At 49.0% G+C, this 125486-nt stretch overlaps 41 protein-coding genes across 41 annotated transcripts; 20 read left to right on the forward strand and 21 right to left on the reverse strand.

The window, feature by feature from the left end:
- Positions 1 to 4850: 4850 nt before the first annotated feature.
- On the reverse strand, positions 4851 to 7032 carry BDV37DRAFT_128254 (amino acid permease). Its single transcript, XM_032078695.1, has 3 exons — positions 6551 to 7032; positions 6390 to 6501; positions 4851 to 6313 (listed from the first exon to the last, which is right to left on the reverse strand). Exons 1-3 carry the CDS (start codon positions 6816 to 6818, stop codon positions 4978 to 4980), a joined length of 1716 nt encoding a protein of 571 aa, XP_031940935.1. The 5' UTR covers positions 6819 to 7032; the 3' UTR covers positions 4851 to 4977.
- Positions 7033 to 8023: 991 nt separating this feature from the next.
- Positions 8024 to 12040, reverse strand: BDV37DRAFT_283490 (putative disulfide isomerase; the record flags this gene model as incomplete). The annotated part of the gene is made up of 8 exons (XM_032087300.1): positions 8024 to 8032; positions 8096 to 8243; positions 8347 to 8400; positions 8674 to 8741; positions 9684 to 10031; positions 10094 to 11617; positions 11680 to 11761; positions 11814 to 12040. 8 exons carry the CDS (start codon positions 12038 to 12040, stop codon positions 8024 to 8026), a joined length of 2460 nt encoding a protein of 819 aa, XP_031940936.1.
- A 289-nt stretch (positions 12041 to 12329) lies between these two features.
- BDV37DRAFT_249402 (complex I NDUFA5 subunit family protein) lies at positions 12330 to 13678 on the forward strand. The gene is made up of 3 exons (XM_032082076.1): positions 12330 to 13094; positions 13149 to 13253; positions 13310 to 13678. The coding sequence occupies exons 1-3, from the start codon at positions 12553 to 12555 to the stop codon at positions 13377 to 13379; spliced, it is 717 nt and encodes a 238-aa protein (XP_031940937.1). The 5' UTR covers positions 12330 to 12552; the 3' UTR covers positions 13380 to 13678.
- Positions 13679 to 13812: 134 nt separating this feature from the next.
- On the forward strand, positions 13813 to 17665 carry BDV37DRAFT_128698 (coatomer subunit beta'). Its single transcript, XM_032078697.1, has 6 exons — positions 13813 to 14096; positions 14213 to 14275; positions 14328 to 14349; positions 14411 to 14442; positions 14501 to 15769; positions 15827 to 17665. The coding sequence occupies exons 1-6, from the start codon at positions 14079 to 14081 to the stop codon at positions 16979 to 16981; spliced, it is 2559 nt and encodes an 852-aa protein (XP_031940938.1). The 5' UTR covers positions 13813 to 14078; the 3' UTR covers positions 16982 to 17665.
- A 918-nt stretch (positions 17666 to 18583) lies between these two features.
- On the forward strand, positions 18584 to 19241 carry BDV37DRAFT_283493 (uncharacterized protein; the record flags this gene model as incomplete). The annotated part of the gene is made up of 2 exons (XM_032087301.1): positions 18584 to 18895; positions 18951 to 19241. 2 exons carry the CDS (start codon positions 18584 to 18586, stop codon positions 19239 to 19241), a joined length of 603 nt encoding a protein of 200 aa, XP_031940939.1.
- A 1455-nt stretch (positions 19242 to 20696) lies between these two features.
- BDV37DRAFT_128402 (mannitol-1-phosphate 5-dehydrogenase) lies at positions 20697 to 22142 on the forward strand. Its single transcript, XM_032078696.1, has one exon. The coding sequence runs from the start codon at positions 20793 to 20795 to the stop codon at positions 21966 to 21968; it is 1176 nt and encodes a 391-aa protein (XP_031940940.1). The 5' UTR covers positions 20697 to 20792; the 3' UTR covers positions 21969 to 22142.
- Positions 22004 to 23523, reverse strand: BDV37DRAFT_129102 (enoyl-CoA hydratase/isomerase family protein). Its single transcript, XM_032078699.1, has 2 exons — positions 23048 to 23523; positions 22004 to 22909 (listed from the first exon to the last, which is right to left on the reverse strand). The coding sequence occupies exons 1-2, from the start codon at positions 23274 to 23276 to the stop codon at positions 22317 to 22319; spliced, it is 822 nt and encodes a 273-aa protein (XP_031940941.1). The 5' UTR covers positions 23277 to 23523; the 3' UTR covers positions 22004 to 22316.
- On the reverse strand, positions 23520 to 25995 carry adaB (chromatin-binding transcription regulator ADA2). The gene is made up of 3 exons (XM_032082077.1): positions 25353 to 25995; positions 23899 to 25293; positions 23520 to 23840 (listed from the first exon to the last, which is right to left on the reverse strand). Exons 1-3 carry the CDS (start codon positions 25443 to 25445, stop codon positions 23772 to 23774), a joined length of 1557 nt encoding a protein of 518 aa, XP_031940942.1. The 5' UTR covers positions 25446 to 25995; the 3' UTR covers positions 23520 to 23771.
- On the forward strand, positions 25977 to 28992 carry BDV37DRAFT_249429 (serine/threonine-protein kinase). Its single transcript, XM_032082078.1, has 5 exons — positions 25977 to 26433; positions 26514 to 26663; positions 26717 to 27892; positions 27948 to 28312; positions 28373 to 28992. Exons 1-5 carry the CDS (start codon positions 26412 to 26414, stop codon positions 28568 to 28570), a joined length of 1911 nt encoding a protein of 636 aa, XP_031940943.1. The 5' UTR covers positions 25977 to 26411; the 3' UTR covers positions 28571 to 28992.
- A 5915-nt stretch (positions 28993 to 34907) lies between these two features.
- BDV37DRAFT_129179 (uncharacterized protein) lies at positions 34908 to 35411 on the forward strand. Its single transcript, XM_032078700.1, has one exon. The coding sequence runs from the start codon at positions 35035 to 35037 to the stop codon at positions 35323 to 35325; it is 291 nt and encodes a 96-aa protein (XP_031940945.1). The 5' UTR covers positions 34908 to 35034; the 3' UTR covers positions 35326 to 35411.
- On the forward strand, positions 34908 to 37861 carry BDV37DRAFT_249437 (putative MFS phosphate transporter). The gene is made up of 3 exons (XM_032082079.1): positions 34908 to 35813; positions 35878 to 36045; positions 36111 to 37861. Exons 1-3 carry the CDS (start codon positions 35497 to 35499, stop codon positions 37627 to 37629), a joined length of 2004 nt encoding a protein of 667 aa, XP_031940944.1. The 5' UTR covers positions 34908 to 35496; the 3' UTR covers positions 37630 to 37861.
- Positions 37862 to 38185: 324 nt separating this feature from the next.
- BDV37DRAFT_271915 (RCC1 domain-containing protein) lies at positions 38186 to 39295 on the forward strand (the record flags this gene model as incomplete). Its single annotated transcript, XM_032084788.1, has 1 exon — positions 38186 to 39295. One exon carries the CDS (start codon positions 38186 to 38188, stop codon positions 39293 to 39295), a length of 1110 nt encoding a protein of 369 aa, XP_031940946.1.
- Positions 39296 to 39417: 122 nt separating this feature from the next.
- On the reverse strand, positions 39418 to 41089 carry BDV37DRAFT_283500 (putative DNA repair protein rad9; the record flags this gene model as incomplete). Its single annotated transcript, XM_032087302.1, has 7 exons — positions 39418 to 39444; positions 39492 to 39608; positions 39659 to 40233; positions 40286 to 40501; positions 40562 to 40691; positions 40750 to 40908; positions 40976 to 41089. 7 exons carry the CDS (start codon positions 41087 to 41089, stop codon positions 39418 to 39420), a joined length of 1338 nt encoding a protein of 445 aa, XP_031940947.1.
- Positions 41090 to 41374: 285 nt separating this feature from the next.
- BDV37DRAFT_271917 (uncharacterized protein) lies at positions 41375 to 43463 on the forward strand (the record flags this gene model as incomplete). The annotated part of the gene is made up of 7 exons (XM_032084789.1): positions 41375 to 41511; positions 41572 to 41808; positions 41859 to 41983; positions 42075 to 42119; positions 42182 to 42326; positions 42383 to 43314; positions 43408 to 43463. The coding sequence occupies 7 exons, from the start codon at positions 41375 to 41377 to the stop codon at positions 43461 to 43463; spliced, it is 1677 nt and encodes a 558-aa protein (XP_031940948.1).
- Positions 43464 to 44031: 568 nt separating this feature from the next.
- Positions 44032 to 46112, reverse strand: BDV37DRAFT_249442 (Zn(II)2Cys6 transcription factor domain-containing protein). The gene is made up of 2 exons (XM_032082080.1): positions 45983 to 46112; positions 44032 to 45930 (listed from the first exon to the last, which is right to left on the reverse strand). Exons 1-2 carry the CDS (start codon positions 46070 to 46072, stop codon positions 44326 to 44328), a joined length of 1695 nt encoding a protein of 564 aa, XP_031940949.1. The 5' UTR covers positions 46073 to 46112; the 3' UTR covers positions 44032 to 44325.
- Positions 46113 to 47418, reverse strand: BDV37DRAFT_249444 (FMN-binding negative transcriptional regulator). The gene has a single exon (XM_032082081.1). The coding sequence runs from the start codon at positions 47216 to 47218 to the stop codon at positions 46427 to 46429; it is 792 nt and encodes a 263-aa protein (XP_031940950.1). The 5' UTR covers positions 47219 to 47418; the 3' UTR covers positions 46113 to 46426.
- A 455-nt stretch (positions 47419 to 47873) lies between these two features.
- BDV37DRAFT_249445 (type 1 glutamine amidotransferase) lies at positions 47874 to 49265 on the forward strand. Its single transcript, XM_032082082.1, has 3 exons — positions 47874 to 48415; positions 48472 to 48546; positions 48608 to 49265. The coding sequence occupies exons 1-3, from the start codon at positions 48047 to 48049 to the stop codon at positions 48890 to 48892; spliced, it is 729 nt and encodes a 242-aa protein (XP_031940951.1). The 5' UTR covers positions 47874 to 48046; the 3' UTR covers positions 48893 to 49265.
- Positions 49266 to 49490: 225 nt separating this feature from the next.
- On the forward strand, positions 49491 to 50610 carry BDV37DRAFT_249447 (uncharacterized protein). The gene is made up of 2 exons (XM_032082083.1): positions 49491 to 50207; positions 50282 to 50610. The coding sequence occupies exons 1-2, from the start codon at positions 49964 to 49966 to the stop codon at positions 50398 to 50400; spliced, it is 363 nt and encodes a 120-aa protein (XP_031940952.1). The 5' UTR covers positions 49491 to 49963; the 3' UTR covers positions 50401 to 50610.
- A 450-nt stretch (positions 50611 to 51060) lies between these two features.
- BDV37DRAFT_271919 (serine hydrolase domain-containing protein) lies at positions 51061 to 52763 on the reverse strand (the record flags this gene model as incomplete). Its single annotated transcript, XM_032084790.1, has 6 exons — positions 51061 to 51219; positions 51296 to 51817; positions 51876 to 51956; positions 52034 to 52142; positions 52355 to 52583; positions 52673 to 52763. 6 exons carry the CDS (start codon positions 52761 to 52763, stop codon positions 51061 to 51063), a joined length of 1191 nt encoding a protein of 396 aa, XP_031940953.1.
- A 228-nt stretch (positions 52764 to 52991) lies between these two features.
- On the reverse strand, positions 52992 to 55646 carry BDV37DRAFT_249456 (DEAD-box ATP-dependent RNA helicase DBP2). Its single transcript, XM_032082084.1, has 4 exons — positions 54398 to 55646; positions 54235 to 54342; positions 53614 to 53742; positions 52992 to 53552 (listed from the first exon to the last, which is right to left on the reverse strand). Exons 1-4 carry the CDS (start codon positions 55410 to 55412, stop codon positions 53341 to 53343), a joined length of 1464 nt encoding a protein of 487 aa, XP_031940954.1. The 5' UTR covers positions 55413 to 55646; the 3' UTR covers positions 52992 to 53340.
- On the reverse strand, positions 55345 to 56885 carry BDV37DRAFT_129342 (uncharacterized protein). The gene is made up of 4 exons (XM_032078701.1): positions 56693 to 56885; positions 56450 to 56617; positions 55856 to 56378; positions 55345 to 55366 (listed from the first exon to the last, which is right to left on the reverse strand). Exons 2-3 carry the CDS (start codon positions 56467 to 56469, stop codon positions 55916 to 55918), a joined length of 483 nt encoding a protein of 160 aa, XP_031940955.1. The 5' UTR covers positions 56470 to 56617; positions 56693 to 56885; the 3' UTR covers positions 55345 to 55366; positions 55856 to 55915.
- BDV37DRAFT_271921 (DNA-directed DNA polymerase alpha catalytic subunit POL1) lies at positions 56496 to 63603 on the reverse strand (the record flags this gene model as incomplete). Its single annotated transcript, XM_032084791.1, has 15 exons — positions 56496 to 56617; positions 56693 to 56908; positions 56974 to 57082; positions 57165 to 57230; positions 57290 to 57440; positions 57502 to 58046; positions 58101 to 58183; positions 58241 to 58422; positions 58506 to 58546; positions 58774 to 58777; positions 59002 to 59981; positions 60035 to 60775; positions 60830 to 61387; positions 61440 to 63155; positions 63214 to 63603. 15 exons carry the CDS (start codon positions 63601 to 63603, stop codon positions 56496 to 56498), a joined length of 5904 nt encoding a protein of 1967 aa, XP_031940956.1.
- A 349-nt stretch (positions 63604 to 63952) lies between these two features.
- Positions 63953 to 64941, reverse strand: BDV37DRAFT_249464 (arginase family protein). Its single transcript, XM_032082085.1, has one exon. It carries the CDS (start codon positions 64895 to 64897, stop codon positions 64010 to 64012), a length of 888 nt encoding a protein of 295 aa, XP_031940957.1. The 5' UTR covers positions 64898 to 64941; the 3' UTR covers positions 63953 to 64009.
- Positions 64942 to 66965: 2024 nt separating this feature from the next.
- BDV37DRAFT_294309 (SGNH/GDSL hydrolase family protein) lies at positions 66966 to 68233 on the reverse strand (the record flags this gene model as incomplete). The annotated part of the gene is made up of 4 exons (XM_032089609.1): positions 66966 to 67663; positions 67726 to 67865; positions 67928 to 68060; positions 68133 to 68233. 4 exons carry the CDS (start codon positions 68231 to 68233, stop codon positions 67033 to 67035), a joined length of 1005 nt encoding a protein of 334 aa, XP_031940958.1. The 3' UTR covers positions 66966 to 67032.
- Positions 68234 to 76737: 8504 nt separating this feature from the next.
- On the forward strand, positions 76738 to 79671 carry BDV37DRAFT_249492 (putative C2H2 transcription factor (Con7)). Its single transcript, XM_032082086.1, has 7 exons — positions 76738 to 76760; positions 76930 to 77039; positions 77097 to 77357; positions 77445 to 77689; positions 77900 to 78080; positions 78402 to 78749; positions 78942 to 79671. Exons 2-7 carry the CDS (start codon positions 77003 to 77005, stop codon positions 78968 to 78970), a joined length of 1101 nt encoding a protein of 366 aa, XP_031940959.1. The 5' UTR covers positions 76738 to 76760; positions 76930 to 77002; the 3' UTR covers positions 78971 to 79671.
- Positions 79670 to 80081, reverse strand: BDV37DRAFT_249501 (uncharacterized protein). The gene has a single exon (XM_032082087.1). It carries the CDS (start codon positions 79934 to 79936, stop codon positions 79721 to 79723), a length of 216 nt encoding a protein of 71 aa, XP_031940960.1. The 5' UTR covers positions 79937 to 80081; the 3' UTR covers positions 79670 to 79720.
- Positions 80082 to 80514: 433 nt separating this feature from the next.
- Positions 80515 to 83564, forward strand: BDV37DRAFT_249503 (uncharacterized protein). The gene is made up of 2 exons (XM_032082088.1): positions 80515 to 81563; positions 81633 to 83564. The coding sequence occupies exons 1-2, from the start codon at positions 80868 to 80870 to the stop codon at positions 83268 to 83270; spliced, it is 2334 nt and encodes a 777-aa protein (XP_031940961.1). The 5' UTR covers positions 80515 to 80867; the 3' UTR covers positions 83271 to 83564.
- Positions 83565 to 83836: 272 nt separating this feature from the next.
- On the forward strand, positions 83837 to 85377 carry BDV37DRAFT_249504 (Yip1 domain protein). Its single transcript, XM_032082089.1, has 4 exons — positions 83837 to 84104; positions 84182 to 84596; positions 84679 to 84831; positions 84893 to 85377. The coding sequence occupies exons 1-4, from the start codon at positions 84017 to 84019 to the stop codon at positions 85140 to 85142; spliced, it is 906 nt and encodes a 301-aa protein (XP_031940962.1). The 5' UTR covers positions 83837 to 84016; the 3' UTR covers positions 85143 to 85377.
- Positions 85378 to 85445: 68 nt separating this feature from the next.
- BDV37DRAFT_249508 (uncharacterized protein) lies at positions 85446 to 87496 on the forward strand. The gene is made up of 3 exons (XM_032082090.1): positions 85446 to 85843; positions 85902 to 85934; positions 86014 to 87496. The coding sequence occupies exons 1-3, from the start codon at positions 85807 to 85809 to the stop codon at positions 87075 to 87077; spliced, it is 1134 nt and encodes a 377-aa protein (XP_031940963.1). The 5' UTR covers positions 85446 to 85806; the 3' UTR covers positions 87078 to 87496.
- Positions 87497 to 87940: 444 nt separating this feature from the next.
- BDV37DRAFT_283515 (flavin-containing monooxygenase) lies at positions 87941 to 89979 on the reverse strand (the record flags this gene model as incomplete). Its single annotated transcript, XM_032087303.1, has 4 exons — positions 87941 to 88828; positions 88882 to 89018; positions 89071 to 89324; positions 89372 to 89979. 4 exons carry the CDS (start codon positions 89977 to 89979, stop codon positions 87941 to 87943), a joined length of 1887 nt encoding a protein of 628 aa, XP_031940964.1.
- Positions 89980 to 90983: 1004 nt separating this feature from the next.
- BDV37DRAFT_283516 (ATP-dependent 3'-5' DNA helicase) lies at positions 90984 to 94466 on the forward strand (the record flags this gene model as incomplete). Its single annotated transcript, XM_032087304.1, has 1 exon — positions 90984 to 94466. The coding sequence occupies one exon, from the start codon at positions 90984 to 90986 to the stop codon at positions 94464 to 94466; it is 3483 nt and encodes a 1160-aa protein (XP_031940965.1).
- Positions 94467 to 94638: 172 nt separating this feature from the next.
- On the reverse strand, positions 94639 to 98278 carry BDV37DRAFT_249514 (Zn(II)2Cys6 transcription factor). Its single transcript, XM_032082091.1, has 3 exons — positions 96478 to 98278; positions 95564 to 96360; positions 94639 to 95483 (listed from the first exon to the last, which is right to left on the reverse strand). The coding sequence occupies exons 1-3, from the start codon at positions 97612 to 97614 to the stop codon at positions 95225 to 95227; spliced, it is 2193 nt and encodes a 730-aa protein (XP_031940966.1). The 5' UTR covers positions 97615 to 98278; the 3' UTR covers positions 94639 to 95224.
- Positions 98279 to 102849: 4571 nt separating this feature from the next.
- Positions 102850 to 103761, reverse strand: BDV37DRAFT_129525 (phosphoribosylglycinamide formyltransferase). The gene is made up of 2 exons (XM_032078704.1): positions 103240 to 103761; positions 102850 to 103145 (listed from the first exon to the last, which is right to left on the reverse strand). The coding sequence occupies exons 1-2, from the start codon at positions 103648 to 103650 to the stop codon at positions 102882 to 102884; spliced, it is 675 nt and encodes a 224-aa protein (XP_031940967.1). The 5' UTR covers positions 103651 to 103761; the 3' UTR covers positions 102850 to 102881.
- Positions 103762 to 104124: 363 nt separating this feature from the next.
- Positions 104125 to 107782, reverse strand: BDV37DRAFT_249524 (uncharacterized protein). The gene is made up of 3 exons (XM_032082092.1): positions 105078 to 107782; positions 104745 to 105020; positions 104125 to 104690 (listed from the first exon to the last, which is right to left on the reverse strand). Exons 1-3 carry the CDS (start codon positions 107193 to 107195, stop codon positions 104589 to 104591), a joined length of 2496 nt encoding a protein of 831 aa, XP_031940968.1. The 5' UTR covers positions 107196 to 107782; the 3' UTR covers positions 104125 to 104588.
- Positions 107783 to 108333: 551 nt separating this feature from the next.
- Positions 108334 to 110181, forward strand: BDV37DRAFT_249527 (uncharacterized protein). The gene has a single exon (XM_032082093.1). The coding sequence runs from the start codon at positions 108570 to 108572 to the stop codon at positions 109881 to 109883; it is 1314 nt and encodes a 437-aa protein (XP_031940969.1). The 5' UTR covers positions 108334 to 108569; the 3' UTR covers positions 109884 to 110181.
- Positions 110182 to 110235: 54 nt separating this feature from the next.
- BDV37DRAFT_249528 (uncharacterized protein) lies at positions 110236 to 111944 on the forward strand. Its single transcript, XM_032082094.1, has one exon. It carries the CDS (start codon positions 110372 to 110374, stop codon positions 111881 to 111883), a length of 1512 nt encoding a protein of 503 aa, XP_031940970.1. The 5' UTR covers positions 110236 to 110371; the 3' UTR covers positions 111884 to 111944.
- Positions 111945 to 112268: 324 nt separating this feature from the next.
- On the reverse strand, positions 112269 to 114838 carry BDV37DRAFT_249529 (VPS9 domain-containing protein). Its single transcript, XM_032082095.1, has 2 exons — positions 114228 to 114838; positions 112269 to 114166 (listed from the first exon to the last, which is right to left on the reverse strand). Exons 1-2 carry the CDS (start codon positions 114569 to 114571, stop codon positions 112321 to 112323), a joined length of 2190 nt encoding a protein of 729 aa, XP_031940971.1. The 5' UTR covers positions 114572 to 114838; the 3' UTR covers positions 112269 to 112320.
- A 250-nt stretch (positions 114839 to 115088) lies between these two features.
- On the forward strand, positions 115089 to 117297 carry atg15 (triglyceride lipase ATG15). The gene is made up of 2 exons (XM_032078705.1): positions 115089 to 115401; positions 115454 to 117297. Exons 1-2 carry the CDS (start codon positions 115249 to 115251, stop codon positions 117071 to 117073), a joined length of 1773 nt encoding a protein of 590 aa, XP_031940972.1. The 5' UTR covers positions 115089 to 115248; the 3' UTR covers positions 117074 to 117297.
- A 524-nt stretch (positions 117298 to 117821) lies between these two features.
- Positions 117822 to 119380, reverse strand: fgaCat (catalase easC; the record flags this gene model as incomplete). The annotated part of the gene is made up of 2 exons (XM_032087305.1): positions 117822 to 119299; positions 119359 to 119380. The coding sequence occupies 2 exons, from the start codon at positions 119378 to 119380 to the stop codon at positions 117822 to 117824; spliced, it is 1500 nt and encodes a 499-aa protein (XP_031940973.1).
- A 2268-nt stretch (positions 119381 to 121648) lies between these two features.
- On the reverse strand, positions 121649 to 122144 carry BDV37DRAFT_283525 (uncharacterized protein; the record flags this gene model as incomplete). The annotated part of the gene is made up of 2 exons (XM_032087306.1): positions 121649 to 121751; positions 121831 to 122144. The coding sequence occupies 2 exons, from the start codon at positions 122142 to 122144 to the stop codon at positions 121649 to 121651; spliced, it is 417 nt and encodes a 138-aa protein (XP_031940974.1).
- Positions 122145 to 124614: 2470 nt separating this feature from the next.
- On the forward strand, positions 124615 to 125381 carry BDV37DRAFT_249533 (uncharacterized protein). The gene is made up of 2 exons (XM_032082096.1): positions 124615 to 124724; positions 124855 to 125381. Exons 1-2 carry the CDS (start codon positions 124694 to 124696, stop codon positions 125073 to 125075), a joined length of 252 nt encoding a protein of 83 aa, XP_031940975.1. The 5' UTR covers positions 124615 to 124693; the 3' UTR covers positions 125076 to 125381.
- The last annotated feature ends 105 nt before the right edge of the window (positions 125382 to 125486 follow it).

Raw genomic sequence — 125486 nt, forward strand, 5'->3', positions numbered from 1 at the left:
CTCGTTTTTAGGCTTCACAAGAGAGTTAAGCGGCTGTTCTCCACCAGGAGATTTTCGCTGGGAGCTTCTCCCGCTTCGATTGTGGACCTTGACCACTAGACAATGATGGGATCGATTGCATGGTGATTATTCCGACTATCTGATCTGACTACAAATTGAGCACGTCCTGTTACATTTGGGACATCTGAAACGGTGGGATCAACGCATCACGTATACTCTAGTTTTTTTCGATTTTCCTCTCAAAGCGACGATGAATAATTTTTATTTGTACCAATTATGACATTGCGCGTCCCGGTATTTCCGGAAGAAGGGTTCCGTGAAATTATCACAAAAGTGGTAGGAATTCTAAAATAGAAAACAGAGAACGAAGAGTGGTGAGGAGATTGGCGATGAAATTTGCTCGTGGTCACGGAAGACCTCGGGCGAATGTTGCGAGCTATGGTTGGCAGACGGAGTATGCAGGATTTCAATCCCAAGGAAACGAGAAACACTATCGACGACCATGTATTTAATCTTCACGATTGAATTCAATGGTTGGAGTAAATTGGGGTTCAGCTGGAAGTGAATCTTGAAAACTTGGTTACCAGTCCCTATGTATCTCCTATCTCCGTGCTCGATATGTTACTCTGTATGGGGGAAACTTACTCATTACCTGGTAACTCACCTCGCCCAACTTGCCACTTGTGAGATTTTCCAAGGCAAATCGCACTAGCCCCGTTGAGGGATGGTCGCGGATTACCCTCTTCTGCACGTCGCTCAAAGTGGCGGTCCGATCACGGCAGTCTGCTCCACTTGAGGAGCCGATGGCCCGCTCATGGAAACTTCTACGGAGAACGACAACCAGGCGGTGTGGAGTGATCGTATGCATGGGTTGATGAATGATAGGTTTCAGTGGCAGTCCGGAGAGAATGCCGTACAATCAAACATGGTCGCACTGGACTCCTTCCAGGGCCCCTTGGAGATTCGACTACGGTGAATTAGGTAATAATCCACTGGTGTATCTAAAGCTTGGCTTTTGGTTCTTCTCCTTTGGATTGCCTTTTTCTTCCTGGCGTCCGAGCTTCTTTTTCTCATGTCACAGTGCTACTGTAGTATTGCGTATTGGGGATAGCTTATCCAGCCCTAAGATCATAAGGTATCCAATTCATTTTGTCTAACCTCAGCCGAGGTTTGACCCGATTCCGAATATCGACTGTTCTACGACCAAACTTTGTTTCCTCATCGACCGACCGAGTACGGTTCTCAATTCACTGACGATACCATCCTTCCTGTGGAATACAACGGCGATTGTAACACCATCAAACCGTTATTCCCATTTTCTGGTCTCGTTGTCTCTACTCCAAGAGCGAGTACATACTACAACGCTGTACATACATGGATCCATTGACAACACCACCGCCAGGCAATAAACCCAACTAGGCCACCGCTACGTGGCAGGGAATGGCCAGTACCCAAAAAAAAAAAAAAAAAAAAAAAAAAAAAAAAAAAAAAAATGAAAAAAAAAAAAAAAAAAAAAAAAAAAAAAAAACCTCAGTGGCTGGGCCAAACAAAACACCAGTGAACGAGATGTACTAGGTACCTGATACGGTTGTACCTCCCAACTAGGTCACTAATTAACGAAGCTAAACGAGACTAACCATACCAACTGAAAATCCGCCCCTCACCCCTAAGGAACCCAAGTCGACTACTGCAAGTTTCGCTTGCAGATCGTCCACTTTACTAGTCCCCCGTGACCGTTCTTAATTTTCTTCATTCCGCCGAATCCGGGACACGGGCATTCTCGGGTTCCAGGGCTGCTTCTTTTCAGGGTTTTTTTTCCCTCGGCAGTTTTACCCTTGAGGAGTGGTTTTTCCGGTGCAGGCCGGAGTAAAGCCGAACAAGAACTGAAAATGTCTGGATCGGCTCCGTTTCACCTCGCGCGCTGAGCGAGCCAATGACAACCCGGCCTGAAGTTATCCGCGGCGGTACGAGAAACGCCACAAGCGGTCACATCTCGTTTCCCTTTAGGGGACAGTACCTTGCTCGTTGCTCGAGTACAGAGTACAGAACGGAGTACAAGTGATCTGGACTGCAGAGATGACATAAGTGGTCGTTTGATTGATAATTGAGGGGATTGAGCTCGTCAGCTTGGTCAGCATATCGCCAATCTATACAGCGTAAATTTGGAATTTCTGGACACTAGAACTTGCAACGTAGCATTCGTTATATTTAGTTTACTTTGATCATTTCCTCTTTCTTTACGCCAGAGTTCCGGGCCAGCTGGTCATCCATTTAGTCCGTCGGTGGCTTGACCGCATGATGCCTCTGACCGTGCCCGATGAGAAAAAGAATGAGTAATGAAATCCCAAATCTGACAATATATCCGACCCCTTCGGTTGCCTCGCACGGTAGTTGGGACACTTGACAAACGGACAACCATGGATCCCCTGGAGATAAGAAGGTACAATCTCTTCTAGAAGGCGTCCTCAGCCACAATATAGACCAAGTCGATCATTGATTTGATTACACTTTTCCCCTGAAATCTTAAGCATAAACGGCCACTTTGGTCGTCCAGATTTGATTTCTGAGTTGCTCCGTCTGTCCGGGCGTTTCTATATATAATGAGTGAATAATCGATGTCAGGAGAGTAGCATTGATCATCACGGGACACGAATCAATTATCAATTGATTTGGAATCCTACCTATATTCCGATCTATCCACGGCATACTCGACGATATCTCGACAATAACATACACACACACATAATCCTCCCCAACCCTCAGCCTCACCTTCCTCAAGTAGAATAGAATACTAGAAAGTCTTCCCCCCCCCCTCCCCCCAATAAGCGACCCAAATACCAAGCCCCAAAAAAACCCGCAACCAACTCCTCTCGCCCAAAAGACACCTCCCGGCATGCGGGTCCCCTTCTCGTACCCCATTTACCGAGCCGAAGAACCAAAAAGGTACCCGCCAGTTGTCAGTTCACCTGCCCCCTTTGGAAGCATAAACAAACTCCGGTTTGGTTTATTTTTCAGGGGTAGTGAGTTTCATGTTCAACCTTCTTTTTTTTTAAATAGAAAAATTATGTGGGTGGCATTCGGCTCGGTTAGAGAGGAAATGGGCCAAGTCCGATTGTGCAATATGTGCATGTTTCTTGTACCTGCAGAATTGCGCACTGGAGTCGGGTTCGTTTGAGGGGGTTTTTGGTTTTTATTTTTGGTTTGATTTGGTTTGTTTTCGGGGAGGGGAGAGCGGCTTTTGGAATGAGCCGTTGTGGGGACTTTTGTGGATCTTGGAGGTGAGGATTGTTGTTCAATGTGTTGAGAGAAAGAGAGGAGTTGTTGGGTTGGGTGATTTGGTGAGTTACGATACTCTTGTGTTTCTACGCGTAGGTAGTAGTTAGGTAGGTATAGGTAGGGGTAGATGGGATGATGGACTGTTGTACTACGTTTTAATCAAAGGGTTTAATTCGGTGATGCATGGGTTGGTTTTTATATATATATCTAAGTTATTAGTATGATACTATACTTTATAGCTAGGTGTGTCTGCACTCGATTCTGTGCAGAATAGCGGACTCAGTAGTGGATCCAGGGAAGTAAGTTTCGAGGTTGTCAGTTGGCTTGAGTTCTTCTAGAATGTCCCCATCTATCGCGAAAGTAGACAAAGTACGGAGTCCATATCCCTTCTTTCCATAGGAGGAACATACTTCGTCATACATTCCCCTATGACAATGCATACACGATATGCAAGGAAGGACCACCGAAATGACGCACGTCGTTCTTATCTGCAGGCGCCGTCGCAATCCAGATCCGATAGCATGCAGTGTACCAGGTACCTCGGCGCAAAGTATAGGACCAAGGGAGGGCTTGTGCGCCAGGCTAACGACGCGATGCAAGGACGGTTGCAGCTGGATGCGCGCCGCTGATAGGTTGGCACGCAACCTTCGTGCATCGGACTTATCCGCGGTGATGTAGCGGTTGTGTACCGGTATACTGCTACTGGAGGCGTGGAGGCGTGGATGTGACCTCTCATGTTGGATGGTGGTTTTTGTGTTGCGAGGCGGTGCCGGAAGAGGCTGCTGGTGGCTCTTCTTCTTTGGTTATGCGCTACGAGAGTGAGAGAGTGTCTGTTTGTGATGATGTCAGTGCAGTGTGGGTTTCAAGGGTTCGATATGAGGCTGTTTACGCTCGTGGACTGGGATTGGATGCGGTATGCTATCGATATACACAGCTTCGCCGGTTGAGTTGGTCGTTTGTCGAGGTATCACCACTGGGTGTTTTCTGAATCCAGCTTATTTTTGGAATTCCGGTTATAAATAGAAGAAGGAAGATATATTTGGTTCAGTATTGGATGTGCACCCGAGAGGTTGTGTAAGAACGATAGTTTACCAGATAGTTATCTTGTACTGACGAACTGGCCAAGACGGATTCTCTCTAAGGTATCGCTTTTTATAGACTACGGCATGATCCCACCAAGAGTATGGCTCGCATTGACAAACAGTATCTTCAGCTTTTCTCATCATTTCCCTCAAGTACAGGACCGGTCCCTCGCTCTGTCCCCTGGCCTGATATCTATGCCTGAGCTCAGATCCGTGATGGTGTAGGCAACTGGATACAGTCGAGATATGTAAGGCGATCTGCTTCTCGCTGTGTTCACCTGCAGGGTAGGATTCGATATTCAGGGAGTGCAGTCGAATGCCTTGGTTGTGGCTTCGATCGTTTCCCCAATTAGGACATTGTGACATGTCGATCCGGCGCCTCGCTTCATTTCACCGTTTGGCTAACGATCTGCCAGTAGCAGCGCACAGCTTTGGTTTCAGCTTCAGATTGCCTGCGGACTGATATCATGTACATTTCGGAATACCGGTGTGTATGAGAGCAGAAAAGATACCGTCATTTGATATACTACATGCGTACGTTGCAAACCTGGCTGTGATATATAAGATAAGAAAGCGAAATTAGACAGTTTCATAGATGTACGTCCAAGGGCATGCTCTTTCAGCCCTGACTTCGGTCCGACCTGCCGGACGTATCTTCCTCTTCGCCGCTATTGAACCCCACATCAACGACAACGGGCCTTTCCTCCTGCACGGGGTGGATGGCATGCTCCACATTGACCTTTGGTCCCTTGAACCACTTGTGGGCGTCGACCACCCACCAGATGCTCACCGCCAGCATTGGAGCGCCCCAGACAAGACACGTCCAATTCATCAGATCCGGTGTCAGGTCACCCCCTGTTACACTGGGAAGGCACAGAATGGGCACCATCAGCAGCACAAAGAGCACGCCCGCACCTCCAATGTATGCGCCAAATGGCCCCAAGTGCCATGGTCCCCGCCGGAAACGGTTACCAACGAAGAACACCCGAATGCAAATGGGGATCGCAAAGGCAACGAACTGCGCAATGGCACCGATAGAGAAGAGAGCGCCAATCGCTACATCCCCGGCGAGGATCAAGAGGCACATCAGGATCCCGAGGACGGCGTTTACGATGACAGCGTTCACGGGCGTTTGGGTGCGACTGTCAACTTTCTTCCAGATCCCGGACAGAGGAAAGCAGTCGTCGCGGGCATAGGCGTACGTGACTCGCGATGCGGCAACCATACATCCTTGGCCCATCGAGAACCCACAGATGATCGTTAAAGCGAGTATTCCCAGGGCGGTTTTTTGTGGCATCACCTGTAACAAGTATGACGCCCAAGGCTGCCCGAGATCAGAGTCTATCACCGCCTCGATATCAGTGACGGTGTAAGCGACTACAAGCTGCAAGAACCAGCCCATCAAGCCCCCGACGCCCGAAGTCATCACGATGGCCCGCGGAGAGGCGATGTTTGCGTTCGAACACTCCTCACTTAGGTGGAACGGAGAATCATACCCAGACATGGTCCAGATCACCCCGACAAAGGTCATGAGCACCGCGACCCCATCCGGAAAGTCAGTCAAGTTGGTGATTGTCCCCCATACTTCCTTGGACGGGGTGAACTTGGGTTCATTCTTCGTCCCTGCCGGGATGGCGATGAGGACAGCGATGAGCGCAAACATGTTGAAAGTTGAGCCCCACGAGTTGAACTGGGCAACCCATCTCGTTGGCATGCTGCTGATTACCGCGTGGAGGATCATGATAAGTGTGGTAAGGAGAAATGTTTGCCAAGAAGTAGGAACGTAGTCCGGGTTTTGGACCGACGCTGCAGCCAGGATCATCGCAGCCAGTGAAAAGTCCACCGACGGTGCTGCTGTAATCTGTCCAATCCAGTTGGACCACCCAGTGATCCATGCCGCGAATGGTCCGTATCCTGGAGGTGCGAGTACGGCAGCTGCATAGTAGAGACCGCCACTGGTGATGTCAGTTTCGATAGAGTAAGACCAGACTACTGGTTTGGTCGGTGCGAAAGAAGATGAAGCGGGCGTACCTTGTTGGCATCGCCGAACACAGTTCAGCCATTGACATGGCTACACACTGGATGAAAAGCATAGCTATGATCCAACCCCAAACCATGCCTGCTGTTCCCGCATAGCCCATCCCTGGACGGATGTCAGCCCGCGAGAATTCCCTCGGCGTCAGAGTAGCTACCGTAGTATATTGTGCTGGCAAACGATGGGAGCAGCCCAAGCACAGCAAAGCTGACGCAGAATGTAGTCCATAGCGAGAACTCTCGTTTGAACTCCTGCTTATACCCCAGGGCTACAATGACCCGCTCATCTGCGTCCATGGCATGGTCCGTATAAGGCACGTCGCCATTGGGCAGCACCGTGGTGACCGGGTCATGGTCTACATCGGCGTATACGGACCCCTTCGAGGTGGCCTTATCTACAGGCGTCGACTTGTCCACGGAAGACATGATGACGATGTTCTTCTTGACAATCGAGGATCGATTTCGAGCTAGGAGGTTTTTTCGACCGAGAGACAGGGATTCCTGTAGAGGCGGAGGATATAAGATAACCGGTCATTCCAAGCTGACCACGGAACTGTCGCTGGGGGGCTCAAAGTTTGTGACGCTGCAGTGACACAAGTATAGCGTTTCAGTGACAACTTCAACGGTGAACTGCGGAAAGGAGGAGGGGGGGGATGTAATATATAGATATAGATATGTCCAAGGCTGGAGCTGCGGAACGATGGTGATCTCAAAGTAAACCATGCACCCTGCACGGGGGGAAGAGTACCCACCCCTTCCGGAGCCGACGCCGCGATGAGGAGACGCATTCTCTTTTGGCTGATGCTAAGTTCGATACTAGTAATCTGCAAATGACATGGATGGGGAAGCTGAGAGGAATTCGCAGGTGGGGGGGAGTTGCTGGTTGCTTGGCACCTGGTCACACTCTCCTTGCGATGCAGTGAACCATTCATCATGCAGCAACATCAGTCTACTCCGCACAGCTCTCCAAAGCTTAGCCGCATCGTCCATACTCAGCAGGGCAGTTTCAGGCGGCGCCACATTCAAAGAAGGTTGGTCACATAGCTTCGACCTCGCTTGCCCTCAGTAAGGAGGCCCAAGACACAAAATGTCGGGGTTTCTTATCAGTCCGAGAGGGTGGCGTGTCGACGGACGGACGTTCAACCTTGATAAGAGTAGCACCCCAAAGATAACCCAAATTACGGGACGATTCTTATTCGACATGATAACGCCTATTAATCCAATCAGTCTCCCTTAGTGCCAACCATTCTTACTTTGATAGTACAGTAGGCTGGACCTGCCCTTATGGGAAACCCTGACCGTGGATATCTTTTGTCGCCAGGCTATCAACCATCATTGAGCACAGATATCGGTCCCTACATTTAGCAGGATTGTTTGCTTTGGACGTCCCCGGTATCCCCGAAACGCGGCGATCCCCGGAGGTCCATTTGCAGTACCCAACAGCCAAACAGAAACAAAGGAAGTGATAATTAAGGAGGCGTGTCTATGTGCTGTCACAATTCATCGCTGCTATTCTACACAGTACAGAACCGACTCCTTCCTCCACTATATAGCTGATAGGGAGCATATGCGCAAACATAAATCCCTGCGAGTAGGATATGGCTGAGGGATCGTACTTCGTAAGGAAACGTTTAGAAGGGCTACATGATTGTTAGCACATCAACATCCCGGATCGGCAAGCCTAGGAGAAAGCGGGTACGTACGTTGTCCTCGGGGGCAATGGTGCGGTCGAAGTACTGGTCGAAGAAGGGAAGCTGACGCAGGATATCGTTGCGGACACGGGGAACTTCACCGAAGAAGAAGATGGCGAAGACACCGGCGCTGGCACCGAAAGTAGCGGCAATCTGGGCACTGTGATCGCAACGCAGTCAGTACGACTCGAATAATGAAGGAGTAGAGGATCCCGCCGGAATGGGGGAGAGATGCATGGGAGTATAAAACAGGTGGTACTCACTACTTGGTAGCAGCGCCAACGGTCACACCGTGGAAGTTGAGAGGAGTAGTGTACCTGAAGATCATCAAGGACTCGAATTAGCAAGCCTCCCTCATCATTTTGGTTGCGTATTCAACGATTTCATTGGGCTGCCCTGCCCGCCGGTAACGATGTAGGTCTCAACCCTGGCGATACGGCGTGGGCTGCCTTTGCTGGCCGCACGCTCAGAGCTGAAGGTCGATCAAAACGCCATTTCCAAGACCAAACCAGGCCAGGCTCAGAGTACAGGTACACCCCATGTGCATGTCGTGATACGGTACTGTCAATTGAAGGTTCGGAGGATCTCACTTGGGAGCGAAAGGAGAGCGGTAGGCACCAGCAGTCTGGGCCGCAGCACGACGAAGGGTCTGAGAGAACTATAAGAACACGGTGGTTAGCAATTGGCTAGTTTCATATGGTTTCTCTGCTGACGGTTGGTGCGATTGAACATCACACTCTTAACCTGAGCCCTTGGAGAGTGAACGGGCTTTCGACCCAACTAAAACGGAGATATTTTAGACAGGGGTACACATACCATCTTGTCTATAGACTTAGAAGCAGGATCTAAGCAAGAACAGTTCTAATAAAGCGATAAGTGACAGCAGCAATCGAGATTCAAGGCAGTCGTAGAAAACCGGGAGACTCCGCGACGTTCACAATGCTTGCGGCAACCCGATAGCCAATCACCACCCGCCAATTGACCATCACGTGAAATACCTGGACTGTCGAATCAGAGCCTCGCTTTTACATTCGAGATTAACGCGGTTAGTGGTTCGAGTGCCTTGCGCATTGTATGAGATACTTGAATATCAGATGTGGTCATTAGTAAAATCTTAACATTTCCATGATATCTAAACCTTCAAGCTATTTCTGTCTTTCCTTTTATTTCTTTGGCGCCTATCAGGGCAACCAGTTGGCATCTGGACATTGCTTGTACAGCCCTAAACCCTACACTACACTTCATCATTACTCCGCTGGTGACGTAAAACGATAGCTTTTTGTAATCTGTATAGGTACTAAGGAGGCACTTGCGTGTCTGGTACAAATTATGGAGGAGCTTGCCGACAGCACAACACTCGCCCGAACGCCGCCTAAACCAGGAGATCAATATAAAAATGGAATGAGATATATGAAGGGCATCATCAATACCAAGATATAGGACACAGTTAAAAACATTACAAACCAAGAGAAAAGCCAGTTGAAATGAGCACGAGCGAAATGAAGGATGGAGGGACACGTCAAGGGAGAAAAAGAGGTGGAAATAAATATAATAACTGTACAGATGATACTTCTGGGTCATCCACCGTCGACTAATCTACCTTGCCGGTTGAGCCGCCATTCAGCAGACCTTCTTTCCCATCAAGGTGAAAGAAACCATTGCTGCCGTTAGTGACACCGAGAATGCCACCGCGGCCGGCACGACGGCCCCTGGCTCGAGCCAACAATGTCGCACCAACAATGGAGACGATCAGGATGAGAACGAAGAGTATGGGGTGGTTGACGATGAAGGACCGAGCGAAGAAAAAGATAGACTCAAAAGTGCCAACAGTGGACTTCGGTGTCAGTTTAGGGGAGTTGGCGATCACAAGAGGAATAGTTTCGAGAATAGAAGTACGTGAGGCCAGGATGGGAGACCCGCTAGAAGATGAGTCCCAGTACCGTCGGTTCTGGCCGGGTTAGTATCAGTCTCAAAATAAAGGCTTTCTTCCGCCGAGGAGGCAGCACTTACATCGTGATCGTTGATAATGACTCGTTCCCCATTTGCCACATCAATACCATAGGCATTTCTCAACCACCGTTCCCAGAAGTCGCCATCCACCCAGGCGAAGCCAACCTGTTTCTTGTCATCTTCACGGATTGTGATGCGCATGTTCTTGGCAGCTCGCAACGCGCGCTGGTCGTTACGGTCATCAGCCTCCTCAATGCGGAGCTGTTTGGCGTCCCGAAGTTCTGCCCGTTCCAACTGGAACAACTGAACTTGCTTGTCCATCCATTCAAGAGCCGCGCTCTTCAGCTCCCTCTTTGACTGCAAGAATTCGTCCGAGCGTCCCCGGCTCAAGATTCCGAGAACCACGTACCTGCCATCCATGATTTCTCCAGCGTTGGAGGCGGTAAGTTCGGGGACGATGGGTAACCACACGGTGCGCATCCATCCCAAGATCTGTCGGAAGTCTCGCATGTCCTTGGGAGCAATCGGAGTATAGTAGTTGGCTCGACCGTCTCGGACAACAAGAAGGCGGGGCCATGTTGAAATCTTGAACCGTTCAGCCAGGGCTGCGCTGTTCGTTTTTACAATTCGTCCATGGCCGATCAAGCTAAGAGTTAGGCGCTCCAGAGCCTCAAAATCCTCCGATGTCGTAGCGTGGTCGTAGAAATACAAGAAGATGACTTCTTCCTTCTCCTCCAGCTCCTTGAAGGAAGTGGCGTCGACGTCCTGAACACCCAAGCCAACGTCAACTGCCTTCTTGGCATAGTTGACTAGATCGCCTAGGCCCCGAAGGCCGTTGTATTCAACCCTCTCACCGCCCCGGAAGAAATACATTGTGGGAAAGGCCGATACATGAGCATCTTTGCAAAGTCTGGGCTCAGCGTCACAGTTTACTTCTCCGACGTTCAGGACGTTTTGCATTTCCCTGGCCATTTGCTGCCAGTTAGGGGCAAGTGCCTGGCAGTGATGGCACCATGGGGCATAAAACTTAATAAACCATGGATCCTGTGTGGTCGTGACAAGTTTCTGGAAGCTCTCGGCGGTGAGGGGAACAGAGATTCCTTGAGGGTTTGCTGGACCTCCCTTCGGTTTCGTTTTGGCCTTCAACGCAGCGGCTTTGTCAGAAGACGCATCCTCGGCGGAAACTTGCTCATTGTGCTTTTCACCAGCCTTGGCGCCTGCCTCGGGGTCCTTGTCTTTAGCAGCAGGAACCTCTGGTTCAGCCTTCGTATCCACGCCCTTGGCGCCGGGCTTCGGTAGGTTAACTCCCTTGGCAGGACGAGACCCAGGCTTGATCGATTCAAGTTTGTCTTCAACGTACTCGCTCAGACCTTCCATTGACTTCTTTCCAGTGAACTCCTCCACCCTTTCACCATTGTGATACAGCGAGAATTGCGGGAAGTACTTGACGTCCAATTTCTTGCAAAAGTCGCCATAGGCCTGGCAGTTCAGCGATGCAAAGTGGAAATTGTAGAAGCCATGGAAGGAGTTCAGGGACTTAGTATCGGACGGTTTCGAAGAGGACGAGGCCAAAGGATCCGAAGTCTACCTTTTGTTAGCGGGCCTGAACGAGCACACTCCCTAATCGGCAAGGCCACAGCACATACATAGTAGTATTCATAGAGTGTCTGCCATGCCGGAGCGATCTTTTGGCAATGCGGGCAGGCAGGAGAGAATTGCTTAATAAACCTGGTAGATGTTAGAGCAGGCATCTAGACACCGGAGTGAGAAGAGTTCTAACCAGTAGCCGTCCTTGACGGTTTCCTCGAAGTTATCAGGCGTCAAATCTTTCATAGGAGGCACTTCAACACCGTTAAAGGTAGTAGACAGGGTACCCGGGTCGACGGGATCGTCGGCTCTCTTCACAAGTCGACCATTTCTGGATTCAAGGACGTTGTCGGAAGGAGAAGCGAGAGAGGGGATAGAGAATAAAGAGAGAAGCGAACACGCCAGCAAGGATGCCCTCATACTGACTGCAAGTCAAGGTCCGAGACCTTGAAACGATGTCTTTAAAGAGAAGTGAACGTAAGAACAAAGGGCGATTGCCAGAGAGATTACGGGCGGCACATGAAGACCTGGAACGAGTGTCGAAATGCGGCTCAGTGGCCACAGCAAGTGGGAACAACCGCCGTAGAGGAACCGGCTCTAAAACCGATACAGGCGATTATATTTAGAGTGACGAGAAATCTGCGGACAAATCCGCAGGTCCTCAAGAAGAAGGATGGTCTCGAATGCGGGTGAGAATGGGTAAACCCCCTAGGCGCGGAGAGATCGATAAGTTTAGTTCCCTTCAGATGAAAGTGGCCGGAACGTCCTGGTGGAATCTCTGTTTCTCCGCCCCCCGACGGAACCTCAACTTCGCTCCCGAAGTCAATGACAACCTGAGATACTAAATTACATGGTCTGCCATTGGCCCTGATATTCTTCACCTTTTTGGGTCAATTCTTTCTCCCCTTCTTCTCATATACTCTCCGAATACAATGAGGTCCACATTCCGGTTGCTGGCCAACGTCAAGCCGGCTCGGTACCTGGAGCCTTTTGCTCCCACCGGTATCACCGGCCTTGTCACTCATCCCAGTCCCCGCCCGACTTTGATCTATCTCTACACAACTACCCTGCAGAAATTGAAGGCCTTCCCCGAGTCTTCCGTCTACCGCCAGTCCACCGAGGCTGTAACCCGCCACCGTCTGCAAATTGTTGAATCTACGAAACCTCCTGGCTATGAGGCTTGGTTGGAGCGCGTGAAGAAGGCCATTGGTACTGAACCTGAGCGTTTCGCTTCTCTCCTTCGCCCAGATGGCTCGTACGCGGGAGTTTTGCGCGGCGATGGAAGCGACAATCCTCGGGGTGAGGAGTGGGATGGAGAAGCCCTCGAGCCGACTAGTGAAGGCCCTGCCCGTACTCCAGAGGAAGAAGCTCGGTGGCATCAGGCTATCGAAGATTCCACCAATGCAGAGAACGAGTCTGATTTCCATACTCACGCTATGAAGTGGGAGAACGAGCCCGCCTTGGAAGCAGAGCAGTATGTTCTTACCTTACACTTTCTTTTGGAAACAAAGTTAACAATAAACCTCAGGATTGCCGAAATCGAGAACCAGATTGGCGCCGGTCTCCTTGAGGAGGTCATCCAAGTTGCAGAGGGTGAGCTGAAGCTTGTTGACGAGATGTCCAAGTCCAAGGTGTAAGTCCTCCACCCACGAAGAGCATCATGCAAGGAATATGCTGACATCCGACAAGTTGGGAGGAGCTAGAGGAAAAGCCCACCCCTGGCCAGTGGTCCTACTTTGAGCGCAAAGACTCTGCATAAAGGCTGACTCCGATGAATAAAAAGACTTGTTCATTTCTATGATCCTTAACCCCACTTGTATTTATTAGCCGATGCGTGTCAATGGAAAGGAACGCTATCTTGTCGAAATTATATCCACTATTAGAAGGTTCATGTCTTCATGCTCTATACAGCAATCAAGTTCGAATTGATACAGGGAGTTTCCTACGCAATAGACAAAGGTGGTTGATCGTTGAAGCATTGGAACATTGTAGACAATGTTAATGGCCGCGCTGTTGTGCGTTTGTGGGCACTGCGATCACTTTAGCGGACATTTAGAATGTGTAATCTTAAAGGATGACTATTACATAGGATAGAATGGGAAATCTACCTGGGTACCTAGCATTGCAACGAGTATGAACTGGAATCATCCAATTGAGATCTTGTATGAAGCCTAGAATCGTAGGCGGTGAGGGTTCAGGTCGCTAGGCTATTGTAGATAGCTGGCGGGTTTCCGTCTCCTTGTGGACACATCGCTGCCGAGTCCCTGAACATCTACATTGGTAACCTACAGGCCATTCCGGTCGGGGACTTCCTCATCCTTGTGCGCTTTTAATACATACTTCCAAGGGAAGTTATTTGCAAACCCGGGTTGGGCTGTCTGAGCCGCTCGTGGCCTGGTTTCTTCCCCTCCGCCCCCGACGCCGCAAATAGTCGCGACATTCTCCTTCCCCACACAACATGAGATTGGATGTTAAGGTACGCCGTGTGTTGCTCGGAATGGTTTTACATGTGGAATGAGCTGGCGCTTCTTCATTTGAGCATACAGTTGAATGGAAATGATATTGTTGCTGACCATAATTGCAACTCAATAGAGACAGCTCTTTGCTCGCTCGGAGCGAGTAAAGGGCATTGACTTCCATCCGACGGAGCCATGGGTGAGTCCCTAACGATCTCAGATATCGACATATAATACTGACTGTGCTTCAGATCCTGACGACCTTATACAGCGGTGCGTTGGGGGATCTGCATATAAACGGCTATAGGCTGAATGCGCTAATCGGAATCCATAGGTCACGTATACATCTGGTCTTACGAGACTCAGGTAAGTGTTTGATGAGCAACGTTACGCTCAAACATCTTCTGATTGCCAATTTCCGTAGTCAATTATTAAAACCTTCGAACTTACCGATGTCCCTGTACGAGCTGGTCGGTTTATTGCACGCAAAAACTGGATTGTTTGCGGATCAGACGACTTCCAACTCCGCGTATACAACTACAACACTTCCGAGAAGATTGCCTCGTTTGAGGCCCACCCAGACTATATTCGCTCGATTGCTGTTCATCCCACCCAGCCTTTCGTTCTTACCGCCTCCGATGATATGACAATCAAGCTCTGGGATTGGGAGAAAGGTTGGAAGTGTGTCCAGGTGTACGAAGGTCACGCTCATTATGTGATGGGACTGTCTATTAATCCCAAGGACACAAACACATTCGCATCTGCATGTTTGGATCGGACTGTCAAGATCTGGAGTCTTGGTTCTCCACATGCCAATTTCACATTGGAGGCCCACGAGACGAAGGGTGTTAACTATGTCGACTACTATCCACAAGCCGATAAGCCGTATCTTCTTACCACCTCAGATGATAAGACGGTTAAGGTCTGGGATTACACCACAAAGGCGCTCATTGCAACATTGGAAGGACACACAAGTAATGTTTCCTTCGCCTGCTATCACCCGGAATTACCAGTGATCATTTCGGGATCTGAAGATGGAACCATCAAGATCTGGCACGCAAACACATACCGACTGGAACAATCGTTAAGCTATGGTCTTGAAAGAGCGTGGTGTGTTGCATACCAGCGCGGTAGACAGGGTATCGCAATGGGTTTTGATGATGGTGCAGTGGTCGTTAAAATGGGTCGCGAGGAACCTGCTGTCTCTATGGACGGATCGGGAAAGATTGTCTGGGCAAGGCACAATGAAGTGGTTTCCACAGTCATCAAGGGTGGCGATGCTACTGTCAAGGATGGTGCACCAATCTCCTTACCGACGAAGGAGCTGGGCTCATGCGAGGTCTACCCACAGACCCTATCACACTCGCCCAATGGCCGTTTCGTTTCAGTATGCGGCGATGGTGAGTATATCATCTACACTGCCCTTGCCTGGAGAAATAAGGCATTCGGACAAGCTCTCGATTTCGCCTGGGGCTCGAAGGATAACAGCAATGACTATGCTATTCGCGAGTCATCAACTAGTGTCAAGATCTTCAGGAACTTCAAGGAAGTCAGTGGCGGCTTAGATGTCGGCTTCCAAGCCGAAGGTCTCACTGATGGTGTGCTTCTTGGTGTCAAAGGACAAGGAGGCATTGGTATGTTCGACTGGGAAACCGGCAATCTAGTCCGTCGTATTGAAGTCGATCCGAAGGCCGTAAGAATCACCGAAAAATGACCATCAATAAAGCCCAGTCGCTAACACTGTTTCTAGGTTTATTGGTCTGAGTCTGGAGAGTTGGTGACCCTTGCCTGCGAGGACTCATTCTACGTGCTCCGATTCTCGAGGGAGAACTACATCAACGGTCTCAATGAGGGAGAAGCCGACGAGGATGGTGTTGAGTCGGCTTTCGAAGTCGTCACTGATGTCAATGAGACTGTCAGGACAGGTCAATGGGTTGGTGACTGCTTTATCTACACCAATTCGACGAACCGCTTGAACTACCTTGTTGGTGATCAGACCTACACAATCTCTCACTTTGATCAGGGCATGTATGTCCTCGGCTACTTGCCTCGCGATGGCAGGGTATATCTGGCTGATAAGGATGTCAACGTTGTTTCTTTTGGTCTCTCACTTAGCATGGTCGAATACCAAACCGTGGTTCTTCGTGGAGATATGGATATGGCAGCAGAGCTGCTAAAGGACATCCCGCAGGACCAGATCAACAAGGTTGCGCGGTTCCTCGAGGGCCAAGGCTACAAGGACATGGCCCTTGAAGTCGCCACTGACCCGGAACATCGTTTCGACCTTGCCCTTTCTCTCAACAATCTCGACATTGCCCTCGAAATTGCTCGTGAAGCCAACGTCGAACACAAATGGAAGACTGTTGGTGATGCTGCCCTGGCAGGATGGAATCTGGATCTGGCCCAGGAGTGCTTCACCAATGCTAAGGATGTTGGCTCCCTCCTGCTTTTGCACACCGCCAGCGGCAACAAGGAGGGTCTCCGTAACCTCGCAGAACAAGCCTCCGAGGCCGGCCTGCACAATGTTGCCTTCTCTACCTTGTGGTCTCTCGGTGGTATCGATGCCTGCACAGACCTTCTTGTGCGGACCAACCGTCTCGCGGAAGCCGTTCTTTTCACACAGACCTACAAGCCATCCCGGGCACCCGAGCTCGTCGTTCAGTGGAAGCAGTCGCTCGAGCAGTCTGGAAAGACAAAGATCGCTCGCCTGATCGGTGTCCCTCCTGGTGCTCCAGACGCTACCGCCGATGACGACCTCTTCCCCGAATGGGATGAGTACCTCCGCCTGGAGAAGGAAGGCGTTGTCCCTGAGCCTCCTTCTTCAGAGTCCCTTATCGACGTCAACGATGACGAACCAGCCGAGTCAGCAGCCAACGGGGCGCCAGAGGTCGAAGCCGAAGCATGAACGAAAAGGTGAATAACGGTGGGGTGCAGAGAGAAGTTGGGTGTATCTATTACCTTATTGTTTTAGAGTTATTTGTGCTACCTATTTTTTCCCCCTCTTCTTCCATTTTGCCCGCTATGACTTAAATATTATTACGTCTCATATCCACCATGGCCCTTTGTAAAGATCGCGTTCATTGTTCTTTAGAAAACGAGATTACTATCAGCATTATCCTGTGTTGCTCGCTGCTCGAGCCCTACCTGCTTCCAGTTATATTGAATACTAAGGATGAGGCGCTATGCACCATGGAGGGGAGAAGCAACATCATTACCCATAAATTAGCTCAATTCAAAGGCCAAACTTGATGTTTTCTATCCTCCAGAACTAACATGTTACAGACCTCCACTCACCGGCGTCGTGTAATCGGCCCGTGGTGGTATTTGTCTGGCGCCACTTCGGCCGCCGGCGTCCCTTTCTATAAATGGGGCGAATATCACACCAGATGTGTTGTGTGTCATGAGAAGGGCGGTAGTGTTGTTATGAGTCATAGTGTAGTTGTGTGGTGTGCATTTTCATAGATGGTGGTCTGGAGATATTTTTGGCTTTAATTTTTCTGGATATATTATGCTTGACGGGTGGGTGGGATTATTACGTAGTACTTCGATCTATGGAGAGAGTTGATTTTCGGTAGCCGGTTTGGGCGTAGTCTGGGTAAACCAAATGATGACTGTTCCAAAGTACAAAGCCATTGGGATTGTAGAACAATAGTCTAGTTCTTCATAGTTGGAATGAATATCTTAGGAAAGACTCGACGTCAATTCATCGAGTCATGGGCAATATTGAGATATGGGTATCTACGGGCTGAACGGAAACGTTGTATGCGAGAGGGCTAGAACAAAATTACGACAGTAGGAAGATTCCTCCCCCTTGGTATATAGGGAAACCGGTTTTCAGGCCTGGGTGTCCTCGTACCTCTCTCAGTCGAGCATACCAGACGTTGGCGCACACATTCCCCAGATCGGCTGGAGCCTATCGCATGCGACAGTTACCCACCCGGCGTCGATATCCGAACATTGCTGCAGCAAGTCATGGAGGCCGATCCGGCCAATGAAATCCATTGAGCTTCTTTTTCCGACATGCGACTAACTAGCAGCGTAGTGTCGGCTGCACCGGTGTCTCGAGGAAAGGTGAGATCGGAGCATGTCTTGCTTCAGCGACCAAAGTCGGGTTGAATGTTCGCCATCTCGAAGAATGGTGACTACCGGAGGATTGTCTCCAGCCTAGGACTATGTATATGCCATGATGCCACGACTTTTGCGTGATAGAGTTCAAGAGCGGAGATTTCCAGCGGTGATTACAATCGTATAGATCAGCACAGTACCGGCAAGATGATGCATTGGAGCAACATACTACCCACATTAACCGCCTTTATCGCCTTTATCCTGGGCATGCTATGCCTCTTCGCAGGAACAAAGACAAACCTTTTATTAGACACGGATGTTTTCACGGTATGTTCGCCTTTGTCACACTCTGGTATGAGCGGGGACTTAACAACCGTCGAAGATATATACGACAAGTATAAGCAATGACACAGGGATGCGAGACTTCTACTCAATATATGTCATGTCCTACTGTGAGGGATTCCTGCATGCAGAAAATCGAAACTTGACCGGATGTTCAACCCCGTCGCTACTGTTCGCCTTCAATGCGACTGAAGCGCTAACGAAAGATGCGGGCAACACCACCTCATTATCCAGCCTGGGATGGCCGAGTTCCATCACCGATGATCTACGCACGTTCGGTGCTACCAGCCAGAGTATGGGGGTCTTCTACTGTATTGGGATAGGGTTAGCGGGACTGGTGGTCTTGGAACGACTGTGGTTCGTGATCGCGAAAGGACCAAGACAGACGGTTGTAGAAGCTTCTTCTCTCATGGTAAGCTCCATTGGACGTTCCAGATCCCGTCCGGTACTAAGAAGGAGGTCCACAGCTCAGTTTCACGATGCTCAGCATTCCGTCCATTATCGCAACGGTCATTGCATTACAATTTGTGAATCTCATCAATCGCCACGGCGAGGAGTCCGGTGTGACGGCGAGGTATGGCCATCAATTTTTAGGGATGACATGGGCTGCCGCTGGGTTGTTACTGGTGGGAGGTATGGTCAGTTTACTAACGGTGATGGTGGACCGTAACCGATCGGCAGCGTATGAACCGGTGGCAGAACCGAAGACGGTGGCCGCGGATTCGGACTCGGTAGGGTCGAACGAGAAGGGAGACTAAGAAAGGAACGGAATGGAGAGGAATAATGATAATAAAAAAAAAGGGGGGGGGAACTTAACTAAAGCAGGAAAAAAAAGAAGACCAGAGAAAACCAAGGAAAGGGAGCGAATCGGGAGGAGTTGATTCTTGTGCTAATGCATTGGATTGGAACCCAATATTGGTTGGATATTGGATATTGAACAAATGTTGAACGCAACGATAGGAGCCCCACCGAACCTGGACAGTTCTATAGAAGAAATTCCATGAGTCTCTGTTGATTTTGAAGTGGACCTTTGTCGCAATACAATAGCAGCATGGCAGGTGGGAAGGGGTCTTGAGATCATAGTCCAAGTCCATAGTGTGAGGAAAAAATTGGGTCTTCCCGCGGATGGCGACGTCACGAGTGGACCCGTGAGAAGGTCTCGCCAAATGAGGCAACCCGGTTCCCTCCGCTATACCTGCGATGCTATCGTTGATAGTGGGTCACTCGATGGGCTCGAACGATGCCAAATGATGACGTTAAGTTGACTACGACTGTTGCTGTCATGACTGGAAAATTATCGGGAGGAATTGACCAGTGTTATTCGCGGGGGGAAGGAGAGACTAGTAGTCGTAGTACCAGTACTGCGTAGTAGGCCGTTCAGTTCAAGTCGTGCAGGGAATCCACTCGGGGATGAGCAGGGGTTCACCTCATCGACGACTGGGGACGGAGTACAGACCAAGAAGACTCCAATTAACCCGTCCGGCTTAAGGTAAGTGGTTACCTTAGTACGAGATAGGTTTCCGGTCACCTAGCGGAGGGTAACCCCGACTGGACCATATTCCAGTGTGAATGTTAATACTGTGTCCACAGAGAGAGAGAGAAATGAGGATCGGGTGACAATTGGGTGTCCAGTTCCTGCGTAACGTGATAACGAATCCCTTCATGACCCTATCGCCAGGATGATCACGGAATGGTCCGGATCAGAAATTCAGAGCCGCTGGTTGGGTTGACGACCTGAACGAATACCCAAACCAATGACGAAAACCAATCCCAGCGTTTCCTGTTTTTGCACGAGAATAGCCACAATTTCCCCCCCAGAAATGAAAAAGCGTCTGAGCCCTCCGGAAGACTGCGTTCCTAGTCCCCATGTGTTCAGTTGATACTATTCCCATAGGCACATTTCCCCCCTTCCCCACTCGAGTTCCACCAGTCGTGAATGAGCATCGTGTAGGGGTTCCATTCTCGCCCAGAGTTTCGTTTCTTTGCCGTTCCATACAAAGCGTCACTGCATCATTCCTTCCTTTTTCATTCACCCCTCTCTTGTCCACCATCGTGAAATGTTTGGTAGTACATATACCCCTCGTTACCCCTCTTTCTGTTTCCCACGAAATTAACATCGTCAACAACAACAACAACAACAATCACTTTCACTTCTCCTACTTCAACGTCTCTTTCTGATAGCCCTTCCGCCTTTCTCTCATCTACTACCAACTACTACTGTCATATACTCTTTCTCCATCCTACTTCATCACCATCACGCCACCCCCCTGTTAAATCCAACCTCAGGATACAACTGTCAACCATCCATCATGGGTAAAAAGGCTATCCAGTTTGGCGGTGGAAACATTGGCCGTGGCTTCGTGGCTGAGTTCCTCCACGCTGCCGGCTATGAAGTCGTCTTCATTGATGTCATGGATAGCGTCATCAACTCTTTGCAGCAGACCCCGTCGTACGATGTGACGGAGGTCAGCGAAGAGGGTGAAAGCACCAAGACCATCACCAACTATCGCGCCATCAACTCCAAGACGCATGAGGCCGACGTCATTCAGGAGATCGCATCGGCTGATGTGGTTACCTGTGCTGTCGGCCCCAACATCCTCAAGTTCATCGCGCCAGTCATTGCCAAGGGCATTGATGCGCGCACCGAAAAGAAGCCTGTGGCGGTGATCGCCTGTGAGAACGCGATCGGTGCGACGGATACCTTGCACGGATACATCAAGCAAAACACCAACCCTGACCGTCTGGAGACCCTCTCCGAGCGTGCCCGCTTTGCCAACTCGGCTATCGACCGCATTGTCCCCAACCAGCCCCCGAACAGTGGTCTCAATGTTCGCATCGAGAAGTTCTACGAGTGGGCCGTGGAGAAGACTCCTTTTGGCGAATGGGGTCATCCCGACATCCCTGCCATCCACTGGGTGGACCACCTCGAACCTTACATTGAACGCAAGCTCTTCACCGTCAACACTGGCCATGCTACCACGGCCTACTACGCTCACAAGCGTGGCAAGAAGATGATCGCTGAGGCCCTTGAAGACCCTGAGATCCGCGAGACGGTGCACAAGGTGCTCGAGGAGACTGCCGCTCTCATTACCGATAAGCATGAGATCTCGGACCAGGAGCAGAAGGAGTATGTTGACAAGATCGTCAGCCGTATTTCCAACCCGTATCTCGAGGACAACGTTGAGCGTGTAGGACGTGCTCCTCTCCGCAAACTGTCTCGCAAGGAACGGTTCATTGGGCCTGCCTCGCAGCTTGCGGAGCGTGGCAAGAAGTTCGATGCTCTGCTGGGCGCCATTGAGATGGCTCTTCGCTTCCAGAACGTCCCAGGAGACGAGGAGAGTTCCGAGCTTGCTCACATTCTGAGGGATAACTCGGCCGAGGATGCCACCTCCCAGCTCACCGGTTTGGAGAAAGACCACCCACTTTATTCTCATGTGGTGAAGCGTGTTTCCGCAGTCCAGCAGGGCGCCAAGTCAGTGATCTGATCCCCGGTCGTTTTACATACCACCACACTCCTTTTTATTACCAGAAAACGAAGGGTTCCGAGTCCATCACCATATGGATCGCCCGAGGGATATTTGATATGATATCAAATTGATCTGTCCGCTGGCCGGGCATGAACTGCATGGGATACGGCGAACATATGGACGGCGCGAATGGAAGCATTCAATGGGATCTCGGGTTAGCATACATAGGATGATTTGTATTGACTTGGTGCAGCGCATTAGAGTCTAATGAGATTAATGATTATGAGATTATTTATTTATCCTTTGGTCTTTGTAGTTGGCATCTGTAGTATAGGTATTCTTCATAAATGTGCCCCTATAGTTCAACTATAACTTGCTATCCGCCCACTTTGGTTTCCTCTTCTCCACAAACGCCCTCAATCCCTCTTTGATATTCTCGCCCTCATTTAACCGCTTCTGCCAGCCGTCGATCAACCAGCGACTGCCCTCCTCGGCTCCCACACCCTCCCAACCCAACTTGACTCCCTCCCGACTGACGATCACCGCATCGGGACTATTCGCCGCGATCTGACCCGCGATTTCTAATGCCCGCGTCACCACGTCTTCCGGCGTGGCCAGCACCTCGTTGACAAATCCCCACTTCTCCGCCTCGGTCGCCGTCACCCGGCGCCCCGTCAAGACCATCTCCATCGCCCGCTGTCGCCCGATGGTCCGCACCACTCGCGGCAACGCCCCCGCAATCGCAACAACTCCGCGCTGAACTTCGGGAAACCCGAAAAAGGCCTTCTCACACGCAATCACTAGATCCGCATTGACAATCATCTCACACCCACCCCCCAGACAGAGCCCATTCACCGCGCAAATAATAGGCTTCTTCCCACTCCGGCGGGAAAGACCCCCGAATCCCGACGATGGCTGTTGTCGTTTCGCACCTGCGCTATTCACTTGGTTGTTCCATTCTGTGCAACTCCATTAGCACATGTCTCTCTCATCTCGGACCAGAACCCGTCAATAATAACAATGGGGGCGTTGATGCATGTATATATGTATATATGTATATCAAAAGCTAATCTGAGATAAATAACGTAATACCATACCCTTTAAATCCGCCCCCGCGCAAAACGCCCTCCCTTCCCCCGTCAACACCCCAACCCGGATACTCGGCTCCTCGTCCATCCATTCCCAGAGCTCGTGCAGCTCATGGTGGCCCGCTGCGTTTATGCAGTTGAGGTCCTTGGGTCGCGAGAGCGTCACTTGCAGGACATTTGGGGTCGGGAACGTCACTTTGGCGTGCTGTGGGGTCGGGGGTGGGGTTTTGAACGTCATTTTGTTTGTCCCTTTCTTCCTTCCCCTTTTTGGTATTTGGTATTGTTTTGGGGTAGGGGAGGTATTGGTTTACAGGGGTTCTGGGTTGTCGTGGCTTTTATTTCGTCTTGGGTGTTGTTGGTTTAGTATGTTGGGGCAACGTTGCCGAGGGCCGAAATGCGGAGAAGGTTATTTTTGTGATTATCTATGTGGAGTTGGGGAGTTGCTTGGTTTTGGGACTAGTTGTTTGGGCTAGTGTTGACTACTACTGCTGATGGGTAAAATGAAGGTACTTCTTTCGAGTGAAGAGTGTATCTACAAGGTCTGTATGTATGTATGTATGTATGTGTGTTTGTTTGTGTATTCAAAATTAGTTTCTCGATGACAAGGGGAAAAAGATAAGCCCGCTTCAAGCCTTTGTAGGTATGCTCTACACATATACACCCCCCCGGCAACGCCCAACTCCGTTCCATTGACACCCTGGATATAAAACTGTCGACTCATTCATCAATCAGACTATGCCTTGTTGATCCAGCCGCTGTGCACCATAAAATCGTAAATTCGGCCCGTTTTGGTCGCGTCGATCTATGTATGGAGTGATTAGTTAACTCAGTTATCTTGTTTGGTAGGGCGTGGGGGTTACCTTGCAGATTGTTCGCGCGTCCTTCTTTTTCAAGCTTCCTCCCTGCTTCATTGCTTCCTTGAGGAGGGTCTCCTTGATTACTAGATAAGGCTTGGGCTGGACGTGCAGTACGTTGCATACTTCCACCTCTTCCTTGGTTAGGAGATGAAGGTCGGGTGCGCCGTCGTTCTCTAGTTTCCATGGAATAACCCCGTTAAGCGGTTGGACTACGAACTTCGTTTTGGCTGGCTGCGGTGTCGTGAGACCATCTCCATTGCTGGCAAATGCTCGGTCGAAATCGTTCATCGGTTGGTTGACCGGCTCTACGGCCTTGTTTGCGCCGGATGCCTTTTGTAACCGCAAGGGGAGCTCTGGTGTGGTGAGCTGACTGGCTGCAGAGGGACCCTCAGGCTGCTGTGACTGCTTCGGTCGTGTGCTGGCGAATCGATCAAAGGACCCTTGTGGCACGAGTCGCTGGGCGCGTTGCTGTTTCTCTTGCTCGTATTTTTCTCCGCCGATAAGGTCTCCAATCCCCATCTGTCGCCATTCCTGTAGTTGCGTGATGGCTAGTCGTAGATTGTGCTCGTACTCTAAGCCCTTGTTGAACTCCTCAAAGTCATCATGGTTCATCATTCGAGCAAACGGCTTCGCTTTGTTTAGTAGATCCCTTTCCTCCTTAGTGCGCTTCTTCTCCAAGGCTGTGTTCTTGCGGTATTCAAGTAAATTGTGCTCGAACAGAACTTTCTTGCGCTCCGTTCGGGCGGTCAGACGTGAGTTGTAGATATCGACGACCGTCATCTTTAGCTCCATCTCCGCGTCTGTTTCACCGTTGGCCGTTTCACCTGCGCCCGGTTCGAACGTCATATGTTGCACCGCCTCTTCCGCATCGTTCATAAATTCCGTCTCGAATTCGAGACGACCAGGCATATAACCTTGTACTTCGTGACAAGCTGGAACACTGGCTGTCGGCTTTTGTTTTGGTGTCGTCGGAGGGGCCGCCTTAGCCGCCTCCTTGCGCTCCTCGATGCGGCGCTTCTTGCGGGACTGGAACTCTTCCTTGGAGATCGAGTCGGACAGTCGCGTATCGTCCGGGTCGGCGCGTTCGGGTAATGGGAAATTCGAGCTGTCTATATATGTGCTGATATAGTGATCTCGTACTTCCTCCTTAGTTCGGTAACCACCGATATGATCTGCGATATCGGCCCATGACCCCAACCCATAAATATCCGCGCCTTCTAACAGCAAAAGTTCCTCATCCGCTCCCCAATCTTCCTGGAAGATCGGAACGGAATTCTGTTCAATCACTTGGAACGGATGTGAGGACGGGTCGTGGTTCTTGGATTTCTCTCCGGCGGCAAAACAAGGAACGCAGAGATCGTACTCATGGCAGGCGGGGTGGGCGCACGATACACGAACCTGTTACACTGCAGTTAGATATAACCCGTGTAATTCCATTGACATCGGTGCCTCCATACCGTTGAAGTCACGTCGACCGAACAGATATCGCAATGGTACTTGGTCCCAGCTTCCGTGCCGCGCGAGGCGGTCTTCTTCCGTATTACGCCCATCGATTGTGAGTCCCTTTCATCCTCCGCTGTATCCTGAGCCGTTTCGACTAGATTCCGCGCCCTCTCGTGGTGACAGAGGGCTGATATGGAGCGATCCGATCAAGTGTGAGATGGTCCAGATGGGGAAGTCGGGGAACGCGAAGGGAGATCTCCGCAGTGGAAGTGGGGATCAGTCAGCTGAGCGGGTGGTCAACTGGCCAGTCAGGAACGGAATACTCGGAGCAAGCGATATGCCAATCGAGCGGGTGAAATCACTTCCTAGTCACGATGCGCTGGCTGATCTCTATTGGGAGCTGAAGTTGCAGTTAGCTTCGGTACATAGCGGCATCGCCAGATCCCGGGCGGGCAAAGTGGCTTAGCCATCGGGGCTAGTGGACTTGGAAGCCTGGATTCTCAGGAATCTGCACCGCCCCAGGGGCACTGATGCCTCAGGCGCCCTGTGCATGGACCCAGGCAGCCATGTTCCTGACCCAATGATGGCGGGTGATTTTGCCCCCCTCCTTCTGCCGTGCCCCCTTCTGCCACTTTTCCCCTCGATCTGTGTTTGTTCCCTTTTCATCGTTCAAGACAATCCATCTTGCTTGTGTTTTTTTTCTTTTTTTTTTTACCTGGGTCGTTGTTGGAATTTGTTCCGGCCCTGGTTATTCCTGTTGTGGTTGTTCCCCTCCTTCTTAACCTCTCCGTGTACAGTCTCCGATCATCTTCCTTATCTCTGGATCTCAGTTCCCTGATCCCCCTCAGGTTTCCTTCTCTGTGTGTTTCTCTGACCGCTGTGGCTGTGGCGGTACCGCATCTCGGTCACTGCTCCAACCCTCTGGGGTACTAAGAACGACCTCCTTTTTGTTTCATTCCCTCCCTATTTTTTCTTTTTTTTTATATTTAGTCCGTAACAAACTTGATAAAGATCCTACTGCATTCCGTTTCCTCTCTCATCTTTATCCTGGATATCATAAATCGCCTGTCACAATGTCTTGGAAACTCACCAAAAGTATGTCCCTTACTTTCTATATATAGCATCACTTTGGCCCATTCTGCAAAGTTGACCTCTGTCTAACCCACTTCATATAGAATTAAAGGAAACCCACCTTGCTCCTTTGACGCAAACCTTTACCCGGTCCTCATCCACATCCACCATTAAGGGCGAGTCCGGCGAAGAGACCCCCGTGGTTTCTCAGGCTCCGACTCCGACTATTTCCACGTCAAACATCAATGGAATCAGTATGTAGCCTATGTCTTTCGGGGGTCACGAGCATGCCCTAACATGTGAAAAGGTGCCTCGGAATCTCTCGTATCGCCTCCTGTGGCGCCCGTCAAGCCCGGTATCCTGATCGTCACCCTCCACGAAGGCCGGGATTTCGCTCTTTCCCCGCAATACCAACAGATCTTCAATTCGCATTTCCAGAATAACTATGCTATGCGCCCGAGCTCTTCGTCCGCCCACTCCACCCATGGGCAGGCTGCATCATTCGTCCATAGCGGCCGTCCTCAGTCGACTAGCGGAGGTATCAATGCTGCGCCCACAATCCACGGTCGGTATTCGACAAAGTATCTTCCCTACGCTCTGTTAGATTTCGAGAAGAACCAGGTTTTTGTCGACGCAGTGTCAGGGTCGCCCGAGAATCCCCTTTGGGCTGGAGACAACACCGCCTTCAAGTTCGATGTGTCCCGTAAGACGGAATTGAACGTTCAACTCTATCTCCGAAACCCGGCCGCTCGGCCCGGTGCCGGTCGGAGTGAGGATATCTTCCTCGGTGCCGTCAAGGTCCACCCGCGCTTCGAAGAAGCCCAACAGTTTGTGGAGGATCCCAAACTCAGCAAGAAGGACAACCAGAAAGCGGCTGCTGCCCACGCAGCCCAGGAGCGCCATTTAGGCCAGTTGGGCGCAGAATGGCTGGAGCTTCAATTCGGTACCGGATCGATCAAGATTGGTGTTAAATTCGTCGAGAACAAGCAGCAAAGCTTGAAGTTGGAGGACTTCGAGTTATTGAAGGTCGTGGGTAAAGGTAGTTTCGGCAAGGTCATGCAGGTCATGAAGAAAGATACAGGTCGTATCTATGCCCTCAAGACTATCCGTAAGGCTCACATCATTTCACGATCGGAAGTTACGCACACTCTCGCCGAGAGATCGGTGCTTGCACAGATCAATAATCCCTTCATCGTCCCCTTGAAATTTTCATTCCAGTCTCCAGAAAAATTGTATTTCGTTCTTGCCTTCGTAAACGGTGGAGAGCTATTCCACCACCTCCAAAGAGAGCAGCGTTTTGATATCAACCGTGCCCGTTTCTACACGGCTGAGCTGCTTTGCGCTTTGGAGTGTCTACATGGCTTCAAGGTCATTTACCGTGATCTCAAGCCGGAAAATATTCTCCTCGACTATACGGGGCACATTGCTCTTTGTGACTTTGGTCTATGCAAGTTAGACATGAAGGATGAAGATCGGACGAACAGTAAGACACCTTATGTATCTGCAACCCCGTTTGACTTCGTTAACGTCCTCGATAGCCTTCTGCGGAACCCCGGAATATCTTGCACCTGAGTTGCTATTAGGCAACGGATATACCAAGTCTGTCGACTGGTGGACGCTGGGTGTCCTCCTGTATGAGATGTTGACAGGTCTTCCTCCATTCTACGACGAAAACACCAACGACATGTACCGCAAGATTTTGCAGGAGCCCCTGACTTTCCCCAGCACGGATATTGTACCCCCCGCTGCTCGGGACCTTCTGACACGACTGCTTGACCGTGACCCCCAGCGTCGACTGGGTGCCAACGGTGCTGCAGAGATTAAGTCGCATCATTTCTTTGCCAACATTGATTGGCGTAAGCTGCTCCAGCGGAAGTACGAACCAAGCTTCCGACCCAACGTGGTATGTGATAGCATCATGACTTCATCCCTCTGCATCTTTGCTTTTAGCTGACTCGTGTAGGTTGACGCGCGTGACACCGCCAACTTCGACCGGGAGTTTACATCCGAAGCACCTCAAGACTCATACGTGGATGGGCCCGTTTTGTCCCAGACTATGCAGCAGCAGTTTGAAGGCTGGTCTTACAATCGCCCGGTTGCTGGTCTTGGAGATGCTGGCGGCAGTGTTCGGGACCCATCCTTCGGCAGCATTCCCGAATAAGCAACTTCTACTTAGCAGTATCAATGAGTAGTTTCAAGCTGAAACCGCAGTCTGATATGTGCTCTAGTCTTTCCTCCTTTTCTCACACAAGGAGTCAATGGCATCAGTTTAGCAGCTCTGATTTAGATCGTTTCTTAGCGATTTTGTTGTTTTTCACTACCCTATCTTCTTCATCTTCATCTTCCTTTCTCCTTTACTCTCCGGGCTGGGTATGCACTAGGATTGTTCGGGCAATCACTTTTTCTAAGGCATCAATGTCAGCTGACATAACTAGTTCATAGACAATGGTTCATCTAGGGTTCTGAACAAAGTCTCGTTATCCGACTGCGCCTCCACCGAAGCGTTCGTAGCCATCTGTAGAGCATGGTATAGGGGTTTCTAGAGCTCTGTATTGACCAACAGACATCTGCTGTGGACGTTCACGCTGTTGTATACCAGTTCATCTACATCTACTGAAGAATTAACAAGAAGAATTCCATAGTATAATATAGTAGAAGCCCAGGCATTGAGTAAATGAAAAACAGATAACTGGAGTAACTTAACAGCTGTTGATTACGCTGTGTCTAATGTCATTCTTCTAAACATGAAGCCAGGCCCAGTACATATAAGAAAAAGAGCCCGTAGTTCTTCGACATCTGCGAACGCTGTGCTAGGTAAATGATGCAACTGCAGGAGCTATAGTGATCATATCTTCTGCCTTAGGGTTCTTCCCGTCGAAGCTACCAAGAGTACAAAAGTGTTTTCAGCACTGACAGTTTGATACAGAATGGTTTGCACTATCATCGAAGAGGTAATTGATGAGTCAATGGAGATGTAGGAATTCTGATTAAGTGGTATATTCTTATAATGAAATGTGGTCTTCTGATCTAGAACCAGCTCCGGCTGGGTCTTTAATGACCGTTCAAACACGAGGAACTAGATTCATATATTTAACCCACCAGGTCTGCAATTTAGATGTAGGGATATTGGGAAGCATGTACTCCGCATTATCAGGACTTTCTTGGGACATATATGTTCTATTCACATCTCGATATGGCGCCGTTAGCTGCTCGCTTCCTCTTATATATCTGTATTCAGGCCCTAAGTAATAGAAACCCATAATTGAGAAGATATCTGAAGGTCTTAAAGGTACTCTACAATCTAATGACTTGATTGTTATTTTGACCTCTATCCGTAAATTGACAGCCTTGGAAACTGCCAAGGCTCTTGTGTCTCAAGGGAGTTGGTGTGATTTTGCTATCAACTTTGACACGGATTGCAAACATCCTTGCTCAATTACTCCTATAGCTCTCAAACTCATCTTTTTCTAAAGCCATCTCCTAGGTATAGTGTCTGAGCAAACCTCAGTAATCTCAAGAAAACAATACAAAACCCAACCGCAGTCACCTAGTTCCAAAAATAGCAATATAAGAGATAACCTCTACAGCCCCAGCGGTGAAACCCCCCCCCGCCCCGACACTCCCAAGAAACCATAGAACACAGCCATGACCACTAGCATAGCTATTTGTGATATATCACAAGTATACAAACATCGCCTATCAAAAGCAAAAGCAAAAGTAAACGCAAAGCCGCGTTTCAAGCAACGATCTGCAAAGACGATGCAGAAATGCACGATCCACAAAGTTAAAGCTTCCTTGCCCCGACACGTCTGAACTTTGGGCAGCCAGCAGTTTCCCCCCGGGCCATTACCGAGATGGGCACTGAATCTCCGAGGTGCAGCGTCGGCTCTTGCTGAAGAACGTAAATAGCCCGCTAGGTTTGCGTTGGCGGGCGTGGCGGAGCCATGGCGCCAAGGCAGGGTTGGGATAGAATGGCGGTCGATGGATCGGGTATGTTGATGCCTATGCTGGCGTTGCTTGCAGGCGTCGTCATCGGTAGATCTATCGGCTTGGCTGGGGTACATCGAGCTATGTTTGATGTCCAAGAATAGAAGAATCGGTTAGGCATCAGTTTTTGAAGAGGTAGAGTTTTTAGGGAGATGTACTTGTTCACGTGTGGTGTATGATATTGTTACTGGAGATTGTTTTCGGGGCAGTGTGGATCTCTTGCTTTTCTTTTGGGGTAGGGATAGTTGGCGGATCTTACCGTGCAATTCTCCGTGTGTATTCCATGTTGGGAAATTTTGATGCCTGGATTTGATGCTCATGGAAGAGCCTCGCGTGATGTCTTTCCCTGTATATTCTCTCGCTTATAGAGTTTGATATAGTGGAGCTCACGGTGCATGCCACTTGTATAACACATGTAGCTCCGTGATACATCCACAGATAACAAGAACTAGCATCCACTATTCTGTATCATGATGCCATGGAAGCATGGCAATGTCTGTGATCTGTGTATTTCAACAGTATATTCGCCAAGTCGATAACTCGCAGGAGAGGGACAAGTCAGGAATCAGAGTGCCAACCGCCAATTGTACAATTTACCGCGTCATCATACAATAGGCAGCCATTGTTCCTATTACCCCAGGCTCATGCTATGCACTTGCATAGCCGATGTGCTGAAACCAGATAAGGATCTAGGGGCTGGTCACACTTCTATGACGTGTCGACTCCCTGGAGCATTATCTCGACTTTCATGGAGTCCACCTACTGCACATTGTCCTAGTATGTAACCCGGGTATGAACCGAACAGGAATTGGCAGTGCTTGTGTGGGGTACAGGTTTATAATTAGTATGCTATATAAGTATTATATCGTGCATTTCGCGTGTAGATCACCCAAAGCAATGGCACAGGTTTGAGGAAGAAGAGCAGTACGTTTACGCTGAGTTTCTAGGCGGGCCACACGTATACCACCTAGTTAGATCCTCCAACATAGAATACTAGAGCCCTCTAGGCGGTAATATAGTTCGTGGTCGCCTTTTACTCCACCCTTGACGTGTCCAACGAGTCCTGAAACTCAGTGGATACTTAGACTACCACCCCAGAGCTTGCAAATATGGTGCTTGCATATCTTTGCCTCTCGCGTATTTAGATAGGCAATAGGCAAACACCGGATCTTCTATTCGTCTGTACCTGTTTCGGCAGAAAGATCATGTGGAGAAACTTAATAACGATATCAGATGCAGTATACTACATATTTTCTGGACACTCACTATCTGAGAGAGATTAGGCACCACTGAAGTTAGGAGATCACCGACAAATGAATCCCGATATGACTTCTAGCAAGATACATGTAGAAGGAAACTCTCCAGTGACATGGTCATTACCTCGGTCAATAACCTCAATGGCATATCACCCGAGTCAATATACCGTACTCGAACTCTCTCCCATGTTGGGACATATATCGGGGCGGAGACCCACAAAATTAAGTCAACTATATTCTAGCTATATCTAGACCTTGACCAAGAAACATAAAATGTCAAACATCTTAATTATACCAAGAGTCGATCTAGCTAGTCAACATCCGGTAGTGGGTGAGATGGCCAAGGGCTACGCGGAATCGTTACGATATAATCAATCTGCCGTGGCCTCTGTCCATAAAAACCATTGAAGAGTGATAGCACCGCCGCAGAACCTGCACAACAGGGTAGATGCCTATATTAGAAAGAGATAAATGAAAAAGGCTGACGCATGCCGTGATCGACTCGCGTACATATACCGAGCTTGTATGCAGATACGAGAAAGCGTCAGATACCATGTGACCGATTACCCGATCTGGGAGCAGAAACAAGAGACTAGCTTGTTTGTGACAGCTACAGATGTATATCAGCGTGATTTTCTGAGGGTGTATGCATAGTGCCTGCTGGATATCGCTCTCCGTTACGCAAGGGCGCATGCGGGTATTTATAAGAATGATATGATGGATGTCTGATAAACTGTTGTATCACCTGACGATGTAACCCTCCTGCATGCAGAGCTGACTGGATTATCGAACTACTCGCTAAGTACCCGTTTTTAATGACAAGGATGGCAATTTCCAATGGGAAACAGATTATTGGTGTCTTCGGCTGACCGGGCCTTTTACCGGAATAGCGTGAAACCGGCAATAGTAGGTCTGTAAGGGGAGTGACTACGTCGATCCAGGATAGCCGCGTTAAGCACACGGAGTCAACGCCTGTTTTGCATGAACTAGGGGTGATCAGGGCCCTCAGGCGCTACGTTCTGGCTGCGTCTCGGAATCTCGGGTACGGCTAGCGTCCTCATCGTTTACATTCCCTTGGTGTGTAAGGTTTGCGCCACATGGGGGTCTGGCCACGTATGTTGGGGGCAGTATGGAACATGCAGAAGCTTTCAGCGGATATAAGCGTCCGGGTCTGGAATCAGCCTGACGCATTCGGGTAGATGACATGCAAGGAGCTTCTAGAATGGAAAGGGCGCAGCACGGCAGCAAGCCATTGGTGGGAGGATAGCACATGGGTACGTGGACTGGACCTCGTTGGTGCCTCTTCATTATTAGCTGCAGGAGGGAAAGGTTAACGGGAAAAGGGGCAAAGAAAGAGATGGGAAATGATGAGCTGCGAAATGAACGATCAGGAGATCGGAGTGGCCGGAGTATGAACTGGAGGCTATCGACCGAGAGTCATGTAATGATACTCGCCTGACAAGGCTGCCTTCCAATGCGTTCCACTCGTGAGACCTTCTGATCCTGTTCTTGGCTGCCGTTGGCTCGTCATCATCCTCAGCTAAGCAACAGACCAGAGGGTTAAGCCTCGCTAAGACTTGTCCAAGAAGCCATGGCGATGGGCGACTTGAGGTGGCGCAACCTAATTAGATTATCGACGAAGGATTTGATAGTCAGCGGTTCTGGTTCGGTACTCTGAAGCCCATGGAATGATCATGATGCAGTAGTTTCTTGTTCACCGGGCTCAAGCGAGCTACCATGTAAGCCGGGTATCAGACCAGGGGCATTCGCATGAGTGGGACGTGAAGGAGCCAATGTTTCAAGGGCATCGACGCATGTGTTTGATAAAACGGAACCATATGATTATTTGGATCAGCAAGAATGCGTCAAAATAGAACGGAGGCATAGACCCACTATCAAGCAGGAAAGGTTCGATTGACATGACTGGTCCAGTGGCCATTAGGGGTTCAGGATGTGTTAGTACGAAGTAAGCGCTCAGTCTTCTGCTTCCTCATGATGACACGAGCATATTGGTTCCTTCCTGTTGATTGGTTTGACGGTAGGCTAGACACTTAATGAAGCCATGGAACTCTTCCTCGAAGCGGCAAGGCCATCAGAGCAGGACAATCTCCGTCATATCCGTCGTGAACAAGCCGCAAGGGGAGAACTGACCATGTGGTCTGGTATCAGAATGTCGTCGCGTTAACTTTGACCACAGCAAAGGGGGAGAGGGTCCACTTCGCGATCAGAGTACTAGTACTCCATAATCATATCGAACAAGGGCCCTCCGCACTTATCAGCGTGCCACGGGGAACGTGGTCGCAGCGGGCACTCTGACTGGCTGCCAGACCCCGGACCGGTGCCAAGATGCCATGCAGGTGGCTTATCCACCAGCCAGGCTAAAAACGAGATAGACTTTGTCCACGAGTAGGTACCGGCCCGTCAGCGAGGATGTGTCCCCGTCTCAGTCGTGAATTCGTGTTCACGAAAGCCGGGACTTGAGTTCATTCTTTCGCTTGGCATGCAAGATGGAGGGGGCTTGGTTTCTTGGTATGTATGACCCTCGCCAGAATAGGCAGAAGACGGCACGAGCAGATACTCGATGGGGAAATGCCCATTACGTTGTTCAAGATCAGGATCGTTGTTGTACAAGTGTCCATCCATGCAGTCGTCGTCCTTCGACCATCGTACATGATGTAAGGCTAGCAACCGGCACGGGATCGTGCACGGATAATCTGTAGGAGGAAAAAGAGGTGCCTAATAATATCAACGTAACCCAATCAATGAATTTAGATCAGATTGTCACGGATGGCTCTGTGGAATAAGCTCCCATGACTATGACATATCTCAATCTCAGCGGAGGCCAGAGCACGGATACCTTGGAACACCCAGGGAACTGACGATGGGTCTTCTGTGCATCCAGATCAGTATCACCAGACTAATTTTCCCCTATTGGGGTAAGAAGTCGTGCCGGAAGCCGGAGAAAGCAGAAAAAGCAGAGAAAGCATGAGACGGCCAGGTAAGTCTCAGTGGGCGTGTGCAATGGGAGGGACAACGATTGGCGGATGCGAAAACTGGGGGGAAACTTCATGCAGAAGGCGGTGGTGGGGGATCTGCTGAGTTCTGCCGCCACGTGCATCAATCATTGGACGATGGCGGAAGTTGATCCACGGAGTCTAAATGCGAAAGGATGCAGAGAAGCTCCGCCCTCCGCGCTTGTAACGTGGGTTCCGCCAGTTTCCACCGTACAGGTTTAGTGGCTTTTTTTTTTTTTTTTTTTTCTTCGTTCAATTCCGGTTCTAAAAAATCTTTTTTCCCAAAACGAAAAGAAAAAACGTGCCCTAAAAAGGAACCACTCAATTACCCACATCACACACTCACTACGGCCGAAACGTCGTAGGCAATGTCATCCACCAGGAAAATGTTCCGGTCTTGTCATTGGCCTCGATGGGCCCTTCCTTCTCGGCCCAGGCGAACTCTCTCGAAGTGGTCCGCCGGTCTTTCCACTGTCAAGACGACTGTCTCTCTTGGCCCAGCGTGGATCCTCGCCACTACTCTGGATCTAACCAGACCTGCATTGGCTTATCACAAACCGCCATTCGGCCATGTGCCTGGACCCCGAAGGCGGGCTGGTGGAGGGTTGCCTCTGCCCAGAGAAATTTCGGGTGCTCTCGTCCGTTTGCATATAAGTTAACCTCGCGCCTGTCCGACTTGGCCTGCGTCGTGTCCAACGCCTCCTCACGGTCATCTTCATTTCCTTAGGGGTACCAAGAGTGCTTAACCAGCTCTCAACCTCTCATCTCGCAGGCCAAGATCAACCGTTGTGATAGTCGCTTCCTGCCCAGTCTCACCTGTCGACGACTAGATGGCCGACTTTGGACCTCGTGCCCCCCATGGGCCCGATATGTCGGGGAGTCACAATCCCCTCGAGGACATGGATCATCACGAGAAGGGTGCTTTCGACGCGCTGATTCGCCCCGATGACAGCTATACCCCGGACGGCACCTACTGGGCCGACTTGCCCCTCTTGAAGAAGCTCAAGTTTGTGGGCTCCTACGATGCGCAGGAAGCCAAGCGTGAACTAAGCGGTATTTGGGAAATGACCAAGCAAGATCCCTTGTCGCCCATCTCCTACTACTTCCGCAACATGGTGCTTCCCGGTGCTGGTCTCGGCCTGGAAGGGTAAGTGCTGTCTCCGCCGCGAGCGCCTCAGAACTGGTCGGACGCTAACCCATGAGCGCTCTAGTTACGTGCTCTTCTCCATCGGAAACGTCAAGCCCCTCTTCCAGGCTGCCTTCAAGTCGTGTTGGAAGGATCACGAAATTTGCAATGCACAATGGCTGAACGCCATCGACTACCTCGAGATCATCGGTATCATTGTGGGTCAGATCTTGGTCGGTGTCATCGGTGACTGGTATGCACCTCTCTTCCATTGGATGCTTCTGATTGGTCGGCAATGGATTTCTAACGTGTTTCCAGGCTTGGTCGTCGTTGGGGTCTGATTCAGGATGCCGCTATCATGTTTCTCGGTTTGATCATGCTTACCGCTGCCTGGGGTGTGACGCAGAATGGCTGGGTGATCTGCTACGCTTGGTCACTGTTTTTCTACGGTATTGGTGTTGGTGGTGAATATCCCATGACCGCTACCAGTGGTATGGAGAATGCCGTGGGTTCTGGAAAAGTCTCGACCAAGGAGGATCGTCTCCATCGTGGTAGGAAGGTCACTAGCGCTTTCCTGATGCAGGGTTGGGGTCAGTTCTTCAACCAGGTCATCCTCATCATCTTGCTGCTGTGCTTCCACCACGGCAGCGGTAACCCTCCCTACTCGACTGTGTCCGCTCAATGGGTGTATCGTATCTCCTTTGCCATTCCGGCGGCTGGCACTCTGTGGCTGGTCTACTACCGTGCCTACCACATGAAGGCGGCTAGCAAGCAGTTGGCGGCGGCGAAGAAGAAGGCATCCGTGACTGGCTACGATTTCAACTCTCTGGCATTGACCTTCAAGTACTTTGGACCCCGTATCCTGGCGACTGCTGGTGGCTGGTTCGCCAACGATGTGTTTTTCTACGGCAACAAGCTCTTCCAGTCGGAATTCATTTCGGTCATCAGCCCCGCCTCCAAGTCGATCATGCCAACCTGGCTGTGGAACTTGTGCAACGTCGGTGTCTCGCTGGTCGGCTACTATCTCGCCTCGTTCCTGATCGACAACAAGCTCTACGGCCGCAAGTGGATGCAGATGGTCGGTTTCTTGATGTGCTTCGTCCTCTTCGTCGTTCCCGCCTTCCACTACAAGTACTACACCTCGCCGGAGCACATTAAGGAGTTCCAAACCATGTACTTCCTGAGCTCCTTCTTCAACCAGTTTGGCCCTAACTCGGTGACCTTCCTGGTTGCCGCGGAGGTTTTCCCCACTCCGATTCGTGCCACCGCTCACGGTCTTTCTGCCGCCGCCGGTAAGGCTGGTGCTCTTTTGGCGTCGGTTTTGTACAACTACATCGACACGCAGACCAAGTTCTATGTGGTTCCCTGGTTCGGTCTTGCGGGCATGGTCCTGACCTACGTCTTCCTCCCCGATACCACTGGACTGGATCTCAAGGAACAGGAACGTCGCTGGCAGTACATTCGCGACGGCCGTGAGCACGAATACCACGGTCCCGCTGTCCACCCAAAGCACTTGTCCCTCTGGGAACGCCTGATGGGCAAGGGCAAGCTCTACGATGCTGATGCCGATTACAAGCAGAAGGTCGAGGAGTACCGTGCCGAATGGGAATCTGCCATGGCTGCTCGTATCGCTGAGAAGGATAAGGGTGAGGACCTCGCCATGGATACCGACGAGAGCCTCTTGGAAGGACACGTCCACGCGTACTTCCATCGGACGAGCCCCATGTTCCGCCCAATGGAGCAGAACTCGAAGTCGGATAACTTCGCCCTACCTCCCGCGGCCCAGGAAGATGACTCGACTATGTCTTTCAACGAAAAGTCTGAAAAATCCACCTGAGCGCTTTGATACCCATTTGCTGAGTTTCTTTTGACTGTTTTGGGATGTGGTATATTCTTATGCATGGAGTCCTCTCGTCTCTTTATCTGTATAGCTTAATTTTCCTTCTTTTGTGACGACGTTGAATCGGTTGACGAGAGCAATGTGCATTGGGTGCTGTGAATACCCGCGTATATAGTATAGACTTGCCTAATGTTGCATACCCCAATCAATAGCGTGCTGGATCATCATACATTATTTTCCTAATTAAATCTCCGACGTAATCTTCCCGAATGCAATAAAGAAAGATATTCTCCGCCCTTGGGATCAGGTGACCGTTCAAAATCCATTTATTCGTATAACGACTCCATCCACAAACAGTAGGCGGTATCCCAAAAGATACATAAAACAACTACTCACAGACGAGAAATCAACCCCACTACACCGTCAGAATGATGTACTGATATTATACAACGTCTCTCTCGATATCGCAATCAATGAAAGTACACCATCAAGACACACAATCTACTATAGTCTCAACCCGCCTCAGCGGCTCCCACAACCACATAAAGCTGGCATGCCCCTCTTCGCCTTCGGGTCCAATGGATCCGGCCAATTAGGCATCGGGCACGACGAAGACGTCTCAATCCCAACTAGATGTTTATTTGAAGCAACAGAACCAGACGTTCTACAGTCAACTGAAGGCATATCAACCAATTACCTTCGCCGCATAGCTGCAGGGGGAAACCACACTCTTCTTCTATTCTCCGATGGAGCCGTGTACACGGCGGGGTGTAACGAGGACGGGAGATGTGGTGTTGAGCCCGGGGATGCCTTGACGAGATTCCGGAGAGTTGTTGTACAAGACGATGGAAGGGGACGGTCTTGCGAGACGTTCAGGGACGTTTCGGCGTGCTGGGAGGGGACCTTCCTTGTTGCTGCTGAGGGAGATAGGGTGTTTGTGCTTGGGTCTGGGGCGAAGGGGGAGCTGGGGCTTGGGGAGGGGGTTGTGCGGGCTTCTCGGCCTGTGATAGTTAAGGATTTCCCACCGTCTGGGGCAGAAGTTGTGGGTGTTGCGAGTGGAATGGGGCATACGGTTGTCGTGTTGTCGGATGGGTCGGTGTATGGATGGGGTGCGGCGAGGAAGGGTCAGCTAGGGGAGGCGGCGAAGGGGCAGAAGATTGTTTGGGAGCCGGTCAAGGTTGAGGGGGTGCCGTTTCGAGCGACGGGTGCTGTTTGTGGGCGCGAGTTTACTGTTGTTACGGGTGATAGGAGCAAGGGGGAGTTTGTGATTTTGGGGTCCGCGGATAATAGGTGGAATGTCTTGTCTGGTGCTCCTCCTGCCTTGGGAGCGTATCGTGGTATTTGGGCTAGCTGGCATGGTGTTTATGTACAGCGGGATGAGGGTGTTTTGGCTTGGGGGCGCAATGATCGTGGTCAGCTTCCGCCGGCGGATTTGCCGGTTGTGAGGGAGTTGGCAGTGGGAAGCGAGCATGCTCTTGCTTTGCTTGGTGGTGGGATGGTTGTGGCGTTTGGTTGGGGCGAGCATGGGAATTGTGGGCCTGCTGCAGATGAACAGGGGAATGTGAAGGGCAAGTATGGTTTGATTCCTCTTCCTACAGAAGGGGAATCCCATGTTGTTGGTGTTGGGGCGGGTTGCGCGACTAGCTGGGTTGTCATGTCGTGACCTGCGGATGGTCTCGCAGGAAGAGGAGGCGAATCTGTCAACTCCATTTCGGGTACTGATTGATGGGCCATGGCTGACGACCTTCACCCGATCAATATGTGTTGGAGCAGAACTCGGTCCCCTCAGTCGAAAAGACCAAGACCCTGAACCTACGAAATGTTAGCCCGGTTCTTGTAGTGGAGCGGAATCCTCTTACCTGTGATATACGTTGCGTCGGGGGTAAACCCATATCTTCCTCATGACTTGTATCTTGGGGAGGCATACTGGGCTCATTATCTCGCAAGCGGGGAGCGAGACTCTCGTCGAATGTCTGCTGGCTTTGATCAGTAATGAGCTTGAGCAGATCCGTTCTATCTGCCATACCTGATCGCCAGTTGCATCCCATCCGAGTCTGTCCTCGGCTTCTTCCTCCTCTTCGTCGTTCGGTACATCCCATTGCCTATCATCATCTGCTGGTACGAACAAGCTGTCGAACTGGATGGATGCAGGGGGGGGCCGCTGGCTTTCGGTGGTCATCCCTGTGCCACGAACAGAAGCCCCCGGAGTCCCGGTGAGCGGACGAATGGATCGCGCGCGGGGCGGAGGCATATGGCTCGTATTAGAAGTGACGTTCACTCGGCTGACATTAGCCGGAGCAGGCGTATGCCTTGCTGATAATTCTGGTGCATGAGATGAATCTGGGATATCGCTATCGGAGTCCCCTGTTGTCATCAGAGTGAATTCGGTCTTCACGCCCCCAAAGTCGTATGCAAGCTGCAAGGGTCGAGTTGGGCGTGTGTATCGAGCTGTGATTGTTGAATGTGCAGACTCAGCATGTGCTATTACCGCCTTGAAATCTTTCAAGGTGATAGCAATGTGGAGGTTGTCTTCTGCCAAGAAATATTCAAAGTCCTTTTTGTCGATAGCCACCGATGTATGCACCGGCTTCTTGAGGATTTCTGTGGGATGTTAATTAGCGCAGTACTGCAACGGTTAATGGATGTATCAGACCTTTTCCATCGGTAATCTTGGTAGTGAAGCTAGTGAAAACAGCCTTGCCGTTATCAGAGCAGATATCCAACTGCTCTGCAGAGGGGCTGAAATGATCTGTTATCTCTCTTAGAAATCTAGGTTCTATGCTCCACTGATTTGTCGTTTTCGTTCTGTCAAAGACAGCATGGTTAACCGTAGTTGGTTCATAAGTGAGCTTATAGGATTTGATGACTCCTAGTATGATAGTCAGAGTAAACCCAGAGAAAGATTACTTGGTCGCTGTTGATTCCTTACCAAGTCCACAAATCATCTTAATGGCGAGTCTGCATTCAGTTTGGTCCGGGTGCTCATGCAACTCAACCTCGCAACGTTCAACTGCGGTATCCTTGTCCCTGGTTCTACCCTTGAAGACCGAGAGCAATGCCTTATGAATGTTAGTGTCAAGAACAAATACTAAACGCAGTCCTTGGAAGTTCTCTCACTTTAATGTACAGTTGGAAACAGAATCTATCTGGACGGGCAGCCCCAGATGCTCTACTGCCTCGTGGCATATCAAAGGAGTAGGACTCGAAGAAGGTGTCTGCCTCGAAAACAAAGGCGGAATATGCCGTTTTGGTAGAATTGAGCACACTCAGACGAAGCTGGGCTTTCCAGTCAGTTCAGATATACTCTAAAGATACATAGTTCGAACAATTCTAGGGTACTGACCAGATCGAACTCAGCCTCGATAGCTACAGTCTCATGGAACTTGGCCAGGCACGTCAGTGCATCATGCAGCTGGTACAGTGCCTCAGGGGCGAGGGAAAATGATAAGGCGACCATGTCTCTTCAGTGGTAATATTCTGTCTGCATTTACTAGTCTCTATGCCAACCACTGGTATTATAAAAACTTATAGTGGAAGACGAGGAGTTCTGGACTCGGACCAGTTGCATGAAATCCAAACACGAACGCGGGCTTACATAAGCCGTGCTGAACTTCATAACGGAGCGCGAAAACATGCTATAATTTTACCTTGTCCAGAACCTCGATTTAGTCCGCCGTAAGTTCTTCTATGTAGGAGCCGTGTCGAACTTATCATCGCCACTGACTGACCTCTTCATGTCAAGATGACCTTCCCGTTAGTCGGCGATGTTCTCTATATCATTCTTAACATCCTCGCGGACCAGCGCGACTACAACAGCTTGTATCAATGTGCCATAACATCCCGATGCTTCACGGAACCCGCTTTGCAGGTTCTGTATAGGTAGTACTAAGGTGTTGTCGCTGTACATGCCATGAATCATCCACTGATATCTAATATCAGGCAGCGTAATTCTTCGACTCTCGAACCTTCTGACTTCCTAACTCGGACGTCTGTGACGTTAGCCGCTATAGATGATGTGCAGATTTACTCGATTCGCAAATGGGCTAAGATGTGGCGCTCCATAGTGATGTCTGCCTTGGAGTATATGTACTTGCCTTATTATACTTATATTCACTATCTGGACCTTGAAGGCCTGGAGTTCCTTCTTTGTGTGCTGTACCATGAAGATGAAAAGGAGTAGGTCAGCGCTGTCACTAGATGACGCTTGTCCCTCTAACGATGTATAGAGCATTCTTTACCCCAGAGATTGATGATTACTTGTCTCATGAGTATGAGATGAAAGGAAACAGGCGGCTTCGTTCCTCTTCCAAGTCATTTGATAAAGATTTTGTTCTGTTCGCAATCAGCTCAGGTCAGTTTAATCTTGTCTTGGCAAACCTGCGTTATTCACCCTCTAGCTCTATAGTAGTTCTGTGTGCCGCGTTGAGCTAATAATAGCAAAGCAATTGTCAAACGATTAACTTCGATAAAGGGAATGGCCTGCAATGGTAGGTCATACTATGACAACCCAGCGCAGTAGGGCGTGCCTGACAGCCTACAGCGTATCCAGTGCAACCCTCCATGCTTGAATTCCTTCAACGGTTACCCTCTCTGCAAACATTGAGAATCTGGTCCGGTTCTTGTCTCACGGATCATGTGGTAGACAAGATTCGCAACCACTGCCCCGACCTCAAAAATATCATAATACGCGGATGGTATGGTCCTGTACGATTCCTCTTGGGCAGTACTACTTACAAGCATCCACTACTAGGTATTCAGAACCCCCTATTGATGGAGATGCGACCTTGGAAAATTTTCTAAACAAACTGCGGCCTAATACTCTGGAGCATTATGAAGTGCTTAACTGTTCCCAACAAGGACCCCGCTCGATCAGGGCCCTGAGCTCACATTGGGACTCACTAGCAGTACTCAGTCTGGATAGGCTGAGGACTACGGCAGTCGCTGAGCTAGTCTCACTATCCGCACCACCAGCATTGAAAGTCTTAGCATTATCAAACACAGTTTGGATCCGCGATGAAGCGCCTCCCCAGCCTATAGACCAAGTGGCGGATTGGATACGCCGCTGTAAAACCCTACAGCAGCTGGAACTGGTGCACTTCACGGATGACGACCCATTTCTACTCGCAAAAGTCCTCCCTGAAGAGAGTCTCCATCTATCGAGCCTCTCATTAAAAGACTACTGGATACACACGGCAAGTCCCTTCCATGAGGCCCTCCACAAGCACCCATCACTACGATATCTGCACCTGAACGGCCAAGGAAGCGACGAACCCGAGCACAACGAATCCCTCATCCAGGGCATCAGCCAACTACCCAATCTCCGCGGACTAAAGCTCGAAGGCGTATCGAGCGGTTTCATCATGGAGGACTTTATGGCACTAACACCCCATTTACCCCATCTTGAACGACTCTGGATCGACGGCAAATACTTCTGCAACAGAATATGGAACGCACTCCTCTGTCTTCCCAAGCTCAAAGGCCTCACCATCGCCGGCCGCAGTGCATTCAAAGGCAAGGACATTCTTGACTTCATCGACCAGCTGGGACCAGGGAACAGAGGCTTCCGCTTATCCATCTTAAAGTCCACGGACGACACGGATATTAACGATATAACAGAGCATCTTGTCCGCGATCATCTGAGATCTAAACTGAATGGATACTTCGACTTTGACTGGGCAGAAGGTGGGTACCTTTTTTTTTTTTTTTTTTTTTTCTCTTTCCCATTGTCTCTGCAATGCTGGAGCTTGGTCCTGATCCACTGACGATCTCTTCCAGAAGAGGAGTACGAGACGGAAGAGGAGGCAGATTTTGATGACGACATGTCCGAATGAAACTATCTATGACAAGAAAGGCAACTATACCCAGTAGCACTCAGGAATAAGAGCTGATGACCACCATTTATTTTCTATTACGTCAACAATTCCTACACAGTATAATACCTTAGCGTCCGTGGAGATCGTACGATTCTAGAAAATGTGCGAAATGTCACTTAGTCCGAAATGGTCACCGTTGGGCCTGGAGACTCCACATTTCTATGGGGTTGGAAGCCGCACCCCCATAGCACTATTGTAATTTAGCGATCCCATGGCACTTGGCGAGCCGCGAAGTAGACCAGTTTGTTGGGGTTGGTTGTACGTCGTACGAGCAGGTTTGGGTTCTATGACCCACTGAGGGGGAGCAATATTGTGTAAATAAGGTGGCTGGGAGTGGGCGTAGTTTTGTGTGTTGGATATTGATGAAGATATGGTACTTGGTAGGGCTGGTGGGGTTTGTCTAACTAACTATACTCCGCAGTGCTCCGTATGTTAGTAATTTGATTTTTTTAGCAGATTTAATACGTACTCTGTGTTAGAGAAATTCATTAATAATAGGTGGTTTTTTGATCAATAATGGATAGGCTTTATTCATATTGAAAACAGTTGTATTAACTAAAAACTTTGAAAACAGGGCCGGCTAGATGTGAACACCCAAGTAACTACAGCTAAATTCTAATCTATATCGAAAGACATCAAAACCCCGTAACCAACGCCGAAGACCCACAATGTTGGAAAAAGATGGCTTTCATGGTCAGCCTCTGCATCCGCTTGCACATGGATTGACTTGTGTATTGCCATGGTGTTGTTCGAGAGTAGAAGAATTGTTGTGTAAAATCGCCTGAAGCTGCGGTATTGATTGTCGACCTTGGATATAGATCTAAACATTCAGAGTAATGCATTCCTCGAAGAGACAGTTCCTTATCCGACATCTGCCGTGAAACAAGAGACTGCTGATAAACTGGCTATTGTAGGCCGTGACCTTGGGGTGTCCACCGCCATCGTCCACCGGCTGCGTGACAGCAAACACGTCTCGGCCAACCATCCTCTGTTGATTGATGACCTTGACGACACTTAAAGTCTGGTAAACTGGGAAAGCTCCTTCTTCAGTTGGCTGCAGATCCTGCAGCGTTTGTAACCAGTTTTGGATCTCCAGGCCGACAGAAAGACTTTGGCATCGAAGAACCCCCGCCAGTAGTAAGCCCGAGAACCCGATTGTATAACTGTTTCTGGTGAGAGACGTCCGCATCTCTGTACCTTGCGCTATCTGTACTAAGGTCTGCGCCCAAAGCTCCGTTTGGGAGCATTCACCTTCGTAGCCTGAAGTGGACGGATTGCATAGTTCTTGCAAGAGACCAGTACACTGCATTATACGCGCTACTACATAGTAGGCGTAGTTGAGAGCTGCGTCGTGAGATTGGAAATGGATTGTCGTGCTACTCGTATCATTGAGTCTGTAAATTGGTAGCTCAGATGGCGGAAGATGCAACAGCCACTCGTCTAACTTCGTAGCCTCGTGACATAGGAGGGAAGCGCATTCAGCGTAGCACCGGTTGTTTTCATGTTTGGCCTCTTCTTCGGACCTCATATTCTTGAACTGCTGGAGCACAGCCTTGTAGTTCAGCCGATGTGATTCACACATGATGCTTAGTACCTTGACACGTCGGTCGTGGAGTGTACGGGGTTCTTCTTTCAGTGAGATGGGTAAGGGGATCGACGGTAGCTGCTGATGTATATCCAACGAGCTGAAATAGGCACGAGCCCACCACACGACGTACCGAGTCTGCATCCATGACCTGAGGAGGGGCTTGATGGCTACATCTCCGGCTCCTTCACGCCAGTCAACTAGAAAACTCATCATCCCTTGCACGTGGCAATAAAAGGCTTGAAAATTGCCCATTGCCGATTCTAGGTGGGCGAATAGAACAAGGACAATGAATACAACTGTGGCATTGTGGCGATAGTCGGATGCTTTCATTGTGGCTAGTCTCCTGATCGCCGACGAGTAGTACAAATGACTTCTTGTTTGATGGATGAGACTGGGGCTCAACGGCCCCATCAGCCCGGTGGAAGATGTTCTGCGTTCACTATAGAGACGGCTGATGTTGCAAGAGGACAGAGCCAGGATAGCATCGTTGAGGATGGGATGATCAGCGGTCAACAGAGTGGCAGAGTGGAACATTGGGTGTAAGGCTGGTAAGCAGTTATCCTCCCAATACGTGGTGTAAAAGATATCTCTCTCTGTTACTTGCAACGATTTGGTTATTCCATGGCTTCCTATCCGGGGGCCACCTTGTGTAGCTTGGATAGCAAGCCTCTCGTTGCCAGCCAACCATTGCCTCTCTGTGGATGGAGTGTCATACGAGGATGATACTCTGTTTGAATCCTGCACCGTTATGTTCTGAAATTTGAGCACAGGCTGGACATATTCACAGCGCTTGTCCAGTCTTGCGCAGGTTCCGCATGTTGGCTTCTGCTCATCACACTTTACGCAATGTTAGCGCCATGATAATCGCAATTCTCTACAGCAATTCAACCTTTGTTCTTCGATCGCGACAGCTCTTACAGCCATTGCGCGAACGTATGATGTTTGTCTTTCTTGGTCTAGGCGGCGCAGGTTTGTACATATGGCATAATAATTGTGGTGTGTTCTGATGCTGTCGGAGTATATGAGTCAGTTGATGATGGATGGAGTGGCAAGATGCAACCATACTAAATTTATCCCGCAACCCCAAAGCTAATCCTGATTAGGATGGCCTGTAGAATGTCCACCATTCGGTTCAACTTCCAACAGAGAAGCGACAGTCTTCGTCGGATAGATGGCTAAATGACGTGGTCCTTGTTTCATATGGACATGTTCTGCTGATAGTGTACACAACAGAGTAATCAGAGACAAACTAAACCATGCTATTTGTACCCTCATTCAACAAGACTCTTAGACTCGTCAAGTCCGTTAGGAACTAATGACATCGTAAAGCAAACTACCCTTCCTTCGCAGCTTTCAGCTCCTCCTTCTTCTTATCATGGAGCTCCCCTCGCTCCTTGACCAACGATGAGATGGCCTCTCCAGTTTCCCCTCCCAATTTTGCAAACCCCCTGACAACACCATCTCGATCCCCCCGTCTCATCTCCTGACTCATCTTGAACTTGCCCTCAAGTTTGCCAATCTCGATCTTGATCCCCACAACATTCCTCTGCATCAACTCAATGTACCGCTCCGGGGCATCCGCAACCTTCCACGGCTGCGGCCTATCCCCACCCGTGAACCCCATAATCGTTCTCTCGCATTGCTCCGACAAATCATGCATCTGTTTCGCCAGGAAGGACCCTGCCTCCAGGGTCTTGGAATCGTAGTAGAGCGACAACTTCCCATAGACCTGAACGGCGGAGTAGTTCCAGGTGGGCACGACTTTGCCGGTGTCCGGCTTGGTCTCGGTGTAGTATTTGGGAGTCACGTAGTGATCGTGCTGTCCGTTGAAGACTACTAGGACATCCTGGTCAAGGGAGAGAACCCCCGGTGGCTTGCCGTCGACTGCCTCGATCATGGCCTTCGCTTGGGGGTTCTGCTTCGCGATGTGGGCGCGAAGCTGGGGGGTGGCTGAAATGTTGTCCCCAGTGCCGGGAATATCAAGCACAAATGGGACATGGGTGCATTGGAGAAAGTCCTGGGTGGAGGAATTGATGCCCGTGATGAGGATTCCTAGGGGGTTCTCTTGGATGAATTGGAAGAGAACGTCCGTGTCGGATTCGGCGTGTACACTTGGAAGGAACATGGTTAGATCTCGAGGGGATATATTCGAAGAGGTATGAGAAAGGAAGGGATGTTCGGGATTGAGCTGGTTTGTATACCCTTGACGGAGACTGGAGCCTAGTCACCGTTTCTCAGCCCATTCCTGCGTTGGCCACAGTCAGAGCCTAGAACCTCCTATCGAGTCATAAGAGCGGGTCTGAAATCTCTCGTTGGTGAGTCAACACATGCAATTGATGATTCCTTTGTCGACGGTCGACCATATGAGAAGATTATGATTGGGAATACTAAGAAGAGACGTTTTTCATACTGATGGAGATTTTGATTCCTGATTGCCAAGGTATACATTGGCTATCCTCTCATTGGCTCGTCGTTCTTGCTCACCCGATTCGGTAAATTGCGGGACTCTTCCCAACGCATTATTGGAGTAGTTAAGACCCACTTCGGAATCTGGTCGCTCAATCTGGTTAGCGCGATATATCACGATATCTACTTGGTCCTATGGATAGGGTCACTCGTAGTATTTGGATCATTTCCCTTGGGTGGACATTACCGTAGGTCTTGCCTTAAAGTTCCAGGGGCAACAGTGCCTGGAAGAAATTCTCTGCCTCAGGTGGACCGATCTTACCATAAACGGTGTGCAATTGCGATGCCCTATCAACATGAACGATCTGCCTTTATTCCGTCCCTATGTAGAATCGAATAGAAGGCAAGTTAGATACCAGGAGAGAGTAGAGAATGATCTATATAAGTATACATAAGCATCAGTCTGAGTACTCCAACAAGACAATCAATCCAACGCTTCTCTCTCTCTCTCCCACACTTATACTCAATCCAACAATCATCCAGCACGATGAGCAGCCCAGAACCACTGCGGATCGCTGTCCTCGTCAACACGCCCCCTAATACCGACTTCTGGAATGATGTCAGGGACTCATATCATGCTGCCTTTGAAGCCGCTGCACCCGACTCCCAGATCGACATGTACGACCCAGTCTTCCAGGGCAGCTTCCCTAACCCCCAAGAATACGACCTGATCGTCCTGAGTGGAGGCAAAGCGGATGCCTCGTCGTCTGAGCCCTGGGTCCTGGGTGTATTAGAATTCCTACGCAAAACAGCGCGGGAGTCCCCTAAGACCAAGATCCTAGGGATCTGCTGGGGCCACCAGGCTATTTCGAGGGCATTTGGTGGAGAGGTACAGGCCGTGCCCACGGGACCGATTGTAAGTACTACATTTAACTGGTTACTGACGCACCATAAACTTATACTAGATTCTAGGCTGGCCTTGAAGACGTAAAATTGACAGAAGCCGGGAAGAAATTCTTCGCTTGTGCCGCAGACATTCACTCTTATGTGCGTTTTTCCCTTGATTTCTCCCTTCCCTCGCCTTTCCTATTAATAAAAAACCCCCAAGAAATTGCCAGAGTTCCATGTACGAGAGGTGGCAAAGCCCGGATTGGGCTTTGTTCACTTGGCTGAGAACCATGAAATGTTCGTGAATCAAGAGAATACGGTCTTGTCGTTCCAAGCACATCCAGAGGTCCCGGCCGCGCTCGCCAAGAAATTGTTGTTGGAAGAGGACGATGTTTACAATGGAAATCTCTCTCAGGAGGAACTAGAGGATCATCTGAAGAAGCTCGATCAGCCAACTGATGGCGCCAAGGTGCTAAAACGGGTCATTGAGTGGGTGAGGGAGTGAGGCACTGTTGCAATGTCTGGAGATAGAATAGCTGCTGTTCGGGAAGATATGTCACATAATATTATCTTAGGTTCAGTTGCAGAGATGTACAAAAGCGAGTATCTTTTGTACAAAAGGGTCCCTTATCGCGAGTCTATGATCATAGAGGCAGTACATCATGAGAAAACATCATCCAGTGATGGGATATACAAGCCTTGTTCCTATTAGCGAGCAACCAAGCAGCCGGAATGTCCAATCGGAGATAGATTGAAAGCTAAACCTATTAATTAGTCAATCCTGACACATAGATTGAAGATTTCCATAGGTTTATATATAGAATGGGAGACCTCATTTCAGGTTTTCGACCGATCAGGCGCCCGTCTTTTATTCGACGGTTGAAGTCCAGAACTTGAGGCGTGCCACGTAAACAGTGGAGATAGTCTACTCAACTCCAGGAATCCAGTCCCCAAGCTATATTTATAGAAAATTGTCTCTCCAGGTGAGTCCCGTGGATCGTGATGGACTGAAGACAACGGAGTAGACAACCAGCACTACGTATGCGTTAGGGAAGACCCTGATTCACAGCCAAGTCTCGATCTCACCGTGCATATTTATCTAGTTTGCCACGAAAGCTTGGTGGATAGCTCTCGAGCTCCGCAAGATCACACTAGACACAAGTTGTCATTCCGATATCGAGTCCCTCCACTTTTCGCTATGCACACGGAAGAGGCGGAGTCAGTGAAACATACGTCTGCGCCCGCATCCCGTCCATTTTACTATTAATACCGAGGTCAGATTTTAGGGAACCAGCACTGCCTTCCAGGATACAATTATAGAATTACTAGTACTCCACTACATTCTCCATGTCGATCTACAGTTGGACTGTCCATCACCAAACTATTTAACCCAAGCTTGATCCCGGCGAAGATCAGTCAACACAACCCCACAAAATACCATCATCAACCCCAACCTCCCCAGCCACCACGCCACAACAAACTCTCATACAAGAACCCTCACACATCCACCACACCACAGCAGCAACAATAACAACAATACCAACAACAACAACCACCAAACAAAACCACCCTCAAAATGCTCTTCACCACCATCCTTGCCTCCACCATCGCCCTGGGCATGGGCGTCTCCGCAGCGCCTACGCCCGTCGGCGACACGCGCTTTGTGCAGCTCCGGCTCTTCGGCGAATCCGGCTGCTCGGCCCTAAACCAGGGCGAGCTGGGCGTGTACGGCGACCGCATCAACCAGTGCCAGATCTTCCCCGGCCCGACCACCATCAAGTCCGTGAGCTTCGAGTACAAGTACCAGGCAAACTGTACCTGTAAGCGATTCCAGTCACGCTTTTCTTTTTCCCCTTAGTTTTCTTTTTCGTACAATGTCCTAACCGAATCCCAGTGGCTGTTTACAATGACGTCAGCTGCAGCGCCAATCGCCAGGAAGTCGAGGTGAAGACCTGTCTTTCCGGCGATGAGCAGTACGGCAGCTACATTGTCGAGTGTCCCTCCCTTGCCTAAACCAAGAAGCAAGGGATCTGGGACTTGCATGTTCTTTTTTTATCTTTTCTTATGTGAAATGTGACCCCACGATGTGTGTGTGTGTGTGGACTCGGGATGGGCCGGGAGATGGGATACGATACGATTCTTACTATTTGACATGATTTGATGTACAGCGATGTATAGTCTTATAATAACTTATATATATAATAATGATGATGATTTATGGGATTGGCTTCTTTGTGGAATTCTTACGGTTATGTTAGAAATTATCCAATCGGCACTCCCGTATTCTTCGACGCAATTTGGAATTGACGGCCTTGACTACAATTTACAAGCTGAGGGGTCCCGACGTGTTAAGCGGCTGGAGTCATCGGAGTTTTATAGGGGAGTGAATAGACAGACCATGCAGATGGCTTGGACTGTGAGAAATTCAGGTCTAGAGTACATTGATAGTACCACGTGGAAATAAAGTGGTCTGCGTGGTTAAGAAAAACAGGTTGGTTTTGGTCCGCCATCCAGCAGACTATATTTACAGGACGGTCATAGTAGATTGAGCCCTAGTCAGAGCTTTGGAGCAACGTATGTCTCTCAGTACTTGCACCGTATCTTATGTACACAAAAAAAAAGGTAGAAAAATTAGTGCATCCCGACCAGAATATCGTCAGAGATGCCTATTTGCTATAGTTTCACAGAAACATCCATACGGGCAGCACCCTCGTCCAACGCTGCATAAAGACTCTCTTCCAAATTAATAAGAAGGCTAGTGGCAGCGGCATCTCCCGGTGGCATGACCTGCGTGAATAACGTAGCTGCGATACCTGTTTGCCGATCGATCCACTATAGTCAATCAAACATGATTAACAAATTAATCCCAAGCTCAAGATGAAAAGTCATCCTTGACTTAAAAACTTACCCAGTGCAAATTCGGTAGCCCACTCCAGTTGACCGTACCAGCTCGCCTCCGACCAGCAATATCCTTCAAGACGATTGTCCCAGCAAGAGAATGATCCGCCTGTTGGGTGTCGCCAACGTCTTGGATTGCCAACACCCGTCTCATCTGAGCTCCAAGAGGTCTCGGCATTGCTTCACGAGATGCATCATTGAGCTGTGGCTGCAGTAGAATATCGACACTCTCTCGAGTGAGCAGTGGGTGTCCACCACCCAGAAGCGCCGATAGTAACTTGACAAAATCCATCGGCGTGCTGAAGAGCCCTATACCCCCAAGATCATGCTGCGCTGGCTGTTTGAGGATGACAGGGCCTGACTTCAGAGACTTGACACCCTGGCCGACGCTCACGCGATATCCCATTCCCATTTGTGGTGGAAGCGTCTCGCGGTACAGTTCTGGGTGGAAGGTTGTTGACACGACGCCAAGCTTAGACCAGATATGCGTCCGCATATAATCCTCCAGAGTAGAATTTGTCACGCATTCCATCTACGGATGGTTAGTCTCTGAGCGAATGAAAAAGTAGGAAGGATATAGGAAGGCTTACCACTCGACCAGCCCAATCTAAGCCAGCCCCATATCCCCAAGAGGTGTCGGGCTCGAAAAGTAGCGGGTGATGGTAGCCAGCCTGTTGGGATAGATTACAGGTGTATTAGCTAGAGGTGCTATACACTGCTTCGGGTTACAGCGGTAAGAGGCACTTGCCATGCTGCCACAAAATGTGTATGCTGTTCGACCCTGGGATTTAGACCACTGTTGCAGCAGTGGCGATGAGCTGTCATACACGAAGCCGGCTGTATGACACATGAGACTTCTACATGGAATGTGTTAGATAAAGGGTCCCAACGTAAGCCTGTAAGGTCATTACCACTTCTCATAGTGGATGCTTACCGGAGAGTTATCTTTCCTTGAAGAGGCTTCAGATGTGGTTGGCTCAACTCTGGCGAGAGCCCCTTGTCTGCAGATTAGGAATATAAGATCAGCGATTGAGTGTATATGTTGGGTAATTCTATGTAGAGTGTACACACACCGTTCCTCATATCTTCTAGAATTTGTATATCGCGGAGCTCGGGGACTATTGCCCGGACATCATCTTCAAGTGATACAATGCCTCGCTCCACAAGTTGCATCACAGCCACTGCGGTCACCAGCTTTGTCATGGAAGCAATCCAGTACAGAGAATCGATCTGCAAAGCAGGTGCCCTTTCATCATCAAGGTTCGCTTTGCCGGCAGCACGACGATAGAGGACATTCCCTGTTAATATGCCGTCAGAATGGTCATATGTATAACGAAGGGCAGATCTAAAAGATGCAATCCGTAGTAAATCACAAGTAATACGGTACCTGAACTGTCAATTGCGATGAAAACGGCGCCATGCACTGACCCAGTCAAGGGGTCTGTGAACTGGTCTAGAATCTTGTCCACCTTGTTCATTGCTGTCTGGTTGCTTTGAACATTCACACCTACGTAGATATTCAGATCCGAGCTTGACAACCACATGGGATAGCTCGATCTCTTTGTATGGGGGTTTTGAGAAGGGCGAAATATATTGTACTCCAGGATAGCCGAGGTTGCAAGCAACCATCGCTTTGAGTAGAGAGTAGGACCGAGGGTGTGGTGTGGGGTTAATCGGCCGAAAAGAGTATCTATACGAGGAACAGAATGATAACGCAAGTCAAGCGTATATTTGACGAGTCATAAGCAGATAAATACATTGCATGAGACTAGACTATCTAACCTCAGCTCTTCTCAATATGCGCTAGGAGATACACAACTTTTTTAAGATACGTAAAGGGCAACGAAACCAGAATTAACCCGTATCCGCATGAGTTCGAAAGAACCTGTAAACGGAGAAGCGAAAGAAAACAAAAACCGCATAATAGTCTATCGTGACTTCGACGAACGCCGCCCGTAAAGAGTTACAATGGATACCGAATGCGAGGGAAAGCAAGATCTACCGATGCGACATGGGAATACAAGCTCAATGACTGAACTGGGCATTACGAGCAGTTTACCAACGGCGGTTGCCTCCAAGGGGAGCGGCATTGGAAGCAGTGTAGTTGCCGCCACGGCCACGACCACCACCACGGCCACCCCAGCGGCCATAGCCGCCACGGCCGCCGCCACCGCCACCGCTGTAGCGAACCATCTCGGCGAGACGGGGGTCAATCTGCTGCTTAGCCTCAGTAAGGATAGTGACCAAGTCACGAGCCTGCTTAGAGTCTGGTGCGAGATACGTTAGCATTGCCAGTCGTAGGAGAGGAGAGCCCGTCCGGGAACTTACTGTCAGTGGTGAAGAAAGTGATGGCGGTACCCTTGGCACCGGCACGACCAGTTCGACCAATACGGTGAACATAGTCTTCCGAGTTGTTGGGGTAGTCATAGTTCAGCACATGAGTAATGTCGCGAACATCTTCAAAACACAAACTTATGTTAGCAAACAGAGCATTAGTCAAAATAGCAAGGTGGCCTATGAGCCCTTTATCAGTCGTGTGAGACTTGATGCATCACTCTCTCTCGGACTTTTCAAATCAAGATCCGTTGCGGGTTAGGTCCCTGGGCTGGTGAAAATCGCGGTCCTAGAGTAACCTTGGAATGCAGCTTGATCATGTCGGAACAAGAAGAAACCCCGTCTCTCGACCATCGAGGTTCAGAGAAGAGATGGAGAATCAGAACAGAAGAAATAATACGTCTGCTACACTGCACTGTGAGTCCAAGGTCCTCCTGGCATGAGAACCAATTCAGGAGACCCGACAAAGCCTGGACGAGTCATATACGCCAACACATGTTGGAAGAGAGTTAAGCACCGTGCCATGGTCACACAACCTCAATACGGGTGAGGGTGCTTTCAAGGAAGGAAGGGGAAAGGGGGAGGGGAAGGGGGTAAATCGCAAGTTCATCATACCGATACCACGGGAAGCCACATCAGTAGCCACCATGATTGGGCTCTTGCCCGTCTTGAACTCGTTCAAGACCCAATCTCTTTCTTGTTGTTGCTTGTCACCGTGAATAGCTGTTCCAAGAGTTAGCCAAGTGTTCGATTAAAGTAGGTGGAAGACAAAACATACAGAGGGCTGGCCATCCGTCCTGACGAAGGAAGCGAGTGATTTCGTCGGCGATACGCTTAGTTCCAGTGAAAATGAGGCACTTGTTGCCGCGGTTCTCCATAATCTTCTCAAGGTGCTTGATCATCTTATCGCGCTTCTCAAAGTCTGACACGACCTCGACGATTTGCGTGATACGGTGGTTAGCGGACAAGTCCATGGAACCGATGTTGACTTGGATGTAATCATTGAGGAAATCCGAAGCAAGCTGACGAACTTCCTTGGGCCATGTGGCGGACCACATGCAAGTCTGACGGTCAGGGCGAATCTGAGAGATGATCTTGCGGATCTGGGGCTCGAAACCCATGTCCAGCATGCGGTCGGCCTCGTCAAGAACAAGATAAGTGACACGGCGGAGGTTGGTGCGGCCGGCCTCGAGCATGTCAATGAGACGACCAGGAGTAGCAATGCAGACTTCGACACCACGGCTCAAGTCACGGATCTGGGGGCCCTTGGGGACACCACCATAAACACAGGTGTTGCGAATGCGAGAGGACTTTCCGAACTTGGTGATTTCGGTCTGGATCTGGACTGCCAATTCACGGGTAGGGGCGAGGACGAGAACAATAGGGCCGTCACCAGGAGCAAGAAGGGGCTGAGCGTTGATGTGGACAATAGCAGGAAGACAGTAGGACAGAGTCTTTCCGGAACCGGTCTCGGCGATACCAACAACATCACGACCAGAGAGAGCCATGGGCCATCCCTGAGACTGAATTGCGGTAGGGCGTTCGAAACCCTGAGCCTTAACTTCGCTTAACACGTATTGGGGGAAACCAGCCTCGTCGAAGGTCTCGACAGGACGAGGAATGTTTTTTCCTTGCACAGACATCTCAAACTTCTTACGGAAATCGTCGACATCGCGCTGAGACCGGCTGGCGACATCGGGGTGCTCCTTGTAGAAAGATTTCTCAAACTTGGGTAAAGAATCCAAGTCTAGAATAAAAATTAGCATCATAATTCTGACGATAGCGCGTTGCATAGGAATCACACATACCCCATTCTTGCTTCTTCAAGCCAGCGCCGAGGTTGGACATCCGGTCACCACCACCGCCGCCACCACCTCTTCCGCCATAGCCACCGCCGTAGCTACCGCCACCGTAACCACCTCCATAGCCACCACTACCACCACCACCAGAGTAACCGTTGGAGTTGGAGTTGGAGTAGCCGCCGCCATTCGAGTATCCGCCGCCGCCACCACCACCATTTCTGGAGCTGAATGACAAAAGCCCACGTTAGCACACACAATTCACTGTATCGAAGAAGTAATCCAAGGAAAGGAGGATGTGTTGGGTTGCCATAGATCAGGCCTTGCGACTGGGCTGCAAAGACAGTGCGGTGACTATAGCACCCGCGCAGGACTGACCGAGGAAAGGTGCCAACATCGCCTCACATGAGATAATTTTTCTAGATAGAATCACTTACCGATAGGAGTCGCGCTGGTCGCGCTGATAGCCACCGTTGTAAGACATTATGCGGTCTTTTTTATTGGCGGGTGTGAGATGAGAAAACTGAGCAAAACAACAGACTCAAAAGAATGGGGTTAAATGAAGGAAGGGGATGTTGTATAGTCTCTCCCAGAATAAAGACCGAGGGTAAAGGACGAAAGAATGTCCAAGAGAAGGAAAACAAGGATGAGGAGGAAGGGGAGATAGATAAGGGAGATGGGGGAGGAAGAAAAAAAATAGTCGCGATGGGGCGGGAAGGAGAAGAAAAAAGTCGAAGGCGAAAAAGAGGCGAAGGCGACGCTTTCCCGATTGGATTAGTGCAGGAGACTTGACCCAAGGAATGAGAATGGCAAAGATGGGCAAAATGCCAGATTTTGGCCGACACCGTCCATTCACCGCTTGTCGCTCCCCTCACCGCCTCCCGTGACTGGCGGGTATGCATTGTATGCCCTGTTTGCATTGTTTGGATCTCGTGTCTTTTTCGCCATCCCGAACTAAACCTAGTCGAGCCAAAGCTGAACTTAGTTCATTGTGTTGAATGGAACTGAATGGGTATTATGGATCTGTCTACCCTGCCTCGTAACTATACATCCATTTCTTCGACCTTCTTCTCTTTCTTATCGAGCACCCAATCCCATGTCCCAGAATCGGATCTCTAACTCCGTTGCCCGAATGAAGATCTTAATCAGCTCCTCCATTCGGCTCGGAGAAACTTCGCGCATGTGTCTCTCAAGAAGTTCTACGGCAAAGTCAAGTCAGCAACTCATCGTCATGGTGAGAACGGGGTGATTTCAGGGCTCTCTGGGCCGCTTACCAGATCCCAATCGAACTGCCTCTGAGTAGTCCTCCGCAACGTAGTTTTCAATCCACTTCCAGTATCGGTTGCCCTGCCGAAGAGTGTCCTTGTCCGTGTACAGTCTCTGGGCAATGGCTCCGTATCCAATTAAACAAGGCGCAAGAGCCATTTGCAACGCGAGCCAGTCCTCGGATTGACCAACATCAAGAATGTACCTACTGTATGCAGTACAGGCTGTTGTCCCAACGGCGACTTGTTAGCAGCATTACACAGGTGATGGCACTAATTTGTTAACATACCGATAGTTTCGGGCGTTCTTTCCATCTCTTGTTTTGATAGTCCGAAGGAGGCACAGTAATCTAAGTGCAACGCTGTTTCGCGCTGGATGTGTAGGACGATCTGTGCCGACTATCATGGTTCAAACCAAGTCAACCCTCACGAACAGCCGAATGCCTTGTGCAAGAGAAGCAACAGTAACTGATTCACTTACTGCAGCAATGGATTCCATATTCTTAGCCTTGTAGGCTGCCAGCGCATTGCTTCGAGCGAATTGGACCTATATATCACCTTGTTAGACAAAATCCTTAGGACGAATGAAGAGTACATTGGTCCTACCAGATAGAGATAATCCTGCACTAGGTACTCCTTGAATTTCTCCACGGGAAGCGTGCCACTGCCCATGCCCAAAACAAAGTCATGTTCGGTAAACTTCTGCCATACCGGGCGAATATCGGAGCGGTCCAGGACATATTCTAAGAAACGACCACTTTATGTGTTAATTAGCACCCTCACTTTTCATGCTGCCCAGAAATAAGATAGCAACGTACGGCGCAAAAGGCAGCGTATACACCGAGTGGAAGTGGTTAATTGGGCCACTTCCCTTTCCAATATCAAAGCTGGTCTTGATTCCCGCCTCGACAAACCGAACAGCACTATGCACTGCTCGCTTCAGATCTTTGCCTAAGGCAAGGTTGGCTGCAATCGAAGACGCAAGAGAACATCCGGTGCCGTGGGTGTTCTTAGATAATAAGAACTCTGTCTCAAAGAGTGTTACATCTTCTCCATCGTAAAGCACATCTATAACTGTGGTAGCCTCTTCTTGGTTGCGCGCGGTTTTATGATCTTTGGTGAGAGGTAAATGCCCGCCCTTGAGGAGAACAGCTTTGGGGCCTAGAGCTTTGACTTGCTTGACTAACTGAAGGACGTCTGAGAGACCCTCTGGCTCGGATACGTCTAGACCGGCGTCCTTCAGCAGCAGCTTCGCTTCGGGGATATTGGGAGTAAGAACGGTCGTCAGTGGCAGAAGCTTCGTCCGCAATTTTTCTACGGCCTCTTCAGGTAGTAGTTTAGAGCCACTCGTAGAGATCATCACCTGCTGTAATGTTAGATGCTAAGTGTATCTCGGGCAGTTTTGAACAAGGGCTACCGGATCCAACACCACCGACGGAACTTGGTGGGCCACCAGCGTTTCAGCAATAATATCAATTGTCTCTGCGGACGAAAGCATCCCTTGAATTGGTCAGACTAGACCCTACAATGAGATAAAAATAATAAGATAGTGTTTACCAAGCTTCACGGCATCCGCTCCAATATCTTCAAGACCGGCATTGATTTGCTTCTTAACAAATTCAGCCGGAACAACGAAGATATCCTGTACACCCAGAGTATTCTGGGCTGTCAGTCCAGTGGTCGCAGTTAGCGCATAACATCCATGCGCAGCTAGAACCCGCTGGTCTGCTTCCAGGCCACTGAATATGCATTAGTATGGCTGCTCCTCGAGGAGTGGAAACAGATCGCTGCAATGCATGAGATCGGATTGAGTGAAACATACGCGCCACCTGAGCTGTCAGAACCTGCAATAACCAAAACACGCTTCACCGACATGATGGCAGATTAGCGATTTGCACAGTGATTTCACAAAGTATCCACCGATAGAGATGGACAGAGGTGATATGTGCCTGGACCAGTCGTCCTTTTTTAGTAACTGGTTTAACAGCCGGCGGAAGTGCGGCAAAGAAGTTATTTGGCGGGGTGTGGGGCATTCGATATAATTTATTCCTGACCAACAGAACTCCCCATTAGATACGATACGAAAGAACGATTCTGCAAGATAATCTTCATATTGGAATCAAACTACGTGCCTTTACACTCGTGTGGAACGGCAGACGTTTCGAACTTATCATTGATATTTATAAACCTCATCCCATCATCCCAAACATAAAACCAATTGCGCTATCCGCAGTGATAGAAAGAACAGACCCGAACCATCCAAACATGCAGACTATATACAGATGCCAGTCAATTAATATTCCATGCGTCAAGTCTACGGTAGCATAAAGCGGAACAGAGTATCCATCTCAACCCATTGCCGCCCGCACTTCTTCAAATACGCGTCCACCACGCCTTTGACCGTCTCAAACCGTGCGCGGTTAAACGAAGCAAGAGCAACGACACTATCTTTCTTCTCCCCACTGGCTTCCTTCTCTGCGGCGACCCGCGCCTTATCCACGTCCCAGAGACCAGCAAAGTACAGCAACTGATTGTAAAGTTGCTTCTCCGAGTATTCGTAAGACATCCGGCCAAGACAGCCTTCAGCGTGACCCCGGGGACCCAGGCATCTATGGCCATAAACACTCATCTGCCGCGTTCGGTTACCGCATGCGGAGTCGTCACACACAAGCCATCCCTCGTAGTACTTGGAGGTTTGGGCCCGAATTTGGCTTTCTAGCTGTGCGATGATCGTCAAAACAGTGAACTGTTTCTGGCAAGCGTCATTCGGACAGAAAAGACCATTGGCGTTGCACATATGGGATGATGCTGCAAGCCCTTCGAAGACTGATTTCTCTTTACAGAACCGACATGTCAGTGTTAGTCTGGCAGCATTCTCAAAGCGAACAGAATCCGGAATTTGCGACTCCAGTGGGAAGATGTCCGTGTTCTGCTGGTTGCCACCGCTAGAAGTATTGATTTGATACTTGCGGACGTCCAAGCCCAGGCACTCGGCCAGTCGAACCGCATCAGTTCCAGGAATCGGAGCACAGAGACGCTCAATGGGAGGGAAAATCTGCTTCAAGAGGTAGAATTCAATATCGGGGTTGAGTCCTGAATCAGGTTTCATCACATCCTGAAGCGTGTACGAGCGCTTTGCTGGGGCAAGGGAGGATGTTTCGGAATCTCCATTTGTCACAATGTACGAGATGACATCGTTCGGCCGGACTGACTTGCCGCGGGAAAGCTCTCGGAGGGCCACTTGAACGGGCGGCATCGTCTCCTTGTTAGGATATTCTTCCGGTCGTTTAGAGAGTTTCTGCGGAAACATTAGCGCCTCACTCACTTTAACTTAAGGGGACATGAACGTACAGTGTAAATTACATATTTCTGGACGGGAATAGCGAATTCTCGCATCTTGCCTGCTAAATCTCGTAGATAGTCATGGACCCGATTGAGGACGATCTCTTGGTCTTCGCCGGAGAGAACCTCATTCAGGAGTCTCTGAGACACTTCCTTTGACAGGGCGCAGTATTCACGCCTCTTCATATCCAAACCCTTGACTTCCAACTTGTCCACATATTTGCCATCCACCTCCATCATGTTCACTGCGGCATATTTCTTTTTGGCGTGCAATAGCAGTCGACGGAAGATATTGTCAATATCGATTTCCAAAAGCCGGTATCTTTCATTCACAGACTTCTTGAATTCCTCTCCGACCTTCAGGGCGTCGCTTAGTGTATCCATGTTTGTGTTGATCATGACGGAGTCGGTATCACCGTAAATGACTCTCAACTGCTTCGATTCTGCCAGTTCCTTTGTGCTTCTTAAAATCTCACGACCCTTGAACGTGGTGAGCATGGCCAGGGGACGAGCGTAGAAGCGACTCTGAGTGTAACCCAAGCATCCATACATAGAGTTAGCAGTCAGCTTGAAAGCCAATTGTTTCGTGTCCCACAGCGCAAGCTGTTCAGGTGTTGCGCGTTTGTCTTTCATTAACTTTTTCACCTCTCGTCGACGGCCGACAAGTGTAGCAATAAGCCGTGGGAGGATTCCCTGTTCTTGATCCGAGGAAGGAACTTCCGGGACTTTCTCTTCATTCTCGTTTTCGGCCTGTAGATCATGTCAGTTTGTACTAGCACAAAGCTTTTTAGCAAAGACCCTTACAGTTGCAGTCCGTTCCACCGTCGTGAAGCAGATGTTGTATTCTTGGATAATGCTCGGGTACAAACTGTTAAAGTCCATCACAAGAACGAATCGATCGTAGAGGCCTTTCTCGGGTTCGAAAACAAGTCCACCCTTGTACTTGTCTTTCTTTTTCTTGTCCGTGGCATCATCGTCATCGCCATCCTGTAGTTTCTCTTCCGCTTTCTGTAGCTTGGCAGAGTACTTATCAGGGCAGATATACTTATTCCGGTGGAATTCATGGAGCAGAATGTACTCGTTACGCTCGGCTCGTGTACCACTAAGGGTACGTGCCCAAGAATTACCGGCAATATTGGTAAGCACCTTAGTCAGAGGCAGCATTTGAAGTCGCAGTACCAATGCGGCAACGAAGTAGGTATCAGTGTCGCAATGGTTCACGAAGTTCATGAGGCCATCTTTGGTGGTAGCCCAAGTTTTCAATGCTGCTTCGCTATCCAGTTCCTGCCGTACATTGCCTGGTCCAAGATAAAGGTTGGACATCTCCGTCAAACTCCACGATTGACATTTCATCATGAGGGACTATATCCTGTCAGTACAAGCACCAATACTACCCGAATGTTGAGGAACTCACCTTGCCCATATCGTTGGCCACATCACACATCAATCTTCCCGCAATGAGATGTCTCTCGGCGAAGAAACCTCCGCCCCTGTTGAAATTCTTGGGCCAATCTCCACGCTTCAACCGGCCCAATCGATGCCATCCAGGAGTCTTCTTTTCCTTCAATCGGTTGAGCAGGATGCTAAGGTCGACTTCTTGAAGTTGATGTCCCATCAAAACATCAGGATCCATCTTCTCGAACAAGGCCAAGAATTTACTCAGTAAGAATTGCTCGCTCCTTTCTAAGATATATGTGCCTCGTTGCTTCTTGGTTTCAGTTTCGAAATGCATGGGGTATGATGAACCCACAGGTCGCATCACCGTGAAAGTCTTGCAAGGAAGCTTCTCAGGAGGAGTTGTGTCCGTAAGAGAAACATTCTCGTACACTCGAGCACTTGCGATTAGTATCTCCTGTTTGTTTTCTTTCACGTTCAATTGCGTCCTGAAGGCAAGACTCATCAAAGTGAGAGGAGGTGCCTCTAAGTTCTCGGAGTCTGGAACTGGCGAAATAAGTGCTGGTTTAGAGACTTGGCATTCGAACTTGCACCATGACGCGTTGTTAACAGCAGAGAAGTCTGCTCCTTCAAACCTGAGCCAACAGGGTCCCATGATGTTCTTCCAAAGAACAAACTGCTCAAACAAGGAGGTGTTGGTGCCGAAGACATGAGAGAATGTCTCTCCCTTGAGATCCATAGGCAAAGCAGGCTTATCATACGGGTATAGCAACTTCAAATATTCGGCTTCCTTCGGAATGCCGGGCATCTCAAAGGCATACTTTCTTGTGCACGGCTTGATCTTATGCATCCCAACCTTGAGTCTCGACATCATGCCGTCAACTTCATTGTAGACGTCTTCCATATCCACTTCTTCGTCCGTATCCCGGCCATGCTTATGCCTATACTCCCGTGGGAGGAAATAGAGCTTTCGTAAAATATTGTCGACCTTAACGAATGCACTCGCGTAGTTTCCAGTCTGCTTATTTTTAACCTTTCCGAATAAGCAGAGACTGCCATTAGCTTCGGTGAAATCTATCCAGAACATGCGCAGGCTTCCGTCTTCCTCCACAACATCTTGCGCACGTAGTTTTCCGAACGTCCGCGTTTCCGATGCTGGGCTACTGAGGACATTCAACTTGTTCCTCACATCATTCCATGATGCATTCGCAACGTCTGGCATCGACTTCACCGGGGAAGAATTTGCAGGGGTGGAATAGGCTTCGTTTTTGATCTTGGGTGGTGGCCGGCGCCCGGCCATGTTGACGCTCGTCGTCTTGGCCTCGTGTTGTCCATTGGCCTCTGCAATTTCCATCAAATCATTGTCTTCTTCGTCAGAATCCTCCGCTTTTACCGTAACGGCCGATTTCCTTTCAACGGCCTTGCTGACGGGAGACGACGGCATGGGGTCGCTCATTAAAATGTCATCGTCTGCCACCGGAAGAGGCCCGTCATCGTTATCCAGGTCCAGGTCCGGCTTCTGGCCAATTGGTGACACCGGGTCGCTGTTCTCGTCTTTCGTCTCTTTCTTCTGCGGACGTGGTCGGTGGGACAAAGGAGGTGAAAGGATCCGAACTTTGCGTCGAGTTTCAGACTTGATCACATTTTGTGTTGGGACATGATTCGAGACAACGTTGGTATCAACTTCGCCGAGGAGATCAGCCATGAATGCTTCATCTTCGGCAGAGGCGACCGGCTAGGCGAAACATATTAGACATCATATAGATTTCAGAGTATTGCAATGTCGCACTCACCTTCGGCTTCGGGGCAGATGCGCCGCTTCCCTTGTTGAAATACTTGGATATGCCGTTATTAATTTTCTCTTTTCTCTGCTTCTCCTCCTCACGTTTCCTTTTAGCAGCCTTGCTATTGGCAGGTAATTCGCCATCGTCACTCTCACTGTCATAGTAGTCTGCCGTCCGCTCGTTCCAGACCTCTCGGCCGTCATCGGCATATCCTTCGCCATTATCGTCAACAACGAAATCGTCCTCGTCGAGCCGGTTACGGATAATCTTCTTGTAGCCTTCGTCGTCGACCTCCTCATAGATATCATCCTGCTCTTCAACCTCATATGTCGATATACGTTTCTTTCCAGAAGCGCGCAGAGCACGCAACTCCGCCAACTTAGCTCGGGCAGATGCCATGGCGCCACAAATAGAAGATCCCTAAGGATTGGCGTCCATTAACCACCTGTTCTCGTGGATTCAATTGATTTCCGCAGAGATTACCGCGGTGTGGATTAGAGAAAGGGTTTAGTGGTTCAAAGGCGGGCGTCGCGGAGACAACGCGTAAACGGAACGCGAGATACACGCGCTCACCGCCCAATCGCCGTTAAGTGGTTTTTCCATTACCGCTAGCGGTTAGTTCCATATCATTGCCCTATACCAGCTGGCATAGAAGTTAACAATCTGAGTAGGACAAATGTCTAAGAGTCGTAATCTCTTTGAGACTCCGTTCAGTCGATGGAGCTTTCAAGTTTCGCTTTTGACTGAGAATATCTCCTCTGTTGAACTATGATGAAGACACTTATCCTATTACATATAATCCATCTTAACTCCTAATCAGAACCCCCGTGTCTAGCAAAGCCTCCACAAAAGCTCTAATCGCCCGGACCCCAATTCTGGCAATCTTATCCCCATCCCCAGCATCCGGATCAAACGAACACACCGTCAAAGATCTAGGCTCAGATGATCTCGGCACCAGATCCATACAAGCCACCAAATCCTCCTCCATCAAACCTCCCGGCGACGGATAGTCATTGACTTTCCCGTAAGACTCATCCAGAACGTCTAGATCCAGATGCACGAGAGCAGACCCATACGACCTCTCCTCCAACTGCGATCTCAACTCACCCGCAAAGTCAACCTTCCTCGACGTCTCACCCCAGACAGCCTTCATACCGGCATCAATGACCCGCTGCCGCTGCACATCAGACTGGTCCCGCAGTCCACAGTACAGAAACCGGCCCTCGTAGCTAAACGGTTTGTAATTCGGCACGGTCCCCATTAACGTCTTCCACGATTCACCACGTAGCATCGACAGGCCCATCGCATCAAAGTACCCATTTTCATTGACATCTGGCGAGTCCAGGTCATCATGGGCATCGAAGTAAATGAAAGATAGATCCTGAATTTTCAAGCCACAGGCCACGGCCGCGCTGGACATGCAATTTCCCGCCAGAATCAACGGAAAGGCGTTGCTGTCCACGGCTTCTGTGACGGCGACCGAAATCCGGCGGAGGATTTCGAAGCTTCGGCCGATCTCGCCTTCGAAGTTGTCCACGCTGGGGATTTCATGGATGCGGATTTGGAGGCCCTGTTCTTCAAGGGTAGGTATTAGGCCGAGTGATCGGATGCGGTGGGGGCCGTTGCCTACGCGGTGATCGCGGAGGCCGACATGGTAGGGAGAGATAATTAGGGTGATGGTGTTGGTTGGCATTTTTTTTTTCTCTCGGAGCTGTGTTTGGTGACTTATTACTCCCCAATTTATCGTCAGATCTGTAGCTTTATAGTTCTATAGTTGTGTCGGGCGTCTACAATGACGTCTATATGTTCTCCGAGGACATTTGTAAGCTTACTTCAATCTGCGGAGATATTCCCCCAAAATTGTTTCCCCAAAAAGCATTTCCCCGAGGATATTCCCCCAAAGATGCTTCGGAGCACTCAGATCCCCTAGGGACAACCAAGACCGGCTCTGAAAATCTCAAAGAAAGATGTTTTCAGCTATGCACTGGATTCACTGGAATAGTTTAAAAAATCTACCAAGATACTAAATCATGAACGCGGGTTCTGATAATGTAGGGCTCACCGGCCTAGAGGCCATGGGAAAGCCTATAGCCGAGCAGTCAGCCAACAAGTTCCCCGGAAAGGCTCAACTAGATGTATATGACATTGTGGAAGATTCTGTCCCTGGTATGGTGGCAAGGTTTCCTGAAAAGGAGGTGGTTGCTTACTTGCCAACAAATATTGCGAAGGTATCAGCAAGCTGTTCAATATATATAGAATCAATACCAATAGACTTCGGATGGCTTATTCACTTACAGCGCACTGTATACCATTGAATGATTCCGGAAGATATGCATGTCCAGACTGTCTATTCAGGCGAAACAGCCGGCGTGTGCTCTTCAAGTTCTCTTGGAGACCCTGTTCTCTCAAATGTGTTTGTAGCTGGTACCGAGCACTCGGCGCTAGGATATGTCTATTTGAAGACGTATGAAGACGCCTCAGAGGACCCCAATTGCATGGATCGAGATTTACAGATAGCTTTTGCTTTCTGGGTGGGGATGAATCTCGAGTTGAAAGACTTGAGAGGGCTGGCGATGAAAGCGATCAATTTGAGAATGGAAAACACCTAACCTGCATAATAAAACACTAGGGCTTCATACCCTTGTTTCATACAAAGACGAACATCTGTGTGATTATTTTCTTTCTTTACAGCAACTAACATAGCTAGGTGACTGTAGGGCAGGTGCCACAAAAAGAGACAAACGTCTTTCATCTCATCATGCTGAATGCATCGACAGATGTCTTTCAGTGGGTTGCGCTATACTTGTTTACTCGACTTGGGCCAACATTCTACAATGACAGATTATAAATCATGGGGACCCATCCAAACTTTCGAGCCCGATTCATAGCTTGAGCGACATATCTGTCTACGGAGAAAATGCCTTTGCTGGAGTCATGCTCAAAACCCTCATCCGAGGAGGAGGCTTGGCAAAACAGGCTCCTCACCAGCATTGATATATGCGATGATCATCATCTTACTGCCTTACTTAGATTGCCAGCAGTATCGCGAGATGAAAGGGGATACGCAAAAGTAATGATCACGATTCGGTGCTTTGTACCCCAAACATTTGAAGACCGCCACGTCAGTGATGAGCTTGCTCTGGAGATCTTCAAACTGGCAATAGAAAACAGAGTAAAGGAAAAGCTACGAAGCATTGAATCGTAAGCCTTATACCCCAATCTCAAGATACACCAGAACTGATGTTCTCTTCCCACAGCATCCATGGTTACAGCTGGAATGCTGATTCTTCGCATTTGGTTGCCTACTGGTATGGACAGGAGGAACCTGAACTACCTGCGGCATTACGATACTCTCCTTTTGTTGAACTTCGAAAACTGTACTATGACCCTCTTCACTGGTAAGTTCTACTCTATCAAACATCCTAGAAAGCCGGTCACGACCAGGATAATATGAACGCGATGAATGGAGGGATATATATGCTAATGACAGCTATACTCTGGAGTAGAATTGCAGCTCGGTTAAAAGCAATGCCTATATTTTAGGCAAAGGAAGCGTTCTCTTATTCGACAGCAGTGTCAATGACTCCTGTTAACAATAAACATAAAATGCCATATCAGCTTCAGATGTTATTGTATAAGGAGCTCTCTTATAGTACTGATTTGCTAATTTTCATTCATAAAGCGACATCCCCATCGTCAGGATACATAAACAGACTTCCTCTTACCATTCCCTTGTATCTATCCTGCTTTCCTACATTTTTCTTGCTGCCTTCACTTGGTTTCCTCTTACTTTGGTCTCAATCTCATCTCATCATTTTCATATCCGCTTTATTCCAATCGGCGTTCTAGAGCTTTGGCAAGTAGCTTGTGCACATGGCTAGTCAAGTGCCCAGAGTTAAACCAAAAATATGTGTCCAGAGGCGTTGGGCAGCCATAAGCTTGATAGTTCCATTCTATATCCGGTTGATCGTAGCCGGGGCAGAAGCTAGTCGTGTTTGTAATCCCATACTGCGCTGGCTGGTCCATCATATCGTTTAGAACCGAATGTGCATCGAAAAGCACTACATTAGTCTCAGGGTACTGTTTATCGAAGTTAAATGCATGCTGTGCCAGTACCTCATTGAACCATGCAACCTGGGTCGCATTGGGACTTGGGCTGGCCGTCTTCTGGTTGCTTGGTGTCCTGTCTAACGGTGGGAGGTTCATAAAAAGGTACGAGCGATATCCTAAGGAATGAAGGACCCGGACAGAGGCGAAAAGGGTATTCATAAGCTCATTGTAGAATGTGGGGAAATGGACGGCATATTTGGTGCTGTCATTGATATCGTTGATGCCGATCCAAATGGCAACCAGCGCCCTCGAAGGTTCCACTATATTTTTGAGAACTGGGTGACCGTATGCTCTATATTGCGCGACTTGGTTGACAAGTGAGACGGTGAAATTATGGTGCAGGGGGGTGCTGGGCAAAATGAACGTTAGCCATGTCGCGAGCAATGGAAGCAATAGCAAACATTCGCATACTATTCCACGGAGATATCTGCTCCTGCGAAAGCAAAATCCCACAGTTGTCTTGTACAGCTTAATGGGGAAGTTAACCCTTCTTCTAAGCCACAACCTGTTAGGAACTCAACCCAGTTAGGGCCACCTTCTGCTGTCGCGGTCTGTCAGTGATGGGTATCAGCATTCAGCGGCATTGGATGCGCAAGAAACATTGACTACGAACCTGATTTTGTACAATCTTGTTGGTTAGCAGAGTTTGAGCATTGTATTCGAGATTCAGTTGATCCCCGATGAAACTATAGTTCTGATGCCCTTCTGTTCCCTGGACGTATGTATATGAGTCACCGAAGGCGAGCCTGGAGGTCTGGTAGTCAGTTGAGAGCCTTCCTTGGATGTGTATAGGATAAGCTTAAGACACGGACAAGTACTGAATAGAATCCCAGTCAAATCCTTGCGATGGCAATGCCGAAGGAAGGGCTACGGATAGGGAAGCACTGGCAGTAAGCACGAGATGGGATATGAAGCGCATCATCGGAAGCTGGCTCTAATGATGCTGGTGCGAAGAATGATACAATAAGCGTTATTCGGGCTATAAATGCGTCGAGAATCAGGACATATTGATCTCGGTGACATTGCTGGGGGCTCTTGAAGCCGTATTCTTTTTTATATATTTCCCCGCATGTACTTGTATACCGGAGAATTCCAGCACGATTTCGCATTTGACGGAAGTTAATTTTCCGTCTCTAAAAAGCTTTTTGATCAACAGACGTCTGATCTATGTGATCCATTGTAGGATACCCAGGAAGCTGGAAATGTGACTTTGTGATCAGTCACGGATCAGTTGAGCCATACGGTTGTTCGACGCATCGACTGCCCATTCTATCGGATCTTAAGGGTAAAGAAGCTGGAGTGTGCACGACGCTATTTTTTCCGAGGATTAGCCAAACGATCGAGCTAAAGCTCCACGACGCTTCGGAACATCCACCCGTGGTTCCGTATAATGCCATCCACAATTCCGTATAAAGGACCAGGAGCACTTGCCGATCTCCTAGCAATACCACATAGAGCAAAAGAGCTCTGATCATCCTTCTGGGGATTGGAGGCTCAACTGTGGGGAGTTAGTACGGAGTGGATGTACTGTACGGAGTCGTTTACTGAACTCCGTAGTGTAGCCGAGATCATATGCTTTTGTAGCGGCTGTTTTTGTGGAGAAGTTATTATCACGCTTTCACGCGACGTGCTCCGAGTCGAAAGGTAAACATCGGAGAAGGACGCCGGAAAAGGGGTCAAGAAGCGTTGATATGAGCTCCATCAGGAAGGTATTCTACATTTGGCAGGAGTCATTTGCCGACTCAGTGTGAATCATTGGAACTCTCCCCGTTCTTTCTCATCGGACCATGGAAAACCCCATGTCAGTACCTGAGTCAGTCTCATACATGTCTATTCATGATTATGAAATGGCGCGATATCTGTTCTTTACCCACTCAGGAAGGTCAATCCTGACAGGATAGGCTAGTCGCAAAGCCTATCTCTCTCGCCGTACTCCGTAAGCTGTCGAGCGGAACGAGACAGGCCGTTGGTACTATCTGGTGGGTCAATCAAGCTGTTGTGTTTATATTGAGCTATGCCATAGATTCATGCACGTTAGATGAATCTCCTCGGAATTATACGATATCAAAACACTAGTAGCGGAAAGGTGTCCAATGATAGTTACCATTGCCAAACATCTCGATTGGAACTCCCCTATTAATATCCTCCTTATCATCGTCTGAACAGCCTTGTTGTATGTCTATCACTGGTCTTGGACAGGCTGGTAATTCCTAGATGGATGTTCTGTCAGTCGTCGGTAATTACAGTAGCGCAATTACCGTAGCGCAATATCAAGTTACAAGCGCCGAGGCATATGCAGATTTAGGGATACGGTTCCATTCCAAATATGGCTAGTGCTATCCCAAAGTCAATTGGTAGTGGCCCGAATAGTTAAGGGGGCCGGTTCACTCTTGCCTCCTTCGGTTAGTAGCCAACCTAGAAAAATTAGTTCAATGCGCGGAAGTCGGGAATTCCGCTGGTTAGAATCGCAAAGTGACGGTAATTGGCGGTTCCTGTGGGACTAACGTAATAAGAAATGACACCAACCAACACCGCGCCTCGCGTACCTAGACACCTCAGGTGTCTGGGCAGCTTGAGTTAACGCTTAGAGCTGCCGTAGAACATGCATGGAACATGTAACATCTCGACAGTCGACGTCAGAATGCTGTGAGCCCTAAGATGATGGTATGCTTCTGCAGTGCAGTTTCTGCGGTTCATGCAAACATTGGACGATTATTGTCCAAGTTGAGTGCTAGGTCTGGGTCTCTTGAAAGCTCCACCGCATTTGTCTTCTTTTGGTTCTCCGTGGGGGGGGGGGGGGGGGTCGGTGCTTGGTCCGAGAATTAACCATCAAGATATTTCTTGGCGGGTACTTTTCTTCGAGGTCTGGCACCTCCCGAGTGATTTTCCTTTCGGAGGTATTTACGGAGTAGTGCTGACAAATTCTTAGCATATCAGAATTAGTTACAGATATCTTTTAGGTATGCGGCTGCAAGCCATACAACTAAGGACTGGTCTATCTGTGCGTGATGAATATTACGATTAGTGATTGAAATGCGATGCAATGATGCCTTCTGCACATATAGGTCCTCCGTACAGTACTTAGTCGTGTTCGAGGAAGAAGCCTCTCAGCGCGCTTATCTTGACTGTTTTATGGAGCAATCCTTGGGCGGGTGAGACAAACTTTCCGGTATCCCACTTGTGGGCCAATTATTCGGCGATGTCCTAACTCCTATGGACGAATCTTGATCCCCAGTGACCCTCTCGGTAAGAAGATGCAACACGGAGGACTCCGCTTTGACTAAATTGATTCCGAGAGACCTGCTCCAGGGAGAAATAGTTGCCATTGCTGTTTTTATTCTGATGATATTTTATTTTATTTCCCCTTACCTTCAAGCTCTTGTTGCAATGGACGCATTTCGATTATCGCCCGTAACTGCTGGTGGGTGTGGATTGAGTGCAACCGTCGGAAAAGTATTTGCCGAGGACTACTGCAGTGCGAGTTTGGCAGAGCAGTATAGATGGTCTGTACGGAGTACTCTGTACCTACATCAGTACTTTTTACCACGTACCATAGAACATACAAGAATGCAGTCTAGTAGGCTAGGTGTCAATCTCGTCCCAGATTTAATCAATTTTGTCGGCACCCTCACTGGTTCATATTCATCGTCGAATTTTTGACTTTGACTCCCGCTCCTAACTCAAAGGCCTTTCTTAAAATAATTACAATAATAACCATAACCATGGTCCCATACCAAACCATATACTCCACAGACCTAAAGTCGGTGGTGTGAACCGCAAAGGCGGTGTTGGCTGGCCTTTGGGGTACCCTAAACAATATCTGAAGGCTGGCACGCGGTCCCCCGTACAAAACACCATTCCTCGGTAAAATGTTGGAACAATTTCGCAGTTAATATACAGCAGTTCCATTCAACCTGTTTTTTTTTTTTTTTTTTTTTATTTTTTTTTTTTTATTTTTTTTTTCATACACTGTGCGAGAATGGAGATTATGTTGACTCTCTCGTCCAATGGAATATTTATTTACTCCCCCGCCTTTATTGGATCATGTCAGCTGCCAGTTATTAAATTTGATTCTGTAGTGTTGCAGTCGGAAAAAGGGGGCAAAAAGGATTGAATGAATAATAAAAAAAAGCGCAAAATAATGAGTCCGCCGTACATGGTATTATTCAGTGTATATTTTATCTCCTTAACCAATTACGTGATAAAAATGAATGTCATGCTTTACTGACTGCCGACTCCGTAAGTAGCGGTACAGAGTGGATGGCACCTATTCTGGAGTCAGGAATCCCTATGGCTGCCATTTGTATGGATATCCGTTTAAAAATACTCGACATTGGAAAATGGTCTACACCGAGCGAGGTAGACGCTACAGACCAAATACAGCTGCTATCTACAGCTCCCTTCCACGTGGGGAAAGCACCAAAGTAGCCTGGACACGGACACAATAACACCATAGCCTATCTGTTGTACTAATACAGTACTTAAGGCACTGACAATCTGTCCTAAGCATTGCAATATGCGCAGTTAGGACTAGTTGCAGTAGCCATATTGCGGACAATAAAAAAGTTTAGAAGGGAAAATAAGAAAATTCGATGGCAGGGCATCCACTGCAACTGTCAACCATCAACCAACAACGGACATACTACATCATACCCGGAACTGCAACTTAGCCCCTTTCATGTGCATATCATGTCCCATGCTAGGGCCAAAAAAGAAAGAAAAAAAATTATTATTCTGAGGGGTGGACGAGCTTTGCTGTGTTGTCAATGTGGGCCTGTAAATAATACAGGTGTATTACAAGCGCAACCACCCCAACGCCATTATCTCATTCTACATGGTAGGTCAGATAGCCGACGTTCTGCTGCTGATTTCGTGATCTTAGGGCTTTCTTTGTCAGCTGTCATTGATTTGCTTTTCACTATTTCAGAGTGATATCAGAAATGCCATTGTTCATTGGTTTCCCGAAGACATAGCAGATGCATGTGGATTACCTTGCACTAAAATGAAGCCAGTGTACGGAGTAAAAGGGGTGTTTTAACCCAGATCGACAGGCGTCCATCAACCTATGGTTATCGGCCAGCATCCGAAACACCTTACGGCTTATTGAGGGACAGTCGGATAGTACTGGTAGTATAATAAGTATTACCCCATACGTCTGGGGAACCAAAGGAGCTCTAATCTGTAATTTGATTAGGATAGTAAAATTAAGAACCGAGTGCCTTGTGGGCAACTGGAGTCTTTAGCCGGCCCCCAGGTGTAGTAAATTATAATCTCCGATAACGCTTCGGAAAACAGAACTCACTCGACTCCGTCTGTGGAAAAAAAGCCTTGCCAGGTATTTTGAGGTGATCCCGCGCGTGTATGGAATCTATGGATTTGCCAACGGGAAATACTGACCTGTATTCCATATTGATATCAGTTATTAATCCACCACATTTATTGACTTTCATGACCCACCGTGGTGCTCATATCGCATGATTGGAACTATTTGTTCAGTATAATGCCTCTACCGTGGGACGATTGAGTAATTATCACGTCGAAATGATAAAATTAATTGTGATCTTGTTTTATTTTGTAAATCTGCAATTTTTTCTTCCTTTTCATAAAATCAAATCAAAAAATAAGAATAGGGATGATTTAATATCAAGATATTCGCAGCCATGGTCTCAACAGGAGTTATCAAGCTTTAACACCAACCAGGAGGCAGCCAGGAGACTGTTGACCTCTCATCCTTCACCGGCAGTGGATGTTGTCTGGGTTCCGCTTGCGCGGGGTACGGCCCAGTTAAAACGCCAATCAACATGCATCCATCTGGCTTTGCCCAGAGGAGAACCTTTCCAAGACTGGAGCCTTGCATTTTCTCGCGTTCCTATCTTCTGCTACCTTGCGCATGGCTTCCCTATCAAGGACAACTTCCCGAAACCTTTTTTTTTTTTTTCTTTTTTATAATTATTCTTGATGAATTTCGTTTTGTTCGGCGGCGGGTGTTGTCTGAAGATCGACTTGTTTTGAAAAGTTCTTCAGTTGAATGTGACTTCGGATCACCAGTGTTCCAGGTTATTTCGCTCCTATGCTTAAGTAGGTAAGGTAGCATCTACGGTTGTTGTACGTCCTACGAACGTCGTTATAGTAGTAGCAGCAGTGCTGCTACTACTAGCTTTCTCATACATCATGGAGAAGCGCGATATCTCGCTCGGGCAATTGACCCCCGACATCGTTTCTTTCTTTGCTGGTAACCTATCGAAATCTTGTAACATATCAAAATCCAATCCGAGTTCTGGTCCAATTTCTTTTTCCATTTCTTCTTTTCTATTGTCCTATTGCCTAATTGGCATCCATATATCTTGATATGTAAAGAAATATATCGCTTCCATCCTAATGCGTTCTTTTCTCTTACTTCTTCCAAGTTGAGGTTGTTGGCAAGAGATAGAAGATATACTTTGGAGGTAATTATTACGTACCATGATACTGTATACGTTGCAAAAGTACATACGTCCTCGGTACGGACATGTCGTAATAGTTATGGCTATTACCGTTCAACACCCTCTCACCTGACTTCAACATTGCATACACTGAGGTCATAATCGACCTATCAATTCTCTATGTATCGCTTTCATGAAAGAGAGGTTGTATTGTACACAATCCTGAGGTTGATAACCTCGATCATCAAGTCTTTGTGACAATCAACCTCTCTTGACATGAAATACATATTCATTTAGCGCAGTTGGAAATTGAAACCTAATGTCCGATGGTGTGAATTCTCCCATGACCTCGATTGGGCTTTTTATCCTCGTGTTCTCCACCGACGCGTTCCTGACTTGCGCAGTGAAAGGTACTAGCCCGCAGTAGTTGCTTACCGGGTTACACAGCCAATACATACGATAGATTACAAGATTACATTGGTAGGAGAAAAAGGACAATAAGAGATCAAGAGATCAGATGCAACAGAAGATGGCGAAATGTTGCGACCTTGGAACGCCGGTAAATGCACACGTCCAGGGCAATAAGAGGATGACCAGTGGTTGCGAAGGACAAGACTTGACCCCACTAGAGTTTGTGGTTTTTCATTGGCACTTCGCTTGGGGGGTTTTTGTTCCCCCTCTTCTCTGGGCAGAGACCTGTAAGTATATTGGTAAGAGTAGCACAACCTGGGAGGATGAGGTAGTAAGAGTGATGACAGACTTGCAAGTGACATTACAGTATCTTTCCTCCTGATTTCCCACCAGTCATTGCTGTCATTTTGTTGATTTTTATTTTTATTTATATTTTGTATTATTCTGCTTACCCATCCTTCCCCCTCCACAACTCTTTTCCAGCCGAAGTGCCTTCAGCAGGCAAAGAGAGAGCTATCGCCGGCATCAACCGCCCTGTCAATATCCTATTTGAATCTATCCCGAATGCTATTGGTTATCCTATTCGAGATTTAATCTAAACGCCATTACCATTCCCAATTTTCCCCCTAAAACTTTTTCTGGGATTTTCCTTCGTGGACCCTGCACGCGCTAGGTGGTTGTTTCCCCCGACTTGCGCTACACCCTCTTTCTCACTAGTCTGGCGCTATCGCGGCCCCCTAATCCTAGACTGTTCAAGCCGTTCCTCGGGCACGCCATCCCTAGCCCCATCTTTCCTTTGTGTTCACTAAGGCCTTGATACCTCCCCCTACCCACGCTTCCCGAACGTTGGCCAGCGATCTTGGTTTAGTACCCACGGGCGCATACGCTAGGTTCACCAGGTCCTCCCTACGACCAAACTCGACAAGCACCGTCCGTCCCGAATTGCGGGTAGACTATCCAAGCTCTAAAAAATCACCCCTTACTATATCGAGTGGTTATTTACAACTTTGGATATAAAGCTTCGTTACACCTTCACACCACCACACGGCTAGAAGAGCGGGGGAGGAATTCCCAAGGAAACGGGAGAGAAAAAAAAATACATAACAAAGGATCCAAAGAAAGAAAAAAAAAGGGGGGGCGTGTGTCCAAGAGGGAAGGGGAAAAAAAATTAGTTTCGCCACCCTATCGCGGAGTGTTCCGCCTTCAGCCTTCAGGAGAGATAGAAAAGAGGAGGGAGAAGGGAGAGAGAAAAAAAAATAAATTCCCACAGACAAGGAAAGCTTAACCGGGTCACGAAAAAGCACAATACAGGTGAACAACTGAGGGGAAGGGGGCCAAAAAGAAAAAATAATTCATAATACTAATTGGAAAAAAAGTCTCTGGGGCCTGATATTTCATTGTGAAAAAGTGGGTCGAGGTACTGGCAACGGACCCGTCACCAAAAAGCGCGACAGCAATACTCTTTCCCAAGGGTGAGAGGGAACAAAAAAGAAAGGGAAGAGAGAAATACTGAGAGAGAAGGTGATTGATTGAGAAGAGAGAAGAACAAATAACAATTAATCTTCCGGGTTCCCTTCAGTAACAATACGAAAACCGCCCCCCCTTCTTACGATATTACCATTCGTTACCTCCCTTATTATTTTGTTACTTTATTTATTTATTTTTTTTATCTTTTATTTTTGTTTTCTTGTCCTTCAATTACCTTCACCCCATTTCTCCAGAGGGGAAAGGGGAAAGAAAATTTAAAAAAAAAAAAAATTGTTGGCAGAAACAAAAAGAAAAAAAAAAAAAGAGAGAGAGAGAGTACCAAAGAAAAATTACGGGCCCACGCGCCGCTCCACCGCACTCTCGGATCCCACGAGGTGCTCTAACCTGCGATTTTTCCTCCTGCCGAAAAGCCTCTTTTTTGCTTGTCCGTCCGAAAAACCTTTTAGGTCGCCTCATCTGCTCAAGTCTCTCTTTTTTCCGGGTCGAGTCGAACCATTTTTCCTCCGTCTCGATTTTAGGGTGATTGTACTACTGTGTGGCCACTCGTGGATCGAGACATCGCTCTTCGCGCTATCACCCGTTTAAGCAGTGGATTCTGGGACCTAAATTATTTTATTTTATTATATTACCCATTTCTACTAGTTGGTGCTAGGCTATCGACGCTACTTTTTGGCTCTTGGCCTGGCTGCTTTCTAAACCCTCTACCCCCAAGCTTGCCCGAGCACAGAACAGGACCATCTCTTTCTTTCCCGCTGGTTCCTCGTGCTGTCGTGTCGACCGCCACCCTGCAAGGCATTCTCCGTCACCCTAAGAGGCGACTAAGGCGATTAAGCATCGCGATCCAACATCTCCGTCTGGAAGAGTCACTGCACCCTCATCCTTTGCCCTTTTGACTCCCAATACACAATCTTGGTGTTTTTTTTTTCTTTTCTTTTCTTTTCTTTTTTTGAATTGTGGTGTTCTCAGTGTGACTATTTTCACTTTAGTCTCACGCGTTCATCCTTTTTTTTGTTGTCTTTTCCTGAACCGTTCTTTTTCCCCTCTTTTCCACCCAACAAACTACCATTTGCGAAGAGCTGGTCAAGTGATCATTGCTCATACGCCGGGATTCCGATTCACTAAATAGTACGTGACAACAAGGAAGGATCTCTAGAAGTTTTCACACTACGGGGATCTTGTTCAGAGATCTGAACCAAACTTTCTCCCCCTGCTTCACACCTGGCCTATATCGGCGTATCTTACCCCAAGTTTATCACGTTCACAAAGCTCATTGTGTTATTCGACGCGTCTACAGACAGGCACGCGAGTTTTTAGCTTGGAGGCTTTTGTCAGGGATCTTTATCCGGTAACGGCGCAAAGTATATTATATGGACAACAGACCGGCCTCGGAGTACGCGCAGTCAGGTTCGCACTTTCCATATCCACCGTCTGTCGCGCCCCATTCTGAACTTCCAGCTGCAGACCAGGCATCTGCTGCTGCTACTGCTCAATACACGCCTCAGCCTGAGGTGCGCCCCAATCCTCAATACACACCGCAACCCGAGGTTCGCCCCGCCGCCAATATTTCCTCTTCCAACACGCCGCAGTCAGATTACGGTCTGAATCAGCCTCCGCCAGCCGCGCGCTCTCCAGCTTACCCTGATTACCTCGCCCGCCCGCCCCAGTACCATCACGCGCCGAACACACAGGCCGGTGGTGCGGCAGGTATGGCTCAAGCAACAAGTCCGTCTATGCATACCCTCCATGATGGGCTGCAAAATGACCATCGCAATCACACGAACGTAAAGTCTGACGCGGACGTTCCTATAGATCCCTCAATCGCGGCCTCTAGCCCCACCTATCCTCCTCCCTACTCGCCTTATCAGCCGCAGGGTCATGAAATGGCCCAGTATCAAGGTCACCCTCCTCCGCCGCCTCCACAAATGTATGCGCGTCCAGATTGGTCGCATGGGTATGGTCAACATCAGCACGGTCTGCCTGGACCTTATACCACTCCTGCCACAACGGTTGGTCCCGCCTCCCCTGCTGCGACCGCAGGGCCGCGCCCTGGCCAGGTATGTTTTTGATGATTTTGGCGTCTGTTTCCAAAGGCTGCGCATTCGCGTTGGTTATTGTCTTGGACGCCTCCAGAAGTGGGGGCCGCTGTCAGCCTGCCTTTTTTGGGGTCAAGGATGGCTAGCGGCGCGCTTTTTTCATCTTTAACTTTCTCCTTTATTTTCGGGGTTATACTGTCAATGGTCATAGGCTCATCTGGAAATTTCTAGGTCTACTCATTCGTTCCGATTCCCGGCGCGCAACAGCATAAGCGGCCCCGTCGTCGGTATGAGGAAATTGAGCGTATGTACAAGTGTGGATGGAATGGCTGTGAAAAGGCATATGGTACACTGAACCACCTGAACGCGCACGTTACCATGCAGTCCCATGGAGCCAAGCGAACTCCTGAAGGTGTGTTTTTCCCCTCTTCCCTTTTCTGGGGGGCGCTTCTGGGCGGCATTGTTTCAATGTCTTCTCATGATCCTTGTGTTTTGAGAGGGGTCGCGGGTATTTCAATTTAGGCTAGTGCGGGTGCCACGCGCTAGTCGAGTTACACCGCTTTAGCGCGACGGGATCGCAGTAGCGTGAGGAGCCGGTGCGGAGGTTAACCTAAACCGAAGCCGTCCTCCCTGCCAGTGACGTCGCTTACAGCTGTCCCCATATCCTCATCTTGTTCTTACTGAAATCATACCACAACAATCGGTGACAATGGGACTAACTATTCTGCTTTAGAATTCAAGGAAATTCGCAAAGAGTGGAAGGCTCGCAAGAAGGAGGAAGAAGCTCAGCGCAAGGCTGCCGAGGAACGTGAGCGTGCTGCTGCTGCCCAGGCTGCGCAAGCCAACCAGGTTGATGCCCCTGGCCCTGGCGATCCGGGGCAGCCCGGTCAGCCTCCTGCCTACCCTGGCAGTGTCCGTCCTCAACTGCCCCCGATCGGGTACCAGCCCGCTGACGGCCAGGTGCCTGGTCAGTACGGAGCTCCTGGCGGTGGCATGGTGTATCAGGGCAATGGACAGATGGCCTATCCGCCAAACTACCCTCACTCGCCTTATGGCCAGAGCGGTCAAGTATATCAGCAACGTAAGTAGTCAGTCCTTTGTGTTTGCATTATTGGTTAGGACCGGGCCACGAGAAATTCCAAAGAAAAAAAGAAAAAAGAAAGTTTCAACATGACTAAAAACATCATGAGAAAGAGCTAAAGGAAAGTTCGGGAGGAGAGGTCCTCTGGTCTATCGTTGTACGGGTTGTAGCTGATCGAGGATGGCTTTGCAGAAAACCAATCGACCAGCTACCCGCAATAGATATCCAACTTCCCTCTCTTCTCTCAGCTTGAATATTCTAATAACAAATTCTCCTAATCGTGTATCGCCACCCCCGGATCTAATTCTTTAAAGTCTTGCGCACATGATACCATTTCCTGGCCTTTATTGCTCCAGTCAAAAAGAGTGGCCATGCGACTTACGCTTCTGTCCCAGTTATGTTTTTTTGAATTAGATCGCTTGACAAAAGGAAGAGAATCTCCTTTATCGGGAAATCCCATCTTTGTTTCCCCCTTGCGAATACCGGCTATAGGACTGTGATTTGAGATGTCTGGCGGGGCAATCTGCATTAGCTGATGTTTTCTTTTTCTTTTCTTGTCTTGTCTTCTTCCCGTTTACCTTCACACGTTTTATTCCCTGTGGATTATGCAGATCATGTTTCTATTGAATTCACCTTTCTTATGTATGTGAATTATTTGTTATGGCCCTTGCTTTCGTCTTCGACTGTCCCTGCTTCGGCCAAATTTATGTTACCCTGGGTTTTGGTCCCCGAAACTGTGCATTATTTTCTATGGTCCATGGCCTTTGTCCATCTATTCGTCAGGTCATGGACTGGTGGATACAGTTTTCCACACAACTCGGAACTTTCTCCTCTTTCGCATTTCTTATGAACTTCTGAATACCTACGATACATTTCAATAATTGTGGACATATTTGCACGGAAAGTGCGCCATCAGATCCGCCATGTTCAGCTCTTCTAGAGACAGTAATCCTTTTCGTTAAATCAATACTTCAGCCATTGATGTGGTTCGTAATGATGAGTACGTCGACTAGTTCCAAGGCTTCCACTCTGAAGGGAAGGCGTATTGCCGAGCAATGGCCGTGGGTGAATACAGATACACTAATATAGGTACAGTATTCCCTACACCCTAGGAAGAACCAGTGGAGTTGTATAAGCAAGATCTGCAATACCACTAGTCCAATATAACTCCTGTAAATTGGACACATCCGGCTATGCGAACTGGTGTAGGGCTGATCATTGAATTTTACATGTATTATGCGTCAGAAATGGCGGGCTAAGATTTAGTGGTGCGACCATTCCAGCCAGGATTACTAGTACGTAGTACAAAGCATGTACAATGTAAGGTTAAGCTGCTAAGGTATGAGACTAAGGCTAGTAGATCTGTAAGTTCGGAACCTTCTCTGCCCACGAGGCACACATGGTTTGGTTTTAGGTTATCTATGGTTTGGCGGGGTTCCCTAGGCCCCGAGAGGCTTGCCCATCGCAAACAAGATGCTGGTCGACTAGCGGCTACTTCCTTAACTGTCTATTGAAGCTAAGACAAAGTAGGGCATCCTGTCACTGTTCCGTGACATGTCCAGTGGTTCACTTCGCCACTAGCGGCGAAAGAGCGTTTAGTGTGTGGTGCCTGAGGCATATACCGGTGTGAGATTTGCGGCCTAAGGCCTCACAGAGCGGGAGCGGAGATACTTTCCCAGAAAGGCCATTGAGCAATCTAACCTCATTCTGACTAGCGTTAACCAGGCCGATACGATACAGCGATAATTTGAGCTATCGGAGAGCTGCGCATTCATGAGACAGGCTCACCTTCCTTTCTAATCCGTTTTTATTGCTCTGCTGCTTGCCTCGGAGATTGTTTGGGTTTGTGCCTTTGACTTTCTCATTCTCTCTGTTTTTTTCACTATCTCTTTCTTTTCGCTGTCTTATATATCGCTTTAACCACCCCATTATCGCCTCCCCTTCACGACTCCGTTATCCTGCCGAAAAGTTTTCCTTGTTGAACAATAAGCCTGCGGAGGTCATTTTAAACTTACAAGACGGTCTTATTACTGTGACAGCCGAGCGATACGTGAAGAACGGCTAGAATTCAACTTTACAATTGGGTAACGAGGCGATTCATCGATCCTCGCTCTTTAAATGCTTCGTTGCACTAATGCTACTGCTCTTCGGACGGGCGTTAAGAGCAACCCGTTAACGAGATTATCTCTCGGCTCAAAATGGCCCAGAGGTGTTTCGGGAGGTGCTAGGGGCATTTCTCTCTCGTATCCTGCTCCGAGAGTCACAGCGCCGGGACAAATTAGTGCTTGGAGGTTACCTGTTGGCGCAAAACGATACTCTACAAATTCTGAAGCTACACATTCTGGAGACTCGGAGCCTCTGAATGTGAATGAAGAAATTGACGAACCGGAATCCGTCGCTGAGGGCGGGGAGTTTGAAGATTCGGAGTCTGCCGTTACGAGTGAGGAGTTTGAGGATACGCTCCTGGAGCCCAACCGGTGGGTGAAATCTAGAGAAGGAACCACACACGATGACATTTTGCTCTCGATTGCGAAGGCAGGCACTTCGCCGAAGACTCGGGAGGAATTGGACGGGACCATGTCAGTCAGAGTTTCCGGGAGAGTTGTCGAAATGGAGTTGAAATGGTTGAAGGACCCTCGGGCGCTGTCTGACCGAGTCGCAAGGCTTTTAAAGGCCGATGATGTGCTGTTGGCTGTGGCGTTGGTCCGCACGGCGCAAAGGGAACGTATGGAGTGCACGGTGGCTTGGAATCATCTCATGGAGTATTGTATGACGAAGAACAATCCGAAGGCAGCGCTTAAGTTCTACAATGAGGTGAGATATTATCTTTGTTCATGTGAGATTTGTGTATTTGCTGGCTGACAATTGGGTTTCAATCTGCAGATGAAGAAGCGAGGACGAAGGCCTAATTCGGTGACGTACACAGTTATGCTGGATGGCCTATGCAGAGTAAGCAAGGACGCCGGCGTCAACCCTGTCAAGACCGCGTTCTCTATTTACAGGTCTATCTTTGCACCCAATTCAACAGTAACGCCAAACCTTATCCACACCAATGCGATGCTCAATGTCTGTGCACGTCATCGTAATATGGACAGCTTATGGCAAGTCGCTGGCGAGCTCCCTGAAGACGGACCAGGTTCTCCAGACTGCACGACGTACAGTATTATCCTGAGAGCTATCTCGGATGCAGCCCAGGCGGACGTAGATCGGATGAAGCCTTCTCAGGTGGAGAAAATTCTTGCAAGGAAAGCCCAGGGTATCAAGGAAGGTAAGCGGATATGGTCTGATATTATCTTTCGATGGAAGAAGGGGCAGCTCGAATTGGACAACCTCCTTGTGAGCGCAATGGCCAATCTGCTCCTGGAAGGATCTACCGATCGGGACTGTTATGACGTGTTCGTCTTGATTCACCAAGTCACTGGAGTCCCAATCCTCGCCAAAGAGCCATCGGATTCATCTTCGAAACCACAAAAGAAGAGCAGAAGAGGCGACCTAGAGGAAGATGTTCCGTTCGTGGATGATAGTGAAAAGTTGTATCGACCATCAGAGGCGGAGCCAGAGGAACTCGAACAAGAAGAGGAAGAAGAAACATTCGAAAACGTTTTCGACCCTATCGTTGGCCCGGGACCTTCTTTTGTCTCTGTGGGAAATAGGGAACTCGCATTGATCCTGGAAGCTTGCTTAAGTATGACTCAAGGAATTAGTGCTGGAAAAGCTTATTGGCAGCACCTAACCCTGGAAGACACACACTATAAGATTGAGCCGGATGGCGGCACATACCATCAATACCTCCGACTTTTACGGCTTGGCCATTCCAGTCGCGTTGCCCTTGAGGTCATACGCAATCAGATGGTGCCCGCCCAAATGACGGAGGGGAGGTCTTTCCGGATCGCATTTGCATGTTGTCTCCGTGATCGCAAAAATATCAACGTTTTCAAGAATGCTAATGGGCTCCTTCATCTCATGGAGGAGTCACTTGTGCTACCTTTCCCCCAGGCATTGGGAGCCTACCTCGACCTAGTCCGCATCTTGGGTGATAGCCCCCAGCTTCTTATGTCACTGAATGGCATCGATGGGACCGGAAAACGACCAGCCGGTGGCCTGAGTGCTCTGGGTCAGCAGTTGCGTCTTAATTTACAAACAACCGCCGTTGAAGCTCTGCGCCCTTGCGTTGCCAAACTCGATACAGCTATGAAGCATGGTCTAGTGTCTCCAGCTCCAGTCACAGGCCGCGGTATTCGCTCTAATAGTTCTGATCAGCATGCCGTCTCCGGAGCGGAAGCTCTCAAGGTCTTAGCCACTGTGAGGGTTTTGATAGATGATATCTTGAAGCCAACAAACTCTAAGCTACTTTCCAAAGAGATCCGCGCCCAACTCAAGAAAGATTCACGGGATTTAAGGAAGTATTCCAACGCTGAGATCACCGAGAAGTACAAGAATGCTCTGGTTTCCCCAACTTCCGAACAGATTCTGGCATACCAAGACCAGCAAGTTACTGAGGATCCATTAGATGTTGACTGAGTTCAATGAAGAGTAGCGGGAGCTTGTGCAGTCTGCACAACGAATAGTTTTATGACTTGTTTGATGGTTGATACGACCTCATACTTGCATGCATCTACAGGCGTTGGTATATAATCTTCAGTGTACACTATCATGGTTGGCAGTGGGGTGGTTTCTATGTACAAATATCGGCAGTGTTCATGTAATAATAGATATCTCTTTACATAAAAGACATCTCAATTCTGTTTTCATTGATTCATAACCCCTGGAATAGGATTGGTTCCGCAAGTATCGCAGCCAGGAGCAGGTGCTCTGTATGCTACGTCAAGTAGAAGCGATAGTTTTGTCACCAAGTTAGGCCCCTTACCACGTTAAAAGGCATTGCTGCTATGTTAGATTTGGGATACAGTCTTCACACTGAACTATCTACTAGTGTAGCTCATGTTGGAGGTTGATGTTGGGATAATAATCTGATATGAAGGTGATAAGATCCGCAGCTTTCCGCCTTCCCCTTTCAGCCCGTGCCGCGTACGTAAGACGTGCATTATGCCACTGTAGCCTCTCCCAGGAACGAGACAGCTCATATCGTGACCTCTACCTCCTCATCTCACTATCCCTCGGCGAATTCTTGTGCTTAGCGAACCAACGCTTGGCACAATCTATAGTCCAGTAGCTCTGGTAGCATCTGGATCAACAAGCAATGCTCCTCTGGTGCTAAGTCCTTCTCGCGATCGAACTCCATCTCACTACAACAAACGATATCTACCATGGCCAGCGTATCACATACCCATTCCCACGGGGATCTACACGATGATGATTCAATTCTTGATGATGATGTTATTGAAGCTGATGATGGTGAGTTTGGCCTCTCACTAGCCCCTCGGATGGAGGCGTGCCCCTTGTTGACTGCCACTGACCCTTCCGCGCTTTAGCCATCGACGCTGATGACCCATTACACGATACCGATACCACTCCCTTAAGAGGCAATATTCAGCCCGAGGCTTCGAGTTCCCGAGGAGGAAATCTTTCCGGCAATTACCTGACCTCTTCAATCCCTGGCGAAGACCGCCGCGCCGCTCAGAACACCATCGATGAAACGGTATGGGAAACGGTGTCGCGTGATCTACTGGCAGTCTGGGAGAAGATGCGCCAGGTTTTGTGGCCCAAATACCTGATGGGTGGGATGCTGCAGCGTGGTGGAGGAGGTATTGGTGGTGCGGCCGAACGAGGAGAGGCCACTGGGTTTGGTAGTGGTGGTGGTCTGAGGAATCTCGTGGGCCGCTGGCCGGACGCCGATACTGTCTTACAAGGCGGAATGAGTGAAGGTCTGCGTGACTGGGATCTTTGGTAAGTATACTGGCAGCATGCTGTTGTCTTGACCTAATGCGATCTGGCCCTCCTGGAATACTAATAAGAACCGCCTTTCTAGGGGTCCGCTCATTTTCTGCTTGCTATTGAGCTTTTTCCTGGCAATGCGCGCAAAGGGAGATCAGTCAGACCTGGTCTTCTCCGGTGTATTCTGTATCGTGTGGATTGGGGAAGCTGTCGTGACTTTGCAGATTAAGCTGCTGGGTGGGAATATGTATGTGCATTCATGTCTTCTACGGTGCTTCCGAGAATGGTTACTAATACTGTGATCTTAGATCCTTCTTCCAGTCTGTCTGCATCATCGGATATACGCTCTTCCCTCTTGTCATCGCTGCCCTTCTTAGTGCGCTTGGCCTGCCGACTATTGCGCGGATACCGGTATATCTTGTCTTGATCGCATGGTCTTTGGCGGCGGGTATCAGCATTCTTGGTGGATCCGGAGTGCTCAAGAATCGGGTTGGTATCGCAGTATACCCACTGTTTGTTTTCTACATTGCGATCGGTTGCCTCTGCTTTATCAGTTAAGGATAGGTGCTAAGAGATGCTGGCGATGTAATAGCTGGGGAATTAACCAGCCTTGGTGATAGAAAGACAGTGCTGCAAGCCAATGGTATATGGGCGTGTGAAATCTACCTATCACTTTATCTTCTGTCTGTTTATCCCGTCGATGTTCCTTGAAGCTGTGCTTTGTTTGGTTCTCCTTAGTGTATTAGTTTATTGCATGCTAAGATATCCAATTGAGAATGTTTCTTCTGCTCGATTGATTGTTGTTGTTCTATCAGATTAAAAGCGTGCCGGGAGATAAAACTGACTAGTAAGGCTAACTGCGGGGCGGTGACCGGACGACTGCCGACGACAACAAAGCAGTTTGTCGTCACCCGTTCGTTGGTGCGAATCGGCCGCTTCTCGACCTGCACCTCTCCCACTAGTTGGATCTCTGCCTCATTCGATCGCTTTTCGACCAGAGACCGTTAGCACTTGGCACCTGGGACTTCTTTTTCTACCAGACGCCCTACAGCGACCACCACAGTACCTACCACCTGATCCGATTGTTCTCCCCACGTCGATCATACAGCTGAGGAGCGACCTTTTAGCTCGGGAAGATATCCCACATTCGTTGGATCGTGCAAATCTCTCTTTGTCGGCATCCACTACAGCTTTTGTTAGAGTCAACCGAAAAACATAGGACATGGCAACTGACTCGGGAGATAATATTGGGGTCAAGGGTACATTACACCGTTCTGCAGAGGTATCGGCTGGAAAACTGACGTGGTGATCGCACAGATGATGCTCGCGTGGACCCAATGGACACTAAAGGTACGTAAAATTTTGGGAGTCTGTCCCTCCTGCGGATGTCGGGACTCGCTGGTAGTGCGTTTGGTCTAACAGCCCACAGCCACTGCGGATGATTCTCAAGCGTCCGATAACGACAACGCTGAGCGCCCTGTTCGCCACAAACTAAAGGAGACATCCATCACCTCGGCCCCGAACACTTCAACAGCCGGCACCTCCACTGAACAACAACAGGACAGCGAAAATAGCCGCTCGAGCAGCAGGGGTAGGAAGCGATCATTCGACGAGGACCAGCCCGAGAATCTAGACGAGGAAAACGGCCATAGACGGAAGAGGTCACGCGACTCTAAGGTTGATGAGGATGAAGACATTACTACGTCAAATGCGCCCGAGGTTGAGGGAGAGCAGACACAAACCACGAACATTGCCAGAAAGATCCTGAGCCCAAAGAAGAAGAGAAGCCGAGACCAACTGGATAAGGACGAGCCGAAAGCCGAAAGCACCGTCGATGACAGTAAGGCTCCCGCAGAAAATGGCGCCTCCGAGACGACTGCAGGGGAGCCTGAGAAGAAGCGACACAGGGACGCTTCCCAAGAAAGAGGATCGGCCCCTCTGAAGAGCGCATTTGCAAACACATCTGCCGTTTCGCCTTTCGGCTCGCTTGGTGCCTCGAAGCCCAAGGAAGAAACCTCGAAGCCGGCTGCCACATCCTCATCTGCATTCGCTGCTTCAAGCCTGGCCGCTTTTGCTAGCTCAGAACAGTCACCGTTCGGCGCCATAGGAGGTTCTAACACATCTGTCTTTAAGTCAGCAACTACTACTGAAGCTACCAAACCAGCTGCTACCGGATTCGCAAGCGCCGCTGGCACCTCCGGGTTTGCATCTCTGGGTTCCGGATTCTCAGGGTTCAGCGGTGGATTTGGGGCTGCCGGCTCGAAGGGCGGTCTCACTAGCTTCGCTGCACCAGCGGGGGCCGGTATTCTCGGAAGTTCTAGCAAGGGTAAGCCGTTTGGAGCAGAAGAGGATGATGAAGAAGAAGAAGAAAAAGAAAAAGAAAAGGATAAGGAACAAGAAGCCGATACTGCGCCTGGAGAATTTGAGCAGGAGAAGACAGATGAAAGATTCTTTGAACGTCCGAGTATGTCGTCCTATATAAAATCCCTCTAACAACCTTTACTGATCACATTTCCGAAATAGTCGAGACAGGAGAGGAGGAAGAGAAAACCTACTTCTCAAGCAAGGCCAAGCTCTTCCAGTTCTCAAATGGAGAATGGAAGGAGCGTGGAATTGGCACCTTCAAGGTTAATGTCAAGGTTACCGATGGTAAAGAGGACAAGAAGGCTACTCGCTTGATCATGCGCGCGGACGGTGTTCTACGCGTAATGCTAAACACGCCCATTTTCAAGGGCATGAAGGTTGGCGATGCGTCGGGCAACGAACCCAGATCCAAGCAGATTCACCTAGCGAGTCTGGAAGAAGGTCGATCGGTCCCTACCTTACTGAGGGTATGTCAAATCTGCACGTGCGAGATCTCTACATGGACAAGATAACTAACAATGTGTAGATGCCAAGTGAGGATTCTGCCAAGGAGCTCTATCGCATTGTCTGTGACCTACTGGAGCATCAGTAAGCCCATTATATAGGAATCAGCCCTCAGGGGACAATTACCCAGATACAGATGCTTTGGGATGTGGCTGTCGCATTAAGGGCCCTTCGGCTCAGGAGACGAGCATCTACATCCTCACATCAGTAGGTTAAGATGGGTTGGCATTTTGCATTTGTTACGAGGAGTCTCTATTGAACTGGGGTGTTGGATGGAGCCATGGGCATGGCTCTACATTGGCTGGCACTGAGGTCTCATTCGACATGCACGTTTTTCCTTTTTTAACTTTTGAATATACACCCACTGCATTCGTTTTGTACAGTTATCTTATTTCTTAATACATCCATCAATCATTTATCATTTCAATCCAAGGTTCTGATCACCGCAAGGTAGATCAGCTCCAAGAGACATGCGTGGAAATGGTAGGTCATGGCAACAAGGGAGATGTGCCATTTGCCCGAGGCCTCTCTTTCATTTTCCCAATCTCGTTAGCTTCTATCAACCTTTTAACCTCCGGGTAAGGCAAGGCGTTCACCATCTCAACATTCAGATAGGCTGTCAGTTGCTCCTCGATAGAGAATTCACAATGCGAAAACCCGCTCCCTAGGAAACCGAACCGATTGCCAGAATGATACTCTATATCGAAATCTTCCCACTGGGGAGTACTAAGCACATCAAAAAATGCAAGACGGGAGCCAGGCCACATCACTATGGGACCATCGGACCTCCCTTGCTTGAACCAGCTAGTGCATGGATCGGCCCAGCATGTCCGTGGGAGATATGCACAGCAGTGCTCCATGAATTGGGCAATGGCTGAGTCCTTCGGAGTTATACGTCGAATGTGCTGTACGTACATCTTGCGGATAACTTGCAGACAATGCTTGCTCATCTTTGTGATGATGGGCAGAAGGGATCCCTGTGCAACGGGTGTGAAGGGCCCAGAGAACATGAAGTAGTTTGGCATCCTGGGAGCAGCGATTCCTATATAGGACTCGGGGACTTCAGCCCAGCGTTCTTGTAAGCAGATTCCATCGAGTCCGTAGATAGGAAATTGAGGTCGATTTGAGGTATCAAAGCCAGTGGCACAGATAATAACATCACATTCGTACTCGTTTCCATCTTGGTCTGTGAAGCCTTTGGGCGTGATACTTGCCACTGGTTCGGTGAAAGCAGTGGTCTTCTCTCCTACTAGGGCCTCTAAGTACCCGTTTCCGGGTGTTGGCCGCCTGCAGCCCACGTTGAAATTCTTGGGAATGATTTTATCGATGAGATGCGGCTTGCTCTCAAGTTTCTTTCTCATTTCGTTATATGCGTACTGTGGCTTCGTTAGAGGTGAAGTTCTCCACTTGGCTGATGTGTTGGACTCACTTCATTGGCCTCATGTGACTCTTTAGTATTTCGGAGCACAAGTTTATACCGCTGGTTCAGCTCGCCTTCGATCAGCCTGCGGTAATCAAGGTACTTCTCTGGGTTCCGACGCCATTCGGCTTTATCTTCCTCTGAGTCTGAAACATTGTGAGCACCGTGAAGCTGCTATGGTAGAAGCTTGTCACTTACACTTGAAATTCGCACCGTCCTTGCCGGCATACTTTTGAGCAAACCCTGCCGTGATCCATGTAGGATTACGCACCCAGGTGTATAACCTGGCTACATGAGGGTAAATTGAAGCGACGGTTTGAACCCCAGAGCTACCGGTCCCAATGACAGCTACACGCTTGCCCGTCAGATCATATCCTTCCTCATAATGCGCAGTGTGAAAGAGGCGCCCTTTGAAGGTCTTTAGTCCAGGTATATTCGGCCATTTCCAGGCACTATATGTATGTTAGACTCGAATCACCTGTACCCCCCTGAAACTTACTTCAGAGGCCCTGTTCCATCCAAAAGCAGATCGCAATCCGCCTCCCACACCTGATCATATGCACCTCGCAGAGTCAAAACCCACCGCGATATGTCATCCTGCCAGACAGCCTTCTCGACCCGTGTATTGAGCTGAATGTACTCGTCAAGTCCTTCATCCAAGACAATCCCTTTAAGATATTCCCAGATCTCCCATGCGCCACTGTAGAAGTGAGTCCAGTCGGGATTCGGACGCCAAGGAAACTGATAATTGGCACTGGGGATATCACAGGCACATCCAGGGTAGCGGTTCTCGTACCATGTGCCGCCCACATCGGCGTTTTTCTCGAAACATTTGATTTCCACGTTCAGGTCTTCCAGGGCCTTCCGGGCGTGGTGCAAGAAGTCGATCCCTGCAGGCCCGGCCCCCATCATGATCACTTTGAACGCTTTGCCCTGCCTTCCGGGCCATGGTTCTCCGATAATGTGGCCAGATACGCGGTATCCGCTGGCTGAAGGCTGACCCCATTCGGGGAAGTTTACCGGCCGGTCTTGCGATGCGGGGTGAGGGCCTGGCCGATTACTTCCCAAGGTCGAAGGAGTTGCGGTGGCGAGGTTAGAGTCACCCATTGTGAGAATGAGAATGGGCTTCCGGTTGTGAGTGAGTGTTTAAAGTATGAGGTGTTATGATGGACTTAGCGAAGATGTCTGTAATATTTTTGTTCCAGGTATATGTACTTGCCATGTGATGTGCGGAGATCCCTGCCAGCGAGCCCCTCCATCTCAGTTCAAGTTCAATAGGCTACATATGAGAGACAGTATTGACACGACTCCTTAATGAGACACAAACCGCCGGGTTGTAAAGTGAGAAAATATATAATGCAACTTTGCGACGAGAGCGCGAAGACCTACTAGTTTTCACTTCAGGTACACTGGAGGCTTCAGGTCTGCCCTGCTCTATATAGGGATGCCTTTGTCTTGTACTTTGGAGTGCCAGAAAGACATGATAAATCCACCCAGCACAGTAGAGGCCTCAATAAGAGCTCTAATGATTATTCTTTAGTTAGTCAACTGATATATACTCGCTGGTAGCCAGCCTAATCCTACCACTAAGCCCTAACACTACATAGAACCGTACATTGATTCTTGTACCTTGGACAGACATTTGAACGTAAGTCTCTCATGAATTACCTTGTGTGCCATGAATTGCAGGGCCTTTCTCTAGATATTCATGACCAAGGAGTATGTACTAAAGTTATGCAACTTCAGAGGCAGACCATACTCTGAGTGGGTCTGAGTCATGCATGCAGCAAGATGATCTGGTGTGCATAAATAGAGTCTACAGATTTATCCGATCAGTCTTACCTATTACTACTGTACTATGAGGCTTAACTGCCAATGATTAACCACAATGGCTAACAAGCCAATTTCTTGAAGAGACTCGAGTACTCAAGGACTAACTTTTATAGATCCAAAAGCCCACTACCCCGAATCCAGTAATATTGCAACCTTATCTCCACGTGACACCGCGTCTGGTCGCCTCTAGACGATCGTTGGATCCCGTGTTTTCTCCGACCCAAATCTTCATACTTCCATCCAGGGACATTGAAAACTTCATAATGTAGCATATCAACATGACCGGTGTCAACTCCCAGACAAACCGCTCCAGCTCGGTGTCAAAGCGCAAGAAATCATCTGCCGAAGAGAACCCTTTGGACCAAGATGGCGCGTCAACAACCATAACCCCAGAACAACCAACCAAAGCGAAGCGACGCAGAAAAGCCCAAGATCCAACTCCTCCAGACTCATCAACAATATCCACACCCAACAATACCTCCGATGAAATCCTGGCACCCAAAAAGACCGCAAAAAGGGGACCCAAATCCAAAGCAACGCCCCCACCGAAACGCACTCCATCTGCACCATGGCCGGACCCATTCAAGAAACTGTCACGTACGCACCGCGCCCTGAATATAGTATACACGTTCTGCTGCACGCGGAAGCACTTTGCTACAACATTTGAGAACATTAAGAAAGCGGTTCAGGCGCAGATGGGCGAGGAATTGACGGTTGAGGAGATTGCGCGGGTGAGGGTTCTTGTACCGCGGGCGGTCCGGTTTGAGTATGTTGATGAGGCGAAACTGGAAGTGATGACTGTTGGGGACAAGGAGATGGTGGAGACTTATGGTCGGCATGGCAGGTATGAGCTTGATAATGGTGGCGATGGTAATATGGAGCCATCCTCACAGAGTATGGCTCTGTTATTCGAGTTCGTGGATGGTGATTTGAAGAGGGAAACTCAACGATCTAAGTCCGGGGAGGACGCAAAACCCATGCGCAAGTTGAAGGATGAAGATCTGAAGATTCCAGTCTACAGTCAGAAGCAGATGCTCGCGCTAATCGAGAAGCGGAATAAAAAGTTCTCAGACGCGGTTGATACCTTCTTAGTACAGTGCGAAGACGATAGTACTGACCCGGTTGAGAAACTTGAACGGGAAAAGGATGCTTGGATTCCTGTACCTCCAGATGATGGTGATACGGTGCCTGTGACGAGTGCTCCGCCGCAGCAGATCCCCAAGGAACGCAAATCTATGTCAGACATTATTACGGAGATCCGTGAGATGGACTGGTATACGGCACAGATCGTACCAGAGGGCCATAGGGTGATCGACGCACAGCCTGCTATTTACGGGGAGTTGGCGTTTAGGCTTTCTCAGAATCTCGTCAATGCCCTGTATAACACACGGGGTATCACGCAGTTCTACTCTCACCAGGCGGAAGCAATCAACCATCTGTATGAGGGTCATAACGTCATTATTTCTACCTCTACCAGTTCTGGTAAATCGTTGATATACCAGGTTCCGATGCTACATGAGCTGGAAAATGATCATGATAGCCGGGGATTGTATATATTTCCCACGAAGGCATTGGCCCAGGACCAGAGACGCAGTATGAAAGATTTACTGCAGTACATGGAGGATTTGCAACATACAATGGTCGAGACTTTCGATGGTGACACACCAATGGAGAATCGTAATATGATTCGTGACGAGGCGCGAATCATCTTCACGAACCCAGATATGCTACATATCACCATCTTACCACAGGAGAGCGCCTGGCGTACATTCTTAAAAAATCTGAAATTCGTTGTGGTCGACGAGCTACACGTCTACAACGGTCTCTTCGGATCCCATGTTGCATTCGTCATGCGACGACTACGCAGGATATGTGCAGCTGTAGGGAACCGCCACGTCCGGTTCATCTCATGCTCAGCTACCGTGGCAAACCCTGAAGGCCACATGAAGGCAATTTTCGGCGTTGAAGACGTCAAACTAATAGACTTTGACGGCTCTCCCTCTGGCCGAAAGGAGTTCATATGCTGGAACACGCCCTTCAAGGACCCTGGCGATCCTACTTCAGGACGTGGAGACAGCGTCGCTGAAACCGCACGACTGTTCTGCCAGCTAATCCTGAGAGGCGCAAGAGTAATAGCATTCTGTAGGATACGCAAGCTATGTGAGGTCCTCTTACAGGCCGTGCGGGCTGAATTTCAAAACCTCGAAAGGCGTGAGATTGGGAACTTAGTCATGGGCTATCGAGGCGGGTATAGTCCCCAGGATCGACGAAAAATCGAAAAGGAAATGTTTGAGGGCCAGCTAATGGGAATTGTGGCGACCAATGCCCTCGAGCTGGGCGTCGATATCGGCTCTCTAGATGCTGTCATCACCCTCGGCTTCCCGTATTCCATCTCCAACCTACGCCAACAGAGCGGCCGTGCCGGACGCAGGAATAAGGATTCCCTCTCTGTGCTTGTCGGAGACAGATATCCCACAGATCAATACTACATGAAAAACCCCGAAGAACTATTCACCAAACCCAACTGCGAGTTGCAGGTGGATCTAGCCAACGAACTCATCCTCGAGGGCCACGTCCAATGTGCCGCATTCGAGATGCCCATCCGCCCCGACGAAGACAGCATCTACTTCGGGCAACAACTCCCCGAATTCGCCGCCACACGCCTCACACAAGACGCCCTGGGCTTCTACCACTGCCATGAACGATTCCGTCCACAGCCATCCCGCTGCGTCTCCATCCGCGACACAGAAGACCAGCACTTCGCCGTCATCGACACCACCAACGCCCGAAACATTGTCCTCGAAGAAGTCGAGGCGTCGCGCGCCTTCTTCACCATCTACGAAGGCGGCATCTTCCTCCACCAGGGCCACACATACCTCGTCAAGGAACTCAACCCCGACAGTCGGTTTGCGCGCGTCGTCCGCGTCCACGTCGACTGGAACACCATGCAGCGCGACTACACAGACATTGACCCCATCGAGACAGAAACCATTCGACAGATTAGCCCGACGACGAGCTCGCGCGCCTTCTACGGCGCCGTACGCATCCACGCTGTCGTCTACGGCTTCTTCAAGATCGACAAACGAGGCCGCGTTCTCGACGCCGTGGCGGTTGATAACCCGCCCATCGATATCCTTACCAAAGGCATGTGGCTCGACGTACCCAAACGGGCCCTCGAAATCCTCGAATCAAGACACCTCAACATTGCGGCTGCCATACACGCTGCCGAACACGCCGTCCTCTCACTACTCCCCACATTCGTCATCTCCTCCCCGGGCGACGTGCGCACAGAATGCAAGGTCGCGAAAAAGGAGCTAGGCAAGAATCTCCGAGTCGCCGTCGAAGCCCGAAGCAAGGAGAAAGAGAATATCCAGAATATCCTCCGACCTCCTGCCCGCCAACGACCCGCCCGATTAACGTTCTATGACGCCAAGGGCGGGTCCTGCGGCTCTGGGATTGCAGGAAAGGCGTTTGAATTCGTCGATGTACTCCTTCGACGCGCGGTGGCGAGGATCGAGGCCTGTCAGTGTATTACACCGAAGGGATGTATCGAGTGTGTTTGCGACGAACGGTGCAAGGAGATGAATGAGGTGATGAGTAAAGCTGGGGCAGAGGTTGTGCTGAGGTGTTTACTTGGTTGGGAGGTCGATGTTGATTCTTTGCCGTGGGGTGAGGATGTGAATGGGGAGGATGGGATGGGGGAATTGGCGGGTGGATTGGAGACGGTTGTTCCGGCTCAGGAGGTTCGGGTTCGGGGTTGACATTTATGCTTACTGTCGCTAATGGGATTGTCTGGCTTTAGATGACTTTGTTGTTATTTCGCCGGCCAAACTTATATTAGACTTGTACTACAGCTACTGAACATTGTGTGCGTTGGTATCAAAATTCAAACGAATTCGTGATAGATTAGTTTCATTGTCGACTGAATGTAGACAAACTCATGCTTCCATTGGGTATATATATGATCTCATGTATATCTGTATGCAAATGCGAGTAACTGATATGAAATCCATAAATAAGCGATTGCCCCGGTATCCTAGCTGCCAATAGCGCGGTGTCCACTATTATAATATTACTTTTAAAGGACCTTCCTTTGCTTTGTTCCGATCATCTCCAGGATCGAACAAAAAAATAATACTGAAATGCATGTCATGCACGAATATAAGATGTCGCTCAGTGGGTATATGGATTAAAAAAGCAAAATAAGTGAAGAGGCTAAGGAAAAGACGTCTCATCCGGTCATCAGTTCAAGGGGGTGTTTCGCTGGGATGGAGTTCATCCTCCCAAGTATGGAAGCCTCCAGTCCCTGGAAGCCAAGAGAAAATGTCCAGAAAATGTTGGATTATAGTCGGACATGGCGAAGTATCAATTGTGGTCGTGAGGGTTGATGAGTGTGCTCTACAGAGCCTTCTGCTGGTCTTCAAGACTGAGGAGCCACAATTCACAGCGGACTCGAGAGTGAGCTCAGAGCATTCGAAAGTGTTATTGTAATGCAGAAGCTTCAGGTGCGCAACCCTGTTCATCGGTCTTGTCCCAACGGGGACGAATCATTAGAGCTCGAGGAGTCATCCAAGCTGATATTCCAGAACAATGACCTCATATTACGAACACTCTCGCGGAAATTATCACGCGGGGTATTAGAACGTTCCTCCGTCATAGACCGCACCTCTCGGATGATATCCGGATACCCTTCGTCGTTAGGGAGCCACCAGTGGTTGATCTCTGGCGACTGCCACACAGTGGCCAATAGCTGCCGGAACTTCGGGGCCAATAGATACCTACAGCCCAATGCACGGTCAGTCCCCTGGTTTCTGTGGTACCTGTTGTCCAAGGGAAAAGAAGTATCAGAATGACTTACCCGTTACGCTCCAACAGCGCCAACCTTTTTCGGCCCCACATGGCATGTTTACTGTCCTTAGGGGCAAACAAGCATGCCATTCCAATACTGTTCTTATATGTAAACAGATATCCATTTTCCTTCTCCGGCCACCGCTCAATGGCCTCGATCAGTCGACATTGCTCTAGCGCCAGGTGTTGCAACTCTGACGGTGAGGACTGTCTCACAGAGAGTAGTGATTGATACTTGTACATCGCTTTGGTGGCATAGTAGTCAATCCATGCTACATTCACATCCCACAGTGGGCCCCGATGCATGCCACCAGGGATATAGGGGTCAACAATGTCATCTTCCGTCAAAGGTTGTCTGTCTGGATACTGCCAGACAGTGTACTCCGAACTGTGGAATTTCTCCAGGATTTCCCGTACTTTTTCGATGAGCTGACCGAGCTGGTCGTTTTGCAAGATAAACTCGTCAATTGGAATCATCCCGCGTGACAGTTTGGCATACAACGACGCCATTTCCAGCCCGGATCGACGATTAATCGATGCAGCTAAGTTGAGCTGCTTGTCCGCGTCCTTTGGATATATGGCGGCCTGTTGAGCATCGTAGTCTTCTTTCGCGATGTACCATTCCCGGCCCAGGACCATTTCATTTCCGGCCAATATCCCCGCTACCACGTCAAATCGAGCGTACCAAGGGAATATATGACCATGGAGCTCGTTTGTGGCGATGGATTCGGGGCTTAAGAGCTCGCGCATCAGTGCATGAGCGGCTTGATGGTGGTCGATCAGGTTTACCCAGTCACCGATGAATTCCTGGTTGATTCCAAATTAGTGTCTCTCCGGGCAAGAAAAGGGTGGTTCAGTAGACAGATGAAGAGCGGTAAAAGGGAGGAAGCATGATCATGGCGGTACCATGGTGGTGAAACCTACTTCAAAAGTGGCGAGAACCAAAACGGTGATCAGTGTCGCCTCCGAATGCTCTTCGCTTGACCCCAACGATTTCCGTAACATCTTCAATGCCATATTGTAATATTTGAGAAATGTATACAGTTTCCCGTTTCCGGTTTGAACGCAATGATGGTACGCAGCGAAGCCGACCACGGCATAGAGAAGGGGGTCATATTGCAGAGCTAATTCGATGAGACTCTGATGAACGAACCGGTGGCTGCCACTCCTCATGAAATAATGACGTGGGGTCATATACCCTTGATGGAACGCGAGATAGAAGCGCACCTCTTCCGGTAGATGGGCGGCGTTGGGAACTGCGAAGGATTCATAAGGGTTCAAGCCGACGCTGACCGACCGCACACTTGCCGAATCGAGCCTCAAGGACGCCTCGGTCGACGGTGAACTACTAGGCTCCCTATAAGATCCCGAAGTTTCAGAGGCAGCTTGGATTACGAGTGACTGTTGCTTCGCTTTGCGTCTGGCTAAAGATTGTGCGCTGCGTTTGTTGCGCAGGTCGAGCTTGGTTCTTGTCCCACTCGGGCCCGTGCAGGGCGATAAACGTGAACTGGACCCCACACTTCCTTCTTCTTCCTCGTCCTCATCTGCGATGGGTTCCAGGATGTGAATGTCGTCTGCTTCCACATGGCTAGACGAATCACTCCCGCGCGATTGGGGCCGAGGTGCCTTGGCCTTAGCTCCGGAACGGGAACCGGCCGAGGCCATAGAGCCGCTCGTGCCCGGAGTGGGATAGACACAGTCGCGGTTCCCCTTCCGGCATCTATCGCAGACGGGACGGGTCTCATCACATTTGATCCGACGGGCTCGGCATGTGAAACAGCCACTTCTGGTGCGCTTGTGCTTTTTCTGGTCTGGGATGGGCTGCAGCAGCGACTGTGACTTCGGAACAGGAGCAAATGACGCAGGCGGGGCAGATACTGACAAGCCCGACTGCGAGGGGGGTTGGGTAGGAGGGTTATGCCACAGAGCGACACTCTCCGGATATTGTGCGGGACCCAGGATGGAGTAGGCGGAGAGCGCCGACGGCTCGTTTAGGCGCTGTGACGGATGCAAGAGAAAGCTGTTTAAGGGTGTCTGAGATGGCGGAAATGAGTTTGCCATAGTGACCGAGACCAGGTGAGTTGCATCCAAGCATTCAATCGGATTGATGTTGACGAGATCGGCATGAAGAGAAATGGTCTGATCAACTCAGAGCTCGTCCGCACCGCAGGATGGAGACTCTGGTCACTCTCATCATCCAGGCGAGGAGGATGTTCACTGAGAGGGCGGACGGATAGTATTAGGGATTAAGTTAAAAAAAAATAGGTTGATTATATATAATGCCGAAGGAAAAAAGGGGGGAGGGAGTTGAAACAAGCGTCTTCGAGAAGGATGGACACACGGAAAGAAAGGAAACGGAACGATGGACGAAGTGGAAATCGTGACTCCGCTGGAGACATCAAAAGACAACCAAAATGGTCCCGGTCAACCAGAAGGAATGGATATGAATGGCGTTAGTGAGACTGATGGGGAGAGTCAAGAAAAGTCAAATCCAAGGATCACTAGTGTGTATGATCTGGAAGGGGAGGATGGAAGAAGAGTGGGAAACAAAATAAAAATAAAAAGCCATCAAATCAGAAAGCCAAATAGAATAAAATAAATTAATAAAATAAAAATCATCAGCAGCAGCAGCAGAAGAAGAAAGAGGTGAACAATGACTTCACCACCGCCTCCGTTGCCCTAATTGGAATTCCGAACCATCTCGAGTCCCAGCGATGCCAATGACACTATACACACTATCCTATACTATAATATAACACTAAATCCCTACGACTCCCCTCCCTCTGATCTTCTACTAGTTCATTCTATCGAATGTGTGCCAATTTTAGAGCGTCTCTGATGATGGAGCACCAGCAGATCCCTCAGGGCCACCATTACCCTACGCATCATGACTTTATTATGAAGCATGGCTTAAACCTCCATAGCTGGCTATTGATCGAACCCATGTGAGATCCAGTTCATTTCGGGATTTGATACAGCCATAATATTTTTTTTTTTTTTTTTTTTTTTTGCGTTGCTTTTCGCCCTTGATTTCCCCCTACTCCTAGCCTCCTTGCTTTTCTGATGCACCAATATAGTTATCTTGTCAGTCATTGCAGGAACCACCTGAACTCCCCTCAGACAGTCTGGGGCATCGGAAGGACTTGAGATATGGACAGATAAAAATGGGACCCATACTATGGGGCAGAGACCCAACGCTATCTCACTAGTGGCTTTGGGTTGGTATGTGCGGCTTTGGCTTTGGGAAGCATGCATAAGATGATTCATGAGTCAAAAGTCAAAAAGAAAAAAAGGGGGTCCTCAGACTGGGAGAACAAAAAAAAAAAATGCTAATACCAGACTAAGGGTTACGGAACAGAAAGACTTAATAGAGAAGGAAAGAGAGAAAAAGCAAAGAACAAAATAGGTGCTGAGGTGGTCTTTGCTTTTCTTCCTCTTATGCAGAGAAGCCAAGAAAGGACTGGCGCACAATTCGCCGTCCGCCACCATTATGTGCCGTTAGTTTGCCTATCCTCTCTGACCTTTCTTTTTTTTTTTTTTTTTTTTTTTTTTTTTTTTTTTTTTTTTTTTTTTTTTTTTTTTTTTTTTTTTTTTTTTTTTTTTTTTTTTTTCTTGTTTTCCCTTTCTCCACTCATGATGCAGACAAGTCATGATGATGTCTCCCTCGGAACTTACGGGCGAAATAAAGACCGACTTGATTCCTTTTAGCTCTTCGTGTTTATTGGTAGGAAATATATTAATCACTCTTGTTCTCTCGATTTCCCTTCTTTTCCTGCCTTCAGTAATCCGCCATGCTGATCCTGATGAATCAGCCACATTTCGAGTTAGCCCGAGAAAACACATGCAGGACAATAGAGTCAAGAAAGGTTAACCATGGCCCAAGGCAAGGCTCACAACAAAAAAAAAAAAAAAAAAGAAGCCCCGGCGGAATTATGTCCCGAAAGTTAAGCGTTGATTGATTGGCCTGATTCATCCAGGAATTGCAACATGGAGCCCCATGGAGACTGTGTGGATGGCCATGCAACCGAGCTCATGTTAGGTAGATCTATACTGTTTCGGAGCTTTCTGATCAGTCAGCCCATCCGTCAGCGGAAGAATTCCACCCACGAACGCCGTGTGGAAAGGCTGTGCAGGGAACTGAAAGGATCCAGTGGTCCCCGACCAGATATGGCAATGTCTGCCAAGGCTTGTCCAGCTTCATATGTACCTAATGCCGACCAAGTGCCGTTGATATCTTCCAGCTCCAGAACATGATTCAAGTACGCCGATAGCAGTTTCATTGACAATTTTTTTTTTTTTTTTTCCCTGCTGGAGGTCTGGCCCATTGGGAACGCCTCCCGTTCGTTCTGCAGTACGCGGAGCACTCCGCCCAACCTTCTTTCTCGGGGAATGTTGTGGATAATAAGTTCCAATGCTTCGTAGAACCGTCGCATCTAAAACGAATTCATCCGTTTTGCCGTTCGCCGCGTCGGCAAATATGAAACTGACCCTTCGTTGAAACCAGTACTAACTGGGCAGGATTTGCCGACGCGCTGTTCCAGTAGTGGAGACGGAAAAGAGTATTAGTCCTCCCAACTTCGGGCATATGGTGGTTCGGTGGAGCAGCCTTTTTCGTTCCATCATCCAGGCTTATAGAAGTCAATCTTATGAGCAGGGTATCTGACAGCCGTTGTGGTTCTGGGTAGGCATGCCACACACGATCTGTACCGCCAGTGCCAGTGAGACATTTGGTGAACTGTGTTTGCAGCCTTCCTGTGCTTGTGGTTGGTTGTAAAGTAGCTGCTGCATTTGATCGCCATCGCGATCGCCGTCCGCTGCAGGTCAAATCATGAGGCTATCCGGAATCATTCATGATGTCGACCACCTAGGCAACCACATGAGGTTCCGCTGGTTTGATGAAACCGTGATTAATAGTTTTGTTCGTGGAAGTCCCAACGAAGGGAACTTGACCCGCCGAGGAAGCAAATCGGCATAACCGGGTACACATCCGTTCCTGATCGACATCGAGGGTTTTGACAGCTTTTCTCTCTTTCGCTCTTGCTCAACCCAACCCACCCGGCCAAAGTTTCGTGCCGGGGACCAGTCCAATTGGCAGGGGCAAATAGAAATTGTTCATTTCCCTTATACGTCGTATTCGTTCTATCCATTATTATGTACAGGAAATGGAAATTCTCTGCACAAGTTGTACTCCGTATCCTATCCACTTTCTTCGTATTTGTCTATACTGCTGAATGAAAGCTGCAGTTACCAGCTTGTCCTCTCGCATCTGGGTCGTTCTCATTTTCTCCTTTTGTGCCTCTTACCGTCTCGTAAACGTTCTTGGCTAGAGCTCGTGACGAGAGGATTGGACCCAAGTGGGACGATATCTTCACAAACCCGCAATAAAAAAAAATAAAATAAAATAAAATAAAGGTAGGAAAAACAAGAGCGAGAAAAGAAGAAGAAGAAAAAAAAGGGCCCAAATTATCCAAGTACCAACGAATTGAATGGCGTGGTTATCTGCCGGATCCAGTGAAAATCGTAACCAAGGATTGGAAACCTATGGGGACCATATGGCCCAAAAGGAGGTAATTGCTCCTGTGGGTAGGCTGCCCGTCACTTGGAAGACAGAAAAGGATTGGCCTCTCTACTTGGTAAGGAAATGAGCAGCATGTCCAGTTGGGGATGGAAAATCCGGACAACTACCACTCACATTCCCTGGGGACCAAGCTAAGCGCTTGACTATCTGATGTCTGACCTATGGTGACTCCCCAGATGGGGAAAGGGACCCGTGGAAGAAATGAATTGATTGTTCGGGGACCATTCCACGTCCGTGAGCGATGGACCCAAAGACCTCCCTACTGAAATGGCTAGGACATCCATACCTCTATGAGTATGCACATTGCACATGTCCCGACTCCCGACGGTCAAAAAATACCGTACTTCTGTTCCGCTTTGGTCTTGGGGGCCCACGGTCTCGGATTGTGGCCCTCTCCAAACTCTACGTGACTACCTTACCATCTGGTCTGCTCCATGGCACGCCTGATCAGCCTCGAATGAGGTTCATCCCGGGTTGCCTCAATCCATGGATGAGACTGTACGACGCACAGGTATCTACGTGGCCAGCGATCTGAAACAAAGTGCCCAGTGAGTCTAACTCGGCCAAGAGGGCCCAAGCCAGCACAGTTTAACCAGGTAACACTGGCTGGCTTGCTGAAGGGAGTATTGACTCAACTGATATCATTAGCTGGAAGGAAAGCAGGGGAGAAAGGATGGGGAGAAGCGGGGATGAGCACTCGATCAGCTCCTAGACTGTCGTGCGCGTGACGATCCAATGGCCCCCATATCACAAATCCGGTAGCTTGCAGCTGGTTCATTCCGATGGCGTTGTGAAACCAAAATTTAATCAGATGGGGATGGATTCCTGGCGCTCAATCTCTGTCCTATCCGAGAAGCTCTCGGAAATGGCGACTAACCCGCTAGGAGGACATCAGCCAGCCATCAACCACTTAGTGTTGCCCTCCTATCCAGGGTAGATCCTCATAGGATGCGCTCTGGCTTAGCTCAGATGCAGGCCAGCCGTTGAGGCCACATCATAGGCCTAACCATCCCCCCGAGTCCGGCCCTTAATTGCTTTGGGCTGAGTGGCGGAGTCTCTCTAATCCACTATGAGATTAACCCCGAGAAGGACGGAATACTAAAGTATTAGATCACTATTCTGGACGAGTCAAACTGTCAGAGTCGTTCAATAGTACCTCCCACTATCCTTTGGTGAGGAAGTTAGTCGATACGCTGAATCCGTGGAAACCATGAACAGGATGGTATGGCACGGGCCAGGTAAGGGCATACTCATAGGGCCTGATGTGCATTCGCCATCCCAATAGAGTATAACTTGATCTGCAGGCATTCCACGATAATCAAGTCCCAGAAGGCCATCGTCCACAAGGCCAGTCACACAGTGGCTCAGCGTCGGACAGATCTTAGCTTAGGTACTAACGGCCGTAGAATAGTAAAGTCGAACTTTGAATTCGACAAGTTGCGGCCGAATCCGAATGATCTCCGCTGATGGAAAGTCTACGAGTCATTTTATAACTTCATTAGATTCTTTTTGGGGGGCTAAAACTTTAATCACAGGGCGTTATCTGGAATATTTTTCCGTTAGCACTTCCAGAGAACACGTATGGATGTATAAATTAAGTCGTCACCATACCGCCAGACCCTTGCTATCATTCGATCCTTGATTGAAACCATAAATTATTGCCCCCAAGAGTATAGCTGTGACTAGTCATCTTAGACCAGACCGCTTCTTTTTGTTTTTTTGTTTCTTAACCCTGTTGTAGTAGCCTCGTTTATGCTTCCGTCGAGCCATGTTTCTTTTCCTTTCTTATCTCATCGACTGTAAGCTGTACCCCTTCAATCACAACCCCCCATTCAACAGCATGGACCTTTTCTTCAAAGTGTTCAAGATTTTCATCCTCTCCCTTGACGAATGGGATCTCTCGTACAACTATAGGGGTGCCCATATCAACCTCAGAGATCACCTTGTGAATCATTACCCCTGTCTTGTCGATCTTTCCTTCTAACCAGGCGGCATGGGCCCGTTCAATTGCATGCTGCAAGGGTTTGCAAGTTAATCATATCATTCCTCGAGGAGGGTACCCACAGCTTAATAGACGTAGTGGAGAAGAATGCAACAAGAGAACATACCGCTCCATTGAAAGCCCCCGGCAACGCAGGGTGAAGGTTAATGATCTTAACCTTCGCTGTCTCCAGTGGCTCCAAGAACCTCGGAGACAGCACATGCATAAATCCCAGACAAGCTACCATGTCTGGACTATCAGCCAGGACCAACCTCGCCAACTCCGCATCATATTCCTCCCGAGCCGCCTGGATACCCTCTGGTGTTGCAGGGTGCTGCTTCTTATATTTCACAAGGTTGTGGTAATGTGTAGGAATGTTTGCACGTCGGGCACGTTCGAGTCCAAATGCGTCTTTGCGGTTCGATAAGACTCGGACAATGTTCACCGGAAGCTGCCCCGCAACTGTCCGGTCGATGACGGTCTGGAGGTTTGAACCATTGCCTGATATCAATACGGTGACTCGAATCGGTGTATCCATCCTGGCTATAATGTATAGGGGTGGCTGGAGAAACGGAGAATAGGAAGCGCTGTTGGGACGGCCGATAACGATTGGCAACAATTCCTGCTAATTGTATTTCTGCCCAACTCAATTGATTCAGGTAGATTTATAATGTAAGTATATCAGTCGAGTGGACAGTGGAAGCTGACAGGCGATTGGAAGAAAAGTCACCACGTAGCGAAAATAAGCTTAATCTTTCCTCTCAACGACTGTGAGGATCGATAGATTGATAAATAGATATAGTTTGGTGGGGTCGAGGAAAGATGTGGGCTGAGTCAGCAGCTTGTTGAAGAGGGGCAACAGTTTCGGTTTCCAGTTCGACGCATGCGGGGCATCTGAATTACTGTAGGTGTTGTAGTTCATACCTACTACTACTACTACTACTACTACTACTACTACTACTACTACTACTACTACTACTACTACTAGTATACTAGTTGATTGAACACGTAATGCCTAAATAAAATAATCTCACATTCACAATTGCGAACCACTCAAGTCTCGTTCTCTAGCTCACCACACCATATGGTACAACTCCTGACCTTAGTGTCTTATAGTAGAGGTTTCAGTATTTCATACCTATGTCACATCAAAAGGTACACGAGACATAGATGATGAACCCAGTGTCCTGGCAAAGTTAAGAGACAATTCCGCGTCATTCTATCCGTTGTCTCACCATCCTGCCTTTATCAGCCCCAATATCAACAGCCAAAATTAAGAACAGAGGAAATAAATAGGCTCCAGGAAGAAGTATGCAGAAGAGAGAAACAAAATGCTGTAATGGATATCTTCGGTGAAAACAAAAAAAAAGTTCGTTAAGCTATGGAATATGCGCTTCATGCAAATCTTGATTGATAACCAATGCAAATGGGTGGCAGCGGGACAGACGATTTTCATTGTAGGCAGGAAAACGGCAATCAAGCAGATGAGGTGTTTTCTGGGGTGTGATCTGCATTCGATGTCTCAGCTACGCCCTGACCTCTGCATAGAGGGCAAGAGTTGCGACCAGTTGTCAACCACTATAGAATCTGTTAGTTCCATGGAAAAGGCCCAAAATAGATGTGTTGACAAACCTGATCTATGCAATCTCGGTGGAACACATGCGCACATTTGGTCAATTGCCGGAGCTCTTCAGAAGCTTCGTAATCGCTAAGGCAGATCAGGCATCGATCCCCGTCGGGAATTTGAATGGCGCCAGCACCACCCAGGGCTTCCGCAACAAGAGAGCCACTATATTCTACAATACGGTATACTCCACCAGCCGAAGTGAGGTCCTCCTGTGTGGCAACTGGGGGCTTCACTGGACCAAGGAGAGACGAGAGTAGAATCATGTCTTCATAAGTTGGGTTCTAGTATTTAGGTTAGCTTGGGTTCTATGGGCAAAGGGAGGAACATGTCATCCTTACATCGGTGAAGAGGCTTGGTGTCGCAAACGCAGGGTGATTTTCGGAAAGGTTTGTTCCCACAACATAGATCAACCAGCTTCTACCTGCAGGAGAAGGAGCATTGTCCGGTTCGACAACACCATTGCGCCGGACTGCACCAGCGCCTAGGTCACGATGGCGGACATACTCAGAATCACTACGACGTCGCTGACGAGATATGTTGAATGGAATAGTACCATCAGCAGGTTCAGCTGGAGGCTGCATAATCCGGTGCTCATTCAGTTGCGGCAAGGTGCTTGGGGACATCACCGATGCAGAAGATGGTCTTCGGCTTGGAGTTGAAGCACCCGACGACACGGCTGAAAGCCCAGGGTCAGCAGGCGTCGATGGTGGAGGGTGAGGGCCAGGAGGGGTTTCAGAGATGATGGAAGGAAGAGATGAGAGAGGTCCACGACTCCCAGTGTCAGATAGCCTCCTTGACGGACTCCGATGTCCGAGTTGCAGGGGAATATCTTCATTATTAGGTGTAGTACTAGGACCTCCAGTTTGATGCCGACTAGGTATGAATCTTGGCCGTCCTTCAGCGCGTGACGTGAGGTTAGGACCGTTTTCTGAATTCCGTGGTAGACTTCCTGGTGACAAGAACGGTAGACGGAGTAACGTATCCAAGCCCGGTCCAGGGCCAGCATTCTGCTGGTCATTGCCGGGATTATTACCTGACGGGACAGACCTTACTCCCACAACAACCAGGGTAACAGTACGTCCTTCAGGACCATCCGTGGGGTTCTCAGCATCCATCCCATCTGCGCCACTCTCTGGAGCATTCGTGGCTGTTGCAGATCGATCTGAAGTTGCTGAGGGCCTTACGCCATCTGAATTTGCGAATCGGAATACCCGTAAGAAATTGACCGGAGTTGGCGCTCCATTGTCCCCAGAAGCGGCTTGACTATCACCTGCTGTCTGTGCGGAGGTAGCGTGCTGTAAACTCTGTATAAAGTTTTCTAGCGAATTGTCGAGACCTTCGTTGCCAAGGGCTTGAATATTAGGCATTACAGGGCCAGTTGTGCCAGAAAGTTGGGCAGCAATGGCAGCAGCCGCCAGTTGAAGGACACGCGAGAGCGGTGTCTGCTCCTCTCGCCGCAAAACTCTGGATGGGCGTGCTCGCAACAGATTTGGGAAGTGCCGCAAGCCAGTTTGGCTTTGTCCGGACTGCAAAGACATCGGAGAGACGGGGCGGGTGTTTCCTATAGCAGGCTCCACGGAATCGAGTTCATGGGGCTCATCAAAGTCCATCTCACTAGTCATTGGCCCTGGTTGAGGGAAGAATGTACCTGGAGGGTCGCCAGGTATTGGTCCCATCGAATGGCGTATATCTCCAACGTTCTGATCAGACATGTTTGTCGACGGTTGGCCGAACATCTGCGTGATCGGACCCGAAAGTGAATTTCTAACGCGATGCAATCGAGCACTTCGACGCCAAGAACTCCTGGTTGTGTCCGGTGTATGATCTGAGGTAGGGTCGAAAAAAGTAGGAGAATGAGGAGCATCCGAAAGCAGCCCCGGATCACTACGTGGAATGAAATAGGGACCACGGGCAGAGCGTCGTCGAGAGATACCTCTTGCGCTAAGCGAGCTAAACGGACTAAAACGACTGCTGCTATGAGTGACTTCTGATCTTGGTATCGATCTTGATACGATTCCGTGTCGATGAGCGTGGCCCTCAGCAGGGGTTTCTTCTTCGCTGCTAAGAAGGCCACGAATAACTGAGTTTGGCAGAATCCTGGATCCCAGCCTTGACATCGTGGATTGCCTTCTTGCTGCCATGCGGGCGAAGATCGCAGACCGATACTCCCGCTGAGTCGGTTCATACTGTGGCCCATTTTCTTCTTGAATGCTTCCCATATGTCCTATACCGGCCGATTGCTCTTCGGCCGGCCGCCATGTCTCCCCACCTGAGCTGGCTTGATCCGGTAGCATATCGCCATTATCCGCCCCTCGTTGGGGCCTAAACACCCCGTGTTGTTCGAAGTTGTGATCGTTATTCATATCCCTATCCCTATCGCGATGACCACGGTGTATGAATGACAGACGGTTCGAAGGACTGTTGTGGCGTTGATGCGTAGAGGAAGATTGTCCCATAGTATCAAATGAATGGTCAGGACGTGGCGCTGGGATTTATAAACCGCCTAGTATTGCCATCGGCATTTGATGACTAAAGAGACACAGTTCAACATTAGTAAGACAAACAATACCGCATTCACTGCTAAGGGGCAACATGCTCGAGAGATAGGGAGATAGTGACATGGGAGCAGGGATACGTGGAAGGTCAAATGATTGTTAAGGCAAACATATTCGCGGAATCCTCGGCAGCACCTGAGCACCGTGGACTTCCGGTGCTGGGAGTTCCAACTACCGTACTAATTCAACAAAGCCACATACCACATACCATTGGACGGCTTAGGCAAAAAACATGGGAATATATAATGGAACTGCGAAAGGACTGTCGATACAAAGTCGGCTATGGAAATTAGACCATCAGGGAGAGAATTCAAGAATAGAAACGGTAGGTACGTTGTAGTGCCAGGTGGTCGGCCGGAGGTCACTACTTAAACGTAATGTTATATGCGATATTGTGGATTTAAAACGAAGGAGACGGCAGGAACGAGGGAGGTGGAAGGATGATGGTGGTGGTGGTAGTGGTAGTGATGCTGATGCTGATGATGATGATGGCAATTGATAACGGCCGCGCCTAAATTGGAGTGGTGTCTTAAGTCAGGGCGCTTTGGTTAAGGCGGGTCGAGGCTAGCTCGTGACTTTCTTGGCTGAGGGATTGGCATCCTAATACGGAGTGCTCGGAGTAGGGTGACAGTTGTGTTACAGTACAATACATGCTTGCCGGGAACGTACATACATGATGATTGTTTCTTGACCGAAAGCGCTTCATCTGCATAAACCAAAAATAGGCTATCTCTTGGACCTTTTCTCTATTGGATTCATGATAGCAGGTAGGGCCAAGGTAAGATGAAGCTCAAATCCGTCCACACCATACAATATGCGAAAACTCCCGGTACGTAAATACGTTATTCCAACAACATCTCCAAATTAATCCGGACGAGTAGTACTAATAACGTACCAACTACCGAGTAGTTACCAGGCTCTCGTCCATATTAAACTGGTCGAGCCATCTACTACTAGTACCTACTACTAAGTACTAGCACTAAGTACTAGCAGAGGACAAGCCCTGTCTAATGAAGTAAGCGGTGAATATTTGATTGCCAATCACTACACCTAGTGGAGCCTGAGGTTTAGCTCTTGTGATGCCTTGGTGCCTCAGGATACTATATTCCAAACTCTACAACGGAACCGCGTTCCTTCTTTGCGATACAACTAGAGCAAGAGCTACGATTAAGGTCAATCAAGCATATGGATAATTACTCTTGGACATATGACCAATGCATCCATGGATAGTGGCTCAAACATTCAGACCATAGATTACTCATCTCTTAACCGCTGATGGCATCTGTTCCGTCAGCCTCTGCCTTCTCATTGCCAATTCCATCATGGCAACAACCTCAAAGTGCACGCGTTGCGCGGTATGAGTCTAGGAAGCGTAGGAAAGACTATTATGGATGGGACACTGAGGACGATGTTTTTGAAGGCGAAACAACTGATGCAGGATCTGAAATTGCACCTTCCGGGGCATCATTGATTCTGTCACCAGAAGAAGCACACCAATATCGCATAGCCGGTCTATCTTTCGACAGAGAACTACCAGGGGGCCATTTCCCACATGGACCCGCCAAAGATGAAACCGCTAGCAACCGAGGAAAGGAGAATGTTATGAAAGGTTTATCATCATTGACACCACCAATTTACCCACCACAGTCTGCAGCCTATCAAGGCAACCTTCGTCTGCAACATCTCGCTGTTCTCTCTTCTATTTTGCATCGTTGTCTTCTTGATAGAGACTATATCCGTGCTGGAAGAGTCTGGGGGTTAATCCTTCGTGAGGAGTTTCAAGGAAACCCAATCGATGTGCGCGCTGAAGGGAGATGGGGTATTGGGGCTGAAATATTGCTTCGTCGAGATCGCCAGCTTTCAGACCACGCCTCGGGATCTGCGAGAGCTATCAAAAATGGCCAGAAGACGGAAGTTTCTGGGCTTCATTTTACAAGAAAAGGGTTCGAGGCTGCCAAGCAATACTATGAGAGACTCGTGATCCAGTATCCATTTCGGAAAACTGCTCCAGACTTCACAAGTTCTTTGCACTTTTACCAAGCCATGTTTGGACTTTGGGTTTATGTTGCGCAAGAGGAGAGCAATGCTGCTCGCCAAGATATCCAGAATCGCCAGGAAGTTGCACCCAAGGAAGACACGGACGATGCAGCATCTGATCTAGAGAGTTCTGATGGCTCAAGTCAAGAAATGCAGATCCTCGTCGCAGACATCAGGGCAGTTGAGCTACACGAAGCCCAGAAGATTGCGGCAAGAATGGATGAAGTTCTTGTCTCTCCGCCTTACTCGGATTCTCCCGAGCTATTAGAACTTAGAGGCATGATCTCTCTTTGGATAGGCGACCTTTTCATGTCCTCCTTGGCCCATCGTGTGGAGGATACCGACGGGTTCGATGACAACGACTTGATCTCGGGAGATGACTTTCAAAACTCAATTCAAGCCAGACGGGAGCAGAGACTTGCAGATGAGAAGAGGCAATCCGAGGTTGAAAAGGCTCAAGATTTCCTTGAGAAAGCGAAGCAGCGGGGTAAAGGAATGACCTCGACACTTGAGGACCTACACATTGACGACAATGCTTCTCTCGATGGATAAGGCGATGCTTGCACGCATAGATAGGATCACTCTCCAAGGGGAAAAGGTATGATGAAATTTATATCTCCGAGCGATCACAGTAGAGACGTGAGATGCAGGATGAGGTATACGCAAAAACAATATTCATCTATTCATAATGCATTAACATCTTTATGTACAACCACATATTTAGATTTTCGACCAGCTCCTTTCAAAATACCTAAAAAGAGCTTGACTGCAATTGAGACTATACTATGCACCACACCAATAGCACGTGATCTCGTGGATGCCTCGCGTGTGCCTTAAAGGCAAAATCAAGGTAACGCGTCCACCACTCTGAGTAAGGCCGATATTTATCCATGGCAAACTTGATTGACCCCACTGCAACCACTGGTAGATTATCTGTGTCCTGAGTGGAGAACCCCTAGTATAATGAAGTTGTCTCCGATTCTCTATCCCTCATTGCATGTTTAAATTGGCTGTTCATTCCACTTCTCATTTCAGCGACAATGGGTGTCGGAGATTATGTACATTCAAAAGAAGCTGGTCACCACAGACCACCTAAACTTGATGTCTCCAATCAATCACGGCAGCAGATAGCCGAGCAGGCAAGGGTTGAAGTTCCGACACCAAGATTGATTGCGCCTGCACCTCTGCCAATCAGTAGACCAACACAGTTCGAGCACTCCGGTGGCCCGCCTGCTCCTGGGGGGTCGCATGCACCAAATGACAATGGTGCGAAGAAGGACATGTTTGACACAGACGTGGAAGGTGTTGATGACTCGACCATTGCTGCAACAAGTGTTGTTGGTGTTGAGGATCTTCCATACCGATACTCGCCTGCTCCGAATGCTCGACAGCAAGGTGCTGCTGCGAACTCTCTGCACCAATTCCAACAAACACGCCGGCCTTTTGACTCTCAGTGGTATGATAATTTCGGGGACAGAGCTATGAAAACAGCCGGATTCGACTCGGATGAAGTTGACAATGAAAGTCAGCTAACATCAGTGGCGGGTGATGATGAGGCCTCCGACGGAACCAACGAATCGGTAGTTCCTATTAGGAAACGCCTCAATGATGAGCCTCTGAGCAAACGTCTGCATAACTTCTGGAATGCTGGCCGAAAGACGTACCAACAGCCAGAAAACCAGGCTCAGGTGGAGTCATCAAAAATCCCAACTTTCACCCGGTCAATACAGGACGCCAAACGGACTAGCCAAGTCCTACCTGCCACTGCACCTAGGAAGGTTACGCTCCCTCCTAACACGAGTGCAACCCCGAGGACAAGATTCAGCCCACCAAAGCCCACTCTTCTGGAACAATTAGACTTGACCCCTACACGTCGTACCCCTGGTCCTCGGCCGCAGAAATCCCAGAGAATCACGAGCATTGAAACCTCAGACTCTGTGGAAAATGTAGGCCTTGGGTTCTTTTCAAACAGCTACGGAAGACGAGGCAGCGTACAGTCAATAACCGCTTTTGACATGACGAATATCGATGCCCTTAATGACGATGATGACCCTATCAATGACCCCTTCTCCAGACGTCTCTCAGTTCAGCGTATTAGCCCGGATCAACACAATCCGAAGAAGCGTCATATTGAACCAGACTATCCGCCAGATATACTTTATCAGAAATCATTCGCCGAGCTCCAAGCGGAACCTTTTGACCATATTCCAGCAGCCGCCCCATCACCGAACGCAACCCAGGAAACGCAACCCGACCCAGAAGACAAAATCCCGTACCTTATGAATCTTTCAGACGCCGACCGCCGCACTTATTTCTCCAATCTATCAATGAACGAATGGGAGGATTGTGGTGATCAATTAATAGATCAATTCACTCAGGTGCTCACCAAGATGAAGGACCTGCGTCATGCTCGACGAAAAACCGCCGCTGTGTTCGAAGCCGAGATCAGGAGAAGACATGAAAGCGTTGAGGAGCAATCTTCTGATCTTTCTAAAAAGCTAGATGGAATGAGGACGGGTGGGGCTGAGGTCCTACGTGGTCGCACTCCGTGAAGTGTATCTTTAATTTCGGTCCTATTCATGCTGCAACGTATTCCGATCCTGGAGATTTGTCGAATACGCCTGCAGCTCTTCATATTCACCTGTCTATACACATGTTCATATACTTATCCCAACGTCACTAAGCTAGTCTAAGCATAGCGAGGGGGTTCTATTTGGTTTTAATAAAAATGATGGGTGCCATGGTTCAACAAGGGCACTGGTAGTATTACTACTGTACGAAATGAACATTCAGATCACACAGGACATATTTAAGCTGCACGCAATGCTAGCTACCTGAAAAAAACTATTCCATGTGTTAGGTCGAAAGACAAAACGCCCCCGGTAGTCTATTACTTAGAATTCGCAACGCTATGACGATAAAAAAAAAAAAAAAAAAAAAAAATACTACAAGAATCGGCGAGACCAAGGTGAGTTCAGAGATTTGGTCTTCATTTTGAGTTCGAGCCCTGCTTTAACAACACTGCGGCGATCCTTTTATAATCTTCAAGTAGAGTGGTTACATCTCCAATCGTGAGATCGCTGGCCTGTGCTGTCTGAAGGAAACGCTGAATCGGGGGATCGATCTTAGACGAAGTAGTGAGAATGCTTGAGGACATTTCCCTTGAGATAGGAGGGCTCTTCGTAGAAGGAGAGGGAGTGGAAAGGACCCCCGTGCCGTCTGGAGTAGCACGACCGAAGCTCCTGATCATGCCAGGGATATGATTAAGGGGATTAAGTGTATTCCCAAAGTTCCGCATCGATTCCAGAGGTGTAGGGGCCAGGGAAGACGAGCTAGCTGGGGAGATCTGTGACATGCTGGATGACGGTTCATCTTTTAATGAGCTCGATGCAGCGTTAATCTTCTTGGAGCTTCCTTGCGTTCTGACGCTGTCTGCACTTCGGTCGCGCGGCGTCCTCTGCCCACCAACCAATCCCAAGAAAGTATCTTCTGCCTTCGAGCCGATACGTCTGAGGTGAGGTCGATCGTTGGGCGCCTCCCTCGTTGACTTGAATTCTTGGCTGGGGGAGGTAATATCTGCAGAGGATGGAGACGTAACCAGACGTCTGGCTTCTGCCAGTGTTTTTGGTACTATCGGATTACCTCCATCTTTGCCAGCATGTTGGCTGGACTGCAATTCTTTGAGACGGCCGAAAAGGAAACTAAAACTGCTGTCCAATGTTGCACCTATATTCTTTAGGCTCTGATCTGCAGTATTACGCACAGCATCGTTTGCTGCACCGAAGACCTTTGACGGGGGTTGAAATAGGTTATTCAAACGTTGCTGCGTTGTTGCAGACTGTTGAGTCCTGGGCAACGTATTGGAGGCGGATTCCTTGCTGGTGGACTTCGAGAATTCCGCAACAGTCGTCGCTGTTGTAAGGGATGAAGCTGGTTCATCTTTGCTAGGTTGCCGAGGATCGCTCTTTTCAACGGCCGGTGTAGGTTCGTTGCTAGGAGCTTTCATCTGACCTTCTGGCACTTGGTCAGCACGGAGCTCAGAAAGTTCCACATTTTCCAAGAAGCTTATTGCAGCCTCAAGGTTTGTCAAACAATATGCAGTCTCGCCGTCAATTTTGTTTGACGACCGGAATCTCTGTATGAACAGTAAGTTACTTATGACGTTAATGCCCTCCGGTGGGGATATGATAAGCGAGTAGATCAAGGTAGGTAGAATTTCATCAGCAGAGGATGAAGAAGGCAGTAGCTTTGTTAAGGCATCAACTATCGCTTTGTGGGCAGCGGCGAGATGCCGAAGCTTCCCTAATGGGTATTTTTCTTCGTTCATTTTCTTAAGATAGTCCCTGGCAACAGATAGACCCTCGTCAGCTTCCTTCTGCCTTTCTACGTCGATCGAAGCCGTGTCGACATCAACCCCAAGGTCATTCAGGTTTATTCCGACTAGGAGCAATGTGGCTGTTTTAGAACGTAACTTCTCGTCTCTAACTTCATCCAGTGTACTTTTATGCCGCCATATTTTGTCGTAGATACTCTCACAAGCTCTTCGCTCCACTGCTTCTTCCAAAGCGACGCGCTTAGAAGCAAGCATCTTCCGGGCAATCCGCTTTTCTGTGACTTCTGATGCTGTTAGCATCTGTCGGCTATTTTCGACGTGTTTACTCTTTGACTTCGGCTGAGGATGTGGCGATGGATCCCGGTTTATTCGGGAAGCGAGGGCAGATATGTGTGTGGCTATATGTGATTCTGCTCGGACATAAAAATCTTGGTAAAGAAGGGAAATTTTCTCGATCGTTGGTGGTGAGCTGTGTACTTTTGCACTTAAAGAGTTGACAAATCTAACAGGTATTATTGTCAGCAATTGATAACACCGCTAAGAAACTGAGCGCTTCATCCTACCGGTCAGTTAGACTGATCAGCTCTATTGGTAATTCCTCTGATTGTTCCTCTGCATTCCGCGATAGCACTGAAACCTCCTCGCCTTGTCCATCATCATTGATGCCTGGCTCTGAGAGACCCGCTTTTTCAAACAGGTCAGGGCCCGTCTCCTGGTCCTCTTCGGCTGGCGACAATGGTAAGGGATGCGCATCAGAGTCGACATGCTCTGGCGTTGCTACTGACTGAAAGGTCTTAGACCTTGAGCGAATGAAAGGGCCTGCCTCTGAAGTATCCATCCTGGGAAACGAGCGAGCCGTATGCAAACGAGGCTTTCCAGAGCCATTTTCCGTAGGGTCAAAGGACATGATTATGATAGACAAGTATACTAGGTCCGAGCCCTGTCGAAAGATGCCGTGGTATATTGCGATATGGTCCTAAAGTAGTTTAATCGGCCGGCTTTTGCAGATTCCGCGCAATTATTTGGCGCCACTGTTTATCGATAGGTAACACATGAACCGACACGGGTATAAAGGAGACAAGCACCGGAAGAGAGACAAGGCAACTTTGGTGGAGATAAGTTTACTTGTGTAGACTAAGCATAATGTTAGAAGAGCCCGGAGACACCCAAAGCGTTTGGGGAAGAAAGTAATAGTATCGAGAGGACAAGCAGATGCGGAGTACAGATAGAGTATCAACTGCCATGATTGACAAACTGTCACGCGTTTCCGGGCCAATCACGTGGGACCCTTCCCTTCTAAGGAGTAGATGACCTAACCATATACGGTTAGATAGTCAAATCACTTGGACGGAAGTTTCGCGTTGAATCAGTGTATTTGGACTAGCGTGGAATATATTTCTACTACCTTTTAGGAAGTGGGCCCCTATCTCTCCGCACTGCGTCACGCCGCCGCCTCACCGCCCAGGCAATCGCTCATTCGTTGATAAGGTTGACTGCTCCAAAGTCATCCTCAACATCTGTGATCACCTCTGTATTACTATGGAATTTCTCCGAGGTTAAAGTAAAAGGCACCTTTCAGCAATTATGATTATCTTAAATGCCCTTTTGGGCGTGGCCCTCCTCCCTAGTACAGCTTTCGGCATGGGGTCCGTATACTTCGGATCCCGAGGATCTCCCTTGATCCCTCCACAGGTCCCCTTAGCTGAGCCTCCTACACTTTCAGGCACCCATGAGTTTGTAGGTGCTTTATGCTACTTAGCTTACATACAGTAGACTGACGGCAACACAGACGCTTCGCCACATCTTCCGTCGCGGAGCATATGAACAACCAGATCTCCACCAGAGGCTCGACATCAAGCCGCATACCCGCCTTCGGGCTGTTTCAGAAGATGGCATCGAGGAGGGACCTGTCATCTTGGACTCCCCATTAGTGGCTTCATCGCGTCCTATTAGCATCGAACGGCTTGCAGATCGACGTCCTTCGAGTATCGAGGCACATTTGAGGGCAGCTAGGTCGTCTGGGTCAGCGGTCGTACTCTCTCCATCGGAATGGGTTATGGATACGCTAGCTGGCCCCGATGTTACACATAAAGAAAGTGTTCTCACATTTGCCAAGATGACGGCGAATGATTATATTGAGGAACCAGGCACTGAGGATTGGCAGGATGTCCATGGCCACTTCAATTACTCATCAAGCTTCGGCTGGAGAGGCGACGGACTGAGAGGTCATATCTATGCTGACAAGACAAACCGCACTATTGTTATATCTCTCAAGGGAACTTCTCCGGCTCTCTTCGATGGTGCAGGTACAACTACTAATGACAAAGTGAATGATAACCTGTTCTTTAGCTGCTGTTGCGGGCAGGGCGGCTCGTACCTCTGGCGACAAGTATGTGATTGCCAGACATCTGCATACAAAGCCAACTTGACTTGCATAACTGAGGCCATGAATGATGAGAACCGGTACTACCGTGCGGCACTGGACCTCTACTCCAACGTCACTGAGCTTTATCCAGAGGCGAATGTTTGGCTGACAGGCCATTCCTTAGGCGGTGCAATGTCCAGTTTGGTTGGTTTGACGTATGGAATTCCTGTTGTCACATTTGAAGCTGTCCCCGAGGCACTTCCTGCAGCCCGCTTGGGTCTCCCCAGTCCGCCAGGATATGATTCCAGACACCCTCAGTCCAGACGGTACACCGGAGCCTACCACTTCGGGCATACTGCCGATCCCGTTTATATGGGAACCTGTAATGGTGTTAGCTCTGTATGCACATGGGGAGGCTACGCCATGGAGTCGGCATGTCATACTGGTCAAATGTGTGTCTACGACACTGTTGAAGATAAAGGCTGGCGTGTCGGGATTGGGACTCATCGTATAAAAGCTGTGATATCCGATGTTATCAAGGTATATGACAAGGTTCCAGACTGTGCCGCGGAAGAAGAGTGCTACGATTGCGTGTTGTGGAAATACTTCCGCAGTAATGGCTCTGAAATCACCACCACCAGCTCGACAACGTCCACGACGAGCTCTACCCCGATAAGCACCTCAACCTGCAAGACTCCCGGATGGTGGGGCTGTCTTGATGAGAGCACATCTACGACAGCTACAACGACAACGACATCGACGTCCACATCAACCTGTAAGACACCAGGTTGGTTCGGTTGCAATGACCCGACCACTACAACGGACGCAACCGCCGCACCGTTGCCCACAACTACCGCACCTACCATAACCTCGTCAACGTGCAAGACACCCGGTTGGTTTGGCTGCAACGACCCCACGAGTACTTCGAAAGTTCCCCAAACTGCACCCCCAACTCTGACTCACACATGCCTCACGCCTGGATATTTCTGGGGTTGCTGGGACCCCGTAACAACCAGCAGTCACCCCATGACCACGCCGCCCTGATCGGAGCGCAAAACCGCATGCATATAGCGCTTCCTTTTCTGTGCTGAATATATACACCGAAAGTTAAGATTCTGTATTCAAAGCGCAAGCTAAACTGACATATAGAAACTCTGACATACCGCCTCATAAACGACACGACTATCTACGATCTTTGCTCTCTTGCCTCTTCAACATAGCGAGTTTCGGGTGTTTCTGGCTGACCGATCGGGGACAATTGTTATTATTGATTTTTGGAACATGCTTGGTTTTCTGGTCGCATTGGTTGTTTCTTTGGATATACAGGATCACGTATTGTTATTGGTTGGATTGTAAGAAGTTTTATATATACTGTCTTGTATTTTGGCATTTATCAATACCACTACTAGTACTAGAGTTTTTCATCTGTACCTTTCCTCCGTTTGACCACTAGGAAACTAAGGGTTGTATGTGACGTCCGGTACTCACAGCCATGGATACAACCAGTAAGAGTATAGAACTAATAGACATGCAGACAACTGACATGAGCGCTTCGATTGGATGTAAAACGGCAGGTAGGATAGTAAACCCACTCGAGCACCGATCAGAGAAGGAGAAGCGAGGCGAGATTTACTTCCACCCCAATAACCTGGGCGAGACAAAGCAGAAAGCGAGAAGGAACGAGCAAAAATAAAAAGAAGAGGTTATCATTTGGTTCGTTAATTCATGCTAATAATATTTTAATCAAACTGAACTGCTAGATGGATAGTACAACAGCGGGATGGTTCTTGAATTACAGACGAGCAGACTGGGTGGCGTTCTTCTCGGTAGCCTTCTCGATGCGGGCACCAAGGTCCTTGTTTACCCGGGAGAACATCTCGTAGGTGGCCTTGCGGACGCGCTCGTGAGCGTTGCACAGGTGGACGGAGACGTTGTGGACGAGGGCGTTCTGCTGGCCGGGCTGGCGGCCCAGAACCTGCCAGAGGCCGTTGGCCTGGACGTAGTCCTCGGATGTGACGGGGAGCTGCTCGGTGACGACGGAGCCGGACCACTTCTCGTGCTCCTGGCTGGCCTTGACGGGCTTGTACTCGTAGGGGCGGAAGGTGGATGGGTAGTTGGGGTTGGCGCCGTAGTTGCCGTGCACGTTCATGTAGCCGTCACGCTGCCAGGGGGCGAAGGCACGCATGGGGCAGTTGACGGGGATCTGTTCGTAGTTGCCGCCGAGACGGTGGCGGTGGGTGTCGGGGTATGAGAAGAGACGGGACTGCAGCACGGGGTCGGCGGAGGGCTCGACACCGGGGACCATGTGCGAGGGAGAGAAGGCCGCCTGCTCGACCTCGGCGAAGTAGTTCTGGGGGTTCTTGTTGAGGGTGAACTTGCCAAAGCGACGCAGGGGCACCTCGCCCTGGGGCCAGACCTTGGTCAAGTCGAAGACGTTCCAGCGGAACTTCTCCGCCTGCTCAGGGCTCAAAGTCTGGACGTAGACGGTCCACGAGGGGTTCTCGCCGCGCTCGATGGCGTTGAACAGGTCCTGGGTGTGCCAGTCGGGGTTCTCGGAGGCCAAACGGCCGGCCTCCTCGTTGTTCATGGTCTTGTTGCCCTGATCGGTCTTCAGGTGGATCTGAACGTAGTTGAAAGTGCCGTCCGGCTTGATCCACTTGTAGGTGTGGCCAGAGTAGCCGTTCATATGGCGGAACGAGTAGGGGGTACCACGATCACTGAAGAGATGCATGACCTGGTGAACAGCCTCGTGGTGAGTGGAGAGGTAGTCCCAGAACATGGTGGCATCCTTCAAGTTGGTCTGGGGGTTACGCTTCTGGGTGTGGATGAAGATGGGGAACTTGGCGGGGTCACGAAGGAAGAAAACGGGGGTGTTGTTGAACACCCAGTCCCAGTTACCCTCCTCGGTGTAGAACTTGATGGCGAAGCCACGGGGATCACGAGCACTGTCGGCAGAACCCTTCTCGCCACCGACGGTTGAGAAACGGGTGAAGCACTTGGTCTTCTTGCCAACGGTCTTAAGCATGTCGATGGTAGTGATGTCGCTGATGTCGTCGGTGACCTCGAACTCTCCATAGGCGCCAGCACCCTTGGCGTGAACGACACGCTCGGGGATTCTCTCCCGGTCAAAGTGTGCCAGAAGGTCAATCAAGTGGAAGTCTTGAAGCAACAGCGGGCCGTTACGGCCAACGCGCTGCGAGGCCTGAGGGTCGAAGACCGGACAGCCATTGGAGGTGGTATAAGCCGGCTTCTCGTTGTACCGGTAGGTTCCTGTGAAGACGAAGTGGATTAGTTTCTATCACGAACGAGGCGAAGGAGGCTAGACATACTAGGTTCGTCGTCTTTACCCATGGTGGAATATGTGGGGAGAGTATGAGATGAAGGAAGAAATCGATAGTCTGGAAGAATAAAACCAAACAAGTCGGGAGATGGAGAATGCGGGGATTTATATGCCCGGAGTTGAAATCGTCAACGGAGCCGACAGGAAGGGGCAAAGCAGGCCGAGTACAGAAGTGGTCGTGTCGGACAAAGACATGGTAGCTAAAATTAAAAAAAAAAAAAAGGAAAAAAGGAAAAAGGCGAAACAGAAGTGGTTCCTCAAATCCATTCCAGCTTCAACCAATGATTAAGCAGATTTAACCAGACGATGACGTCCCCATCCACTGGCCAAGCCCCATCACTTTCCCCCTAGTGCCAGACATTACTAACGTCTTCATTACAGGAAGTTGTATGAGATGGATTATCATCCCCACATTGAACCTATGCGAGGAAAGGGTTTACTAAACGGGCCTTACCGGGCAGGGCAAGATGAGGAGACGCTCCCAACGAATTCCTACATTCTCTCTATACCTCAGAGAATAAAATTAAATGGAGCTTTCCCGAAGCGCTAACGGAGGAGCTTTTCTTTTACCCCGCACAACTCAATGTCCATCACCCCAGGGTCCTGGCCAATGAAACCTCTGTCAAAAGTCAGATGGAGACCTGACCTTTTGACCCTCCCGATAGTATTTCTGGGGTAGATAAAAGCAGCTGGGGAGAATCTTCAAAGAATGGTAAACCCTTATCTCTGTGATACCAACTCATATCTATACACCGAAAGTCGTACGGAGTCGTACACGTATCTGGCAAAAAAAAAAAAAAAAAAACAAGAAAACACACACACACACGGTCGTACCTCCCGGAAACACCTACTCTTTGCGGTGGTCAACGCTAAGGGAGCCGAGAGTGGACCCGATTTCCTCCAAGTCAACTAGTAGCATGCAATCAACTCGGCCAGCACTGCATATCAGGCTTCCTTCCAGAGTTCTTAGTCAGTGGACCAGGCTAGAATGGTCCTGTTGACTTCGAATACTGAAAAATGCATACTGTCTGGACCTTCCTGGCCGGCAGGCTTACCGATACACATGAATCTTCCTGCGGGGCGCGAGTTTTGCCCTTTTTGGGCAATAGAATGCGCCCCACGACTTCAAGCTCCCCATTGGTTCATCTCCAAAGTTCCTCCCCAGTGAACAAAATACAATATTGGTTATCGAATACAGTTCTTCAAGTTTATTCAAAAAGTGAATAGACATAAGTATGCCCACGGCCCGCAGACCCAGGCACCGAATTTCTACGACTTGTATTCCGTACCTGAGGTGAATGAAACCGAGGCGTATGGTGAATTGACCATCTCAGCGAAACACACTAACGGACGACGGAGTGCTCCGCCTTGCGGAAATCATTCCGTCCCCATACCTGTCATGCATACCGGAGCTTCAATCGATCTTTCAATAATTGCCCATAATCGGCCCTAAACACTTGACATTACAACACATGCCGCTCAAGGTACTGTAAAAGAAAAACGATATACATGCAGTACAAAATCAGCCGAGAGTTATGATCCTATTTCTTCCAGATGTCCGGAATTTGATCAAAAGTATGTGAGAAAGGACTTGGCATCGGGACATTTGACCGAGCACAATCTACTCAGTGGAACCCGATGTTCGCAGTAGGTCTTTTCTGGCCCTCAGCAGTTCCCCGGCGGAAGCCTCCAGTCGACGGGAAGCTCCGCCCTCCGAAGCGGAGACCGAGTATACTGGATATTTGCTTAATCTCAAGCTCAGTAATTCGAAAGACGAGTATATGTTCTGCCTTCTCTTGTCAATACGTGTTTCTATGACAAAACTACCCTTTGGCCTATGGCGAGACCTAATTTTGTTCTATGGCGAAGAATTAGAGAGATTTAAGGTAATCCGCCAGTAGTAGCCAAGACACTTTTAGATCGCTGAAAGACCCACTAAAAACAAGTTCAACAACCGAACAACCCTCGACCATATATTGATAATAGACCACTGTACTGAGTAGCTCAGCTCCGTCTTTGCTTGAGTAAACACCAAACCAACCTGAGAGAAAACCGCCAAGTCAAATAGTAACTATCGAAGCAAGGGGGCTTGTGGCTGTAAGGTGCTTAGAATCCCTTGGGTGATCGCTTTGAACCTTTGTTCCAAAGCTTGGAGCGCCAAGATAGAGACACCCAGATTGGAGAGTTTCAACTATTGTGAAGTCGCACATGAGCTCATGTCATCCAAAACAGAATACCGTGCGCTCGAAAAGACAAGATCATTCATCCTCAAAGCAAATTCATACTCGAGTTCCTCCCCAAGGGTATAACTCATCAGTATAGGAACGTATCTTCCTCAACAGATTCTCTGCGATGAGTGGATTGTTCGTTTTCAATAGCTGCCTATCTCACAGTCAGCATTCCTAGTTAGACCCTTAACCACTTCAATTATTATGCATCGTGAAGGTGGACTATCTCTTACATTCCTTTGCCGGCCCGGCGAATATGAAATAGCTCATGTGGTAACGTGCAAAAAGCGACGGGGCCTTGGCTTTGCTCCAGATCGAGAACAATGTGGAAGTATTTCTGAGGCACATTGTCACTCTGGAAAGGCTCTATATGAATGAAATGTCGTCCCAAGCGTAGCTCACTCATGGATCGCCCAGATACCACAAGGTATTTCTCAATGGCCTCTTCGAAATCGCTTTGCAGGCAATCATTGAACTGGTCCACGCGGAGCTGTAAAATGACCCGTTTCGGGTGTCTAGGTAGTTTCTGCAAGACAGGATTTGCCATTGAGTTGTAGATGGTCTCGCACTAGTAGCTCTAGCTCTGAATTTTCCGTCTCTAGCAAATGTAAGATAACCTTGCGGTACTAAGCTAGACTCTATGGTCATCGACGGGATGGGTAAGATGCGGCTTGTACCTAATCTATTGTTGGCGGCAGTACTATTAATAATGGAAACATTCCCAGAGTTTTGAAACACACAGCCAAGGCTGTGAGCCCCTCTTCTAGAACATAGATCACGCCCCTGCCAATCACGGGATACATACGGAGTGCGCAGAGATGCCGCATCCCGCATCGTCCAATAGATATCCGGTGAGCCAGGATTGTGCCTTGAAGCGTTAGGTCCAACGGCCGTTCAGGTCTATGGGACCAAGCCCCCTTTCTCGTTCGCTGCAGCTGCCTGGGGTTGATGTCAGGACGCATGGACCTATTATGGTCTAAACATGGGAGGGAGTATAAATATTGATATCACATTAGTTGGAGGGAAAGATACCTTTACTACTCAACAAGCCCCATATATGAACCTTCAGAGCTGAAGGGCGTTTGTGCAGCGCAGGCTGGACAAACTCCAGATACATCCTGATCTTGCACATCAATTATTCGTTCGAGGGAGCGCATTGTGCCATCCGGACCAACACAGAAGCGTTGATTCGAACGAGCTTTAGCGTCGCTACACTTTCCATAGTCATATCGGTACATGTGTGGGCAGTCTTGATAGGTACGACAGATCTGCCAACACATGATTTTCAAACACCGTATCAGTATTCACTATCCAGTTCAGTTCCGGACGTTTGACGATTGTTCATTTGATCGGGAACTCTCAAGATCTTTGCAAAATACTGACATTTCAGGATTAGGAAAACATGTCGGTTTCTCGATGTTATTTTCGCCTATTATTATATACGAAATATCGACCACCATGGACCGGTCCTTGGGTGCGGGGTGGGACGCTCAATCTATGCCACATCTTCAGGCTGCCTGATGAGGATGGCCTAATGAAACTACTACCTTCAGGCATCGCCCGATAAGCTAGGTGTACCTCTAAAATGGCGAAATCTCGGCAATCACGACTTGGTGGACAACAAATACAGCACGTTAGCACGCACTAATTCATGACAGCTCATGTAGCTCACCTGATGTGTAAAAAGTGAAGGACAATCTTATCTTGAACGAGAAGCCCGGGATGCTCCCTTGTAACCCAGGGCAGTGGAGCATGGTCGCCCGATTGGTGGTTGCTTTTCCATATGGCGAGAGACCACTTCGTGAAGAAATGACGAGCGGGGCATCTCGTCCAATCTCAACGGTTAATCCCACCATTCTGCATGCACCAGCGACTTTCTCAGTCATAACACGAACCGGTATTTGCCTCCGGCAGCCGTCATACTGAAATCCCCACAATTCAGACTCTTTTCGTTGGATAATCCTCAAGCCAACTTTAGGGAGAATTGACTCCACTGAATGATGCGATAACGGTTAGGACCATTCCAGGCCTACCGGACACTCAAGTTAAGTCGACCATCTTCCACATCCATCTGAATTGTTGATTATAGGGTCCTATATGATCGTATAAGATATATTAAAATTCCAAGTATTTGGGCCTGCCGTTGTGGAACAGTCAACTTGGTGACGAATCCGGCTCAAATAAAAGCCTTGATATTGAAGCGTGGTTCTTGACGGAGGATAATTGGGAAACATGTTGCCAGGGAACGATTGCTGTCGGGCGAAATTACTCGATGGTTTCTCCCATTGCAATTCGCATAGAATGCATTGGGGCATGCAGCAACCGCACTTGAACAAAGGGGGTGTAACCAAAACCGATAACTTGCCTCTCTTCCTATAGTCGAACAAGAATTGCAAATGAAATAAAGTATCACGTGTATACAGCCTTGTAGCAAAACAGACCTTCTCATCTAAGTGATCTCAACTAATAATTTCTTGAAGATATAGTGCAATATCGCCTCTGTGTACCTTGGCAATGTGGCTAATAAGACACCAAAAGCCAATAACTCGGTTCGGTTCAGACAACTACATTACCTTTAATACCATGTGGTCGTAAGAACCCACGTTTAAGATACAAATAGCCGACTATTGCTCGACCAAACATCCTTGTAATTTATACATACCATTCTATTAGCCTAGATCTACCTGCATGGCACGCATAATCTCGCATGCGCGATGACGGAAGAGGTACTACCACACGTATCGAGTCCATCGTCGGCAGAAACAAGATATACGATTTTGATCTTCACATTTGCATCATATCTATGAATATCATAGGGCAATATCAGTCGGTCACTTATTCTCCGAACGATCTACTTGACATAATTGGCCGGGCGCGACGCCGTTGAGATCAGCCGATGATATCATAGTGGGCCAGTTTAAACCTGCAGTCAGACATATAAGAACTGCATTGATATTACTGTGTAGATGTAACTACAGTATTACAAGTTTGGTGATATCAAGATTGATAAGTTTGGTACAATAACTATATTGAACTTTGTGAACAACTACCTCCGTTAAATCACCCGCACCTCCCGTCCCGTCTTGCTCCAATAAAATGTCTTCCTCTTCCTCTGATAACCAGAACCGTAAGTATATCCACTGCCCCCTTCCTTAGAAGATGTCCCATGAGCCTGTGGTTGCATCTATCGATCTTAGCCCCATTTGTTGGTCTATACGACCTACTTACATGACTAGTGATGCTGACAGACGTTGTAGCCGGCCTGCTTGATGGGCTTGGCAACACCCTGGGCAAGACCGTCGATGGAGTGACTGGTACCTTGGGTACCGCCGTGGGGGGATTAGGAAAAACCGTCGGTGGAGCGACTGAGGGCTTGGGGAAGACCGTCAGCGGCACCAGTGAAGGGCTCGGCAACACCACTCAGAACGTTGGAGAGTCGGTAGGGGGCATATTCAGCAACAATGAGCAGAAGAAATGAGAATATCTCACGTACCTTCTGGTCATTCGACGGGTGTCTCAAGGCGTGACTTCTCAGACTTTGAACTTCTTCGTTATGGTATTACTATGTTACTTTACTCTGAGGGAAGGTGTGTGTAGCATGTTCTACTGCCGATGTATTATGAATTTGGTAATCGAGGTGAAATTGTTGCCTGATATTTAGCTTTCTGACCTGCTTCAATCGTGGAGTCAATTATATAGAATCCTGTGTGTTTGAGTTAAAGCTCTTGATGGCTAGGTGCAAACATTGATGACTGTTCCAAGGGTTGTAACAGATGTACCTGGTTCTAATGAACTCTGACCTGAAGTGGGATAGCAATATGTATTTTGCTAACCACAAGTGTGCCCACAAAAGCAGAACTTACAGAGTATGCCTATGATCTGCTCTAGA

Source organism: Aspergillus pseudonomiae, assembly GCF_009193645.1.
Source record: "Aspergillus pseudonomiae strain CBS 119388 unplaced genomic scaffold BDV37scaffold_37, whole genome shotgun sequence".
NCBI classification, from domain to species: domain Eukaryota; kingdom Fungi; phylum Ascomycota; class Eurotiomycetes; order Eurotiales; family Aspergillaceae; genus Aspergillus; species Aspergillus pseudonomiae.

Coding starts and splice junctions, on each gene's coding strand:
- BDV37DRAFT_128254 (XM_032078695.1), bottom strand. CDS start 6,818: ATGTCTTCCGTGGACAAGTCGACGCCTGTAGATAAGGCCACCTCGAAG. Junction 6,502..6,550: donor TGCCAGCACAATATACTACG/GTAGCTACTCTG, acceptor ACATCCGTCCAG/GGATGGGCTATGCGGGAACA. Junction 6,314..6,389: donor TGTTCGGCGATGCCAACAAG/GTACGCCCGCTT, acceptor TGACATCACCAG/TGGCGGTCTCTACTATGCAG.
- BDV37DRAFT_249402 (XM_032082076.1), top strand. CDS start 12,553: ATGAGGTCCACATTCCGGTTGCTGGCCAACGTCAAGCCGGCTCGGTAC. Junction 13,095..13,148: donor CCCGCCTTGGAAGCAGAGCA/GTATGTTCTTAC, acceptor AATAAACCTCAG/GATTGCCGAAATCGAGAACC. Junction 13,254..13,309: donor GAGATGTCCAAGTCCAAGGT/GTAAGTCCTCCA, acceptor ACATCCGACAAG/TTGGGAGGAGCTAGAGGAAA.
- BDV37DRAFT_128698 (XM_032078697.1), top strand. Junction 14,350..14,410: donor CCTGACGACCTTATACAGCG/GTGCGTTGGGGG, acceptor CGGAATCCATAG/GTCACGTATACATCTGGTCT. Junction 14,443..14,500: donor TCTGGTCTTACGAGACTCAG/GTAAGTGTTTGA, acceptor CAATTTCCGTAG/TCAATTATTAAAACCTTCGA.
- BDV37DRAFT_128402 (XM_032078696.1), top strand. CDS start 20,793: ATGGGTAAAAAGGCTATCCAGTTTGGCGGTGGAAACATTGGCCGTGGC.
- BDV37DRAFT_129102 (XM_032078699.1), bottom strand. CDS start 23,276: ATGACGTTCAAAACCCCACCCCCGACCCCACAGCACGCCAAAGTGACG. Junction 22,910..23,047: donor CGCGGGGGCGGATTTAAAGG/GTATGGTATTAC, acceptor GGAGTTGCACAG/AATGGAACAACCAAGTGAAT.
- adaB (XM_032082077.1), bottom strand. CDS start 25,445: ATGGGCGTAATACGGAAGAAGACCGCCTCGCGCGGCACGGAAGCTGGG. Junction 25,294..25,352: donor CGGTCGACGTGACTTCAACG/GTATGGAGGCAC, acceptor GCAGTGTAACAG/GTTCGTGTATCGTGCGCCCA. Junction 23,841..23,898: donor ACGCGCGAACAATCTGCAAG/GTAACCCCCACG, acceptor CTCCATACATAG/ATCGACGCGACCAAAACGGG.
- BDV37DRAFT_249429 (XM_032082078.1), top strand. CDS start 26,412: ATGTCTTGGAAACTCACCAAAA. Junction 27,893..27,947: donor GGATGAAGATCGGACGAACA/GTAAGACACCTT, acceptor CGTCCTCGATAG/CCTTCTGCGGAACCCCGGAA. Junction 28,313..28,372: donor CAAGCTTCCGACCCAACGTG/GTATGTGATAGC, acceptor TGACTCGTGTAG/GTTGACGCGCGTGACACCGC.
- BDV37DRAFT_129179 (XM_032078700.1), top strand. CDS start 35,035: ATGTCATCCACCAGGAAAATGTTCCGGTCTTGTCATTGGCCTCGATGG.
- BDV37DRAFT_249437 (XM_032082079.1), top strand. CDS start 35,497: ATGGCCGACTTTGGACCTCGTGCCCCCCATGGGCCCGATATGTCGGGG. Junction 35,814..35,877: donor GCTGGTCTCGGCCTGGAAGG/GTAAGTGCTGTC, acceptor TGAGCGCTCTAG/TTACGTGCTCTTCTCCATCG. Junction 36,046..36,110: donor GTCGGTGTCATCGGTGACTG/GTATGCACCTCT, acceptor ACGTGTTTCCAG/GCTTGGTCGTCGTTGGGGTC.
- BDV37DRAFT_249442 (XM_032082080.1), bottom strand. CDS start 46,072: ATGTACAAACCTGCGCCGCCTAGACCAAGAAAGACAAACATCATACGT. Junction 45,931..45,982: donor GTCGCGATCGAAGAACAAAG/GTTGAATTGCTG, acceptor CATTGCGTAAAG/TGTGATGAGCAGAAGCCAAC.
- BDV37DRAFT_249444 (XM_032082081.1), bottom strand. CDS start 47,218: ATGTTCCTTCCAAGTGTACACGCCGAATCCGACACGGACGTTCTCTTC.
- BDV37DRAFT_249445 (XM_032082082.1), top strand. CDS start 48,047: ATGAGCAGCCCAGAACCACTGCGGATCGCTGTCCTCGTCAACACGCCC. Junction 48,416..48,471: donor CCGTGCCCACGGGACCGATT/GTAAGTACTACA, acceptor ACTAGATTCTAG/GCTGGCCTTGAAGACGTAAA. Junction 48,547..48,607: donor CCGCAGACATTCACTCTTAT/GTGCGTTTTTCC, acceptor AAAACCCCCAAG/AAATTGCCAGAGTTCCATGT.
- BDV37DRAFT_249447 (XM_032082083.1), top strand. CDS start 49,964: ATGCTCTTCACCACCATCCTTGCCTCCACCATCGCCCTGGGCATGGGC. Junction 50,208..50,281: donor GTACCAGGCAAACTGTACCT/GTAAGCGATTCC, acceptor ACCGAATCCCAG/TGGCTGTTTACAATGACGTC.
- BDV37DRAFT_249456 (XM_032082084.1), bottom strand. CDS start 55,412: ATGCAACGCGCTATCGTCAGAATTATGATGCTAATTTTTATTCTAGAC. Junction 54,343..54,397: donor GGACGGATGGCCAGCCCTCT/GTATGTTTTGTC, acceptor CTCTTGGAACAG/CTATTCACGGTGACAAGCAA. Junction 53,743..54,234: donor TGTGGCTTCCCGTGGTATCG/GTATGATGAACT, acceptor TGTGTTTTGAAG/ATGTTCGCGACATTACTCAT.
- BDV37DRAFT_129342 (XM_032078701.1), bottom strand. CDS start 56,469: ATGTATAGTTACGAGGCAGG. Junction 56,379..56,449: donor ATGTATAGTTACGAGGCAGG/GTAGACAGATCC, acceptor TGGCTCGACTAG/GTTTAGTTCGGGATGGCGAA.
- BDV37DRAFT_249464 (XM_032082085.1), bottom strand. CDS start 64,897: ATGCCAACCAACACCATCACCCTAATTATCTCTCCCTACCATGTCGGC.
- BDV37DRAFT_249492 (XM_032082086.1), top strand. CDS start 77,003: ATGGACAACAGACCGGCCTCGGAGTACGCGCAGTCAG. Junction 77,358..77,444: donor AGGTATGGCTCAAGCAACAA/GTCCGTCTATGC, acceptor ACGTTCCTATAG/ATCCCTCAATCGCGGCCTCT. Junction 78,750..78,941: donor CGGTCAAGTATATCAGCAAC/GTAAGTAGTCAG, acceptor ATGGCTTTGCAG/AAAACCAATCGACCAGCTAC.
- BDV37DRAFT_249501 (XM_032082087.1), bottom strand. CDS start 79,936: ATGTGTCCAATTTACAGGAGTTATATTGGACTAGTGGTATTGCAGATC.
- BDV37DRAFT_249503 (XM_032082088.1), top strand. CDS start 80,868: ATGCTTCGTTGCACTAATGCTACTGCTCTTCGGACGGGCGTTAAGAGC. Junction 81,564..81,632: donor CGCTTAAGTTCTACAATGAG/GTGAGATATTAT, acceptor TTCAATCTGCAG/ATGAAGAAGCGAGGACGAAG.
- BDV37DRAFT_249504 (XM_032082089.1), top strand. CDS start 84,017: ATGGCCAGCGTATCACATACCCATTCCCACGGGGATCTACACGATGAT. Junction 84,597..84,678: donor CTGCGTGACTGGGATCTTTG/GTAAGTATACTG, acceptor CCGCCTTTCTAG/GGGTCCGCTCATTTTCTGCT. Junction 84,832..84,892: donor AAGCTGCTGGGTGGGAATAT/GTATGTGCATTC, acceptor CTGTGATCTTAG/ATCCTTCTTCCAGTCTGTCT.
- BDV37DRAFT_249508 (XM_032082090.1), top strand. CDS start 85,807: ATGGCAACTGACTCGGGAGATAATATTGGGGTCAAGG. Junction 85,844..85,901: donor AGATAATATTGGGGTCAAGG/GTACATTACACC, acceptor GTGATCGCACAG/ATGATGCTCGCGTGGACCCA. Junction 85,935..86,013: donor GGACCCAATGGACACTAAAG/GTACGTAAAATT, acceptor AACAGCCCACAG/CCACTGCGGATGATTCTCAA.
- BDV37DRAFT_249514 (XM_032082091.1), bottom strand. CDS start 97,614: ATGGCAAACTCATTTCCGCCATCTCAGACACCCTTAAACAGCTTTCTC. Junction 96,361..96,477: donor TGGTTCTCGCCACTTTTGAA/GTAGGTTTCACC, acceptor GGAATCAACCAG/GAATTCATCGGTGACTGGGT. Junction 95,484..95,563: donor GCGCTGTTGGAGCGTAACGG/GTAAGTCATTCT, acceptor ATTGGGCTGTAG/GTATCTATTGGCCCCGAAGT.
- BDV37DRAFT_129525 (XM_032078704.1), bottom strand. CDS start 103,650: ATGGATACACCGATTCGAGTCACCGTATTGATATCAGGCAATGGTTCA. Junction 103,146..103,239: donor CGGGGGCTTTCAATGGAGCG/GTATGTTCTCTT, acceptor AAACCCTTGCAG/CATGCAATTGAACGGGCCCA.
- BDV37DRAFT_249524 (XM_032082092.1), bottom strand. CDS start 107,195: ATGGGACAATCTTCCTCTACGCATCAACGCCACAACAGTCCTTCGAAC. Junction 105,021..105,077: donor CACCAAGCCTCTTCACCGAT/GTAAGGATGACA, acceptor CCTAAATACTAG/AACCCAACTTATGAAGACAT. Junction 104,691..104,744: donor ACCGAGATTGCATAGATCAG/GTTTGTCAACAC, acceptor CAGATTCTATAG/TGGTTGACAACTGGTCGCAA.
- BDV37DRAFT_249527 (XM_032082093.1), top strand. CDS start 108,570: ATGGCATCTGTTCCGTCAGCCTCTGCCTTCTCATTGCCAATTCCATCA.
- BDV37DRAFT_249528 (XM_032082094.1), top strand. CDS start 110,372: ATGGGTGTCGGAGATTATGTACATTCAAAAGAAGCTGGTCACCACAGA.
- BDV37DRAFT_249529 (XM_032082095.1), bottom strand. CDS start 114,571: ATGTCCTTTGACCCTACGGAAAATGGCTCTGGAAAGCCTCGTTTGCAT. Junction 114,167..114,227: donor CTGATCAGTCTAACTGACCG/GTAGGATGAAGC, acceptor AATACCTGTTAG/ATTTGTCAACTCTTTAAGTG.
- atg15 (XM_032078705.1), top strand. CDS start 115,249: ATGATTATCTTAAATGCCCTTTTGGGCGTGGCCCTCCTCCCTAGTACA. Junction 115,402..115,453: donor TTTCAGGCACCCATGAGTTT/GTAGGTGCTTTA, acceptor ACGGCAACACAG/ACGCTTCGCCACATCTTCCG.
- BDV37DRAFT_249533 (XM_032082096.1), top strand. CDS start 124,694: ATGTCTTCCTCTTCCTCTGATAACCAGAACC. Junction 124,725..124,854: donor TTCCTCTGATAACCAGAACC/GTAAGTATATCC, acceptor CAGACGTTGTAG/CCGGCCTGCTTGATGGGCTT.